Source organism: Podarcis melisellensis (assembly GCF_964234715.1).
Source record: "Podarcis melisellensis genome assembly, chromosome: 5".
Lineage (NCBI taxonomy): Eukaryota > Metazoa > Chordata > Lepidosauria > Squamata > Lacertidae > Podarcis > Podarcis melisellensis.
In genome coordinates this window covers 74,995,881-75,140,059 of record NC_138537.1, presented here as the reverse complement: position 1 = coordinate 75,140,059, position 144,179 = coordinate 74,995,881, and the positions used below count along the sequence as shown (strand labels likewise).

At 42.9% G+C, this 144,179-nt stretch overlaps 1 protein-coding gene and 2 long non-coding RNA genes across 5 annotated transcripts; 2 read left to right on the top strand and 1 right to left on the bottom strand.

The window, feature by feature from the left end:
• Positions 1-23,923: 23,923 nt before the first annotated feature.
• On the bottom strand, positions 23,924-33,528 carry LOC309371235. Its single transcript, XR_014168950.1, has 3 exons — positions 32,803-33,528; positions 29,875-30,058; positions 23,924-24,138 (listed from the first exon to the last, which is right to left on the bottom strand). It is a non-coding gene; the product is annotated as an uncharacterized lncRNA (long non-coding RNA).
• On the top strand, positions 30,058-142,640 carry LOC309371175 (uncharacterized protein). Of its 3 annotated transcripts, none has more exons than XR_014168840.1 (8): positions 30,058-30,557; positions 55,458-55,503; positions 130,155-130,256; positions 132,735-132,785; positions 133,941-134,052; positions 135,062-135,173; positions 137,933-138,042; positions 142,558-142,640. XR_014168840.1 is itself a non-coding variant. In XM_081913862.1 (6 exons), the coding sequence occupies exons 1-5, from the start codon at positions 30,472-30,474 to the stop codon at positions 134,019-134,021; spliced, it is 366 nt and encodes a 121-aa protein (XP_081769988.1). In that variant the 5' UTR covers positions 30,058-30,471; the 3' UTR covers positions 134,022-134,052; positions 135,062-135,244. The 3 variants fall into 3 exon arrangements, 1 of the variants encoding a protein (XP_081769988.1); XR_014168841.1 differs by having other exon boundaries at positions 142,553-142,620; XM_081913862.1 differs by lacking the exons at positions 137,933-138,042; positions 142,558-142,640 and having other exon boundaries at positions 135,062-135,244.
• Positions 57,355-62,576, top strand: LOC309371301. The gene is made up of 2 exons (XR_014169028.1): positions 57,355-57,686; positions 60,095-62,576. It is a non-coding gene; the product is annotated as an uncharacterized lncRNA (long non-coding RNA).
• Positions 142,641-144,179: the final 1,539 nt, after the last annotated feature.

Sequence of the window (144,179 nt, the reverse complement as noted above, 5' to 3'; positions counted from 1 at the left end):
GACACTCAGCTGGTGTGCCCCCCCTTCCCTCCACTGAATGCCTAAAATGGTGCATTCTGGGAGTCAGGAGGGAAATGGTGTGACCCAGCCCCAGAGCCATAGGATTCCATGTCAGCCCCAATGCTGTTATGTGATGGCATTGAGCCCAATCATTGCACCTGCTGCAGGCTGCTGCAGAGATCTGCCTACCCCCACCTCTGCCCCAGGCAGTTTGCACAGCAGGGCAGTTCCATTTAGCATTCCTGGCAGTGGCCAAGGTTAGGATTGTACCCCTACTTACTGAAGTCCATTGGTTTTAATGGTTCTCCTCTGAGTATGACTTTATTGGATACAACAGATATTACTTAAAAGAGAACATTCTAGTTTTATAGGACATCCTTTCTGTATAAGATTTTAAAGTTCTAGAACACTACAAGTCAACGCCCCTGCAGTCTGCATAAAAATATGTACATATTAAAATGCATGTTGTCTAAAGCAAGAAGTCTACTGATATAACAATAGAACTGCTCTTCAGCAGACACAAATATGGATAGCTGGAATCTAAGATTCTATTAATCACATGGGATTTTGCTATTTGTTCAATCGATGAAAAAAAAATTGTTTGAACAACTTTGTGAAATGACCAAAACTAGAATTAGATGATATTATGTGATTGTTATCTATTGTTATTTCCTAGGCAATTAAACCAAATGGGAGATGTGAAATGGACAATACAAGAAGTTTGTGTTTGTGTTGTTATTGTTTTTCAAAAAGGATTCTGCTGTCAACCAAATTTCAAATTGAGGATGTGGAAAATCAACATCACCCAGCACAACACAAGCCTAATTAAAGTGAGGATGGGCAACAGCTTTGGAACATTTGCATACCCTCCAACATATCTCCAATGAAAATAGGGAAGTCCCATTCCATAGCAGTAATTCTACTATGGGTTGCCACAGCCGCTCTGGGCAGCTTCCAATATATATAGAAACATAATAAAATATTAAACATTTAATAAACCTTTTCTATACAGGATTGGCTTCAGACAGCTCGGGAGTCAGATAACTCCTTACCCTCAAACATTTCTCCATGGAAAACAGGGACAGCCTAAGGAAAAGTGGTACACTCCAGGATCAAATCAGAAACCGGGACGGCATCTCTAAATTAGGGACATCCCTGGAAAATAGGGACACTTGGAGGGTCTGCATTGCACACCAGCCTTAGTAATGGCAACTCACGTCCTGCATGACTAGGCTGACTGCATAGTCAATTTGCTGGAGAATGCCCTGTGATGTGGCATTTGACTGTCCTGCCAAATCATAATGCTTGTCAACCATCCATAAGGCATATTTGGGTCCAAATAGCTTCACACACTTTGGGTCAATAATCTTTACAATAGGCCTGTAAAATACGGTAGTTCCCATACTGCAAATGGAAATCTGAGGCTGAGAGGCTGTTGTTTTCCTTGTGAGGCGGTAGCTAAGATTATATTTCAACTGGATATTTCCTGGCTCATAGTTCAGACTGTTAGCTTCTACATCCCAACAGCTTTAGTGTGAAAATCTCAAAAGGCCGAGAGTCCAGCTTCACAGCAACTTGGAGAACCCAAGATGCGTAAAAATACTGTGGGGTTTGTCTTTGTTGAGCAGAAGTGTATTTTGCACGCTCTCTCTCTATACATATATCTGTAAGCATTTCCAAAATGCAGATATTATTTATGAGCTAGAAAGCCCTGATACTTTTGAGCTCTAGTAGAAGACCATTCTGATGTCTGAAAATTACATTAAATCACTGCAAGGAATCTATCTAGCACGAGTCATCAGAATTACATTTAAAGCAAGCCTTCGCAAAACTAAGTTACAATGTGCCCTGAAACTGATATTTTCAGACTTACGCCACACTCTGGAGACAAGAACCTCCACTGTATTAGTTCATCATTACTTTCAAGAAATCTGTGTGGGAGCAGGAGCTGGAATGAGCATCAGGCCTATGCATTTTTTCTCTTCCTCCCCCATGTAATCAGTACCAAGGAAGGGCTTCAAGCAGAGCAGTCTCAGAGGAAAAGAGAGAATAATCAAGGGGGAGACAAAAGAACTAGTGTAACTCAGAGTCTGAAGCTTCTACAGAAGCTTTACATTGGGGCAAGAAGCTGCAAGGTTGTGATGGAGAAAAAATTCTGTCTGTCATCTACCATCACATTGGGCCAGGATAGCGACTCTCCCTGTGTTTCCTAACCATTACAATTATTCTGTAGGTATACAATAATAACTGTCTTAAGAACCATGCCTGCTTAAGTTCCATTCAGTCTCCTGCCTTGATCTAACCAATCGCTGAAGTGGTTAACTATGTCAGGACTATACCACCTGAGATTGCAGAGGGAGGCTCTCATTTGATTTGATTGCTCCTCCATACAAAACATCCCCTCACCATAGGAAAAGAACTGGACCTTAAGGGGAAGGGATTTTGCAGGAGAATTCAGGTATATGGGTCTTCACCAATGGTCTGAAGTGGTACAGACCGGACACAGGTTTATCATTCCTGTGAGAGAGCAAAAGCCCTTGCTTTGGTGGTGGAGAAGGTGGTGGCCACTTCTTGGTTTGACTGACTGACATGCAACAGTGTGAATGATGGATTCACTTCACTGCGGATGAATATTTGAGTGGCTCGGTAAACTTTATATTGGTGCTGCGGAATTAGCAATTTGTTAATAAAATGAAGACACAAAAAGGCCACCTATTTTAGCAGTGGCAGATGTTGCCACAAATCCCTTATTTCAAAATGCTGGCTCTAATATCCAAGTATTACATACCCCTCATTTTCTCAATACGTCCTCTGTGTTTTTCTCAACACTCTGCTGTTGATCACAACTTTCTCTATCCAAATGTTTCATGCATCCCACAGGCCATTTGGCTAAAAAGACCATACTGAGTGTGGCTATTACACACACACACACTCCTGGCCTGTGTGTAGGTCTTGCATCAGAATTACAAGAAAGAGCAAATGTTCATCAAGAGCATTTTCCTGCATATGGTACTTAACAGGCTCAGTTAATGAACAACTCTCCACAGGCAACAGCTTTGGATTTTCTTGGCCAGCTGCAGGGATGGTTCTTCTGACCTTTTGTCTTTCCTTGTTACATTACAAGGCTTACTCAGCAGGGCATTAGAGTATCAAAAGAATAATGCTGCCTCATACCCGCAATTGCTTTCTAACTGTTTCCAATTTGGCCAATAGTAAAACTGTCCATATGTCCCTCTGACCATCCTCAGAATTTAGAACATTATTGCAGGAAGCTCTGACTAGGGCTTCTTTTGTGGGGCTTTAAGGCACCCACATAAATAGCTTCCTGGAAAAATGGTGTGTTTGTTTACCAAGCCTCCCTGCTTGTGAATTTCCAGGATATATTTTCTGACTGATACAATTGCCCTCTGATACAGAATAAGTACATCATTAAGTGAGCAGTCTGAGCAGAAAATTGACTGCATGTTTTAGAAATGCCGATGTATACATTTCGGAGGCATTATCTTCTCAGCAAACAGATGTGAAAACATAATGGTCACAGCAGCGCCTTTGCCCTGCAAGTAAGAATCCCAAACACTTCCTCTTCTTTGTGTGTTCAGTAGCGATGGGTGGATCTGTCAACTTTGGTTTCTCATTTTCCCAGGCTTAAGTTGAGTCCTTCACATTCCCAAATCTGTTCGTGTGTTAAAAAAAACAAACCACCTCATGAAAATTCACAGGCATTTTAGTGCTGTTTCTGTTTTGTGTTTGCATGTAGCAAGTTTGTGTTTTTCTTTGCAACATGTTACAATACATGTTTGTATGTAATTTTGCCCATCATACACAATTCTGCAAAGCAATTTACCCGGGTTTAATTATTTTGTATCTTGTTTTATTAGAAAACAGACATGCATATTCATAAAAATATATGTTTTAATGCAAAATTGTACACTACTTGCTGTGCACTTTATGTGGCTGCAAAATTCAGAGAGGTATGAATTTAGGGAGGCTGTATTTCATTTTGCCTCTCATTATGGAAAATGCCTTCAAATGCAAGCTGAATCAAAACTCTCCCCCTTGCCTAGTATTCAGCAGTGGGAACAGTGGAGGGTGTCAGAAAAAAGCCTTGTGAAGACACAGAAGGTGAGTCTTATATATTGATTTGAAATAGTCAGGGAAGAAAGGGGGGAAACCCAGTCTGTACCAATACAAATGAACGGGAACTGGCCACTTTCCTGCCTTCTCCCTCTGGAAGGCTGTACCTGCTCTTTGCTCTTTGAGTTGTGTACGAGGAAGGTTTTGGCCTAGCATGGACACCCAGACGAAGTGATCAAGCAAAAGGAGGCAGTGGCTGCTCTGTGGGTAGAAACCTGCAGTCTTTGACTGCTCACCTTGCAAAAGCAGAAATCTACACCTGGCAGCCTTTATTGGCTCTGCTGCTGAACCCACACTATGCCAACCTCTCTGCCACCTCATTCCTCTCCATTCCAGTGACTGAGTGTAAGCAACTTTATGCCAGCCATGTCTGCATTTAGGAAGCTCCCTGCTTCACACATGAACCGGAGAGTGATGGGAACAACCACAAGAGGTGAAGCTAGTCCAAATATGTGTTTTATCTTTGCTTAAAGGTAACACCTAAAGAAGGGTAGCATCTATCTACAAGGAATGCTAGGAAAGTTGGGCAAACTGTACAGAGAACATTAAATATATATATATATTTTCAGCCTCAGACAGAGTCTTCTACTGAATGGGATTTGGGACTAGATAGCTCCTAATGCAGCCTTAACCTGCAACTTGCCATAATTGAGGAGGGGGAATGAACTGTCTGCACATTCATGCTGAGAGTGCTGTTATCATGACAGATTTCATAAGCAACACACACAGCTATATGTCAGCTTCTTGCTGAGGGATAAAATCGGTCCAGGGTACGCACACAAAATTAGAGTTTTTGGACACTCATCTCTAAAAGGAGGACAAAGGAGGGCTTTGGCTACCAGCATGCAACTTATCTAAAGATATAGAAGTAGGTCTCATTTCTTCTTCACATATCTCCTTTGCTCTTTGCTGACAGCTGCAGAATCACTGAATACTAGCACTTGCCTGTTAATTAGGGATGTGGAAAGTGGAACAAAAATTGGCGATGTTCACTTATCTGTCCTGTGCCTGGAACAGAAATTAATCTAGCAAATATGATTGGTATCCATTGTTGTTGTTCTTTTCAGCCCAGTTGCATGACATTTCTTTTGCATTAAAATAAATGGGGTGCAATTTATGTAATTTGATACCTAGCATATTTAATTTATGTAATATTGCTACAGTGGACAGCAAGATGAATAATTTAGTTTTTGGCTGAAGATGATGGTCCTCAAAAAGTCATCACAAAGTGGTGGTTTCCAGAATGCTGCCTGTGGCACACTAAAGAACTCTGTAAGATTATTTAAGAAGTAAAAGAAAAAAGCAGAGCAATGTTGAATTAAAAACAAATAAACAAAACAGTTAAAGGAAACTTCTAACTTTTTTAAAAAAAATCTGTTTTGCGCTTTCTCTCTGTATTCTGGAGTTCTTCAGCACTCTGTAAGCAGCATCCTGGAGAGCATTACTTCCTGTGAAGCCCATAGACTCAGAGAAACATACAGAAAAAGTCAGTACAGAACATAGAGAGTTTCTATGTCTCTATGTTTAAGTCTGTGAGCTTCACAATAAGTGAGATGGCCTAGGAGGCTACTTGCAGAGTGCTGAAGAACTCCAGAACAACCACCACCAGATCAACGGAATATAAGGGGTTGTTTTAAGTTAAAATATCAATTTAACTTTTTTTAAAAAAAAACCAACAAAAAAACAAATCCTATGTTCCTTAGCATGTGTGCATATATGTGTGTCTCCAGAGGTCTCCTACACTCCATAGGCATCCTCATTTTTGATGCATATAGCATAATGTTTTGATTCATCTTCCTTCTATACACAGACAAGCACTGGTAAGCTAAGAAGTCAGCTTGTGAGAAACTGCTGTGTAAAATAATGTACAAGAAAGGACACCCACCACTCTCCTACCTCTTAATCACTTTGAAGTAAGAAAACACAGTAGGCAAACCCTTCCTCCCCTTGCTCAAAAATTCTTTGAAGTTATTGCATTAATCTCTCTCTCTCTCTTTGCAGTCAGTTTCTTTTTGCCCATCCTTCATACAAACAGTCCAAACACCTGGTTGAAGATATTGGCACATCACTAGTGCACAAGGTAACGATTGACAACAGCAGTGGCCTAGCAAAGGGATTTTGGCAGGCAAGATCTGGATATTGGTAGAGAATGGTAGTAAGTATTTTTAGAAGTTAGCAACTGGGTCTTCCACTGACTCCCCCACCCACGAATCCAAGAAATCTTTTAGCAATAAGCTACAGGTGTGATCCTTTGGCATCTACTGGGTGGAGAATTTCTCCTCCGGCTCATTTGATTTTGACAGCCCTGCTTTAGCCCATGGGCACTTTTACATGGACTGTAAAGACATCGACCCTGTCAGAATTTTATGATCAAACTATGTGAAACAGATACGACAGTAAATCATGATTAGGCCACCTGGCCTCCGTGCCCTTCTCTGTGAGCAACCTGTCTTTTAAAAGTCCTTCAGATTCTTCTCTCCTAACAACAAGAAAGTTCTAAAAGTTTATGATGCATTCGAGTGGGGGGGGGGGTTATTAATATTTTGAGCTTGTCAACTCCAAACTGACATGGTGTGTGTGTAGGACATCCAATTAGCATCAGGTGTAAACGCTACTCCCTGGTAGTATACTGTACCCTCAGTTAGCCTCTAAAGCAGGGGTCAGCAAACTTTTCAGCAGGGGGCTGGTCCACTGTCCCTCGGACCGTGTGCTGATATTTTCCCCACTCTTTCTGTTATATTTGCAATATTTTTTTAGAGGAGGGGGATATAAGAACTGTTACCAGCAGAAGGCACCACAAAGTAGTGTAGTATTTCATATTGTCCTGAGTAGCTTTTATCAATTTCGTTTCAGTTTCTGTGGATCTGAGCCTGCAGTTTGCTTGCTTCAGAAGTAACTCTTCTTGGTAAATGTAGCAGTATTTTAATATTAAAAAATGTAAAAAAAGTAAAAAAAAAAGTATATATATGGAGAGGCAGCATCAAGCTCCCATTTAGCAAATTCAGCTGTGCAAATTGTATCAGGCAGATACGTTGAGGGGAGAAACTCACTCACTCACACACACACACACAGAGAGAGAGAGAGAGAGAGAGAGAGAGAGAGAGAGAGAGAGAGAGAGAGAGATTTGCTGACATCTAACTAATATTGCAGCCTATACTGTTTGGATGGTAAAGACAATCCTGCTTTTTACATAAAATAAAAACTTATTTAATATTCAATACATATAATCAATAAAGAGCAACAACAATTGACTATGTCGACCAAAATACATTAATATATACAGTAGAGAGAGATGTACATGCCTTGCTCCCTCCCCAAATCTGCTCCAGAAGATTGGAGAAACCCATCCCAGAATAGATTTAGGGAGCAGATAGGAAGGAAGTTACCCTGTGTAAGCAGAAATCCTTGCTTTAATGGAATGAGTGACTTAGAACTACTTTGAATACAAGTAACAAGTAAACATTTTCATATTTTTCTAGACCACTGAAAGTTCCATTCAACCAAGCATTACGTGACAGAAAAGAGGTTAATATCAATCATGAGCCTTCCAGAAATCAATACAGGGTCAGCAATATTTCTGCAAATCTTGGTTTGAGGCATAATGTTGCTTTACAGTAGTTTATTTGCCTCATGATGTTAAGATCTGGTGTTGTCGACAGCTATTCTTTTGGGAATCCCTCTCAACTTTTCTTTGAGTTCCTTGAAATTAGCTTTCCTAAAGTCCAGTGTACATGTCTGGCTCTGCTTAGCTTTCATATCTCTTGCTACCACAACTTTGAAGATGACATGGTCACTTTCCCTCAAGGTTCCTGCCACTTTCACTTCATCAGTCCCTTCTCCCCTGTTGGTCAGGATTAAGTTCAGGTTGGGAGATCCCTTTGTTCCTTACTCCATCTTCTGAAATATAAAGTTGTCAACAGGCCAAGACAAAAAATGTGTTGTTCCTTCCATATTTAGTAGAGTTCAACTTTCAGGAGATGTGAGAATAGTGGAAACCCCCCATTACTACTACTACTGGGTAAAAAGGTAAAGGTAAAGGGGTTGCGGTGCTTATCTCGCTTTCAGGCTGAGGGAGCCGGCGTTTGTCCACAGGCAGCTTTCTGGGTCATGTGACCAGCATGACTAAACTGCTTCTGGTGCAGTGGAACACCATGATGGAAACCAGAATGCATGGGAATGCTATTTACCTTCCTGCCTCAGCAGAACCTATTTACTTGCACTGGCATGCTTTTGAACTGATAGGACATAGCAATGGGAGCTCACCCCATTGTGAGGATTCGCACCGCCAACCTTCTGATCGGGAAGCCCAAGGGGCTCAGTGGTTTAGACCACAGCGCCTCCCGCATCCCTAATTCTACTATTACTACTACTACCACAACCACAATAAATAATAATACCCTGTTTATTTTTCTGCGTTGCCCCAGCCACTCTGGTCAGCTCACTTCTATGAAAGTTTTGGAATGTATTTCATAGAATCATAGATTTAGGGAAAACATAACCCATGACCCATGTATTCAACTTGGCTGAGTGCCCTGTGATATACTGCCATAACATTGTCACATTTGTTTTCTCTCTCCTTCTATCCTAACCCAGATGTTTTCAACATAAGTTTTATGCCCATATTCTGTTTCCCACTCAGCCGTTTCCTGCAAATGTTTTGCTACCTCTTGGAAGCCACTTTGCCATGTCAGCAATTGCTACTTCCATGGGTATCAAAGTGATTCCCAGTCCCCTCTAAATAGGATCTACAAACAGCTGTCTGACACCCTTTAATGTCCATCTTGTCATTTGCTGTAAAAATGAGAAGGAGACAACACAAAACTTCCATATCTTCCGCTCCTTCTTACCAGGAGTAATTATTACAGCTTGACCTTTCTCATTTTTTTTCTCCCTGTGTATATCTTGACTAAGTGCCAGACCTGGCATTATTCAACATGGAATTGAATAACTGTGTTGGATAAAGTGTCTAAATTACGATATGGGGAGCTACGTGCAAGAATCTGTTTTCCTTCCTGAAACTCATGACTAGACTTTAATTACTTTGCAGGTAAAACTAGAGAAATGAATATTCAAATTTCAATGCAATATATTAATTTCCAAGTGGAAAATGCAATGAGAATTGATTTGCACATGTTTTACAGACATGCAATATGTTATGTTCAAAACTGTGAATGTTTTCAGATAATTTTAAAATTAATCACATGCCAGCAAGTTGGTGAGAGCCAGTCCCAAAACACAACAGCTGCTATTCAGACAAATAGGCCCAGCTGACTTATAAGCTTTAAAATTAGGAACAAATTCAATTTCACACAAGAAAACAGTTAAATCAAAGCCTATCATTTCTCAAAGCAATATGAGCTGCAACATATACATTAAATGCACTGCCAAATAAAACATAAGTAACAATGTAATAAACCACTTTAGGCTGCAAAAACGAAACTCTTCAAAATTACCAGATATCATGTCCTAATACAGTGCCATACAGAATCAGTTTACACATTATTAAGCTTTGATCACAGTTAATAATAAAGAATGTAGCTAGTGGGGGCAGTTAAATATACATTTGGGGGAAAATGAGGACCAATATTTTCTGAGGGGAAGGGGATATCGGGCACAGAAGGGAGAAGGAGAGAAAGATACTGAACACCTGGTGATATGCAAACCCCCATTAATCTCAACAAGGCTGATGGAGAATCTTCTGCTTGTATATCTCTACTGGGAGAGGTTTGATGCACACAAAATTTCAAAGACCCCATATTCAGAACCGAGGGTTGCACATGCCCTGCTGCTGGATTTGGCTTGCATAGGTGTAGGTATCCTCTAAGATGGTTATCACAGTAAGCTTTCTCAGCCCTGACAACCTGGGGAGGAGCTGATAATAGAATCAGCCCCCCTCCCTCTCCTCCTAGATAGAAAACTGATATTTGATCCCAGTCCATTCGGCAGTAATGCACAGGGTAATATATCCCACTGCTATGTGTCAGGATCTTTGGACCAGAAGACATGTTAAGTGGATGCAATTGGACTCTGCCACTTGATCACATGCCAGATTGCTTTCCTGCACCTTGGGTTCACCATTAGCTTGTTAGATGGAGGAAGGAACTGAATCTGAAATGCTAAAGCTGATCGTTTTTAACCGAAGATGAATCAACACAGACCTAAATACATTTTGAGTTGACTTGACCAACTATATGGTCTACCAACCACACATGGATTGACATTATGTGTTCAATAAGCATCCTGGGCTCCTCCTCCTCCTCTTCTTCTTCTTCTTCTTCTTCTTCTTCTTCTTCTTCTTCTTCCTACCTAGAACTACTGATTATGCATTGGCTGCATGCCAGTTTAGGAACTGGCACATGCAGTCACAGCAGCAGGATTTAACCCCTGCTCTTCAGTTTCCTATTGGGAAGAGGCCGCTGAACAGCACAGCACAGGGCTATTTGAAAACCCATATTCAAGCAGCTCTGCAGTGCTCTTTAAATCTCTGGTTTTCAGAGGTTCAAAGAGTAGCATGGGGCTGTTTGCAAAAGGCCTTTCAAACAGCCCAGCTCTGCTTTCTGAAGTCCTGACCATCAGGGCATCACCTGAAAAATCAGCTTGATTGGATTTATTTTTTGCTCCCCTCCCTCAATTCCTTCCAAAAGTAAGAACTTCCAGATTTGTTTTAGAATTTCCTATTTCTGTGAAATTTTGTAGCAACCCAATACTCCCAACCCCTATGGCTTTTCAGTTAATAGACACAGTGACAGAAATTAGGTCTGCGTGTGTTAAACGGATGAAACCAAATGTTGCTGTTTCATAGTACAAGCTTTTTCCTAGTCCACTGGCAGAGGCAAAATGAAAATTAGGAGACAAAGAATGGCTTATTGTCATGCTAATGGAATTTCTTTAAGGATTCTTTTATGAAAAGACATTAAATTATGGTAACAGCTGATGGAAGAAAAGGAAGAGACCTTTCAGTCACAGTTACCTCAATGTGGTACGTATGTGTTTCATTTTCCCTGGTTTCTTCTTTTCTTTCAATATAGCAGGAATCCCTCAAATTATAGACCTATCTCTGTGGCCTGGTGCTGCCATTGTCTGAAAACCACTCCTGCCTCCCCAGAGCCATTTTATTTAGAACTGCTGTTCTTTTGATTGATGGTTCGTGTTGAAAGCAATCTCTCCTCCAAAAGCTGAGCTGAGCTCATAGCCTGGCTTGATGCAGCTTCTGTATGCCAGCTGCTGTATTTCCATCCATTAAAAAGTGCTATGAATTGAGGGGATTGGCTCTGGGTTAGGGAACAGGGAGACATTTCATTTAGTTTGCATTTAAAGGCTAACGTACCCAATTTGCACTTTCTGAGATAATATGTGAAGTGGAACAGCCAACCTTCCAAATTCACAACACTTTGAATTTTGCAATGCGACCCATAATGTGTACAAAATTGCATATACTAAGGTGAAACATGCATATGAATGCATACATTGGTGAAAATGACATACACAAGTGCATTATAAATATATATATATATTAGGAGAAATCGTTTTGCCAAAATGTGTATATTGTGGGAAATTGCATACAAAGTTGTATATTAGCAGAGATGCTGATGAATTTTTAGGAGACTAGTGTGCAAATGTTCCTTTGCTTCTTTGCTAGAACCCCGAGATCCACCAATTGGTACTGCAGTTCCCAGAATTCCCTGGGAAGAGCGACTGATTGTTAAACCACTCCAGGAATTATAACTCTCTGATAGGAATAGGGGTCTCCTAACAATTCCCAGCACCCTTAGCAAACTACCGTTCCCAGGTTTTTTGGGAGAAGTCATGACTGTTTACAGTGGTATGATACTGCTTTAAATATATAGTGTAGATGAGGTCTAAGCATATAATCAGTTTGGCTCCCAGTCCAATAGTAAATATGTATGGGACATTGTGATGGAGAGGGAAGGGACAAACCTGCCCCTCACATCTGATACTGGTACACACTTTGCAGAAAGAAAGACCGTATGAGGATGCAATGTGTGGATAGCTGTGTTGGTCTCTCACCTGCATTATCAGAACCCTGGACTTTCCCCTAACACAAGCAATTGCTGCTGTTCCAAGCTGAGTTCTTAACGACGCTTTTGAGTAGCAGCTTGGCTGTGGTTGCTACCAATCAGGCTCACTAGGGCTAATGCATCTTCCCAAAGAGAACTCATTCCTAAGGGACCCTTTCAAAAATGAGCCTTGTGCAAAAATAGGTATCCAAATTTCAGTAAACAACATTGTGATTTCTGAGCATAATTCCCACAGCGATGCTCTGAAACCAGTGTGCCTACCAGTTCAGCAAGGCACATGAAATAATATATTACTGCTTTATTATTTGTGGTAGCAGGCAGTTATTATTTTCGGGTGGATCTCATCTTACCAGAGGCCTTCCCAAACAGCCGTAGTAGAAATTATGAACCCAGCAAGCATCCAAACCTGAGACAGATTGCTGTTAGCCTCCCCCTCTTCGTGAAAATGCTCCAACTCAAATAAAGCTGATCTATGGGCCTCACAGCTCAGGGAGTTTTACAGTGCAGTCAGCAATTTCTCCTGTTTCTTGATAGAGAAGTCATAGATTTAAAAATGAGAGATTTAACTAGACAGCATAGGAGGGAATATAAAACAGATCATTTACGTATGCAGTGTTGTGTGATCAGTGGGTTGAGGAAGGGCAAGCCGTATGGAGGCAGGCTCTGTCAGCGAAGGAAGGGCACATCTCTCTTAGCAGCAAAGCAAAAAATGAAAAGGGAAAATGTTAACAACAGAGCCTTGAGGAAATTTCATTGCTTTAAAAAAATATTCCCATACCTTTCGAGTCTGAAAACAATTGCACCAATTCAGCAACAGAAAGTTGCATATGGAATCAGTCTGCCAAATTGATGGCCAATGTCATTGTGGTATTATTATTACAGTATTATTATTATTATTATTACTAGAGCTGTGTCTGGTTAGTTGTTCGCAACAAGAATTTGAACGGACCCCTTATTGTAGGGACTGTGTGGGGAATCTTTTTTCCTCTGAAGAGAAATGTCAATTGGGCAAAGCCTGAGCCAGGACCAACCCAAGACATTTTGGCCTGTGAGGTGAATCACAGAATGGTACTCCCAATCCTACCAGGGAAAGGGTGGGAGACCAGCAGCAGCACCTATTTCCAAAGAGGCTACTGTATAAGTGGCATGGGGAGTGCTGATGATGAGGAAATGACAGATCTAGTCTCCAAGGAGCATGCCACAGGGGTGTGTCGCCATGGCAGTGGCAGTAGTAGTAGCAGCAGGCAATGCATTCCTTGGAGACTGGATCTGCTGTCCCTGTGGATCCTGTTGCCTGGGGAGGTCACCTCGCCTCCCCCCATGTGTAGCCAGAGCCCCAAATGGCTGGTGTAGCTTACATCATTGTATGATTGTATATGGTGCTCCTCATGTATGTAACATTTTTCTTCCCTACACCCACATATATATAGTTCACATCAAAATGCCAAACTGTTTTCTAAAACACCATTTAGCCTGATTTCACCTTTTAAGGAAAACATTGGTCATTAAAAATAAAAATAGAATATCAACTGTTTCCAGCTACCCATTTCTGGTTGCTGAATGACCCTTTTTTAATATTAAGCTCACTGTGACTCCTTGAATTTGTGAAAGCAAAATAAATATAACTCCAAAGTCACCAATATGCCCATATAGATGGCCTAGCTCTTTTGGCTGAATATTTTTCATTCCCCATTTCATTTCAGTGCTTCAACTGTCATTCCTTTTCTCTTTTGGGTAAAAATACGAAGTAAAGTATCAGACTGAGTACACGAGAGACTCCAAGGTAACATTTGCAGAGGGCTTTCTGAAGCACTAGAGGTGTTATCTAGGTAGCCTAGTTTAACCCCACACACATCCAAGTGTTGTTGTTTTATGATTTATATATATTTTAGGGATATATTTCACCCTCTGGTAAAGCTCCCCAGGATGGCTTTTAACCACAATAGCTAACTGGGACCCGGGGCTGGGGCTCATTGGCCTGCTGTGGTTTGTGATATGTATAATCTCCAGTATTTGCCAGAAGGTGGTGTTGCAAATAAGCATTCAGCAATGATCAGGGGACAAAAGGGGACAATGGCTGCTCCAGAGAAGAATTTCATTCAAACCTCAGTCCTTCAAGCCACCTTCCCTTCAAACCTTGTTGGTTGTGTGGTCCCAAGAAGTCGCTGGGGCAAAATTCACTTATGTACAAGAGTCAAATAATCCAACCCTTTCAAACAAAAGAAAACAGACTTCTCCAAATATATCAGAGCCATCCATTGTGTTGTCAGTAATAAAGCTTAACTTTTGGGAGATGAGTGAGGGTACCATGTTTTATTTATTAGCCAGGACCTGTCATGCATTGCAGCTTTTCGAAATAACTTACTACGAATGCCCTTTTCCTACCTCATTCCTCATAAACTCTTCCCGGTGCTTTCTGATACATTAGATGCCAGGCACATGAAGTGCATTAATGTCCTTGCCAGTTTCTCAAAGGTACACAAATCATGGGGATGCGCCAATGCTTTAAAAAATGTTGGGAGTCTTTTGATATTCTGCTTATGTTAGCATATGTGGGGAGATGTCAAACCACATCCTTTTTGGATGTGTTGAACTTGAACTGGTTCCTTTTTCAAATGATGTTTCTAAGCTCTGGTCTGTTGTGGACATTCACTGGAAAGCTCATGTTGTTAATAACACTGACCCTCCACCTGATCTAGGCTTATATTTTAAGTTTGTCTTTGATTGTGTCTTACCAATGAGGAGCTGTAATCCCCACAATGTTCTTCATTACCATGTGCTTCCAATTTGACAAAAGGCAATATTTGGAGAAGCAATTTTCATTTGGGGTGGGATTTGATTGCTTAATAGGTTAGGCTCATGTCAGAAATGCCATTTCCTTCCCCCACCTCTCCTTGCCCTCAACTTTGCAGCTTTCTGTTACTTCTGGCTCAGTCCCTTTCATGCATATGTTGACCCAATGCTATCCCTACATGTGAAGAAGCAAGGCCAGTCAAATGAGCTATTACCAGAGGAATATCCTCCTTCAATGCAACTGACCCTTGTGAAAAGGGGGGGTGTCACTTGGAATCACACAGAAAAACCATTATTTAGCCGCATACAATTTTTAAAAAATAGCTGTGAGGCATTGCATGGAATGGGAGTGGGGAAAAGAAAGACATTGATCTCTGTGTTTGATTTGATTTCTATATTTACCAAGACATGAAAAAGCCTTGCAACAGCCTTTGTGCTAGCATATATCCCTTCCTATTATCAGCCTCTAAGACAGCCTTCATCAACCTTGATGGGGTTGATGGGAGTTGTAGTCCCAACCACCTGATAGATCTGCTGCCAATCACAGGGAATTGAGGAGAGGAGATCGGGTTGAGACTGCAGACCCTCCAAATCTCCCTATTTTCTAGGGAGAGTTCTCCTCACAGAGCTACGGTGCCCAGGGTGGTATAAATGTGCTTTAAATGTATGGTGTGGATCCAGCCTTTGTGAAAGTGCACTTCAGGTAGTCAGTAGGTGAGGGTGACAGTGAGGTGACAGCGACAGCACAGGGACACTGGCAGAAACACTGGATTGGCTCCACTAATGCAATCATACAGCCCTGACCTCACTGCTGCCTTGCTCAGATAAACTACAGTTTTGTTGGTGCCAGAAGGATGGTTCAATGGCTCCACCCCACCAAAGGGTTGGCTACCACCAGAACTATATAGGAGAGCCAGGGAAGTCACCGATATTTCTGAAGAATCATTTTTTCAGTTGCCATCAATTGCAGGGAAGACTTAGATGTTGCTTCTTGGGCCAGAATGCCTGAGGAATTTTACAGGGATTTTGATAAAAACCTTTGAAATTTCCATGGGGATTCTGGTCAACCCACAATGCTATTGCTGAATTTTGCCTAAAGTGCAGTTCTGAGGTGAATTTGGCGGTTTTGTCTTGGGTAAAACATCTGAAGAATACCAAGGAAGCGGGGGGAGTTTTGATACCGCTATCATGATTTCTCAGCAGTATTTTATACATCCCTCATTTTTATTCTATTTTGTCTGTCAAAATTAGTAGAAAGTGATTGCCAAAGCTGTTATAGCAGCCGTATTTTCCCTATCAGTCTGCTCTTCTGGTAAACACACACATTTATCTATCTGTTCTTTCCCTTTTTAATGAAAAAAGAGGGGAATTAGGAACTGCATTATTAATGAGTAATTAAAGACAGATTAAAGATCTATTAACCCACAGTTTGGTTACGGATTTTTTTTGATTATTTTTTTTAAGCTGGCAGATGAAATAAGAACTGTCTCTCTTTTGGAAAGGGTCTGATGAATGCAAGTTCATGTGAGGTTGTCAAGCAGAGCTGGGCTTAATAGATTTATCCATCTCTTCTTGGCAGACTATAATAGGGTGTGGAGTCAGCCTGCAGATCAGCGGATAGCTACAGAAAGCTCATCACACAAAAGCTGTTGTTAGGGTAGAAACAGTTTTGGAATACCCAGATATGATTAAAAAATAATCTGGACAACTGCATTTAGGGCTGCTGTGTGAAATAGTTAATCTGTCTGTCCATAAGGAGGGATAGTGACAAATGGAGTATGCACTAAGGGATATAGATAAGCTGTTTCTTGAGAAATATACCCCCTCCCACTGTCCATTGCACACTTACGGTCAGATATCTTATTCTGTGACCGAGATCCTTTGGACCAAGGCTTAACGCTGTCCATTTCTGCAGTTGCTCACCACATACTCCTTTACTCTTCAGTGAGAGGTTTATTACAAAATATTATTTGCTCGTTGGCTGATCACAAGCAACCAGTTGCTCTAACCTCTTTATTTAGTATTAACATGTGCCAGTCATGCCATTCTCCTCTTGTCAGGGACTGGCACATTCAGACAACAACTGGGACATCCCAGAAGACATGCAAGGCACTGAGTAGCATGGATTCTTTCAGTGACTTGGAAGGACTTTACAATCCAGAAAGGATGGACTGAAATGCCACGGATGACGGAGTTTGGCGCTTGTCCATCAGCTTGGAAAGTGGCGACAAAGACCATTCTCTGGAAGCATGGCCTGGGGGGGGGGGGAGGGAATCTGAATTTGCAGCGTTAAGCCTTGGTCCAGAAGTCACCTTGAGACCTGCTTACTTACATCAAAGTTCAAATGTTGGGAGACGTGCTTCAGCAGGAAGCTAGTGCTCCTCATAGCTCTTTCACGCTCATACATATTTTGGGAGTCAATGCAGAAAGGCAAGATTGGAATGCCACAGATGATGGAGTTTGGCTCTTGTACATCAGCTTGGGAAACAACATCGGAGACCATTCTCTTGAAGCGTGGCCCTGTGAAGGAAGAAGGACTTGGTATCCTCCTGGCAGATGTGGGGAATGGATGCCCAATGCCCCAGCCCTGACATTGCTCCCAAAGAAAGCTTGGCCCACCCACTTCAGGACAAGAGCATCTCCTTTCCACTCTCATGCATAGGACTTGCAGGGGAAACATGTGGAGGAAATACCAAGATTGCATAAAATAGCCTATGTCCCACAGAAGCACGGCAGGCATTGTAGGCAAACTCAGCCAGCAGTAGCAGATCCACACAATCGTGCTGGGGATAACTAAGGAAGCAGCAGAGATACACTTCCAGGACTGCTCTGTCTGCCTGTCTCCTCTTTCCATGGCCTTCCCCCCTTTGGCAGCAGCCACAGCGGTGCATACAGCAGTTCCTCTGAGACAAGAGGCCTTTGTCTGGGCTCCAGTCCCACCCAGGATGCAGTGGCTCCCAGGCTGAATCTTTCCCTCGCACAACTTCCAATATGTCCTTTTTATACATGGCAGCCTCCCCTTCTTCACAGCACCACAGCAGCCTCTGTGCCCTGCCTATCTTAGGACCAGTGGCTTCAGAAACTGACTCCTGGAGAAGCATGCGAGCTGCTTGTAAGGCAAGGGCAGCTGCTGCCTCTGGTACTCAGCGGCGAAGCGAAAGCAGCCCTCGCAGATCACGAAGCCATGGGAAACCACAGACACCGAGGCGGTGGTGGAACCCGGAGCCACGGCTTCAGTCAGAAGATGCGTTCGAGTTGGAAAAGGGATTGCTGCCCCAACCAACCGATTATCCCACTCTTTTTCCTCCTCAATGAGAGGTTGTGACCATGTGTTTCTGCTTCAGCATATATCTCTGTGTGAGAGAGAAACAGGGTTATGCCCCAGTGCCAACTGGTGATGATGATTAACCTGCTGGAAGGAGAGGGAGTGTGTGTCAGGTACAGGGCAGAGGAGGAATGCTGGAGACAGCCTCCCCATCTTGACCCTTCCAGGGAGGAGGAAGAAGAAGACAGTATAGATTTACAACAGGGGTTTGAGGGAGGTCACAGCTCAGAGGCAGATGGGGGGTGGAGTTGGGAAATAATGGGAGAGGAGGAGGCAGAACCAGAGCGGTCCTGGCTTACACAATGTATTAGAAAGCATCCCAGACATTCCATTTCCCAGAACCCTTAAAAATAGGAGAGCCTTAAAAATAGGAGAGCAAAGAGCTCAAAGACAGAGGGCACATAGCAGCACCCATAGAAGTGACAAATGAGGAAGTGGGAGAGATGGGGAGAGGAGATTCACTTGCCATTATCCAAGAGGTTGGGTTCTATAGCCTGTCTTTGTAAATACTGAAATAAAAAAAAAGGATGGCAAGAAACCTTTCCTTGTCTTTATACTTCCTGGGCAACCAGCTGGGAGCCGCTGACAGTTGTGTCAGTTGTGACCTCATTCTGATGCTGTCCACTTGAAGAATAGGCAAGGCCATTGTGACCTCATGTTGATGCTGCCTGCCTAAAGGAGGGAGACTGGCCATTGTGACCTCAGTTGTTGCTGCTAACTGAAGGAGAGACTTCCATTATTACCTCATGTTGCTGATGCCCAACTGAAGGACAAAGACTGGCCATTGTGAACTCATGTTGATGCTGCTCAGCTGACTTTTGTGGACTTCTTGATCATGAAGCCCACCTAAAGAAACTGGCCAGGGAGCCTTTCAGTAGCTACTGCCCATCCAAAACCGAGAAAGATAACATTCCGAGTGTCCACAGTGTGTCAGCCAAGGCTCACTGACTGTATATACTGGTGACTCATTATATTTGTAGGATTCCCAAAGCTAATTTCTCATGGAATCAGCTGCATGAGTGAAGCTACGGTTATGGGAAAGGAAGGTCATCCAAGTGGTATGAGCTGATCGTGTTTTGAGAAATGGCTCCTCTCCTTTTGCAAATTATGCTGTACCAGTCAGATGAGATGTTATTTGGAAGATGGGCCAACAGTCTTGACTCAGTATCATATGTTCCTTACAAAGAAACATAGGAAGCTGCCTTATGGTGAGTCATTAGTCCATCTACTGTAAGTCAGGATTGTCAGCACTGACTCTTCAGACTTTCAGAGAGAGGATCTTTCCAAGCCTTACCTGGAGGTGCCAGGGATTGATCCCAAGACCTTCTGCATGCAAAGCAGCTGTTCTGCCACTGAGCTATGGCCCTTCCCCATCTCTAAATACTGTTGACAACAACAGTGTTGGTTTCCTATTCTCCCCATGGTGATAATAATCATGTGAGAGTTAAATGAAATGTATTTTCCCTGCCAGCTATTTTCAGCAAGTGAAACTGAATTATTCCTGGTTTCTTCACATAAGAGCAAAATAGAATAATTTGAAATCCAATGTCCGAGGCGGTGTCTGTCAGATGAAAAATGAGACCAATGTGACCTTTTCTAGTGAATTTCAAGGTAGAAGGTTAGGATGCTCCAGCTTTTTAAAATGACTGAATCAAACACTACAAAATGGTAGGAGGATACCTATTTATTGAAAAAGGAGAATAGAATAGAATTTTCACCACAAAGACTGTTGCATGTTGCTAATTTGAATGGGTTGGGTAAAGAGAAGGAGCTTTCATTTTCAAGAAATGAGTATCACAAGGAAAAGGTCTTACTGTAATAACTCATTATCAATACTGTTCAGTGGAGACAAGCCACGGATTCAGCTGTAGACCACTGAGAGCTTGTTCAAACTTATTGGTAGGGAGATCTCACAGGGAGAGAAGGAAGGTAAGAGGGGAAAGGGTTAGGGGAAGATGCAAAGGATAGAAGGAGCAGAGGCCAAGGGAGGAAAGGGAACCTACAATTTATCAGGTTTGATGCTCTGTGTGTGTATGTGTGTGTGTGTGTAAAATTTTCATTACAACAATACTTCAACAATCATTCTAACATTTTGAACCTTGACTTCCTCCCCCCTCTTTCTTTGGTTCCTTATATTTACTTTCACATTCTCTGCATACTCCAAATTATCTTAACTTATTCTTTTAATCATCTGTTCTTATATTTATTTTTCAAACGGCAGGTTTTAACAATAATCCTGCCAATGTCTTGATCTGTTTTCAGCTTCTTTGTAAATATTCAATAAACCATTTCCATTCCTTTATATAAAAAAAGAGATTTCTTATTCTTCCGCTAAACTTCACCATTTCTGCATAGTCCATTAGTTTCAGTATCCATTCTTCTTTTGTCGGAACATCTTCGTCTTTCCATTTTGGGGCAAATAATGTTCTTGCAGCTTTAGTTGCATACAGACACATGCCCTCCTTACCTGGAATGGGCCAGGACAGAAGGATACTATGTAGAGCCACATTCCACCTAATTCCATTCTATGTTTGTTTTGCAATTAAAGCAAGTTCAGATAGTTGCTTCTATGGTACTTTGCTTGAGATCCTCATAGGAAAAGTGATTGCTGACACATGTTTCCCCCCTCTTCTAAGTTACCACTGATGCTAATTAATAGTGGAGTTTGTTCATGAGCAACCCCCTCCCCCATTTCAATCTCACTATGACTCAAAAGTGCAATTAGAAATTGCTTTTGTAAATTCCCAACTTCCCCTTTCAGTGAATCTAATGAAGTGGTGATTAATATTCCACAGGGCTAGGCGGAAATAAGCTTCAAGGTAATTTAAAAGAGTTGTAAGGGAAGAGGACGGTGTCAGTCAATTACCGACATTGCCACAATAGATTTTAACTATGCATAGCATAGTTGAGAAGCAAGTTGATCATTGGTCCATTCTGAAGTATTTTGGGCTATTGTTGTCCTTACATGCATAGCTTTGATGAATAAACTCAGTGAGTGTGGGTGTAGTTTGGGGAAAATGGCCTGGCAGGATAAGATGGGCCCATGGACCAGAGAGCCTCATCCTGTAGTGTAGACAATAATGAGCTAGATAGACCAATGGCTTAATTCAGTATAAGGCAGCTTCCTATATTCTTGTATTTTTGTTCTTAAAAGAAAGGATGAGGGCTCATGCCATCTTGCATTTGAAGTAAAGCAAAAATTCTTCAAATTTGATGAATCCTGATGATTAATCCAATATTTATCCCAAAAATAGTGGGATGAATGCTCTGGGCCAGAACTACTATGAGTTCAGATGATGTAACCTTAAAGGTAAAGGGACCCCTGACCATTAGGTCCAGTCGTGACCGACTCTGGGGTTGCGGCACTCATGTCGCTTTATTGGCCGAGGGAGCTGGCGTACAGCTTCCGGGTCATGTGGCCAGCATGACTAAGCCGCTTCTGGCAAACCAGAGCAGTGCACGGAAATGCCGTTTACCTTCCCGCTGGAGCGGTACCTATAGATCTACTTGCACTTTGACGTGCTTTCAAACTGCTAGGTTGGCAGGAGCAGGGACCGAGCAATGGGAGCTCACCCCGTCGTGGGGATTCGAACCGCCAACCTTCTGATTGGCAAGTCCTAGGCTCTGTGGTTTAACCCACAGTGCCACCCGTGTCCCGATGTAACCTTAAGGTAAAGGTAAAGGTACCCCTGTCCGTACGGGCCAGTCTTGACAGACTCTGGGGTTGTGCGCCCATCTCACTTAAGAGGCCAGGGGCCAGCGCTGTCCGGAGACACTTCCGGGTCACGTGGCCAGCGTGACAAAGCTGCATCTGGTGAGCCAGCGCAGCACACGGAAACGCCGTTTACCTTCCCGCTAGTAAGCGGTCCCTATTTATCTACTTGCACCTGGGGGTGCTTTCGAACTGCTAGGTTGGCAGGCGCTGGGACCGAGCAATGGGAGCGCACCCCGCCGCGGGGATTCGAACCACTGACCTTTTGATTGGCAAGCCCTAGGCGCTGAGGCTTTAACCCACAGTGCCACCCGCGTCCCTCTATGTAACCTTAGCTGGATATTAAACCATGTATGGAAATTGGATGTTACGTAGCAAAGCACAAATCAGTCTTCTTTCCATTCCATATCACTTTTGTATGCATTCACTTATAAGCTGATTCAGTTTCCACAATAATATGCTTTTTTAAAAAGAGAGAGAGAGAGATCTGCATGAAGATTTGCACTCAAATGTCTATTTGTGGTTTCTCTCAAAATTGCATATCTAAACAGATCTCTCTCTCTGAAAATATGTACTTGTGACTTACATTCTGATACATATTTGATCTGAAAACTGGAAGTGCAAAAGCCAGGGATAGTGTGGACCAGGTCAGTTTCTACTGGAATTCACAAAGCTTAAAATTCCACAAGCATCCCTACTGCCATGTCCATGGCTCACCTTTCTGGTCCAGCTGTCAGTGCTATGGTTCATGATGTAGCCCTCTTCAAAGAAGCAATAATTGTGCCCATCTGCTATTCAGGAGAGGCACGCAGGTTGGATTGACTCTGTGTTTTTCTTTTGTTTAATTAGTGTATTTAATTTGGGGGGGTTGTCAAATAATTAGATCATGTTGGTTGATCAATCACCTGACTCTAACTCAGTAATTTATTAATTAATCAATTAAACTCACATGTTAAAAACTTGCATATTTATAAAGCCACAATTTGGTGCAACTTTCAGATTCTGGATACAGTATATATGGAGCAAGCCCAACCCTTCAGAACTGCTAGCTGGAGGGAGCTAGGATTGAATAGGGCGCCTCTCCACCTACCAAGAAGTGTCCTGCTGGCAGGGATGCCCTGTCCACCACAGAAGGTCCCACAACGCTTACAGAAAACTCCATCAACAGTGATGGTGATGTTTCTGTAGGTGGTAGCTGTCATTTGGCCATGTAATGATGGCATTCACTCCCTCAAGAAGTAGTGATGTCCACCAACTTAGATGTCCTTAAAAGAGGACTAGACAAAATCATGGAGGGCAAGGCCATCAACGCCTCCTGGCCATGATGCCTATGTTCCCCGTCTAGTATAAGAGGTATTATATAACCATTAGGGCTAGGAGCTACGAGGTCTATGCTGCTGCAATTCACCACAGTGCCCCACCACAAAAGCATATGTTGCAAATGGTAGATGGTTGTGTCAAAACATATGCTGGATTGGATATTGGCCAGAGCTGCAGCCAACCCATATGGTGGCCCCATATTTTGAGAAAAATACGCACACCCCTCAGACTTTATATGTTTCCCGTGGGAACATTTAGAGCATCACTGCTGTGGCTGCAGAAAATGTGGTCATCATGGCAAGATGGGATATATCAAATGGCTTGTAGCATGAACCACCCACCCCACAGAGGCCAGTCCACAAGGAGGCTATGGGGTGATTCATATATTACTGGAATGACATGGGGGCTACATTTGCATATCTGAATCCCATGCCACTCACTTTAGTAACATCTGTCAAGAAGAACAGTGTGGTTCAAATGAACTTCTCTGGGTAATACATTTCTGAGCCCTGATTCAAATCGAGCCCTTTAGCTGTGTAAAGTCATCCATTAGGGTGGAAATATTGGGCCTCTGGAGTTCATACACACACACACACACGATTTAGAGTTAATGGGAATTCTTTTCATTGGAGGTTTTGTTGCATATCAATTTCACTTTATGCTTTAAAGCGTGTGCATAGCAACTAGCAAGGTTGATGTTCGCCTTCTAGCTCTCATCTCTGGCATTCGATTTGACTTTTCTGAAGTACAGCCATTGCCCAAGGTGTCGCCGCCTCCTTGCTGCAGCAATATTTCCCCACAGCTGGTCCAACAGGCTGGAATCAAGCAAACGAATGTGGCATCACTATTGAACCATTAGCAGAGGAAGCTGTGTTTTCTTGGCACAATTGTACGAGGGGTGAAAATGGGTGAGTAGTTCCCTTAAATGATGTGGCACTGTGAAGCTGTTTTATTATAGGGAGAACAGTCTCTAATATTTTCCCTGCGGCAGGTGTCTGCAGTGATTTAGAAAGCTGTTGGACCCCAAGAAGTGTTGCCAAGTTTAATTTTTAGAGTGCTGTGCTTGTTAACTAGGTAAAAGGTGCGCCGCTGTGGCAGTGCTGAGGGAGTGGGGCAAAGAAACTTAAGTGTCACCTGGGAACATAAAAATGTTCATTGATGCAGTGGAGGGTGGGGAGAAACAAAGGCAGAAAATGCTAACGATATTGTAGAATAAATAGATTAGAGTCAACAGTGAAAATGGAAGGGACAAGCTCATGAAAAATTCATGGGGCGGTTGCCAAGGGATTGATGGGTTATTTATGATGAAAACCTTTGTTATTTTAACATGAATTGCAGGTCATTACTACTGCTAAAAGCAACTAATGTGTGTGCTCTCCTTAAAACATTGTGGGGAGGGAGTTGGCGAGGAAACCTGTTCCTTAAAAACACACAAAAAATATTATACTCTTAACACACACCTTTGCATTTAATCACATTTAAGGGTTTTTTATGTTTGCTGCAATAGACTAACACATCAGGAAGCAGTGTTATCAGTGTGAAGCCCCACCAAAGAAGGATATGAGAAAACTGTTTAAATGACAATGGATGTGATGTAAGTAAAGGCATTACTACAACACATTTTTTTGTTTTTGTTTTTTGTGTGGACAGAGGCTGTGAGGAGATCTGGGGTAGTTCCAATTGTGAAGTTGTGGCATCATTCTCCACAGTCACAACATGACTCTCTCTCTACACACACACACACACAGAGAGAGAGAGAGAGAGAGAGAGAGCTTTCTACTCAGTCAGCTCATTGGTTTCCTCCTGACCTGGTGGGCAGGCTGTAACCAGATTCTGATTTTGAGAGGGCTGCCCAGTTACACTCGAAATATCCTCAGCCTGTTGGCCTGTGTATTCCTCTAGTATTCCTCTTTCTGAATCTATGCTCCAGCTCCTCTGGACCCCTGATTTGGCATTTTTATTGATCCTCTTAAGGATTAAAAAGTAAAGGTAAAGGTACCCCTGCCCGTACGGGCCAGTCTTGACAGACTCTGGGGTTGTGCGCCCATCTCACTTAAGAGGCCAGGGGCCAGCGCTGTCCGGAGACACTTCCGGGTCACGTGGCCAGCGTGACATCGCTGCTCTGGCGAGCCAGAGCCGCACACGGAAACGCCGTTTACCTTCCCGCTGGTAAGCGGTCCCTATTTATCTACTTGCACCCGGAGGTGCTTTCGAACTGCTAGGTTGGCAGGCGCTGGGACCGAGCAGCGGGAGCGCACCCCGCCGCAGGGATTCGAACCGCCGACCTTTCGATCGGCAAGTCCTAGGCGCTGAGGCTTTAACCCACAGCGCCACCTGCGTCCCTTCTTAAGGATTAGGCAGCAGCAAAGAATAGCTAGTACAGTATTAAAACAGTGGACTGAAGAAATATAACGTGTGACATTATTTTGTCTGCTTACTCAGAAATTGTTGTGTTGGCCCCAGTGACTTGTTTTCTAACTGTATATTTAAATGGTTGGTTTTTTAAAGTTACAAGATTATCTTGATACATGGCTGCCGGAAGTTTTCATTCTTTTCTTACTGATGCAAAAAGTTTCTGAATTGCCGATGATCGGCCAAGTGAAAGGTGGCAGCCATATGGCTAGGAATGCTTATTTATTTTAAATAATTACATCTCTCAATCAAATGATCTCTAAGGTAGCTTGCAACTTATTATTAAAATACAAGAATAAAATGCAATTAAACACCGTAGTGGGGCAGCTAAGGGATACTGTGGGGTGTGTGTGTGTGTGTGTGTGTGTGAGAGAGAGAGAGAGAGAGAGAGAGAGAGAGAGAGAGAGAGAGAGAGAGAGAGGTGTTAATCTAAGGTTACCAGATTTTTTTCAATGAATCAGGGGACACTTTTCAACTTCAATGGATTTTGTATGGGGGCTGATTTGTAAATCCGGGGACTGTACCCGGGGAAACAGGGACATCTGGTAACCTTATGTTAATCTTCCCTCTTGCCACTGCTCCTGCTGCTGCCTTTGTAGGACACCTGTGGGTATCAGTTGAGGCTGCTGTAGACTTGTCTCCTTTCTGAAGCCATCCATGCATTTATTTGCGTGAACTTCATGGAGGAAGTTTCACAGTAAAGTTGAAAGAGCTGTTCTTTGACGTATTCATCACTAAATCACAAAGCTCAAAATCTTTGCAAAAACTGCCATTGTTTGGAGGCTTGGAGCCACTGCTCCCTGGTTACAGTTTTGAAATATACAGTACAGTTTCAGTATTTCCTATTGAGCAAAATCGATCTTCCCCTGCATTTCATGCCTTGCAACAGTCAGCCCCGAGTGGTTTCTCTGTCTTTCCCTCTGTCTGACAGATAAAACGTTTACCTGTATGAGATTTTGTGGTATTCAAACATATATTTTGTGCTAAATAGTCGTTGGATGTTAATTGCAAGGGGAAAAATAGCCTTCCTGGGTAGATTTCACATCTGTTTGCCATATGCAAAATTTAATAATGCAAGCCAACCAACACATGCTAAGGTGTCTTCTTTTTTAAAACACATTGTTATTTGACAGGTAGGTTGTTTTCAGGTGGTTAAATGATAGAGCAAGAAGCCAAGGGAAGAAAAAGGAAGTGCTAATGATCAAGGGTGTGTGAGGAATGGCTCAGAAGACAGGGATTTAAAAAGTAAAATAAAACCCACTTCAAATGAATATAGGCACCCCCAATTCAGCCCAGAAGATCCATCCACAGAGTTTTCACTCACTGAATGTTACATTTCAATAACTCTGGGAGTGCACATCTCCACTAGATAGTTTACAGATTGTATTCTCATTGAATTTAACATGTGAATGCCCCTACTATGTATGAAAATGAGATGATGGTGAACATGTCTCAGGGTCAAAAGGAACTTGGGAAGAGGTCCAGAAGAGTTGACAGAATCCTGGAAACATGAACTTTCTCCTGGTTTTTCTGTGTACATTAGCATTCAAGGGAGAGTAGCAGTAGGGATAGGTGGAGAAATTCAGTTCAGTTCTCATTTAAAGGTGAATCTGTTTAATTCAAACTTTACAAGACAATACACAAACTGAAAGACACAATTCGCACATCTCCAAATTTGCAGCGCACTTCTCCAACCACATCCTGTGTTCAGAAATGCTTATATTAGGGGAAAGAGTGCATTGAAATGCACATCTTAGTGAAAATATCATGCAAAAATGCATTCTATTAATGAACATTAATTTGCAAAAACATGCATACTAGGGGAAATAGCATACAAAAATGTGTACATTAGGAGAACTTTGAGCTGCAATGCTGAGGGATTTCATCATTTTCATTTCCAAATTGAGATGGAGAACAAGAAGACAAAGTGGACAGATTTGGGACGGCAGAGACCAGTGCTAGCACTGCCCCTGCCCCAGTCACCTTCCACAGTTGGAGGGCAATTGCGTGGCCAGGCATCCTCCCCTACTCTTCGATCCACCCCAATACCAAGAAAAAGAGACTTGACAACCAATATTTGGGTGAAATCAAGCTGCAACTCTATTGACAACAAATGCAATATATAAAGGGTGGGAGTGTGGGAGATCCAACAAAAAAAATGGCTGCAGAGCAAGTCACATGCCTATGCATATTTAATATGTGTAGGCAAAGCACTGATGCCTAATTTGATTGATAGAATACCTGACCTCTAGTGGGCGGGGCTTTTATGCTGTACTCTAGAATTGGCCCCTCCCTTCAGCTTGTCAGTTAAGAGGCTAACTGTCACCTGCCTCAAGATGTTTCATTTCTCTCTGTCAGTATGTAACCATGTTACATTTTTCTACTATTAAAGCTTTGTTTCAAAGATATACGCAAGCTGCTTACTTCACTGCATGAGAAGACAAACTCTGCTAAAGAAGGAGAAGGTGGAATATCTTACACTGGGTGAGTGAGGAGGTAGTTCCCTGACAGGAGGATTGATTTTTAGTCACTCCCCTCTGCAACAATATATACAGTATATGTAATATACTGGAGGGGCGGGCTAAGCACACACACACCTGGTGGCCCATGCTTGTTCACGATTCGCTGATTAGCCAATTATCCAGAAAGCAAGCTCAGCCCAAAGGCTTTCTTTGCTACTTGGGAAACAGTCCCTGGGCCTTCCATGTCAGATCACGGCGCATGAGGTAATACCAGCCCGCAATCGCACGCACCAGAGAGGGTGAGTGGACTTGTGTGAAGTGGGGAGTCTTCTATACTCGAGGAGACCTCCCTCACATTTCAGAACCCTGAAAGACTCCCCACATCACACCATCATTTTCCAACTTGTACAGAGCAACAGGAACAAAAGTGTGAAGGGCAAAGCTGATGTAGTTACTGTGCTCCATTACAGAATGGCTGAGGAAGCATTTTGGGTGATGAAACATGGGATGAGGAAAAGGTATTGTTGAAGCAGTTTGCCCTCACACAATTCAATCCACCCCCTGCCTCTTCCAAGGTCCTCTTGATTTCATTTCTCCCAGAGAGGAAATTTGAGCCCAGAACTTTTACAAGATCCGTAGTGCCATAAATTCTCCCCTTGCTGGGGTCGTTGTATAACCAAATGGCATAAATCCCTCACACCTTCCGTATAATTTTGTGGGAATTTCTGAGTCAGTGAGATTTCATGTTTATGTTTTAATTCATTTTATGTTGCCGTCTCCTTTTTACACGCTTGTATGCTGTTATAAAAGTGATTTAAAGAAATTGGCTGAATAAAGTGAAAGATAAAAAGAATCAAGCATTAAAAAACAAACAAACAGGAAGAAGCAAAGGTGAGTGGAAGAGATGCTGGCCCAGTACTGAATGCGAATGAATCATTTCTACAATGGAGGCAATATTCTGAAGGACTGCACAATGTGACATTAGAGAATTACTCTAACAAGAGTATCCCTCCTACTCCAATTGATCTTTCCATCAATTGCTGTTCATTTGCTATGGATGAATTCACTAAGGTGGACAAGCAAAGCTAAGAAAAAGCACCTGGCATAGATCCCTGAATGACTGCTGAAGTGCTTTTTGGCAGAAGGTATGAAACCAATTGGCAAACATAATTTGCTTGGGTGGTTTCTTCATGGAAGGATGGAAAGGGCAGGCACTGAATTAAATTCATCCTTAACAAAATCCACTGGAGGACCTCCGGGTAGATATGGAGGAGTTAGGATCAGTCACATTTAAAGTCAAATATACCTAAATAGCACTTTCTGAAACAATACGTACACAAAGGACAGCTATCCATCGAAATGCACATTTCTTCAAATTTCGTAATACAATTCTCCAGCCAAGCAATATGTAAAAGAAAAAAAGGCACATTCTAGGCTTAAGGTGCATAAAAATGTATATATCGGTTAAAACAAACAAACATTGACATGCATTATATTAGGGAAAGTCCTTTGCAAGATGTGCATATTAGGCAAAATCACATACAAACATGAATATGAGGATGATGGATTTTCATGCAGATGTAATTCCTCCCTCCCCCCCCCCAACTGATGTAGAAATGTGGAGAACCAAATTTAAGGTTGCAAAAATGAAAAACCAAAGCTTAGAGATTTCTTTACCCCTACAGGTAGAAGATTGATCCGAGTGAAAGGGGCCTTCCTCTCATGCCCTCACGATTTCTCTAAGCCAGTCCATCACCCATCTCTTGCCTTTGTTTTTGACTCAGTCCTCCACCAATCATCAGATGGGATGCTGTCCACTTGCCAACTTCCATTTCCCCAGCGAAGGCATCATCTCAGCAAACTGTGCAAACCAAAGGAGAGAGATGGATAAGCTCCTTACACCCCTCTCAAGGAACATTGCTTCTTGCGTTTATAACTTATTAAAAAGCGTTGACTTTTTTATTATTAGAAATCCTCTCCAGCAAAAACTGGGGCAGTTTAATATAACCTCTAAGCCTGCCAAAGCCACATGCAATAAGTAAAAAGCAAGTTATCCCCGGATCTCCAGCTTGCTCACTTTACTTGCACTGATTACTTATTAAGTATTCATAGTGAGCTTGGCACTTGAAAGCTGGGGAAAGACAACACAACTCTTGCTTCCCCTAATACAATTTCATCATCCAAAGAGACAAGAAACCCAAACTGTACTGCGCAACCCTGAGGAGGACTGTAACCGGGCAGATTTTCATAAATATCACTCTTCTCTTGACTGTTATGGCAACCACATGTCTAGGGTTCTACAGTGAGAAGGGAGCCTCCATGAGAAGAAGCAGGCTCCCTGCTGCAGATAACCACCCAGGGTAAGGAGAATAGCGGGCAGAGCTAGCACACTCAATTCTATCCATCCCCACCATACATGTGTTGTTTCACTTCATTTCCAGCACATCTAAACAAAGACTATGAAGGCATCAGAGACAGATTCAGGGCATTGTGACAGGCCCACTCACCTTCCCCAGTGGGCGGTGTTGCGGCGGGGCATCTGGGACCTCCCAGTGACTCGGATAGAGGGCAGAGGTATGCCAGCCACGTCATAGGAATTCCGGGCTGCGTCACATCCCTGGCTGACTAATTGGTGCAGCCGGGGGCGTGGCCACTTGCTGTTTAAACAGTGGCGTGGCTGGAGGACACCCTCCTTTCACCTCCTCGCCGGATCTCCCAGCCCACCCTCCCTCTTTTTATGTGTTCCTATGATTTTGGCCTTGCTAAGGACTAATGTCGGCCGCCATATTGTTGGGAATTTTTCCACTTGGTAAATAGGCACCAGCCATTTGGTTTTTGCCTAAGGTAAAGAAAGGGCCCCTGACCATTAGGTCCAGTCGTGCCCGACTGGGGTTGCAGCGCTCATCTCGCTTTAGAGGCCGAGGAAGCCGACGTACAACTTCCAGGTCATGTGGCCAGCATGACTAAGCCACTTCTGGTAAACCAGAGCAGCGCACGGAAATGCCGTTTACCTTCCCACCGGAGCGGTGCCTATTTAACTACTTGTACTTTGATGTGCTTTCAAACTGCTAGGTTGGCAGGAACAGGGACCGAGCAACGGGAGCTCACCCCGTTGCAGGGATTCGAACCGTCGACCTTCATAGGGCTCCCCTACCCTTAGTGAGACTCCCTGCAGATGGGCAGGAGTCAGGATATAGTCTGGTTTCACCCAATGCCTAAGCCAAACCACTCACATCTGTAACCAATAAAGTTGTGGCCTATTTTATCCCATTGACCTAATATATTTGTGTCCATGTGTTTATTATCTAAGGCAACTGCGGGGCCCAGGGCGTCATCACGGAAGTTCCACTGCACTGGGCATCAAGCCTAGGGAGTGTCACAGGACTTCATCAAAGCAATGATATAGTGACTTGAGCAGAACAGAAGATGACAAGTTGGGGGCACCAAATTTTGGCCTTGCACAGGGTGCCACTGAGATTTGAAAGACCAAAGTCTGCCCCTAGAGGCATGCGAGAGAGAAGACAAAGAGCAGGGAGATGAAAGCAACATGAGGGGGTCATTGTAGGACTTGCCATTAGAGTGGAGTTGAGAATTAGGACAACTGTGTGGTGAGAGAGGTGTATGAGACCTATGGCAGACAGGGACGAAAGAGGGGGGTTGGGCAATGTGATTGTGGAGAGCATGGGGTCAGGAGTTATGAGGCCTTCACTTAGAGCATGGTGCTGATAACACCAAGGTGGCAGGTTTGATCCCCATATAGGACAGGTGCAGATCCTGAATTGCAGGGTGTTGGCAAGATGATCCTTAGGGTGCCTTGCAACTCAACAATTCTATGATTATATGTGCTTGGAATTATGCTACATATTTTTGAAGGAGTCAAAATACATAAGTCAGCCTTTATATCTGCCACACAGGACAGCGTGCAGAAAAATACTAGATATTCCAAGTTTCCTTTTCTGTAGCCTGTTGGCCATGTGGAAAATGTTAGGCATGCTTGTACTTAGCCTTTATACAGTCCCTGTGAAAATCACACTGTGCTGTTCGGATTGCAATGCATGGAAGATGTTGGGCATTTCTCATCAAGCCCTAGAAACCGTTTGCATTGTTTGCCAAAGGGTATTGTGGTCGGAGAGTGAAATGTACTGTTTCACACTCCCTTGAGCAGTGGAAGTCCCTGGGCAGCTTTAAATAGTCAGCTTCCTTTCTACCAAGGACTTGTGGGTGTTCTGTAATATTATGCTTGCAGATGGAGAGAAGGCAATATGCAAAGAAGCCCTGGATGCAAAGTAATGTCACTTTCAAAGCAACATTAGCCGTGGAAGCCCTCTAGCTTTCGCCAGCAAGCTCTAAACAAATAATATAAAATCCCTCTAGAGCTGCTTCTCTCTCTCTGATCTTGTGCACCCCATAACTTTTGTGTACATTAATGTATGACAGTCATTCACTCCTTTAGGATACAGTAAAGGACAGGATTTTTGAATACCGTTGTGGTGGAGGCAAGTTCTTCGTCCCTATGGTGTTTGCCCGTTCTTTCGAAAATGTCTGTACAGGGGGAGAGAAAGGGTTAATACGAAGACCAATAGAAAAGCCAGAGGTGGAGCCTACCTGTTTATAAAAGGGCTTAGCCCAAGTTTGAGAGAGCCAGTGTGGTGTGGTGGTTAAGAGTGGTAGTCTCGTAATCTGGGGAACCGGGTTCGCGTCTCCGCTCCTCCACATGCAGCTGCTGGGTGACCTTGGGCCAGTCACACTTCTCTGAAGTCTCTCAGCCCCACTCACCTCACAGAGTGTTTGTTGTGGGGGAGGAAGGGAAAGGAGAATGTTAGCCGCTTTGAGACTCCTTAAAGGGAATGAAAGGCGGGATATCAAATCCAAACTCTTCTTCTTCTTCTGAGTTAGCTAGTTAGTGGGTAGTTTGTTGGTTTTAGTTGGTTGGTTGGTTGGTTGGTTGGTTGGGAAAGGCAGTTGTGAAAGCAGTTGGCAGACAGTTGGAAATAGAGAGACAGTTAGTGCAGTGGGTTCTTGTGTAGGGGAGGTAGAAGAGTTAGAGATAGGATAAAATAAGACTAAAAAGGTAAAGAGTAACAACGTTTTGAATGCAGTTAAAGTTTATTTGTATTTGCAATAAACTACACTCTTCTTTAACTTAAGAACCTGACTGAGACTAAGTGATTTACCGGGGAGGACCTGGTTGGTGGCAGCGGATTAGTGGTGTATGGGTCAATAGTCCGTGAGACGACCAGGGGCTCCGTACAAACGCCACAGTCCCCTTCTCTGAAAATGGGCTGCCTATAACTGAGTCGTCACACAATTCATATCAAGGGACAATGCCAGTGAACTGGAAGGTTCTTTCTGAGGTATAAGATCTGAGGAATTATCAGTAGCATTTCATCATCATCATCATCATCATAATTATTATTATTATTATTATTATTATTATTATTATTATTATTATTATTTTGTTTATGATTTTCAGTTGCATACATTTCACTAGTTTTACAATCATTCTAACATTTCAAAACTTGACTTCCTTCCTCCTCTTTCTGCAGTTCCTTCAATTTATTTTTTACATTTCCTTCATATTCAAATTAACTTAACTTATTCTTTTATTCATCTACTTTAAATATATTCTCTTATAAAACCTCAGGTTATTACAATAATCCTGCCAATGTCCTTTTTACAATTTGTTTGTAAATATTTGTAAACCATTTCCATTATCAGTAGCGTTTCAATAAGGCTGGTGAAATTCCTCTGGGTGGTTCCTCTCTCCCTAGTGGTTTTGCTGAGCCATTACAGGCTCAAGTGTATTCTTACCTCCATGGCTGGACAAGGGAACATGGACATGCCTTGTGGGGAAAGTCGTGGGGGGCTTGGAAATGCTGCTAAGAGTGAACTGGGGTCAGGGTGTCAGCACCCCATGCAGCCCTGCAGGCCCTGCTCAGCCCCAGTGGTGAGACCCTATGGTGAGAGTTGCAGTGAAGACAGCCAATGAGATGCCATCTTCAGGCTTGCAGGGCAATGAGAGCAGTGAGGGGGTGGGATGTGAGAGAATGATTCTCCTCTATGTTAGTCATGTTCTTGTTAGTTTTGCAACCCCAAAGCTGGTGTCTTAATTGGCTAAGCTCGCTGTCACTCTTGCCTTGGGGCCAGAACTGGTAAAAGTTGAAATAATGGGTAGCTGAGGCTGTAATTAGCATGGTGCCGCAACATACCTGACTTTTTGGAGACATGAAGCACGATCCTATGTATGGTTGCAGGGCCAGCTAAATACCAGTACATTTTGACACCTGAGGTGGACCACAAAATGGTGCCCTCTCTCTGCCAGCAAAGGAGGGGTGAGGGAAGACCTACCTCAGAAACAAGGGGGAAAAGAAAGATCAACATCAGGATCTGATCTACTACTAATCATCCAGATATCCCTCAGTAGATCCCAAACCACCTGGATGTAGATATTCAGCCTACTACTTATTTATTTGAGCCTTGCTTCTAACATTGAGTTGTGAGGGGCTGATCAGTTGGGTGTGACAGACAAGATTACTGCCTCGTTGAGAGATTGAGCTCTCCTGGCCTCTTTGAAGGACATATTTGTGTGACCGCTGCTAAAGGAACTCTCTCCGGACCACCCTTCCCTAGCTTGGTGACCTTCAAATGTTTTCAGCTGCAATGTCCAGCAGCCCCAGCTAGCACAGAGTCAGAGATTATGGGAGCTGCAGCACAGGGCATCTGGAGGGCACCAGGATGAGGAAGCGAGGTGTAGATCTTGTGGAGTTGTAGCCACCTTGCTCCCTGGCATGCTCTGCTTCTGTGTATATGATTTTTTGTTTGTTTGTTTTCAGTGTGGACCTCAGTCACAGGACCTCATGCATGCAGTCTAAGGTAATACAACCCAGGCACATGTTTACAACCTTGCTGGGAATGAGGCTTCTGTCTCTCCTTTTGATAGGTTTCTGAGCATATAGAATTTCAGAAGCAGAGAGAGTTCAAACATGGTGTGTTACTTTGATTTTAATGTCTTGTTTGATGTCTTTAAGCTTCCAGATGTTATGGGTTGTTGCTGAATCTTGTATAAGGGAAAATATTTCCCGGTGGACTTTGTCAGTTCTCTCATAGTCTATGTTCAGCTCAGTACAGGGAGGGAGGGAGGGAAGAGGAATTCTATCCATTTTTTCCTGTTATATAAATTATTCCTTATTGACCTCATGAACAACTGCACTATGATTATAAACCAAACAGGGCAAACTGGATAGGTGAGAGTGGGGCAGAAACAATTATTTTTGCATGAAAGTTCTCGTTGGGTTTGTACTGATAATATTAATGTTCTGCCTATCTCCCACGTATGCAGATTTGCAAATCGTGACTTTAGGTCGGAAATGAAATCCCTCCTCTTGCTTTCTTGTCTTCTAGTTTTTGCAATGTGCTGCTTCTCCTGTTACTCGTTTTTGATTGTTATCTTCTGTGTGTGCATAATTTGTTAAATAACTATAATCCGCAATGAAAGCCTACATTTCCTCTCTCTTTATGTATGCGATTGCAAATCAGCACAGGACTAAACTAGTTGTTATGCTCAGTGCAAAGCTGACCCCTACAAAACAGAAGCTGTAGGTCTGGCTCAGCAACATCTAGGTCAGGGCTTGGGGGCCTTTTTCAGACCAAAGGTCTCTTGGCCTTGCTAAATCACTATCCCCATCACTAAATCATTGCCTTCCTGGACAAGCTTTGGGAAGGCTTTTTAGACATTATATATGGACCAGACTTGCAATTCTTTAGATTTCAACTCTTCACCCCAAATCTTAAAAAGTTAATGCAATGGTGGAGGAGCAGGACGGTGGGCTTTTGTCAGAGGGTTCACCTCTGGTGACTTCACTTCCCAGCCTTTGATTTCAGTTCTGAATTCTCACCCTAGATATACCACTATCTTCCCCCCACTCTCTTTCCCCCCACTCCATCTGGCCTAACATTGCAGAGTTGCTGTTAAGTATTAGTAAGCAGGTAGAAGCAAAGAGTTCTTAGCAAAAAAAAATGTGACATGAGGATTTTGATTCTGCAAACCTCTCACCTGAGCAAAAGACTGTGGTGAACACAACTAAGAATACATAGGTTGGGCATCATCTATGGTAGGGATGGTGAAGTTGTGGACTGCATATGCTTTGAGATTCCAGCTCTCCCATCTGGCACAGCTAGTGGGGGGGGGAGAGGAGGAGTTTTGGATTTGATATCCCACTTTATGACTACCCTAAGGAGTCTCAAAGCGGCTAACAATCTCCTTTCCCTTTCTCCCCCACAACAAACACTCTGTGAGGTGAGTGAGGCTGAGAGACTTCAGAGAGTTGTGACTAGCCCAAGGTCACCCAGCAGCTGCATGTGGAGAAGCGGGGAAGTGAACCCGGTTCACCAGATTATGAGTGCACCACTCTTAACCACTATACCACGCTGGCTCTCCTAGTGCTCAGGGATGGTGGGAATTGTAGTCATACAAAATCCAGAGGATTTCATGGTCCCAGTCTCTGACCTAAGAGGATGTTGAAGTGTAGGAATGAAAAAGAATCAGAGTTGTTCTTGCTGGATCACGTCCAGCTTCCCAGTTTTGTTTACCATTTTGAAAAACCAATTAGTTAATAGCTATCCTAGAAGATGACAGCCGAATGTTCATGTTGGAATCATAAATCAGCCTGAATTCTTTCTAGGATGATGCTTTTCGCATGTAAACCACCTTGGGATTTTTCATGACAGATGACATGAATGGTAACAAATAAACAAATAAACAAAGACACGCATCACAATCAAAACACTGGGATAACAGAATCCATCATGCTGTTGTTTTATGCAAGGATCCTCAAATGCAAAATCAAAGCTGGAAAATATTTCCTTTCTTGTGCCACTAGAAACTATCAAAAGCTTGTCTGTAGCAGCAGCTAAATTATACGCAGCAAAGAATTGGAAATCTCTAGATATCCCACCAGTTGGATCCATAATGAATGAGATCTGTCAGTCAAGCAAAAATTAACTGAATAATTCCCAACATGAAAGAAACCCCCCTCAATTGTATTTTTTAGATATATTGAGCCCATATAGAAAACAAGCTTTCTGGGAACACACTAGAATCATGCAAATGTGTGTGTATATTGTAAGGTAAGATTAGAAACAGTGAGAAGTAGACATCTTTGGCAGTACCAAGTTCGTATTTTGTTTGCTGAGTTTAAGCGAGGGAGGGAGGTCATCGATCAGCATTGGCCATTCATTAGCAAAGCGAATGCAAGGAGGTGTGTACCGCTTGCCATACTGAGTCTATAAACTTTACAAAATAGTCCCTATTTCCCCAACATTGGCAGAAAATTGGTCAAATCAACCTCAAACCTGTTTGGAAGTAGCTTAGAACCAACTCTGAACAACATACAAATTACTTACTAGATAACAGAACATGCTTGTAGCATTGAAGGTTCCAGGTCATCCCAAGGGTTAATTTGTCTTTAACTAATTCAGACATCATTGATTCAGGATAACATCAGTTATCCTACATCATTTTTTTGAGTGGGGGTGGGAAGATCATAGTCGATAGCAAACTTCTATTCATACTGCATTAGAAAATTTGACCCCCCCCCCAAAAAAAATTATGTAGTGTATTTCAAGATCTGAGGGAACATTGGACTCAGCTACATTAGTCAAAAAATAACGCTTTGAATGCACTATAAACAAGCAACACCAGATGGCACCAAAGAGCAAAATTAATTTCTATGTGATTTTTACATAGTGTTTTTTTCCGTTATAACGATTTTATTTCTGACATATTCATAGCAGCATCCCCCCCCCCCATGTGTGGATCCACCCCTTGTCAAAAATTAACAATTTTACAATCCAGATAGTTTCTCATATTTTCTGGTGGCTAAACGCTGCCCTATTTACTTCAGCGATTTCCAAGCAATAATCATTTCACTTCAGAAGCTCGTGTCATATTCCAGTTTAAACAATATAATATAAGTGATAAAAATGGCATGTGTCAGATCAAGCAGAACAGGGGGTGGCTCTTGTTATAATAGGACCTGACTGAATAGGTTGGAATTTGGTAAGTAATAGCTCCTATGGATGAAATCTATTTTCCAGTGACAATGAAATGACCAGAAAACAGTATAAGAACTTCTTATACAGTATTTTTAGAGGTTCTCAAAGTGCGTTGGACTGAGAAACACTATGTTGGATGTCTTGTTCTTTTGCAAACCACCACATTTTCTTATTTTACATACAGTTAACCACTTAGGAGAATATGTGAAAAGCCTATGATTAAAACTCAGTCACTACAGTTGTTATTTTGTTATTATCCCCAAAAGCAGTAAGTGGACTGCTGCAGCATGTCACATACTAGAAAACGGGGAAATCAATTCATTTAGTTCGTATTGTGATGCAAACCTACCTAATCTCCCCTTCCCAAGCCAATATACTTCAAAATTCAATTGTCTCCAAATTTTGCTATGAGGTTCTCCAACCCAAAAAACATACACGTGTGTGTGTGGAAATAGGTTACAAACATGCATTATACTAGGGGAAAATTGTTCACATATGGTAAAGGTAAAGGACCCCTGGATGGTTTAGGGGTCATTCCACGTCAAATCAACGCAAAAAACAAGGGTTTTACCACCAACCATCTCAGATTTTGATGAAATTTGGTGTACATCCTTCCCTTATGGTGGGAAGACAGGAGTGGAAGACAGGAGTGCCTGGCGTGCTCTAGTCCATGGGGTCTCGAAGAATCGGACATGACTAAATGGCTAAACAACAACAAGAAATCCTTGGTTCTGGCCTAAGATCCTCCCTCTATTGTGTGGGCAGGTAGTCCCTCCCCTACCTGGCCTGGTCTCCTTGGCAACGCTTCCCCCAGGCGGGATTGGACAACTGACTGAGGTAAGTGGAGACCTCCAGGTATCCCACCTGAGGGAAGGCGAAGCCAAGCCTATGCTGATGGAGCCACTCCAGATCCAGGGGCTGCGTGCGTCCATGCAAAGGGCACCCCCCCATTTTATGCGGGGAGTGGTCATTATTTACAGTGTTTTCTGTCATAGCATTTTCAGTACAGTTGTTCCTCGGAAGTCGAACGAAATCTGTTCCAGAAGTCCGTTCGACTTCCAAAACGTTCAGAAACCAAGGTGTGGCTTCCGATTGGCTTCAGGAAGCTGCATTATATGTTCAGGTTCCTAAAAATATTCGCAAACTGGAACACTCACTTCCGGGTTTGCGTCATTCTGGAGCCAAAAAGTTCAACTCACAAGGCATTCGACTTCCAAGGTATGATTGCATTTGCACTTGCAAATATTATTTGTTGCATAGATTTGAGTGTCTTTGGCCCCAAGCAATCAAAGTTTGATCTGGCTCACTCCAGGGTTGCATCTTTCCATCCTCTTAAATTGGTTCCTGAGGCAAGGGTTTTTTTTAAGGCAAGAAACTTCCCCTACCCCAAAATGATTTTCCCATATTGATTACCTGGTGGTTTTCGTGTGTGTGGAAACACACAAAAATTCAGCTCAGCCTTAGATTAATGTAAGAACTCTGAATTCCGGCGATCTGCTTCCCCCATACTCAAGCTGATCTGTTATTTTGATCTATACAAAAGCATCATTCTTCTCTCTTGTGCTTATGAATATGTTATAAGTTGGGGCTAAATGTAATTATGTAAATGGTAGTCATTCGTTTGCTATACAGATTAATGTTCTGCCTCATCGGGATCCCAACAGGAAGAGGCAGAAGTTTGAGCTCCGCAGCTGCGCCTCTGTGTGGTGCTGCCTTTCAGCTAAAATCTAAAAAGAATGAAAGAAATTAGTCTTCTTGCTTATTGTGATGGATTCACCACCCCCTCCACACATACAGTAGGTGGTTCGCTACAGATCACATGCATTGGGAAATATTCACAAGTAATAATCAGTCTATTGTGAAAGAGTTTATTCTTCCTGAATATTGTGCTTCAGCTCTCAAGTTTTTGTTTTTATTTATTTTTCTCTTGTTTGTTTTGTTTTTTGAAAAATGATGTGTCCTTGATGACCTACTGAAAGTGTATCAGGGACCACCAATCCTTCCCAGGTCACAGTTTGGGAACCACTGTAATTGCTGAATAAAATGTACCATAATCTATTTGTTCTTGTTGACAAATTGTGCATTGACAGCGATAAATCTTACTAATGATATCCAATGCCCTTTTTAAATGTGGCAGATTACTGAGTTGTTCTTGTTTTTGTTTTTGTTACTTTGTGGCTTTCTGTTGTGAACCGCCCTGAGACCTGCGGGTATAGGGTGGTATACAAATTTAATTAATTAACAATGCACTGATGCTACCATTAATGTGCTATTAATGCAGGAAGATCTCTATTGGCACATATGGGTCTATATATCTATATCCACCCTTTTTTCCTCTTAGCACTGCAAGATGCACCTACCTGTTGTCGTAAATATGTATATTCTATTTTACAGTGGAGAAAGCATGATATAAGCAGATGAATTCTACCATAACAAGAGCCAGATGCCCCAATGAGTGGTCAACATTTATTCTTATACCCTCATCCAACAGAAGGGCCTGTTATGGACCTACTGCAATGAGAAACTTGATATGAAACAATATGCTAATAATTACCTGCCCCAAGGTACATAGAGAAGCAGTTTCCTGAGTTTCACCCTGACCTGTGTATGTGAGGTCATAATTTTATCTGGGGTTGTCTTCACGCATCTGGGAATTTTTTTCAAGAATCAACTACTTGCTTTTCTCTGTTGAAAGTTCCTACCCCATTTAGCTTTCTTGGGCTGGTCAATACTTTGGGTTATATCTGACAGCATCCCTTTGCTGATGGAAGGACCTTTCATCCATTGAAGGTTTCTGTCAATGGAATGGGAGGGCAGAGCTTTTGACCAGTTCCTCCTGCAGCCACACCACTACCTTCCAAAGGGTCCCACAAGTCTCTGGAGCACTTTGTAGGGTATGGATAGGAGGCCAAAAATTAGTTCCCTCCCGATTACACTAATAGAAGCCTCAGATGGATCAAAATTACTTTCATCATTGGAGGGACACCATTAGATACAAAATGTTTTCATGTAGGAATAGTAAAAAATGGAAGATACCTGAGGCCCAGGTTATGATCCAGGAGCAGCTATAGCCTCAGCTTTGCTAAAGCAAAATAGGTATAAACTCGATCCATCACCTAGAAAGGAAAACACTGAGGGAGACATGATAAAGACATATATAATGACAAAAAATGGGTAGGGTTCACCTAACAACCCTATCTGCGGACATCCTGTGCAAGGGCTTCATTTTGCACCACTGTGCTCTCCCCCTTCCTTTCCCTGTGCACCTTCTGTGCTCCCTGAAATTGGGTGGTTTTTTTGGGGGGGGTCAGAGGAACCCCCAGAATAGCACAGGAGGGGAGGGGGATCACTCTGACAAGTGGATATGCTTGCACAGACTTTTGTAATAGTGTGGCATTGAATTCCACCCATTTTAAAAAATAAATATATCTAAACAAACAAACAAAATAATTGAAAAGGTTAAACTTAAAAAAGTGAGAACATGGAGCTTTCCTTTTCCTTTTTAGATTTTAAACACAGTAACAAGAGTGATATATTTATTAAAAGTGATTCAGCTACCTCATTGATTAATAGCAGAAAAAATAAACATGACATTTAACAAATGCCTCATAAAGAACTTCACTTAGTAAATACTTTTAATGAGTGTAATTAATTTTGCAAAAGTGAAATTTGTTTTAAAAATTTACAAGTCATTATAGAGTAAGAAATCGGCAGCAACTCATCACTCATTCACTTAGTAATTAATTGGATACTGGAGAGAGACAAGTGTTTTACATGCAACAGGTACAGAAAAGTCTCATTTCACTTCCCACTCTAAAATAACATTTCATGAAATCCCTGCAACTGTGCCCTGCATTGCAGAAGTGGTATGGAAGTACCTTTAAATCTACACATACCTCTTCCAAGAGGACATTTGCCTAGAGAAAGATGGCAGGAATACATTAGTAGGGTAATGAATATTTGAGACGGCTGCTCTCATGGAGCACCCTACTGGGTCAATTCAGCTGTCAGTATCATGTAGACTAAAAAATGATGCTGTCATATGAGACAGGAGAGCCAATGAGAAATGGATCAAGCTATTTGAAGCATACTGGCTTGCATATAACATTTGTACTAAGGTGTAAAAGAGAAGACAAAGTGGAAATAATGTGCCCAATCCAGTAATCACAACTTTTCTCAAGAGCTCTCCTGAAAATCATTTCATTGGCACGCAACAGGGTCAGAATCTGTTGCAGCAGGGATGAGCAGCCTGTGACATTGGTGGCACAGAGATGAGCAGGAGCTATGAGATGCCCAGACAGGCGCAGGGATATATCTAGGTCTGGCTCTGCCTGGTCCATACCTTGTTTTATTGTTGTCCATTGTTCGAAAGAGGCAAAACCGCACTAAAGTACAGTGATACATCTGGTTATGAACTTAATTCATTCCAGAGGTCCGTTCTTAACCTGAAACCGTTCTTAACCTGAGGTACCACTTTAGCTAATGGGGCCTCCCGCTGCCACTGCGCCACCGGTGTGCGATTTCTGTTCTCATCCTGAGGTAAAGTTCTGTTCTCATCCTGAGGTACTACTTCCGAGTTAGCAGAGTCTGTAACCCAAAGTGTTTGTAACCCAAGGTGTTTGTAAAACCACTGTACTATGTACTACATACTAGAATCTGCACAGGCTGGCACTGATTCATAACTTGAACTTGACAGGGCACACTAAACAGCTTGGGATTCTTCATGTGCAGAGGCTGCATATCTACCTCTTCATACCAGTTGCAACCTGAAGGCATAAAGAAAGAGCTGGACACCGTGTGTAGGTTGAACTATGGGCCACTTAATTTAAACATAAACCAGCCACAGAGGGAAAACTTTTAGTGGGGTAACTAACTATGACACACCAGGCAAAATGGTGAAAAGGCCATACTTTGACCTTATGTCTATGTGGCATTTTTTCATGTGTCAACAGCAGAAATGTGTCGAAGCTAATTCTCCCCTCACAGACCTTCCAAGTGTCCCTATTTACAGTCCTAAATTTACAGAAGCCATCCCAGTTTCTAATTTGATCCTGGAATGTCCTGCTTTACCTTAGGACATCCCTATTTTATCAGAGAAATGTTGGAGGGTATGGAGTTATGCAAACCCCAAGACAAAGAGATAAGTAACTATATAACCTTTATAAGACATCTGAAGGCAGCCCTGTACATGTTTTTTTTGTTGTTGTTATTGTTGCTATTATTGACATCCATATTTTCACTGGAGAAATGTTGGGCAGGCCCCTTCTTTACTATGCTGATCTTGCCCAGCCTACAGTTGTGGCAAAATACTGCCAAAAAGTAAATGAGTAAGCGATATTTTATTGAGTGAAAGGCAAACAACTGTAGCAGCAATGACCAGAAGCCAATGAATGTTGGAAGGAAAAATTCATTTCTGGCCTTGTCAACCAGTGACCTAAATAGCTCTAACCCAAAGGTGGGTAGGAAACTCACAGGACCCCAAACTTTGTGGGTGAGGCCTTTTAAAGACCTTGACCACTCCTTCCCCTTGCGAGATCCCACAGAATGATCCCATCCCATGAGGTTTCACAAGAAACCAATAAGGAGGAAAAACTCTGTCTCCTTCACTGCTATCTGGGCAACATACTATCGGATGAAGTTACCCAGTGTTCAGTTGCACCTGGAACAAGGCTTCTTGCGCAGCTGAAAATGTTTGCAAAAAAAACACCTGTGACTAATTTTTCCTCAGCTTTATGTGCAGTAAAATATTTCAGAGGTGGCCCTAGTCCAAAGTTAATATCCCCGGCTCTCTCATTTCCCCCCCACACCCCTCGCTCTCACACAGACAATAAATGTCTTCTGATTGTGTAAAACCTCAGGCAATACGGATTATAGAACATGAGGCCAGGCTTCAGCCCATGACATGTAAAGCCTGCCTGAATGACAGGCCAACATTCTTCACATTCTGCTGCCAACCAATATACTGAGGCTATGGTCTGGACAGCAGTGCTACCTATTGCTCCTTTTTGTCCTTGGCTGTTCCACAAAGAGCACCGATTTATTTCAATCAAGAGCTCGTTTGGACCTAGCAAAACCCACATCCTATTGTTTAAAAAGTCCAGATTTAGCAGTTGGTACATGGGCAGAGCTGCCAGTTATATCAGAGTGCAGCTGATAGCTACTGGCTTAAATATCACATTTGGCATCCAAGGACTCAGGATTAGAAGACAAATGGCTGAACAGAGAGCTGGGAAGAAGTGGACTGCGGGGGAGCTAATCGGATACAGAAACAATTAGGCCTAAAGGGTGGGAAAATGACTGATGCAATCCAGGAATGGAAGGGTGCATTTTAGGTAATTTAGAAATATCGATTGATTTGCATCCACGAAGACCTACTCTTAGGTTCTCTTTGTAATTATTATAATAATTGCAAAGTGCAAATTTTCTTTAGTATTAGTTGGATTCATACCACCACACACATGTCAGATTTATATACGCAGCCATACAGGCAACCAAGAACTCTCTGGAAAAATGCCTGAAAGCTAGTATTTGATTTAAAATGCTTATGAACATTTGAAAATAAACGAATGATATTGGTTAACAGAGGACCAAGCAGCCTTGCACTAGTTCTCTGCTCTCTGCCAGTGCCAGATTTATGTATAGGCTGAGTAAGCTGAAGCCTAGGGCCTCTAAATTTAGGGGGCCTCACCAGCAGGCCCGCTCCCCAGTGCTGCAGTCTCCCCTCTCCCAAAATTGCAAACCCAAGACTTCATACAAGGGCAGGGCAACTCAGGCCCAGCAACTATGAGACTCAGGGCTAGCCAGGGAACCAGGCAGAGGGCCTTCTCGGTAGAAGAAGCAACATCCTCCCATCGGATGTCAAGGAAATAAGTGACTATACAACCATTAGAAGAAGGCTGCCCTGTATGGGGAAGTTTTTAATGTTTAATGTTTTATTATGTTTGTGTATAGGCTGGAAGCCACACAGAGTGCCTGGGACAATCCAGTCAGATGGGCAAGCTACTACCTCTACTACTGCTAATACTGCCCTTGGATCTCTTGATGAAGGGCAGTATATAAATTTAATAAATAAATAAATAATAAAATAAAATAAATAAATTCTGTGTCTCTTCTATTTAAATTTTCATCAATTTTATCATATTTCTTCCCTCTGAAAGCTGATGTGTCATGTGCCTGTGAGAGGAATGCACCACAATAGGAGATAAACAGTTGAAGAGACTCTCACATTGACTTAGCTCCAACTTCCAACTTAGCCCATCCATCTATCACACCCACAAGACGCTTCCAGTATCAGCTAGCATGTAGCTTCCATGGTGCTTTAAAGACAACCCTGGACCCTCCTGCTGTGGTTGGCAGGTGTGAGCAAACCTGGAGGAAGAAGAAAACTGATACAAGAAGCTCCCGCTGCTAACTCTTTAAACACAGTTTCTTCTTTGGGCTTTTAAAACAGTTAAAGAGATGAGACCAGAAGCCCCTTATTTATTTATTTAGCAGGTTTTACAGCTATAGATAAATAGAAGCCTGTGGAGAGAAAAAGAAGCATCTTGCTAACAAAATTTGTCCATGGCGAAGCAACTAAATTTTCGTTTTATCTGTCTGACTATTGATAAATATTCATAGGTCTATTAACTCAATCCCTGTGAGTTTGGGAATATCTGACTCCTCATAATTCAAGGTTCTTATCTCCTCTTCACCCCCCACATCATGAATCTATCCCTAATCAAAGCTCCGGCTTTCCCAAACACTATCACTTAGAAAACATCATTACAGCCCTGATACATGCTGATATATGCTTCCTTGCAGCTTGCCAGTGGGCTTTCTTCCCCGCTTTCGTGATACAGTATTGAGAAGGATTGCTCACCTAATCTTTATAAAGCTCTGTGCCTCTATTTGAAGTTCCCATGCTCTCTTCCCTTGCATTAGAGTTCAGTTTATGCAAAGTTATAATATGAGCTTGTTGCAAATATTTTAATGTTGCATCAACAACAAAAAAATGTAGTAGTAGCAGCAGTTGCTGCTGTCAAACTGTGCTCTTGGAAATCAAATTATTCCAGAAGGAAGAACTGGGGTCTTTGGCCTTGGTTCCAGGACTATCCCAGGAGACTAAATGTTCCATCTTCTGCCACTCCTCAGGAGGTGAGAATAAATGGAGAGAATTGATGATATCTGAAAACGCTAGCTTTTCTTTGGTTTCTCTATGTTTTCACTAGTATTTTCAGGCCTTTACTTATAGTCTCTATGATATAACATGCTCTAAAAGCAGGGTGGGGGGACTCTCAGAATTTTTTGTTTCTATTGATGTGGTTGTTCTGGTAGTGCTTCAAAGAGCAGATTCATCTAGATAGGACCAAAACGTGGAAACTTCCAAGGTGAGCACAATGCCCTGAGCTTGGCAACACTGGATTAAAGGGACCCCTGTTAGGTCCAGTTGCGGACGACTCTGGGGTTGCGGCGCTCATCTCGCTTTATTGGCTGAGGTCCTGCGGCCAGCATGACTAAGCCACTTCTGGTGAACCAGAGCAGTGCACGGAAACTCCGTTAACCTTCCCACTGGAGTGGTTCCTATTTATCTACTTGCAGTGGTGTGCTTTTGAACTGCTAGGATGGCAGGAACAGGGACCGAGAAATGGGAGCTCACCTCGTTGCAGGGATTCGAACTGCTGACCTTCTGATCGGCAAGCCCAAAAGGCTCAGTGGTTTAGACCACAGCGCCACCCGCGTCCCTAACACTGGATTGGTAAGGAACTAAAATTCGAAGTCAGGATATTACTGTCCCTGCCCTCTCACCAGCAGGGACTGTGGATATGATCCCAAAAAAATGTGTGTACTTCCTGAACATTTTTGCCTAGGGTTCAAAATAATTAGGGAAAACCTTTAGGCCAGGCATGTCCAACAGGTCGATCGTGATCGACTTGGGGAACGCTGACTGATTTTTGTCGATTGCAGGCAGAGAAAGAAAAGAAAAGCCTTTCTCTCCAGCCTGGAACGCAGCAGCAACTGCTGGTGCCACCAGTCTCATGCAAGCCTGAGTCCCTCCTCCAGCTGATGAAGCCGGCTTGCCTTCCTTCCCTGATGCCCAATCTTCGGGGTAGGGGTGATAACATGATACGACTCGAAATGAAAAGCTCCAGAAGCAGAAAGACTGAGGTGGAGGGAGAGAGTGAGGATGCCGTGGGGGGGGGGGAGGAGGGAAGGAGAATCACAGAGCAAAGAGGAAAGAAACTCGGAAGGGAAAGAGTTAACACCCACACCCACACACCCACACAGAAGCTGGCTCCTCAGATCTGTGCAAACTAATATAAAAATATACTTTGACTTTTCTCACTTGTTTAGTTACTTGTCCATCTAGTCACTTTTTGGATCTGTCACAATGATATCCAAACATAACTACTGTATTTGTGAAACAAATATTTCTTTCTTTCTTTCTTTCTTTCTTTCTTTCTTTAATAAACTTAAATGCCTTCAGAGTTTTGATACTGCCAAGTTTTGATACTTGTTGGTAGATCGCAGCCAACCTGAGGTTGGACGTGCCTGTTTTAGGCCAATAATTGACACAAACTGATGCAATGCTGACTATATTAGTATTTACTGCTAGGATTCATTACAGTGGTGCCTCGCAAGACAAAAAGAATCCGTTCTGCGAGTCTCTTCGTCTAGCGGTTTTTTCGTCTTGCGAAGCAAGCCCATTAGCGGCTTAGCGGATTAGCGCTATTAGCGCTATTAGCGGCTTTTAGCGGCTTTTAGCGGCTTATCAGCTTAGCGGATAAGCGGCTTAGCGGCTTAGAAAAGGGGGGGGGAACCCCGCAGGAACTCGCAAGACATTTTCGTCTTGCGAAGCAAGCCCATAGGAAATTCGTTTTGCGAAGCACCTCCAAAACGGAAAACTCTTTCGTCTAGCGGGTTTTCCGTCTTGCGAGGCATTTGTCTTGCGGGGCACCACTGTATTTACCATTTTTACTTTGACACTCCTCCAAGGAACTCAGGATGCCACACATGGCTATGCCCTGGTTATTCTCACAAGAACCCTCTCAAGTAAGCCAAGTTGAAAGATAGTGACTGGTCCAAGCTTAGTGGGTTCTATGGCTGGGTGGAAATGTGAACTCCGGTTCCCCTGATCCCAATCTATCACTCTGGCCACCTCACCCCACTGGCTCTTCATGTCCATAAGTTTTATCTAAGTGTGCTGATGGAGATTCCACTGTGATGTAGCAAATGAATGTCTTCTGATCAGGGCTCAAATCCTCCCCACTTGAACCATGGCATCCACTGGGTGACTTTGGACCTGTCGCCATCTTGCACCCAAACCTCCCTTGCTGGTTGTTGAAGGTTAAAATAGGACAGTCTTATTTACATCACCCTGAATTTCTTGGAGGAAGGGTGACATACTAATGAACTTAACACTAACTCTGTCATTTAACATTGTGCATTATAACTGTGGTGCTTTATTTTTAATGTGAGTTAATTGGATTCTGTTAGTTTACTCTAAGCCACCTGGAGTTCATATAAAACACTGGGGACACAACTTTATTTTCCAGATGAATACATAAAATAAACAAAGGCACAATAGGAATGCTTCTTGAGCAAGCCTCTTGCTGCAGAACAGATAAATATGGTATCTTCCTCATATACAAAGAATCCCTAATAGGGAATCTTTAGGGTTCAATTAGTCTCCTTGCCTAGGCATGTGTGTTATTAGAAACTATGCTGCTAAAACCTTACAGAAAAGCAGTTCAAAAGAACAAAAAAACAAGTCAGACTTTCTTGTGTTAAAGCCCTAGGATAGTTTGAAGGAGAGAGATTCATTAGGGGAAGCTTTGTCTCTAAGTTCTCCAAAGTCATCTTCACTTCTGTTGCTTTTCCAGCTGCTGTCTGCCAGCTGGCATCAGGGAGTCTTCTAAAGGATTCATTCTCCAAGTCATTCCCCCAAATTCCGTGTGAGGTTCTTAAGGAAAGGTTATCACAAGTCTGAGGAATTAAAGTGCTTCACAAGGCATTATTGCCAGCCATGCAGAGCAGCAGTGAGTCGTGTGTGTGTGTGTGTGTATTCTCTCTTTCACTGAATCAATCAAACTTGCAAAAAGCATTGAAAAGCAGGGGGAGGTTTTAAGGCTGAGTTCAGCTAGAGCTGGGCTCGGAATGCATATCCTGCTCACCAAAGGCATCCCCTCTAACATTTATCCAGTGAAGATGAGGAGGAGGAGTTTGGATTTGATATCCCGCTTTATCACTACCCTAGATAGTCTCAAAATGGCTAACATTCTCCTTTCCCTTCCTCACCCACAGCAAACACTCTGTGAGGTGAGTAGGGCTGAGAGAATTCAAAGAAGTGTTACTAGCCCAAGGTCACCCAGCAGATGCATGTGGAGGAGCGGAGACGCGAACCCGGTCCCCCAGATTACGAGTCTATTGCTCTTAACCACTACACCACACTGGCTGTCCTGTTCCACAACAACAACAACAACAGTTTTATTTTTTATACCCCACCCATCTGATTGGGTTGCACCAGTCACTCTGGGTGGCTTCCAACATATATAAAAACACAATAAAACATTAAACATTAAAAAGCTTGCCCATGCAGGGCTGCCTCCATATGCATTCTAAATGTTGAATACTATATTGGCCTGAATATAACCATTACCTTCCCCCCATGCCCAAATTCTGTCCGTGAAAAGTTAGAGTGGGGCTTAAATTCACAACCTTACAAAAATTGGCTGTTACGATATCTCTGCTGAAGCAGACATACGGTAAAACGGAATGGGTGTGAGTGCCTGCGGAATTTTAAGGGAGTGGCTTTTATTCAGGTATTGTCTCTCCCCCACCCCCGGATTTTAAAGGTGTGCCTTATATTCAGGCCAATATGGTATTTACTTATCTCCTTGGCTCAGGGATCGTATTAAGCCTATGGTATTGGAGCATCCACATCCCGGGGAAAGGCTTGCTGTTTCTTCAAGGGATTCTTCTTGTTCACATCCAATCTTCCAATCCAGATAGAGATGAATCAATATTTTTAAAAGCTCCCATTTAACCATATCCTGAGCAGGAATGTTTTGGCTCACATATTTCTCACAGAGGCCCATGATCCACTTAGGTACTGCTTTCTGCAAACTTGCCACAAACACAATGAGCTATATTTAAGACACTTATTCATAATACACCAGCACAGTTGTCTAGGGGCTGGTCCCTGCTTGTTTCCAAAAGCAAACAAGTCTGGTTTGCATTGTGCCTTAGGGGCTCACAGCGCTTTGCATGTCTGTCCTTACTTTTGCTCCTTCTCTTTCTCTCTCTCTCCTTTTCATAAATGTCGTTCCTTACCAGTCAAGCATATCCTTCTACAGCCCTCTTTGCAGGTGATGCAAAATCATTTTGTGCTGTACAAGTGTTTTACATCAGACTACTCTCTGGGTTAGCTGGATTTCCATTAGCCCCGTTCTCCTGAGAGTGGAGCACAGCCTCTCAGTCACAGTTACAACAGAATCATGCGTGAAAGCCCAGGTTCACTTAAGCTTGGAGAACTCTGGCGTCCACTCACCCAGAGAATTCAAGTGCTGTTGGTGGTAGCAAAGGCTGGCCTCAGATACATCAATGCCCCTAGGAAGCATGCGAAAAGCAATGAAGGAGGGTGTGGCATACATACATGTTCATAAGTTGGTTACAGGAACCTCAAGTAATGCCATGTGCATGCATGTGTCAATGGCTCCAGTGCTGGGGGTGTAGCTAGCTGCTCCAGCACTCGGTGTGGCAGGAGCGGGGCGAGCCACAACGATCTGCGCAAGGGGGTGCCACACAGGGGCGCTGTGTTGATCCTGCTAGGGTGTCGGTGCGGCAAGCTGCCCACAGAGTCCGCCTGGCGGACACAAGCCCCACGCTGCCATTTCGGGCAGCGTGAGGCCCCGAGCCACTGTGTCACTCCCAGGAGAGACACGTGGCTCAGGTGCTGCAGGTCAGGCCCTGCAGTAAGTGCTGTTAGAATTCCTGCTCCATGATTGCAGTCATGGGATCTTTGTCTTTCACATGACGGTGTATGTTTTGATTTCACAGAGTGGGATGTGATGGAAACAGGATGTTTGTGTTACTGTGTTCCGTGAAGTAGGACTATTGCCCTTTGTTCTTTTTCTCTTTGCTGTCTGATGCTAGAGAGAGAGGGAGCCATGTTGCAGTGCTCTGTTTGTGTTTATATGTAAATAAAGTAGATTAGCCAAAATGCTGAGTTGCTGAGGTCTGTTATGCAACTGTGTAAACTCTGTGGATCCCTAAGTGTGCTGGTGTCGGTTGGCATTGGTAGCTGTGATGTTTGGGCAGAAAAAAGCTTTTGAAGCTCCTGAACGATTGACCAGGAGGGAGAGAACATGTCAGTCGGGCATCTGTCTCTGCCAGGGTCCTACTCGAGTGTAGGCTCAAATCCTGACAAATGCCGCCCTCCACGGTGTGCCATTTTGTCACCCCCTCAGGGATGACACCCGGGGCAGACTGCACCCCCTTCCTATGCCCCTGTCCTTTGCTTAAACTGGAGATCTGATAGTCTGGGCTTGGTTCACAATAGGAATTGGCCCAGCATGAAATATTCCAATGCATTACAAATTTCATGCAATTTGCCTTAAAGTTCCACTACAGCACAGAGTGCAAAACATGATTCCGCACATGCCCAGTATGTGTCTTTAATTAAATCCATTTTCATCTCACTCTTGGACACTAACCATAGCTCACTCTGATCTAAGCAAACAGCCAGGGAAGCTGATTATGCCAAACTCTTGTCTGCATTTGCCACCATTTTGTGACAGGCTCTGCCGCTGCACCAACATTTTGTGACTGGTGGACCTCAGCGATTTTCAGCCATCTCAAACGAACCTGGGGTATTAGAAATTTAGAGAACCCCTGCTTTAGAGTATGCAACAGAGGGACTCTTTTTGAAGTGCTTATATGTATTACATTGAGAATAGCAAAAGACCAATGCTCTAAGTTTCTGTTTTGTTGCTTGGTCTTCCCCATATCTGCTCCCCTGAATTGAACCACTCTTGAAACACAGGTTCCTACTTTGAGTCACAATTATTATAGTGACCCAGTAGCAGCTGGGTGTATAGTGCTGAGGATTCTGTATCGTGTGCGTGCAGTGAATTTCAACGGTTCTGAAGGACAGTGTGCTTTCATAAACTTTGTGAAATATCATTTTAGAGAGGTGCAGGTATATAACAGTTAAACATGCAAGAAGTGGCACAAAATAGAAAGTCACAGCAGGAGGGTAGAGATTATTTGAAGATGTTGCAGTCCTCTTTGCTTTTATTTGCATTGCTTACCATAAGTGGGGAGGGGGATTATTGTTATTTTATTATTATTAAAGGGCATTTTATAAGCAGAAAGGGATGTGTGGCCTTGGAAGTTGGTGGGTCTTATCAGATTAAAAGATCAAGGGCTAACGGTTTTGCAGGAATTATTAGAGCTCTACTTTGCTTCCAACACATTGGTGGTTGGCTTATAGCCCTGATCAATGATATTTTGCAAGCCTTGTATTTTAAACCGAGCAAAGACTGAAGGGCTAACCATTGTGGCTCTGCCCACTGGTTCATTTCCAAAAATCTTGAGGCACATTCAAGGGCCCCCTGGACCACTAATTGCCTATACCTAGGTCTCAAAAGGTATCTCCACTGATGTATTGTGAGCTTTATATGGTCCATTGGATGTGACCTGGCTATCTCTTCATAGCTCTCTGTGCAGCTCAGTTGACAAATCACTGGAAATGGAAAGTTAATGACTACTGTTCCCATCAGCAGGTCAAACCAGTAGTGGCACTAGCCATAGGTGGCCCTACCACTGGGCTCATGTCAGAGATGCTGGAGGACAGGGAGTGGTGGCAAGGTATTGGAGTTGTGCTGGCCACACTGCCTACCCAGCAGCCCATTAGCTAATGTGCTGCATTCAGGTATAGTGAAAGCATCCATTGTTGAAGCAGGATTAAATTGCCAGTAGTGGGGGGTGCCATTTTGTCCTTTGCCTCAGGCAGCAAATTGCCTTGGGCTGGCCCTATTCTCCTGGGGAACAATTCTCCTGAGGCTTAGTCTTGATCTGAGGGCATTGCATAATCCTAGAGCCACAATAAAGGCCTAGAAGAGAGACTGTGCAGGTGGACTACAGATGAGTGATTACTTCACCCTGACATTCGTGTGTTATTTTTTCAGCCTGTGTACAAATAGGCACAGCTGGGGAAGATGGCTGAAAAAATAATTGTACACTATTGCAAATAATAACCAGATGTTGCCTCTGATCTACTTCAGCTTTCTATGAGTAAATAAATTAATATCTGTGCTGTCTAATAAAATATGGACAAGAAGAAATGAGAATTGAGTTCATTGAAGGCACTGCGTTAAAAAATTAATTAGGGCTGTGCAGGTTGTAAATCACAGATCATTCTGCAGTGCTTTGCATGAAAAGGGAGATATGCTTAGAAAGGTCTGTAGGGACGTGGTGAAATACTACCAATACCAGAAGACAAAATGTGGCCTCTGGAATAGAACACTGGTAACTCTGGGGATTTTTTTTTAAAAAAATAATTATTATTTTCAATTAAGAGCCGGTTCCTTGGTCTCAAAGATGTTTGCAGAACCTGAAAGCATGTGAGCATATTTAAAGTAAGCAATAGAGCTGGAAGAAAACACTGCAGAAATCTGAAATTTCCCCAAAATGTCTCCTGTATTTTGGACACTTGTAAATCTTGCTTTTAACAACTTAGTTTCCAGGGAAGCTTAAAAACAACAACCGCAAAACAATGCATTGGCAGATATAATTATGTGCCAGCTTATAAAGTCTAATACTTTTACATATAGACTAAAAAATGTTCAACCATATCTAAAATTGGGAATCGGGTTTATTTGTTTTGTGTGTTTGTGTGTGTGCCAGGGAATATATAAATTCAAATTGTAGTTGCATTTCAGGGAAAGTATTGCTTTACTTCACAGCAGAATATCATGTTTGAAAGTGGTTGGTTATGCACAGGACTCCCTTTGATGAGGATGATGAATGGAACCATGTGAGCAGACAGGCCTTTAAGGTATTCCATAGCTGCCAATGCTAAAGGCTTTCCTGTTGGGATGCAGTCAGTCTACAGCAGGAAATGTGTTTGTGTGTGTTAGGAATGACTTCAATATTCCGCCATGGTGAAAACCAAATGGTGAAACAGAGGAAGAGCAAAAGACAGGTGAACCTCCTTTTCTAATGCACTGCAAGATTCACACCAGCAGGATAGAAGGTGGGCAGCAGCAGAACAAGCCAATCAGGTGCCTGGGGCAGGGCCAGCCGCCCGTGGGGGCGGGTGAGCTGGGGCAGGATGTTTCGCAGAGCCTCCAAGGACTCTGCCTACCTCCCCCCCCCAGCCACCCTACAGCTCAGGGGGAGGCAGTGGGTGGACCGTTTGGGGCAGCACGGAACCTGTGGGCACCCAAGCCACTGTGTCACTCCCAGGAGAGACTCATGGCTCAGGTGTGCTGCAGGCCCCGCGGTGAGTGCCATCTGCCATTTTGTCACCCCTCTCAATGGTGACACTCGGGGTGACCTGCCCCCCTTCCTCCACCCCTGAAGGTGGCTGGGTATTTTTCCTTTCCCTTCCCCTCATTTATTCAAAAAAACAAATACCAGTTTGTTTACGTGAAGCACCACTTCCAGAGTGGACTAGTGGACTAGTTTGTCCTCTGTTCCTGTGGCATGTCAGGCGATATAAGGACCGTTGATCCTATGGTTCAGAATGCTTCAGAATGAGTCTTCTTTGCTCGCTCTACCTCTGAATCTCTGGTGTCAGAGAAAAACCAGATACAAACATTTCTGTAACTTCATGGAAGCAGCTTTTGATGTTGGATATCCTTCTACAAGGAAGACCTAGCTCTTCACCCTTAAACATCCTCCCAGGGACCTTAGAATTGTAGCCTAAGTATCATCATCTAGAAGTCAATGAAGAGCTACTCTAACCCTTAGGAATTATTAAACAACTCAATCACATCAAGCTTTCAAAAACGTATTCATGAAAAAAGTCTTGAATTAAAATATGAAAAAGGGCAATAATACCCAATAATATTTGAATAATAGTGTGAATGGTAGTTTGTCCTTGTTAAGAGTTGGAACCAATTTGCTGCAATGATATACTTTAAAAATTATCCTTCATGAATTTCCATGACAAATAATCTCTAGATGTGTGAATATTGAAAGTATTTCATTTTCATTTTCAGCATTTTGACAGCGCAGTCAACATTTGACAATATCTGGTCAGGAGCAGTAAGTATCTGACATATAGCAATCAACATTTGACAGTATCTGATAGATTGTAGCAGTCTATTTAATAGTATTAAAGAGATGACTTGGAACAGAATTTTATAATATGTTAACTTATCTATACATGTATCCAATCAAATGTTGATATGATTTTTTATAAAAAAATTCTGAAAACTGAATGTTGGGTTTGCAGCACAAATGTCAACACAAAAACAATTAGAGTCAGAGTGGTATCGTGTTAGAGTGTTGGCTAGAGTTCAAATCCCCATTTAGCCATCCATGAAGGTCACTGGGTGATCTCAGGCCTGCCATGATCTCTCTGCCTAACCAACTTCACTGGGTTGTTATGGGGATAAAATAGGGAGCAGAGCAGAGGACCATGCACACCACTCTTGGCTCCTGAGAGGAAAGTTGGGGGTAGAAACAAATCTTTTAAAATCCAAGTTATGACCTTTTCTGTTTGCCCTAGTAGGTACTTCTTGTGAGTTTGTTAATTCACAATCTTCTAGAGACTAACCAGGCAAGAAACAAACACTAGGCTTCAAAAATTAACCAATAATAAAGAATTTGAGATGTGGATAAGTGAGCATTAAAACTCATGATTGCTTGCTTTTGGAAGGAGCTTAAAAGAATTCTGGTATTAAAAGGTTTGGAGTATAGCTTTGGTGGAAAGGTTGACAAATAAATTAACGTGGGCTAGAGGTACTAAAAAGAGGGATCAGAATGGTTTGATTTTGTAATGTATGTGAGCAATTTTTCATTTGTAAGAAATAATAATGAGGGGTTGGTATACATATATTTGATAAAAGTGTCATGGGTACCAATAGCAAATGGTTTTGCTCTGTACATATTCCTGTGTGCAATGACGAGACTTAGGAGAATTAAAGGTGTGATAGATGTGCAACCATGAGGGGGGTCAGAGGGGAGTCCAGAATGCTTAATTGGCATTTTAATATGCTGGACAGAAGGGGGAAAATGGAGCTGTGCATGAAAGAAAATGGGGCTTCAGTTTAGCATTGCTCAAGCTGTCAAAAACCATGACCTTGACAAGTCATATTTGTATAGCAAGTCACTCTTTATTGTTTCTCCTCAAGATGAGACACCCATCTGTCAAGTTTAGTACAGCAGTTGGAGAGGGAAATGGTTGCCAGGGCTTATTATTTGACATGCTGTTGACACAAAGCCATTCTTGACTGGAGGGAATTCCCTGATTGCAGAGAAACAGGATGAAATACAAATTAGCTAACAGAGACATCAACAAGCATTGCACCCAGACATGGAAGAGGTCCCAGAAATCCCTCACTGGTGTAGATCAATCACGCCGGTTCTGAATCAGGATTTGAGGAACCACGCCCTTCCTGGATATCATCTTATTGAAACTTGGTGATTTATTGATCCCTGGTTGCTTCTCTGCTTTTCTTTTCAGTCTTTCAGTTAAAAAGGAACCTCCAAAGTCACCTAATGTTTTTTGCTTTTGGCAAAATCTGGTGACAACCTAGGGAGGAGCAGAACGCAGAAATGTCACTAGTTTTATCAAAATGCTTTGCAGTTCCCTCAACGTTTTGTAGATGTTTTGTCCAGTCAGGAACCTCAAAATTCACATTAGTATTTCACTTCAGGCAATGCTTGGTTTCAACATGTTTATTTCTGAAGCTTTCTAACACATGCTGGTTATTATTAGCAAATCACATAAGTAAGATGGGCTTTGCAGGAGCTGAACTGCTCATCCGAAGCATCCATGATATAGCTTTGCTGTTTTGTTGATTAAAACATGAAACAAGCATAAAATACCCCCCCATAGATATGTGCAAGTAAAAGCCCCCCAAAAATTATTTATTTATTTATTTATTTATTTATTGGGAGCCCGACATCTTTCTTAGTCTTTTACCCCCTGCCTTTAACAATAATCTTGTATGAAGGAAATAATAAGTGGATGAAGCTTTTCCTATTTTGCCATGGTGAGTACAAGTCAACTATCTATATCTATATATATAGATATATAGATATACTCTATTCATTTATAAATGATCATGCACTGTTCAAAATACTGACCTGTTTTCTAGGTTAGTTCCATGAAAACAAGAAAACCAGTAATTCTGCATGAATGCTGCTAAAGTATGGATAACAGAGTTCTGGACATCTTTCTCCCAGAAGGAGCACAGCCAGGGCACCAGCTAAAGTTGATGGTAGGCACCATGATCTACATATGTTTCCAACAGCGACAGTGGACCTAATAGCAAGCTATGAAACTGATCTTTGAGGAGGATTTTTGATTAGAACGGGTCAAAAACCATTTCCATTGAGAGCTGGACTACCTAAGAGGCAGGGTGAAGCAGCAACCTCAGGTAGTAAAAATGCAAGAGATGACACCCCTGTAGGCAGTGCTTTTTTTCTTTAAAAATAATGTTTAGGGGTACTCTCATTTTCCTACTCATATTGAAATAGTTCCCCTCAATGAGGCCAAACTTAGATTCACAAAATGTTTAGGGGCATGCATATCCCTGCATCCCCCCCCCAGAAAAAAACATTGCCTATAGGCATCTCACCCCCCACTGCTTCTGCTTCTACCAGAGAAAAAACCCAGGTAAGGGAGGTGGTGGCAGAGCAACACTGTTCCATTGCTGAGCAATGTTGCTGGTCTGCTCCACCTCTGGGGTGCAGAGAGGCCAATGGCAAAGCTCTCCTGAATGCCTCCCTCTCAATGACTCTTGGTAAGAGAGAGGCATTCTAGAAACCTTTGCAGAATTTGGTCCCTGCCCCAGCTTTTCAAGGGTTTGCCCTTGAAAGGAAGCTGTTGCAGAGCCTCAAGCCCCCCACATCATGGGTGCAGTGGCGGGATGTTTTGCCTCAGGCACCGAAATGTATCGGGCCAGACCTTCTTCTATGGCCTGATAAGCCACTAGCCAATGGCCCCTCCGGATTGTTTGGATTGAACTTTAGTTTATTGGATCTCAACCAGCTCATCATTGAAGCCTAGGCTCTTATCAGTGGAAGAGGGATACTATGAGCAATCAAGCTCCTATCTGGCCAGGTCTATGGGCTCCAAGATATCTTAAAGTCTGCTAGACACATGTGAGGGATCTAAGACAGATGAAACCTTTCCTTTTCTGATGATATAGTGCCTCTGCTCCCTTTGCTTTTTAAAAACAGCAGCACATAAATCTATCCTGGAGTCTATTTATCATTTGAAACGAAGGTTATAAAAAGAAACCTGGGGTTGTATCCAATACGACGTCAGCAGTATTCTGCTCACATAGCAGGACTTCTCCTTTCTCTGACACCCCCTGCCCCCAAAAAAATTCTGCTTCAGAGTGTCCTTCAACCCTATGGAGCAGATTTTGAGGGTGGGAGGGTGGGCTCAGAGACAAGAACAGAAGGTAGAAGTTCCATTGTGCATGCAGAAGTTGGCAAGTGGAAAGGCAGCATTGATATAACCCTGGTATCCAGATTTCTTGTATTTTTATCCAAAATTTGGGTGGCCATGTAGTTCCAGCAGAAGAAAATTTAAAAGCCCCAGACTTTAAGCTTTTGTATAGGTGATGGTGATGATGTTTTTAGACAATCGTTTAGACAAGAGAGAGAGAGAAAGTTCATATCGAAGGGAGATGTTTCACAATATATCAGCTCCTTCGCATCATCGGTTTCTTTCTCTGTGCAAACAAGTCATTGCCAGGTTTCTTGGGGAAATGGTATAATGGCTGCTTTTCTCTTTGACAGTAAGTGTCAGTACAGTTTATCCTTTGTGTCAAGGCAAAATGTTGGAAATAGATGCAATTGAAGTGCTACTATCCCAAGGGGTGATGTTTGGATAAACCCCTTTTCTCTGTGAACCGAGGTATATAAGCCCCAACTGTTCTATCTAGAGTTCCCTAGGAAGAGGTATTGACTTATGCCACTCAGGGAATTGTAGCTTTGGGAAGGGAACTGGGATCTTCTAATGATTCTTAGCACCCTTAACCAACTGCAGTTCTCAGGATACAGGAAGCCATGGTTGTTGAAAGTGGTATGATACAGCTTTAAATGTATAGTGCAGATGCAGCCTCAGATTCAGGTCTTCAAGGAGAGTGCAGGCTAAACTGGCATCTTTTTCTGTCCCACGTAGGCTTCTTGGAAACATGAACAATTATAAGTTTCCTGCTGCTTTTGGAGCCAAACCCATATCTCTCTAATGGACCAAAGCATGCTTTGCGAGCACCTTTGTCATTTTTCAGAAGCCCAAAGTTGTAATGGCATCATTCTGCGCACACAGAGAGTCCGTTTTAGTTATGAAATGGTGATTTTCGAGAAAGCAACTGAGAATCATTTCTTGGAAGAATGACTCATACACCTGAAGGAGCTCTGGCAAATATCTGATGCAACAGCTCAGGGAAACTGGCAATTTTGTTCAGTGACTAAAAGCCTCTGCTAAAAGGAGGGTATGGGGGTATGCCTCCTGCTATGTTGCCACTGTTGTTGTTTTGTGCTAGATGAGGACTCAGTTGACTCTCCCACACTTGCAAGGAATGCATGATGGGGGGTTTGGAGGGCCCCATGGGCTAACCCTACCCCTATGCCACACCAGGTCTCCATTCCTCCCTTTTCAATCTATCTGTAGTTGGTACTCATGAGACCCAGTCGCCAGGCAGCAAGACAGTGAGATAAGCAGGCAAAGGAGCAAGGAAGGTTGGCAGGACAGACTGGTGATTGCAGGACCATGGACAGCTCTTACCAAGCAACTTGCTCTGATGAAGGGTAAGCAGATGCCTTATGAGCTTCTGACACCACTCCATCCCTCCTAAATTCTGTACACCAAATGTGGTTACGTGCATGATAACAAGGTGAAGGCATGAGTGACTTGTCAGGATCCATTCCCAATTAAAAATAAAATTTTAAAAAAACAACAACAAACCACAGATAATCTCAAAACGGAGTAATCTGGTGTAGGCCTGCCAACACATCAATAGTGTATTTGCATATGATTATGGAGGCTGAAAGGTTTAAAGATGTTGGCCTTTCTTTTTTCAAGTCATCTTGAACAACTACTTGATCTAGCTGCAGCATTCAGAGCTGGTAGTTGTCCTAAAATCAAAAAGGAAATGTGGTCTCTGGGGAAAATAAAAGCCAAGACAAATATGTTTTTGTTTGCAAACTGATCACAGATCTCAACTGCAACCCACATCTCCATTCCTCCTGCAACCAACTTTTCTTTTCCTTCTGCAACATGCTTCTGAATATCTGTAACAATCTTCAAACAGAAAGCAAGGACCTATCCTCCAACATTTCTCCAATGGGAATAGGGACAGAGTGCTGCTGTGCTCAGATCTTGCTTAGGGACTTCTCATAGACATCTGGTTGGCCACTGTGAGAACAGGATACTGGACTAGATGGGCCATTGGCTTCATCAAGCAGGTTCTTCTTATGCTCTTACACCCCTCTCTCTTGACTCTGGCCCTACCCAGTTTTGGCTCCAGTCCCAATCTCTCCTTGCACGTGGTCTCTGAAAGATTGCTCTAAAGAAACATGACCCTTGACAGAGAAAAGTTCCCCCTCTCCTGATATACAAATGTTTTGTTGCTTAGAAATAAGAGATACAATACTAATATCTTTAAACAACAATTAATGTCATGAGAAATCGGAAACCTTAGCATCATTAATATGTGGCTTAAATCCTTCAGTAGAGCTTTATCATAAATTTCCATTAAAAAAACAACAAGCTTAGAATAGGTTTACCAGAACAACAATTGATTATTTTAAGAAGAAGATCTCGAGCAAATTAACAGCTATAAATAATACAGGTGATACAAACTACAGGATACAAAGGCTCTTGTCTTAAATCAGTTCTGCTCAGTGAACTGTGAACTGGCTTTACCAGAAAAAAAATGTGTTCAGAGGTGAACTGCTGATGTTGTGGTATTTATTTATGCCAGTTGTCTACCCTGAAACCGCAAAGGTCATTTTAAAAACCACTGGTACTGATTCATTCAAATAACCACACACCCATTTTGTTATGTTGAAAGAGTTTCATGAAATTCTTCAGTCCTCTTAGACGTGTTTGGAACTGTCCATTTCAGTTTCTCTTGTTTTTCTTTTATCTTTTTAATCTTAAAACAAACTTTCATAACTCACCTTTTCGAAACAAAATGTCTGAATTGAAGCTCAGCCATCCTTCACACTTTTCCAAATTTTGCAATGCAGTTTTCCAGCCATGTGCAGACAAATACACATACGTGATGAATATATTAATGGAAATAACATACAAAAATTCATTATATATGGGGAAATTGCTTTGCCGAAATGTGTATATTAGGCAAACAAATCAGAACAAATACTCAATAAAGGGCATGGACTAATCTCTGTGTGTCAGGGACTGCACAGAGGAGGAATGGTGGAGACTGCCTGCCCAGCCTGACCCTTCCAGAGAAGAAGAAGACAGTTCAGAATTACAACAGGGGTTTGAGGGAGGTCACAGCTCAGAGGCAGATGAGGGGGGAAGCTGGGAAATAATGGGCGAGGAGGAGGCAGAACTGGAGCGGCAGCTGGCTTACACAGTGTATTAGAAAGCATCCCAGACCTTCCATCTCCCAGAACCCAGTGAGCCTTAAAAATAGGAGAGCAAAGAGCTCTAAGACAGAGGGCACATAACAGCAACTATAGAAGTGACAAATGAGGAACTGGGAGAGATGGGGAGAGGAGATTCACTTGCCATTATCCAAGAGGCTGGGTTCTATAGCCTCTCTTTGTAAATATTGAAATAAAAAACAACGGCAAGAAACCTTTTCTTGTCTTTATACTTTCCTGGGCAACCAGCTGGGAGCTGCTGACAGTTGTGTCAGTTGTGACCTCATTCTGATGCTGTCCACCTGAAGAATAGGCAGGGCCATTGTGACCTCATGTTGATGCTGCCTGCCTAAAGGAGAGAGACTGGCCATTGTGACCTCAGTTGCTGCTGCTAACTGAAGGAGAGACTTCCATTATGACCTCATGTTGCTGATGCCCGACTGAAGGACAAAGACTGGCCATTGTGAACTCATGCTGATGCTGCTCAGCTGAAGCATACTGACTTTTGTGGACTTCATGGTCATGAAGCCCAGCTAAAGGTGAGAGAAACTGGCCAGGGAGCCTTTCAGTAGCTATTGCCCATCCAAAAGTGAGAAAGATAACATTCCTTGTGTCCAAGTAGTAAAGCAAAGAGGTCAGAATCAAAGGGCCCTCAGCGCCACCCGTAGGGGAGATGATGACGAGTGAGGAAGTTGGAGAAAAAAGGAGTGGAGAGTCACTCGGAAGAACACTATTATTCCAAGAGGCTGTATTCCAAGCCTCTCTCTGTAAATATTGAATAAAAAGCAGATGGTAAGAACTTTTCCTTGTCTTATCCATTCCCGGCAACCTGCCATGGGAGTTGCTTCCTCTGCCGCCTGAGAGGACAGGACTGCACTCCCCTGGCATCAGCAGATTTGCAGCTTAGAGGTTGCTCCTGGATTCAATATTGCCACTGGAGCCTCAAGTAGCCTTGGTGGTTGGGAGTGCCTTTTTCAGCTACAGCTAGTTCACCAGGTACACCCCCTTTTTGACAGTGATGTCTTGGTCACGGTACTCCATGCTCTGGTAACCTCCACTTTGGATGAGTGCAATGCGCTAGGTGGGGGACTGCTCTTGAAGACGACTCGGAAATGTTAATTGACCCAAAATCCAGCAGTCAGAATACTGGCTGGGGTTCCATTTAAAGGTAAAGGGACCCCTGACTATTATGTCCAGTCATGACTGACTCTGGGGTTGCAGTGCTCACCTTGCTTTATTGGCCGAGGGAGCCGGCGTACAGCTTCCGGGTCATGTGGTCAGCATGACTAAGCCGCTTCTGGCAAACCAGAGCAGTGCACGGAAACACTTTTTACCTTCCCGCCGGAGTGGTACCTATTTATCTACTTGCACTTTGAGGTGCTTTTGAACTGCTAGGTTGGCAGGAGCAGGGACTGAGCAACGGGAGCTCACCTGGTCATGAGGATTTGAACCGCTGACCTTCTGATCAGCAAGCCCTAGGCTCTGTGGTTTAACCCACAGCGCCACCCATTTTTAGATCTCACTTAATGCCTGCTTCAAAAGAACCAGACTGGCTGCCAGTTCATTTGCATATCCAATTTCATACCGCACAACTGTCTCATTTTAAGTGAGAGATCCTGGAATCTAAGAAGCCAATCCTGGCTTCTGTTTGCGTCCCAGAATGCCCCATTTTTTTTAGTCTGGCACTCTGGCATGAGTCCTTGTGCCAGGGTGCTAGACTAAAACATGCTCACTTGGGCACAGGGTCGTGCCAGAGCTGTGGTGTACCCTGCTGATGAGCATCGTAGCACTGTGCCAGAAGGCTCTCCCTTTCTGATGTCCTGATTTGGGGAATGAAAATGTTGGAGGGTATGCAATTCAAGGTGCTCACATTAGTGTTTAAAGCCCTAAATGACTGAGGCCCCAAATACCTGAAAGACCGCCTGCCTCCTTTCCTACAAATGCTCTTCTGTGCCCAGATCAGCAGATTCTTCCTCCCTCAGAAGCTCAACAGTGTGTGGCTTGGGAGAAAACATTCTCTGTGGCATCCCCAGAGTTATGGAATTCCCACAGTCTAAAACTGTTCTTAATATTGTGTTTAAATGTTGTAACCTGCTCCAGGACCTTAGAATGAAGGATGAGTAAAATAGTAGTAACAACAACAACATTTCTCTGCACATTTCCCTAATATAAACCTGTTTATACATATTATTTGATTGGAGAAATGCATCGTAGAATTCAGAGAAGCAAAAATTTTGAGCGGCATTTCAGTTCACATACGATTTTAGGAAATGTGAATTAGGTGGGTGTCAGGGAACTGTCATCGGAAAGAGAGTTGGTGCAGAGGCTCCAGCAGACTCGGAGAGATTCTGCAGCGGAGGAGGGAACCAGCAGGGGGAGAGCAGAAGCTCCGGCAAAAGGGGAGTCGGAGGAGGGAGGGCTCTGGGATACTTCTAGTGAGAATAGTGCAGAGGTAACAAGACCCCCGTTGGCAACTCCCACCCTTCGCCGGAAGCTGTCACGTAGAGAGTCACGAAGGCGCATGTCCGTGAAACAACTTTTATGTTGGCGTAAATTTCGTAGACGCCCACTGTCAGATTCTACCAGCGACTAACGGAGTCATGCCTTGGGAGGCTCCGTTAGTGCCTCGGTTTGGCTGAACTGCCAAACACCAGAGGGATCAAGCTTTTACGCACAAGCAGCTCATTATCCCATCACAGCAATCTGACAGTCTTTGTAAGCTGCTTGTGCAAGCAGAGGGCATCATGAGCGAACCAGCCGGAACCGCAGGAGCTGGAGCGGGCGCAGGTCCAAGCCTGGAGGAAAGGTACAGAGCGATGGAGGTCCAGCTCGCGCTGCAAACGGCGAGGCTTGAGGAGAGGAGGGCTCAAGATGCGGATAAGGGGAAAACCGCCCCACTTGCCAGAAAGGTGCCTGGATTGGTGCAGAGATTTGGGGGGGATCCCAGGAACTATCAAGCCTTTAGAACGGAGATGCAATATGCTCTCAATCTACTGTTTGATGACTTCACCGATGAGAACTCTAGAGTGGCGTACGTAATTAGCCATCTAGAGGGAGGGGCGAGGGACTGGGTTCGACCCCTGATGGCAGCCAATAATGATATCTTAAAGGACACGAGGAAGTTTTTTCGCGCCATGGACTTGATGTTTTCCAGCGAGATTGAGCAGGGGGTGGTGCGGAGGCAGTTGATGGGGTGCAAACAGGGGAGCCGATCTGTACGTGAGTACTGGACTGAGTTCACTATGCTTATTCATAGACTGGGGTGGGATCTAGCAAGTGAACCTATTCAAATGTTATTTGAAGAAGGGCTCTCTCCGACCGTGAAAGATGAACTTTCCCGGGCGCCCAGGGCGGAGTCTATGGACCAGCTGACTAAATCTGCACTGTCCATAGGAGCGCGCCTAGAAGCCAGAGCTTTGGAAAAGCGGGAAGGAAAGGGGGAACGTTGGAAGGACTTCCGCATTCCAGAGATTCCGGAGCAGTCTTTCCCGCCCGCAGAGCCGATGGAACTGGGAACAGCGCGCGCGCGCGCAGTTTCAAACACCAGTGAAGGGCGGAAGAAGGAGGGAAAGAGTGCCAAGAGATGTTATCTCTGCCAACAGCCAGGGCACTTTGCCAGAGTTTGTCCGCAAAGGAAGGAATGGCAGGGCATGGCGGGAACTGTTGGGGGAAAGGAGGAAGGAGAAATAGAGGAGCAAGTAAAAGCCAACGCCTGGTTGCCAACATCAGGGCACAGCAGCCAGGCCAGGGAGTAGTGAATGTGCCCACGCCGGAACCTCCAAGACCAGCGCTTGTGATAGAGGTGTTGCTGGAACTGCCAAACGGACACCCACTAAAGATAAAAGCGCTATTGGATTCAGGCAGCTCCTGTAATTTCATGAGTAAGGAGTTTGCTGCTGAACCCCAGATACAAACCCTCCCATTAAGTAAGCCTTTGCAAGTAACCACGATTGATGGGAGGGAACTGTTGGGGGGAGAAGTGAGCCAACAGACTGTACCAATGATTATGAGGGTGGCAAGACACACAGAACTGATAGCGTTTAATGTAGCCACCTTGGGAGGAGCTCCCATCATTCTGGGAATGAGCTGGCTGGCACTACACGATCCGCTAGTAGGCTGGCATCAGAGGGTTGTTTCCTTTGGTTCAGCACATTGCCTAGAACACTGCAAGGAGGGAGAGGGTCAGGCAGGGGCCAGAGCCACTCTAGCAGGGATGGAAGTGACTGACAAGGGGAAGGTGCCACCACAATACGCTGATTTGGTTGACGTCTTCAGTGAAAAGGAAGCAGATAAACTGCCCCCGCACAGACCCTTTGACTGTCAAATCACCTTACTCCCAGGAGCACAATTGCCAGTGGGCAAGCTGTATGCCATGTCAGACCGTGAGATGCAGGAGTTAAGGGAGTTCATTGACAAGAACCTCAAGCGAGGTTTCATCAGAGAGTCACGAGCGGTGGGGGGCAGCCCAGTGTTCTTTGTGGACAAAAAAAACACGGGCAAACCCAGGCTTGTGTGTGATTTCAGGGCCCTAAATGCTGTGTCAGAACCAGTGACTTTCCCTATGCCCAGAATTGATGACATTCTGACACGGGTGAGAAAAGGGAAGATTTTTACCAAGCTGGACCTTAGGGGGGCATATAACTTGATACGTGTGAGGAAGGGGGATGAGTGGAAAACCACTATGTTCACCCCCTTGGGGGCGTTTGAGTACTTAGTTATGCCTTTTGGATTACAAGCGGGCTCCGCCTGCTTTCAATCATTTATGAATCACGTCCTGGGGCCATTGCTCTACAAGAACTGCGTGGCGTTCTTAGATGACGTCCTGGTGTACTCAGAGAATGAGGAGCAGCATGTGCGAGATGTTAGAGAAGTACTGAGCAAACTGCGAGAAAATCGGCTGTGGGTGAAACTGGAGAAATGCCAGTTTCATAGCAGGGAGGTGGAATTCCTGGGGTACCGGTTGTCTGACAAGGGGTTGGCTATGGATCCCGGCAAGGTTCAAGCGGTACTGGAATGGAAAACACCAAAGACCAAGAAGGACGTGCAAAGGTTCCTGGGCTTCGGAAACTTCTATAGGAAGTTCATCAAGAACTTTGCCCATTTAACAGCGCCCATCACGGATTGTCTTAGCAGCAAGAAAAAATTTGCTTGGACGGAAGAAGCGCAAGGGGCATTCGAACGCTTAAAGGCAGCGTTTGCGTCGGAGGAGCAACTTTTGCACGTGGATCTACGGCAACCAATGCGAGTGGAGACGGACGCGTCAGACCGAGCGGTAGGGGCCGTGCTTCTCCAGCCGGGGAAAGATGCGTCTGAATGGAGACCGTGTGCATTCTTCTCGCGGAAGTTGAACAAATCCGAGAGGAACTACACAGTATACGACCGAGAACTGCTCGCCATTCATGAAGCATTCCGGAGATGGCGGCACTTGCTGATTGGGGCGCAGCACAAGGTTCAAGTCCGGACTGACCACAAAAATCTGGAGTACTGGAGAACAGCCCGAGTGCTGAACCAGAGACAAGTGAGATGGGCCCAGGAGTTCTCCAAATTCAATTTTGAGATTCGTTACGTGCCAGGGTCCGAGAACGTAAGGGCGGACGCTCTTTCCAGAAAGCCTGAGTACTTAGAGGGGGAGGGGGCGCCGGAAGCAAGGCACGTAATCCCTGAAGACCGCTGGGTGTGTGGGGCGGCTTTGGTGGGGCAGAAAGAACTGTTAGAGGGTACGGAGAACGACGAATACGCCCAAGAGAAACTCAGAGAACTCAGGAGGACAGCGGAGAACACAGGGGGGTTTGAAGAAAAGAGTGGGGCGTTGTATTACAAAGGGGCACTGTACATACCCGATGGGGAACTGAGGGGCAGAGTACTCAAGCAGTTGCATGATAGCCCCACAGCGGGGCATTTTGGACAGCACAAAACCATGTGGTTGGTTACCAGGGAATTTTGGTGGCCCAAGGTGAGGGAGGATGTACGGGAATATGTCAGGGGTTGCGACAGGTGCCAGCGAGCGAAAGGGGAGAGGGTGGCGCCAGCGGGGCTCTTACAACCCTTACCCACACCAGAAAGGCCATGGGAGGCAGTCTCCATAGATTTTATGACGGACCTGCCAAAATCCAAGGGCAAAACGGCGGTCATGGTAGTGGTAGATCTATTAACTAAGAGGTGTCATTTTATAGCCTGTTCTCATGCGGTCACAGCGGAGGAAACCGCCAAGTTGTTCGTAGAGCATATTTTCCGGTTGCATGGCGCCCCCTTGAGGGTGGTCAGCGACAGAGGGAAACAGTTTACTTCCAGGTTCTGGAGGAAACTTATGAGCTTACTGCACGTGGAAATCAATTTCTCCACTGCCCGGCACCCGGAAACAAATGGGCAAGCGGAAAGGGCAAACGGGATTTTACAACAATACCTGAGGTGTTATGTAAAGGACCGAGAAAATGATTGGGTAGATAAGTTACCTCTGGCAGAATTTGCCTACAACAACGCTGAGAACGTGTCCACAGGGCTGAGTCCCTTTCTGGCAAATTATGGGTGTCATCCCAGGGCATTTCCAGGGGAAGGAGGGGAGAGGTGGAGTGTGCCGGCGGCGGAACATTTTGTTGAAGAGATGGAAGCCATCCACCGTCAGCTACAACTTAACTTAGAGAGAGCCAAGGAAGAATATAAAAAGCAAGCAGACAAAAATAGGAGGGAAGGTGAAACTATAAGGGTGGGAGACCGGGTGTGGCTATCCACCCAGGGACTACCTTTCAAGGGGGGTTGTAAGAAACTGAAACCCAAAAGATTTGAGGTCATACAGCAGGTGAACCCAGTAGCATTCAAACTCAGACTGCCCAGTCACATGAAATTGCACCCAGTATTTCACAGGTCATTACTGTCGCCGTACCGAGAGGGACGTGAATGGGGGGGGGAGCGTGAGAGAGAGGTCTCCCGAACGCCCGTGATAGAAGAGAGAGAACGCGACATGAACGTGGCAGGAATCATTGATTCCAGGTGGAAGGGGGATCAGGTGGAATATCTGGTAGAATGGGAGGGGGTAGTAGAGTCGGAAAACACTTGGGTACCCGCTGAGGTAGTCAATGACGAGGTTTTAATAGAAACGTTTCATCGGCGTTTCCCAAAAAAACCGCAACCCGTGGCACGATTTAGAAGGGAACACTTTGGGACCACTGATGAGGAAGGAGAGTTTGGAGGGTTCCCAGAGTCAGGGGTGGGTGAGGAAGCCGACTCCGACGAAGAAGAGGAAGACGGGGAGAGAGACGGTACGCCATGGTTAGAAGTGTTTGAATCCTCGGACGACGAGGAGAGTTCCTTTAGGGGCTTTCCGCCCTCACCGCCAGTGGGAGAAGACGCGGGGGGTGAAGGGGGCCCTGAGGGGGAGGTGGATGTCAGGGAACTGTCATCGGAAAGAGAGTTGGTGCAGAGGCTCCAGCAGACTCGGAGAGATTCTGCAGCGGAGGAGGGAACCAGCAGGGGGAGAGCAGAAGCTCCGGCAAAAGGGGAGTCGGAGGAGGGAGGGCTCTGGGATACTTCTAGTGAGAATAGTGCAGAGGTAACAAGACCCCCGTTGGCAACTCCCACCCTTCGCCGGAAGCTGTCACGTAGAGAGTCACGAAGGCGCATGTCCGTGAAACAACTTTTATGTTGGCGTAAATTTCGTAGACGCCCACTGTCAGATTCTACCAGCGACTAACGGAGTCATGCCTTGGGAGGCTCCGTTAGTGCCTCGGTTTGGCTGAACTGCCAAACACCAGAGGGATCAAGCTTTTACGCACAAGCAGCTCATTATCCCATCACAGTGGGTTTGCAATAAAATGCAACACCCCCGCCAAAAAATAAAATAAAAAATCTCCTCCACCTGTATTGATAGCAACATGAGGAATATGGAAAGAAAACAAGAAAGGCTGGATGCCAAATGTATGTATGACTTGTACGTTATAACAAGGAATGAGTTATACAGCTTCCCCCAGCATTACAAGTTGCCTTTGCTTCAGTGTTCTGTTCAATGTTCAGTCTTGTCTGGAACATTTTTATGTTAGAACAAAACTCACAAGTTTTATAGGGAATTTATTACTCTGCTTAGAAAACAATCATAAGCATGACAGTTGAATTATTGTGGTGGGTTGTCTACCCAGCAAGGGAGTCTTTAGTGCGCAGCTGAGGGCAGAAAGATGTCTTGGTCTGAATTCCATCTGCATCCATCTCCACACCGCATCTCTTTTACCTCCCATTGTCTTTGGGGGTACAGATGGCGAAGGATCAACCCACGAATCATTTAAGCTATTACTCTGGAGTCAGGCTTGTCATGAAATTTGGGAATCATCCCCTCCTCTTTTCTTGGCAATTCTCTTTTGCCTGCATCCTCTGCTGTGACTTTTTAAAATGGAAGATATAGCATCTTCAATACTACTGCCCAAGGTTGTTACTGCTGATTTATGCGCAAAGCACAACCATGAATTTTCAGGGCAACCCCCCCCCCCGCATGACAGCAACTTAGTATCAGCCTCAAAGTCGGCCAAACCCAACATTTCTGCCGGAATATTTCTGTCTAGAGGTACAGAGCTCAGCGGGATTGCAGGGTGCAATGCCAATTAAATATTTGATGGCTGTGAGATAATTCACTAGTGAGACCTTTGAGGTTTTAACAACCTCTTTTATGATTAGCTAAATCTATATCATTTCCCTGTGATTTTTCCCAGAATCTACAAAGACTGCCTTTGCTCTTGGTTGTTTATTAAGGGAGTCTGCTAACTTCCTTACTGCCGATCCTTCCCTCCCCAGTGCAACCCTTTATTAAGGGCACTTCCAGACTGCTGCTATTTTCAGATGAGATTCAGTCACATACCAGCAAATTCAGGTGGCATGATTAAAGTTGATTTGGAGCTCTTGCACAACAAACCCATCTCCCTGGGAAGGTGGACTTGCACAGGAAAATGTGGAATAATACTTGCTTGACGCAATGTGTTATAGTTCCCCAGAAACAAATAAAACAGAATGCTCAATAAACAGCTGGTGCCATCTAACCTACTGGCAATTTTTGCGCAAGCAAATCAGGTTGATTGCTCAATAAATAGGCCAGCTAGAAGCAACGTATGTTTTGTTCTTACTAGCCTAACCCTCCTCCCACTTTTCTTTCAAGTCCCACAACAGACAGTGTTGCTCAAGAAGGCAGCAGCTAGCTTTGGAAGCATAACTTTGGGAACTGACGATGTATTTGAACACATTGTTGATGTCCGTCCGCCTCAGGAGACAATGGAGGAGTGTGCCTTTGGGGGTGAAGTTAAGGTTACAGCACGTGCTGTGGCTGGAAAGACTGATACAGGAAATATGTGTTTTGTTGAAGCTGGGGCAGATGAAGGCATCCAGATGTGCTGCTGCAGATGCACCATGGCGTTTCTTCTCTCTGTGCTCCTCACAGAAGTCATTCCTATGGACGCTCTACCTGACTGTCTGTCTCCAGGCACTATGAAGGCTCACCCATTCCTAATGAAGGTTCCTTGTCCATAATTTGGTGTGTCCAGGGTTATTTGAGGCAGGGCAAGCCTCTGAAACCTCGGCTCACATCTTGATTTTGAAATGTGTAGCACCTTGCATCTATAAATTAGTTGGATGTGGTGAAATTGCTGTATTGATTGTTGGACGTAAGCTCAGCTATTAAGAGCTATTTATTCAGCATGTTTGGCACCTAGGATTCTGGAAACCAATGACCTCATTAATTTTCCGGATGTTCCTCTCAGATCTATATAAACAGACAAAGCAGAAATGTGAATTGATTTGCAGAGGCAACAATTAAGGCGCCAGGGGCTGCTTCAGTCTTTTGTCAAAGTGCATTGTAGGACTTTCCACATTTCTTTATTAACTACCAGTTCTGTCGAGATGATTCTGAGCAAGTGTGAGGGTTGTATGATTTTTAAAAACAAAACACCTGGGGAGGGGAATGAAAGAATATTTTCCCTGCCTGTAGGAAGCCAAGCAAAGATGGGAGCTTCAGCAAAGAGTTCTACTTTCTTGAAAATATCCTGTTCCTGGGACTCTGCACCTCACACCTTCTACAATGCTTCACATAGAGCAGAGACTTGGTGAACAATGGGGCAGATTCATTTGAGTGGAGATAATTCTTTCAGGTTGTATCTTAGTATTCCTAAGGAACTCTTGAACCTCTGGTTTATGCTGTAGAGTCTACACCTATGCAAAAGTTGACTAGTGAAAACAGATTGCTGATTTTATTTGCAATTTTAAATAAAAAATGTTATGCTGTTTCATGTGAACCAAGTTAGAGATTTATTTGTTATTATTTTGAGCAAGCAGTCTGTATAGCTGTTGTTAGACTACAACTCCCATCATCCCTGACCCTGACCAGCTGATGGGAGTTCAATGTGTGGAGGGCCACAGATTCCCCAGTTCTGGCCTAAAGTTGCACAGGCACACCATTGTCTTTGAGTGGCTTCAAAAAAACACAGAAACACATAGCAATCGTATTGAAATAATTCTAATATAAGCAATATACAAAACTCAGAAATCAGCATAAAAATCAGCCCAAAATCAGCATAGAATCAGGCCAGCAAAATATTTATAGGTCTGATGAGGTTAAAATAAGAACAATAAATAGTAATGCCAATGTGTGCTATTAAAATTAAATATCCTCACCTGCTTATTTGTCTTGCACTTTTTCATAAGATTATGCTTCCCCTGGGAATTTAATCTCAATTATATCCAAGAATAGACGGCTTTGAACCTTGCAGTGAATTTCCCCACTTCTCTGAAATCTCTTTGCTTCCTCTCAAAGACATCTGAAACGACACCCCTTGTGTGAGAAGGGGGGGGGGGGAGGATGTTTGGTAAGTCAACTTTCCTTCCTTACAAATTTCATTGAGATCAGAGACACCTATTTATAAAAGAGCACCTGATGCATAACTAATGTGAGTGAGGTTAAAATGAAAACTTTCATTTCATAATAAAGTAAGGGAGAAATGGTTTTCCAAGGAGATTTTGGGCAGGGTTATATTATTATTAGAAACTCCACAACAGGGAGGCTCCCCGCCCGCCCCCCCTACAACATAAAGGTAAAGCGATGGGGGAAGTTTCTTCTTATGAATTTGTGTCTATGTCACACAGCAGAAAAAGAGAAGCGATCCAAACATAAGAACAGAACAATAATTCATAAGGATAAGAATAAGAATAATAAGCCCTGCAGGATCCAGTCAATGGCTCAATATAGTCCAGCATCCTGTTCTCATAGCACCAACCAGCATTGCGTGGGTGGCACTGTGGTTTAAACCACTGAGCCTCTTGGGCTTGCTGATCAGAAGGTTGGCGGTTCGAATCCCTGCGACAGGGTGAGCTCCCGTTTTTCTGTCCCAGATCCTGCCAACCTAGCAGTTTGAAAGCACACCAGTGCAAGTAGATAAATAGGTGGCGGGAAGGTAAATGGAGTTTCCATGCGCTCTGGTTTCCGTCACGGTGTCCTGTTGTGCCAGAAGCAGTTTAGTCATGTTGGCCACATGACCTGGAAAGCTGCCTGTGCACAAATGCTGGGTCCCTTGGCTTGAAAGCAAGATGAGCACCGCAACCCCATAGTCACCTTTGGTTGGACTTAACCATCCAGGGGTCCTTTACCTTTTACCTTTACCTTTGCTAGTAACCACTGATAGCCTTACACTTCATGAATTTGTCCAATCCTTTTTTAAAGCCATCCAGGGGGTCATCAATGCCTCCTGTGGGAGGAAGTTCTATAGTTCAGCTTTGTGCTGCGTGGAGAAGCACTTCCTTCTGTCTGCTCGGACTGCTATGATGCATTGAAAGCAGGATGTAAAGTGAGAGGCAGGGGGCACCGAATTTTGACTTGCACAAGGCGCTGCTGAAATTTGAAAGGCCAAAGTCTGCCGTTGCAACCGATTCCTTTGGTTGCAGAAAGACACCTCCCCCCTGCTGAGCATATGACCTTGCTATGGACAATTGTCAGTCGCCATTATTGTTGGGGCCGGGTAGGAATTTTCCCAGTTGGCCAATTGGTTTTCGCCTACCTAGTAGCAATTGTCACAACTTTTATGAGGTTAGGCATTAGGTAAGCCTTTGTTTGGATGAAGGGGGAAATTGTAGCCTTTGCCTGCCCCTCCTCAGTAAGGGTACCCTGTTAAAGGGATCTGGGGTGTGAGTCTTGTCTGAAGCCTGGACGTGGGCTATGGCCATGTCACAGCCCCTACAGGGAGCCCTCAGGATGCCCCTATTTGATGAAAGTCATAGGGTGCCCCTATTGGTGGTTTACCTTTAAGTGGACTCCCTGCAGGTGGGCAGGAGTCAAGCTATAGCCTGGCTTCACCCCAATGCCTAAGCCAAACCGCTCACATCTGTAACCAATAAAGTTGTGGGCTGTTTGAACCCATGAATCAAAATACTCTGTGTCCGTGTGCTTTATTGTTCTTCTGGGAACGTTGTGGCTCAGGTGTGGTGCCTTGGCATGCAACCCATTAGGGTGATGCGATTCCTTTGATTGCTGACAGACACCTCCACCCTGCTGAGCCCATAATAGCAATAAATCCCAAATGCCCACCAGTCAAACTGTGGTCTGAGAGTAAAGGCACGGGAGTTTAGCCAGGATGGGAGGGGGAAAAGTAACTTCAGCTGCTGCTATCTTTATTGTCTCACTCAGTTAATTATGACACCAAGTTCAACTAATACTAGAAGCTAGGGAGATGAATGTAAAACTCTTTCTTTCTGTCTCTCTTCCTTTCCTCCCCCTTCCTCCTTTTGAACCTGTAATTTTAGCAAAGGTAATCCTGGGAGCAATGATATAGCTTAGATGTGCTTCTGGAAGTTAACATTTGAAAGCAAGTGCTCAGTGGGGAACTCTGCCATCCCTGGTTTGCAGCTAAATTATGTCCCTGAAATGTAAATGATCACCAACTCAGCTAAATAATAAATAAAGGCACATTATGGAATAAGCCTCTCATTATATGTTAACCACAGAAAAGTCAACATCTTACAGATCTCGCTCCTTCATGATTCATTCTTAGTGGGAGATTGAAAGAGCCAATGTTCCTGGCTCCTGTATTTTTCCATTTTACTTTATTTGTTTAATAAGAGGAATTTGTGGGGGGGCTGGGTGTGTGTGTGTTACAGATTGGCTGCATAGGTAGCATTTCATTGGTGTGAGGCAAAGATATTCTGGGAGACAACAAAGGACTACTCTTGAGTATATTCTAAATATGATTTGTCACCCTGCCAAAATAAAACAGCACCTAACCAGACTCATCAGTGGAAGCCCTGTGCAAGGGCTCCTCCCTCCCCTCCCCCTTCCCACAGACCCCCAATACCCCTGGAATTGTCTCAGGGTAGGAGGTTGGGAGAAGCCCCAAAGCAGTACACATGAGCAGGAGAGAGGGGGCACTACATCTGGGAAACTGAAATGCTTGCACAGACAGAACAATTGGAAGAGATCAACATTGAATTCCACCTGCTGTAATTTAACATTGTGGTTGATTATTTTTATAACTTGCAATCATCAGATATACAGTCATACCTTGGAAGTCAAACAGAATCTGTTCCGGAAGTCTGTTTGACTTCCAAAACATTCGGAAACCCAAGCACAGCTTCTGATTGGCTGCAAGAAGCTCTTGCAGCCAATCAAAAGCTCCAGAAGCCCTGTCGGACGTTCGGCTTCCAAAAATAGTTCATAAACCAGAACAGTCATTTCTGGGTTTGTGGCGTTCAGGAGCCAAAACGTTCGAGAACTAAGCTGTTCGAAAACCAAGATACGATTGTATCCAGGTGTTCCAGACTAAAAATACACCAGAGAAATACACCATAAAAGGTGTGCAAAAGGAAGACACAAATGAAACCTGCTTTATACTGAGTCAGACCCTTTGCCCATCTAGCTCATTACTGTTTACACGGACTGGCAGTGGCTCTCCAGGGCTCTTTCCCAAACAGAGGTCTCTCCCAGCCCTACCTAGAGATGTCAGAGGTTGAACCTTGGACCTTCACACCTTTGTTTATTATTATTTTTTCCTTTCGCTTTAAAAAACAAACAAAAAGAGAGAATCTACTGAAAGCTTTGCTAACTAGATTTCAAAGGCTGGCAGATCTGTAGGAAGAGACAAGCTCTAAGAACTTAAGCAAAACCTCTCACTCTGTGTGAACATCTTTGAAGAAATCGCATGCCCAGGTAGAACCATGATTTAGGATTTCTATGCAGTAGTACAACTAATCTACCCTTTATAACTGGAGCGCCTGCAGTACATACCTTAAAGCCTGAGCAGGGACATGGCATCCCATTCCATGCCAAAGATTTATGACTGTTTCCCGGATGGGCTGTGTTGTGCTGCAGACACATTGCCCATTGTTTGCCCGCTGAATCACTGTGCAACCTGAGTTTCTGCAGCACACTGAAAGCCATGTGTCTCTTAGTATCATTACGTTGATCCTTAAAGGCACAATGTTCCGACAAGCTCTTTAATTCTTATAGCAAATGAGGAACGAGATTAACCTTCAATCTGATTCCATTTGTGCAACCTGAACCTTTCCGCAATAAGCATGGATAAGACAACTGGAGGTTGTGTGTGGCAACCACACAAATGGTTCAGGAGCATTTATCTGTTTGAAAGTCTTGCTTCGCTGTAGCACTGACACTGAAGTGTGTGTGTGTGTGTGTGTGTAATCTCCATAAACCAAGCAGTGCAGCGTCACACACACCCCATTCCCTTATAGAGGATCTCATTAACTTCAAAGCACTGCTGTCGTCTCTCTGCAAATATAGAGTACAGTGGTACCTCGGGTTGAGAACTTAATTTGTTCTGGAGCTCCGTTCTTAACCTGAGGTACCACTTTAGCTAATGGGGCCTCCTGCTGCCGCCGGAGCACAATTTCTGCTCTCATCCTAAAGCAAAGTTCTTAACCCGAGGTATTATTTCTGGGTTAGCGGAGTCTGTAACCTGAAGCGTCTGTAACCTGAAGTGTCTGTAACCCAAGGTACCACTGTAGTCTTCCACAAGCCTGTCAAAGGCCTTTGCATTTTCATGGAGCTTCTGGGGTACACAGCTTCAATGCTTTACAGTTCTCTCTGCCGTGAACAATGCACATGACTCCTATGGCCATCACTGGGTATGAACCTGGCAACTCACTATATCCCCTTTTAACAACCCATTTATTTTATTTTATTTATTTTTTGCAATATGCCACTCAGGGTAGCCTAAGGAACTGATGCAGGATGCATTTCATCCCATTTCCTGTTCCTGACTGACCCTCAACATCCTGTTTGGGGCATATGTCAAAGCAAGTACCTCATTAAAACAGGTGCTTACTGGCATGAGATTTGTGCGGACAAACTACAGCGCTCTTGCTTTTCCCAGTTGGCCTATGGTCAGTGGAAGACACATTTGTTAGATCTTGTTTATATGATGGAAATTTGGGGTTAAGTTTACCCAGGGGAGGCATGGTGCTGATGTGGGAAATAACAACTGCTCCCATGAGGTCTCCACATTTCAAACATAATTAGAGCAGTTTGCGTCCCAGCCACGGGGAAGCAGCTAAGACCACTAAGGTAACCTAAGAGTCTGCCCTAAGTTTGGAAAATTCAAACTATATTTATTAATATTGCTATGAATTCCTAGACAAGTTGGGACACTTCAGGTGAGGAGCTATAACTGCAGATCTATGTAAGAATGTTGAATGAGTTCATACATATTACAAGCACATATCCCAAATACAAGTACTAAGCTACCTGTCCATCTTCATCCTTTTTCCTTGGAGGTTTTGGCCACTGGCTGATAAATATTCTGCTGCTCACTCAGCCTAAAGCATTATACCTCTTGAAAAGAAACAGCCACTAAGAGTCACGGCAGGGAATTTCCAATTAATTACATCACAACAGAGGCGCCGGTATGATTAAGGCTTTAGGCTACAGCTTCCTTAGAGTAGTGGCTCATTTGACCTTGATGCATTTGCACTTGAGGCCTCTGGAAGCAGCTGAGTGAGCAGGGCCGGCTCTATCGTTGGGCAAAGTGAGGCAGCTGCCTTAGGCAGCAGATGCTGAGGGACTAGAAGAGCTAGTAGATGCCAAGCAATATTCAACTGCAAGTCCAGTTGTCTTATGCACATGGAATGGAAGACACCATCTTGTTCATCTCACGCTGCAAAATATATTGGGACAGCACTACGAAAGATGCAGTCTGGACATTATTTGTCATATCTTCCTCTCTGTGGAACATTCAGTTCTGTACATTTCCCCTGTGCATTCACTGTGCTAAATTCCTCAAGAAACAAGTTTCAGAAAAGTCATCGTAGATGGGGCACACAGGTGTAGTTCGGCCCATCATCGGCCCCAATTTAACCCCTGGGACAGTCCCCCCCCCCTGCGCATCGGCCTGCCCTACACTTAGAATGGGACAGAAATTAAATCAGTTCATTTTCACATAAACTCCCTCGTTAAACCAGTTTGCTTTGTAACAGGACAAACTGGAGCTAGGTCTTTATTGGTCTTGTTGGGCAAGATGAACTAGAACTAGTTCCTTTAAAAATGAACTTTCCTAGCATTGGTTCAGTTCTGCTACTGAAACTTGGAATGTGCTGACACACACTGTTGTTGTTGTTTTTTGTTTGTTTGCTTTTGTATTTAAATTCTACCAGCTGTTTTATACCTGGTTCTGGTTGGTATAAATTGAGGTTATGGTAAAAAAGAAAACACACACACTCACATAGGCTCAACAAGTCTGAAATCTGCCCACCCCTAATAGACAACATTGATCAACCTTGACTACAACATTCATCTTCCTCCAACTCCAATCATCGGGGCTGGGGATTCAGCTCCGCTCCACAACTAATCTTGGAGGGGGTTCTAAGTCCTCTGTCCTCTTACCTCTAGGATCCATACTGAATTGCTACATGGTGTAGACATATGCATTGATCAAGTAAATAGAGGTAAATGTACCTCTATAAAGATTCAGAGGATGAAAGATGCATGCGGGGACACACAGAGAGCATTATATTCCTAGCTTAAACTTTAAAAAGCACCTGAAAGACTGTAAACTTTTAAATTTCACTTGTTAAAATATTATTCCTGCAAAACCCAGAGTCAGTGCTACTGAATAATGGAAAGGGGGCAACAATAGTTTAAAGGGAACGCCATGTTTGTTCCATTATAAGGTTGTGCATTTCCGTAATACAATGCACTGTAGTGTAACATGACATGACACCTCTAAGTGATTGCAATGAAAGTTTAAAGCAAAATATACGCAGACATTGGCATGCAGCAATGAAAGTAGCACGATGTTCAGAAGCATTTTGCAATCAAAGGAAAAAGCAGCCGGGCTTGCAGCCTAGCTGGTGGCCTCCTTCTGCAACTGGTCATAATGCCTTTCCCTTTTAACCAATGAACTCTAAGTATGTCTCAGGGGACCAAACCATTCCATGGATCACGGGGGGGGGTGTACCTCAGGGCCAATGGCAAGGTTTTATGTGACTGTGCCGACTGCTTGTAGCCACAGAGTGCCCTAAACTCTCTTACCACTGCATGCCAATGCACAGAAATCAGGCTCTGAAAAAAGGGAAAGGGTGGAGCAGCCTGGTGAGCCACGATATACCCCAGCCCAGTAATATAGTTGTCTGGAAGATAATTAGTGGAGAGAGGAGAGGAGAAACGGGGGGGGGGGTAGAAAACTTGAGAAATTTTACAAGTTCTATCAATGCCTTTTCAGAGGCACTGCTAACTGTTTTTAAAATTGTTTTAACCTGAACCCAGGACCTGCTTGAAATAATAATACTACTAATAATAGCAGTAATATAAATGCTCTTATACAAACTAATAGGAGCTGGCTGGACAGGCACCAACTAAAACAAAAGGTGGCATGTGTAGGATCCAAGGCACTAGGCATAAGGCTAGACCTTCTCAGCTTATACAACAACTCTGCAAAGTAGGGTATGATGGCCAATTCCTGGGAGAAAAGATACAGAGGCAGGGATGCAAAACCTGGTTGCCACTGTCAGCTTGATCAGGATCAGGATCATTCTACAGTGATACCTTGGGTTAAGAACTTAATTCGTTCCAGAGGTCCAATCTTAACCTGAAACTGTTCTTAACCTGAAGCACCACTTTAGCTAATGGGGCCTCCAGCTGCCACTGCACCACCGAAGCACGATTTCTGTTCTCATCCTGAAGCAAAGTTCTTAACCCGAGGTACTATTTCTGGGTTAGCAGAGTCTGTAACCTGAAGCGTCTGTAACCCGAGGTACCACTGTATTACGTCTGAAAAGTGACACCTGGCTGCTAAAGAGCTCAAGAAAACCTCTGTAAAATGTTAGGATCCAGCTCTGGATGAAGATATATGTCAGTGTAGTACAGGGGTTAGAGAGTAGGATTAAGACATGAGAAACCAGAGTTCAAATCCCCCACTTGGCCACAATGAAGCTTGTTGAATAACCTTGGGACTGATCACAGTCTTTCAGCCTAACCTGGGCTGTTATGAGGATGAAATGGAGGTATGTGTGCAGAGGGAGAACCCTGTCCACTGCTTTGAGCTCCTCAGAGGAAAGACAGGATATAAATGCAGAAAGAAAGAAAGAAAGAAAGAAAGAAAGAAAGAAAGAAAGAAAGAAAGAAAGAAAGGGAGAGAGGGAGGGAGAGAGGGAGGGAGGGAGGGAGAAAATGTACCACCTTTAACTCAATGGAGCAAAGATGGGCTAGAAATGTAAATAATAATAACAGAAATAAACATTGGTTAGAGACTTATATTGCTAAATTTGGAGAAGTACAAATTTAGACAGACAACCATATTTTGGTTTTCACATTGTTTTGGGAAGTGGGGTTTTCACATGAAAATGTGAGCAGAGCCAAATTTCTCCCCAAACCCTGCTGCCAACACAGATCCTTTGGGGATCTCACTACTTACTTCCCTCCACTGGGAGAACTGTTTATATACTTCTGCCCTCCACTTCCAAATTTTTAACCAGTTACTGATCCATAAGAGACCCATCTTCCTATTCCATCACTGCCAAGTTTACTCAGGAGACTTTGATAGGGGACTTTGTCAAATGCTGACTGCTACATTATGCCAACTGTCATACAGTGTCAAATGTTGGCTGCTGCTGTATGATCTTCAGAAGCCAAATACTGATGTTGAATATCAAATATTCACCCAATATTCACACATCCAGACAACACTGGGGGAAATATTCACTGCTGACAACTGGCAATGAAGGAAAACAATGGAGCCAGCTTCATTTAGTTCTTGTCAAGAAGAGACTCCTGCTTCCTTATTGCCTATGATTTCTTTAAGGCAAACTTGGAAATTGCCATTTGCCCACTCACTTATGGCGAGTTGCCTTGAGGTGAGGAAGACAGGAAAGTGTCATAAATTGGAAAAAGGCTGTTGATTTAAAGACCACTTTCAGAGTTGGTTGCATTATCGACAACTATATGAAACACATAAAGAAGACAGCAAGAAAGGATTTAGTTATACTAGATCTAGGTTTCAAATGGAAGTGATTGAAGGGAAAGTGAAACTACTGAAGGCCGCATACAGCATACTATTAGAATGGGAGACGAAAGATGAAGAGGTAAAACCAGTTATGATTAAATGGGCACAAGATGTAGGCCACAACATTATGATGGAAGATTGGGTTAAATTATGGAAAACTGACTTAAAATTTATAGATTGTTCCCTATTGAAGGAGAATTACATGAAGATGATGTACAGATGGTATACAACGCCAGTGCAGTTAGGGAAAATGTACAAAACTAGTTCAAATATATGTTGGAAGTGTAAGGAAAAGGAGGGGACATTTTATCATATGTGGTGGGATACATTTTATCATATGTGGTGGGATTGTAAGGTAATTAAAAAAATTCGGGAAATGATTTACAACGAATTGAAGAAAATGTTCTATTTAACATTTGTTAAAAAACCCAAGGCATTCTTCATGTATGCGACAACAGCTGTGAGAGTTCTGGTAGCACAAGGATGGAAGACTGAAGAAACCCCAACTAAAGAATCATGGCAAGAAAAATTGATGGACTATGCAGAACTGGCAAAACTAACATATAAGCTACAGGACACGGATAACTGTGACTTTAAGGATGAATGGGAACCCTTTACAAAGTATCTGAAGACGCAACAAAGCGAACTGGACTCCTTGGCAGGTTTTGAAGAAACATTCGCAAACTTTTTATTGATAATAATCAGCTAAATAGTTTGAGGATCTATACAACTTTGTAACATGCAGAAAACAGCATTCTTAGAGAAACCAAAGACTGGAACCGAGGGAAGTCGGGGGGTGGGGTGGGGGTGCGTTTTGTGTGGGAGGGGGGAGGGAGGAAAAATGGGGGGACACAAGGATGAAATGTTTTTGGATAATATGTCTTGTTATAATTTTGAATAATAATAAAAAGGCATCAAATCACATACATCAGCCTGCATGGATATTGTCAGCTTGATACTTTTGAGGACCTATTGACGAGGTTGATTTAAGGCAGTGGGGACTAACCTATGTTGCCAGACTATGCTGATCATGCTGGCTGGGGCTGATGGGAGTTTGAGACAAAGACATCTGAAGGGCTTTAAAGCCTGGGGAAAGTAAGTTACCTTATTCATTAGCACTATACAGGCTCCAAAACTAATAAATAGAATGGAAAAGGACATTGCTGTAATTTTTGTAGAATAAGCAAGTCAGATGGCAATCTATGTTTGCAACCATGAAATGCATGAGGTCTCTCGACAAGCAGCTATTGCCCTCAGGGACTGCTAAACTCTACCATTTGTGCTCTGGTAGGAGCTGTTGATTTGACTGTTTCTGGATTAGAAGCAAATAATAATCAGCAGCCAACATATTCTGCTTTGCTCTTGCAACATTACCCAGATTGGCTTGGATCAAACATTTGTATCTGTTAAATCCGGGCTGCAGTTAAAAGAGACCTTTGTTTTGCATCCTTCTCCATGACCTCCCACAACTGTCTAGACTTTCTCATCTGCAGCAATTTATGAGAGAAATTGTTTTCTTCTCTTCAGTTAACTCATTTGCAAGAGGCGACAAAGCCTCTTGATTTCCTCAATTGAAAATCACTGGCTGATTTTTCTGTGGAGAAACACTTTTAAAGGAAAGCTCAAGCATGTGTGACATTGTTTCCCTTCCCAAAGACCTGGGGATACTGCCTCCCGCTGTTCAACTGGGCAGGGCATTGTTTGGTTGCCAGTGGATGCTGGTGGTTGTGGAGGCAAGGGGGAGAAATTTGGTTCTCTGTCCTAGGGAGAACAGACATTGTATATGATGGAGGAGGAGATGGTGGCCTGTGGCTTGATTTACCACCTGAAGGACAATATACTGCCCCAAGACTACTGTCAACCCCACATGCAGCATCTTCAGGTCTAGAGGGACAGAGGAAAAGGAGATGGGAGGTAGTTCCGTTAAGAACTGTATGCTGGCACAGCACCCCAAATTTTGACAACATAAAAGGTGTGCTATTTTCCAAATTAACAGGATTTCAAAATGGATTTTTCCCCTGGAAACCATTAATATGGAAATAAGTGCTACAGAATCATAGACTTGGAAGGGATCTTGGAGAACATCTGACCCAACTTTTTGCAAGGCCCACCACTTAATCCCAAGAAAATCTGTTCCACCATTGAATAGCTCTTTCCGTCAAGAAGTTTCTCATAATGTTTGGCCAAAATCTGCTTTCACGCAAATTCCACCCACTAGTTCTATTCTAGTGCAGCAGCAACAGGACCAGGGAAGAGAAGCAAAGCAGCCATGATATTTGCTCTGTGGCCAACAACACTTACTCATTCACCATTAGCTATGGTTTGGCTTAGTGTTTATGTGCAGACTGGGCCAATATCTTAGCTCTGCAGTTGTAAACCAATGTTTTGATTCTTTTTTAATTGAAAATCTTATGTTGAGAAGTTGTGCTGTTTGCTGCAACCATGTGGCAGAAAGTTTCTCTCACCCTAGGTGAAGTGGAGTTCAACCAATCCACTAGCTGATTATCCCCAGAAAGAGCTGCAGTGGGTATATGTATTATTTAAGGGAAGCATCAGTAAAGAGATAATGGTGTCCTACAAAAGACACCTGGGGCCCCGAGGGAGAAAACTGTGTGTTTTATGATTTTCAGTTTGTAAGTATTTTCTTTATATCAGCAAATATGCTGCTTTGTTTAATCAAAGTGAACATAATGTCTGGAAGGAATTCTGTCAGGGGACCCATCCACTGAAACTCCCCATGTCTTTTTTGCTTTTGTTTTTTTGCTTTCCTGGCTTTCCTTAAATATTTTATATTAGCCCCAAATTAAAATACATGTAATGAGCAGAATAATACAGCCAGGATGTCAATCTTTGCAGCCAAGTTCTCACTGAGGGAAGAATTGGGCCATATTGATTTTAAGGTCTTCTCATCTTGAAAAAGTCTCTTTCTCTGTTGCAACACCAAAAGAAGCAAGCAGAAATATCCACAGTCAACTGCTCACATATCCCTTGGGATCGTGTTCACATGCTTCTTTCACATAGGGTTGGTCATTTTCATCACCTTAGATTCTGATGTGACCAGTGCTCCCTCATAAGAACCAAAGAGTAGTCAGTCCAAAGGCCTATCATCTAGTCCACCATTCTCTTCTCCCAGTGGTCAGTTAGACACCCATGTGAGGCCCACAACAGTGTTCTTCTGCTGCCTCTGAAATTAGAGGTGGCATACAGATATAGTGACCAGCAGGGTTATGTTTATCCTCCATGAATTTGTCTCATCCTCTTCTGGTGGCCATCATGACACAATGTGGAAGTGAATCCCACACCTTAATTGTGCAGTGTGCAAAGCAAGACAAAAGTACAATTCATCACACCACAGAAGGAAAGAGTCTTCTTCATCACAGCTTGTAGGGCTCAGGAAGGTGGCCCCTTCACCTGATAGTCATACCAGGAACCAGACAGATGTGGAAGGAAAAAGCATCCCAGATAGAAATAAGATGTTAGGTCCACAGGTGAAGTGGTGATGTCAATCAGTAGCCCTGAGAGAAACGGGATTCTCATGACTTGGTCCTTAGCTCTGATCTTCCTTGGAAACACACTTTGGGGAAGCCTGGGGGACACCAGTAAGAGCAAGTTCTTCATCAGTAACCCAACCCACAAGCACCCTTCTTAGAATATATTTAGTTCACTTGCAATGAGGTTGAGGATAAGTAGTACCCCAAAGGGGATCTAAGGCTGCAATCCAGTGCTCGCTCACTTAGAAGCAAGCTTCATTAAATACAGTTGGACCTACTTCTGAGTAGACATGTGCTATGCTATAAAATAGTCATAGAGTTGGAGCACCTTCCCTACAAGGAAAGGCTTGTTTGGGGCTTCTTCGATTAGGAAGGAGAAAATGTATAGATTAAGAGGGCATGGTAGAATTGCAAAGTTTAGTTTGACGAACCTTGAATCTCACCTCAGCAGGGCAGTTGAGAGAGTGGCAGGAGGCCAAGGGTTTGTGGGAAGCTGACTTTTGTGCCCCTGGCATGGGAAATCAGTAGGAAATGGCTACAGAAACACAAGGGAAAGGGAGTCATCTGAGAGCTGGCAGTTCATACTCTTCCATATTTAACAAAGATTATATTTAAGACTTTGAGGGTGTTTGGGGAAAATGTGGCTCCAATTTTAATTCAAAAGGAAGAGTTCCATAGCTATCAGAAGTCTGAGATACATGGCATCCTTGTCAATTTTTTGTGTGTTTCATTTTAATCAAGAGGGATGAAGGAGTCTGTACTGCAGGTGTCAAAACATTTTTGAAATCCTGGGATAGGAAGGGAAGGCTATCTGGTGAGAGATTTGTCCATAAAATAGCATATGCTGTTTAGAGAGAAGACTTAACAAGCAACAACAACATGGCATTGGATTTTGAAATAAAGGTGAAAATACAAACAACATAAATGATAGGCACTACATAAAATATAACAGGACCACTAAATGGAAAAGGGGGAATTAAACTTACTGATATAGACTGTGTAGCACCTAATGGATGGGGCTATGAGCCAAAGTAAAACTTTTTTTAAAAAAATGCTTAGAAATCTGATGGTTTTTTTCGGGGTGGGAGGGTGGAACTACTCAAAATGAACCCTAAACTGTAGAAGTTTTAGTTCTGCTCCAGTGAGCTCCACTTGACTTAGATAATCTACTCATTAGGTGAAACCCACTAGGCATACTGTTACAACCTCCCCCCCCCAGCAGTATGACCTGAGCTGTACTTCCTATGGAGCTTCAAGCCAGGCATTCACTACTTTCATAAATACCTCCTGATGGTTGATTCACAGAGCGGCAGTGACACCTGCCTCAGAAGTCACTGTGCTCCTCCAGGCTTGAGGAATAATGTGACAACCATAGATGTTGCAGGAGAAAGGGAGAAAGAGCAAATACATTACAGTAGGAAAGGAACATGGCTACAAATAGAACTGTCAGGTAAGGAAGAAAGAGAATGTGTTGTGGTGAAGTGGGCTTAAAATGAAGGCACAGGTGAAAGCATGGATAACAAAAGTCTACACCTGAGATAGCTTCTGTTGACCTCTGAATGGGCAAAAGAATAGTTCATGTTTGTAAATGTATCGAAGGAGCCATCCATTGGGATAAAATATTTGGAGACTATGGAAACACTATATATGCACATCTATCTCAGGGAAATGGAGCCTGTAGCTCTCCCAGTGAGGATGGTGAATAGTCCAGGACTCAGTGATGATGTGAATGGTACTCCAATGACTTCTGGAAGGCCACAGATCCTGCAGCCCTGATTTGCATGTATATAGATTACAGTAGTACCTCAGGTTAAGTTCTTAATTCATTCTGGAGGTCCGTACTTAACCTGAAACTGTTCTTAACATGAAGCACCACTTTAGCTAACAGGACCTCCTGCTGCTGCCGTGCCTCTGAAGCACAATTTCTGTTCTCATCCTGAAGCAAAGTTCTTAACCTGAAGCACTATTTCTAGGTTAGCAGAGTCTGTAACCTGAAGCATATGTAACCCGAGGTACCACTGTATTAACTCATAGAAAAATGCCCTGGTTCTATGCTCTACTGTGCAGTAGCCAACAGCAGAGCATAGAATTCAGGACTGTCAACTGGTCCTGTTCTGTGCACTGCATTGTTACCAACCAGTTTCATGGAACAACTACACTAGATAGGCATCTGTCAGAGATGCTCTCTGGCTGCACATTTCCCTCATCAAGCAGGATCCGCATAGTCCACCAACAGTAGCAGCTGGTGAGATGGTGTGGACAGGACAAACAAAATTGATGTTTGCTCCAATTCAGCTTTAAAGAGCAGGTTTTTATGGGGAAAACTCAGGCAAAATAAAAATAAAGATTAACCATGCTCAGAAACGGAGGGTTAAAGTGCAGACTTCTGCCTGGAAAGAGAGTGGCAAAAGGTAAATGTGGATAAGTCCTGTCTCAAGACTCCTTACATGTTTTCCATTCATTTTGAATTTTGCTTTTGGCACTACCTGGATCCAAAAACACAGCATCCACTTTTGCATCAGGACCAATCTAATATTGTCATGTGGCTCTTAGAAGGTTGTCCGGAAGAGAATCTCCGGTCTCTATCTTAGAGAAAGGTTCCTCATCCCTGCCTTAAGGGGTTGAGGTTGCATGAAGCCATCTCTCATTTAGTTCAGCAAACCTGACCTTGTAATTTGCTGCCGTTCATAGGTGTGGCACCTTGACTGATATATCCTTATGCAAAGAAAAGCCATTGGCCCTTCAGCTTTGATCATAGAATAAAAGTTGAAGGTGTTCCTGCAGAGGTACTGACTTCTCCCCCCCCCCCCCCGCCTCTCTCTCTGCTTGCTTCCTTCCAACATCTTTTCCTGCGGTGCAATAACATCCTGTGTGATGTTTATGTTGCGTGATGTCCACAGTTGCTGTCATTTCAGATGTTGTAAAATCCTATAAACGAGAGAAGGGACTGGGAGAGGGGGGACAAAAATGAATCAAGGGAGTTTCAGCAAATGCTAACCAAAACCAGGCATCTGCCTCTTGTTTTCCAGGTATTCTTTACTCACTTGTTTGCAATGCAACTTCAACTGTACACAACTGAATTTGCATCAGATGGGCATGTACTAAGCTGGTTCTGCATGCAGTTTGCCCTTGCCAGGCTGCCAACTGACCCCCCCCCAAAAAACCCTAGTTTGACTTGTTTTTGTCCCTTTCTCAGCAGCTTGATGCACAGGAATAATCAAATGAAGCTTTTCAGTGTTAAGGTGAGCATTATAACCTATTAAAATTTGCAGATTGAGCTGCTGTCAAAAACATGCAAAAGGGGAAATAAAAAAAAGTTGGCTTCCTCAGATAGAAGGAAATGTGTGGACTGTGCAGAAAACCCTGATAAAATCATTTCCTTCATATGATGTCACAGGGGTGACAAAACCTCTGTAGCCAGAGGTGTTTTTTGCTTTAAAAAAAACACACTCTAGAGTGACTCGTCTTTAGTCCTGAACAAGTAGCTATGATAGTGACTTCCTTTTAACTGGAGCTTAGAGACAGTCAATCCCTTTGTTTTCTTTATGTTTCTTTTCAAAGCCAGCAAACACAGCAATAAAAAACTGTGCACCAGACCATGGATTTGGAGTGGTCTGTTAAGAGACTTAGGGTCTTGGTGTCTATCAGTGTAGTGGAGAGGGAATTTAAAGGAGTAACTTGTGTCGAACTGTGCTTCAAAGCCTCTGTCACTGTCTCAAGGGTTGGCTCAGACAGGCACGTAGAGGAATCAGACGGCGTGATTTTGACAGAATAGCCTTACCAGGCTCAATACTGCTTGCTTTGCAACCCTTCTAGGGAGTTATGTAAGAGGTTAGTTCACATATATACCCAGCCCACAAGCCTCTGTCCGTGCTTGAGAAGTGTGTTGCCTGGGATGGGGTAAACCTTTCTCCACCACACACAGGTTGATGCCTGGTTCACACAACTGTTCCTTTATGGGGGAGAAGAAGAATGTGGCCTCAGGCTCTGTGCATACAGGTCTTTGTGAGAAGCACATTATGTTGTGTTCACACAGAACTGACTTATAGTTAGCCAGACCTTTGGTCAATTTAGCTCAATATTGTCTAGGCTACGCTAATTGGCAAATGGGCCACAGAGTTTCAGACAGGAAATTTCCCCTGCTCTTCCAGGAGATGCCAAGGCCTGACCCTATGACCTTTCCTTTTGGAAACTCTGGAGAAACATTCAGCATAGAGCTAGATCAATCAATGACCTCATTTGGTATAAGCAGTGGGGGTTTTTCTCTAAAAAATAAATGTTTAGGAGTGCTCTCATTTGGACTCAAGAAAATCACCATTTCAAATGGGGAAAATAAATACAGTAAATGGACAAAATAAAAGAACATGCATTACCTCATATTACACGGCTGATGGCTCACACTATATTGAAATACTGCCCCTCAATGAGGCCAACCTTTCATCAATAAAACACCACACATCCACATTCCACACTGCTTCACACATTAAATGCTCGCTTCCCTCTGAGACTCAGGAAACATCAGGAAAGAAAATGAAACCGCCATCGGAGGTGGTAACATTGAAACTGACCAGTCACCATGCTATTCAATGGAACTTAGGATTCAATGTGCTAGAGAAGAAACAAACAAACAAACAAAAATAATATAGTTTCTTCTCCCATTAGATTCACAAAATGTTTAGGGGTATACATACCTCTGTGTACCCCACAGAAAAAAACACTAATATGCATTTTTTAATACATTCCTTGGCTGCAGAACTGCATTGCAAAATTCGGAGAAGAGTGAATTGCAAGGGATGGCTGCATTTCGGTTAGCATCTTGTTTTAGAAAGTACAAATTTGGTACTAGGCAGAGGGCCTTCTCTGTAGTGGCACCCGCCCTGTGGAACGCCCTCCCATCAGATGTCAAAGAGATAAACAACTACCTGACATTTAGAAAACATCTGAAGGCAGCCCTGTTTAGGGACGTTTTTAATGTGTGGCATTTTGATGTATTTTTAATCTTTGTTGGAAGCCGCCCAGAGTGGCTGGGGAAACCCACCGGATGGGCGGGGTACAAATAACAAATTATTATAATATTATTATTTTCTGTGTGAATTGAACTGATCCCCCCCCCCAGCCCTAACAACCTGTGACTCACCATGAAAGCTGCAGTTCACAAGCCATTTCTGGTGGTGTTGATAAACCTGCTTTCGTTGTCCCTTCTTGAACAACAGGATGCGTTTTCAAGCACTTTGCAGGCCACGCTATCAGAAGTTGTGTCGGCCGAAAGCAAACAAAATGCTGTGGATGTTGTGGATGCATCCTGCACTCTGCATCCTACATTGATCCTACATGACCTCTAAGATATCCTTCCAGCTCTGAAAGTTTGCTGTTCCCTCCACTCACACTGTTCAGATGGAGTTCTTTCCCGAGGTGATGTTCAAGGAATGTTGACAAAATTAGGCCTGTTATAAAGGGCTAATGCAGCTTTAAATACTCGGGCCTATTGTAATCTCTCTTTCAGAAATAAAACCTGCTGGGAGCTGCTATTATGTGCTGATGGTGGCATTATGCTCTGCATATTTCCCTGCTCCTTGTCGCGATGCATAATATGGTGCTTGACTGCACATCTTTATCAAAGGAAATGCTCCCAAACAGGAAGGCGCTTTATCAGTCCCTTACAATGATTGTAGCTTTCAGCCACAGGGGCTGGTGGTAAATGGCTCCCAGTTATAGAGTCATTAGAAAGCTATAAGGTTCTTAATTTATATTCCTAATCAGTGAGAAAACTGATAAGAACAGGGACTACTCTCAAGGTTTTATTCTACCCGTTCTCACACTCCCAGGATCTTTGTTACCCCATGCACGATTTGCTCGTTTCCTTGGAAACCGGCATACAATGCCTGACACATACAGATTTTGCTTACGCTTACGTTTGTAGAGCTGAAGTGCTTTCACTGTATGATGAGGGGAAACTATTTCCTGCCTCCTTGCTCACTGGAGAAGGAACTGAGTTACATAACCACCATGGTCTGGAAAAGCAGTGACCTTCCATTGTCGGGCCCCAGTGCCCACCATGCCCTGCCAGCACTGTGAGAGGTAATGGAGAATGGGGGCTATAGTCTATCAACATCTTGAGGGTCACAGCATCCCACAGTCCTTGGGGTAGAGCAAGTTTCAGCTGCTGGAGGCCCAGTACCCAAGTCTGGTCACCTGAAGAGCATTTGCTGGACGCTCAGTTAGTGACACACAATCAATAACAGAGTTATGCATGGAGAGAATGGAAGCTATGGCAATGTGGCTCATCAATTGTTCACTTTAGGTGATATGGGTGCTCCTACACCACCATTTTCTTGCCACAGTACCCACCCCCCCCACATAAAGGTAGTTGCTCAGCTGGCTGAGTTCCTTGCTTTAACCCAGGTTTTCCCAAACTTGAGGGTCCAGCTGCTTTTGGACTACAGTTCCCATCATCCCTGACTACTGGCTAGGGATGATGGGAGTTGTCCAAAAATAGCTGGAGGCCCAAGTTTGGTAAACCCTGCTTTAACCTGAAGCATTTATCTTGCTATCTTATTCCCTGGTCCATGTTATAATCCCTATTTTTGCAGTGCAAAAATATACAGTGGATTCACCACTGCGCCGGCAGTGATAAATAAACAGACACGGGTAGCTTTTTGACCAATCAAGCTAACTAGACAAAGAGCTAGAATCAGAAAGTATCTTCTTGTAGATTCTTTAAACCCTTCCTTACTTCCAGTGTGGGTTGAGGAGATAGGAAATCATATCTGGCCCCCTCGGTGCCTGAAAGATGCATCAGGGAGACAGGCTACTGGCTTTAGATAGCCTGCAGGTGCTCTTCTCTCATTGGCCAGGCCACATGATGCAAGTTCTAATGATCAGTTGTGTCTACTTCCCTAACTGTAACAAAGCAAATCTCCCGCACCTATGAATCTACCTGCAATGAAGGGGCTAGGGAGCTTTCGGTTACGTTTATTCAATATATACAGCACTTCCATCTTGAAATGATTCACAACCAGAGCGGGAGGTGGGGGATGCAATAACAATCGTATAAACTTTAAGCACTGCATTTAAAAATATCACATTGTGGGTGCCATCCAAATACCAGAGAAGAAAAACCATCTTTGTCTGGAACCAAAACGCTGACACAGTTGGAACAGGAGCATGCTTTATGACACCCACAAAAGCATTGTGACCTGGGTACCACAAAGGCTATTGTGCGTGAACAAAGACTTCCTGGTTTTAAAGGTGAGGCAACAGCATCCTTTCATTATCCTGGTGTAGTGCCTAGGGTGACCAGGTGTAAACAAGGATGGGGCTCCTGCATCTTGAATAGATTTGTAGAAGAAGGAATTTCAGCAGGCGTAGCTTATCATGCAAGCTGAAATGTCCTCTTCTACAAAACTATGCAAGGGACAAGAACCTAACTCTCTTTTGCACCCAGCCATCTGAGTGATGCCCTTTCTACAGGCATGGCTACATTCCAGCCTCACAGGTTTTATTCCCATTTAATATCATGGCTTTCCCTAACAAATCCCAGGAGCTGCTGTTTGGCAAGGATGTTGAAAGAACAACAGTCCCCAAACTAAGGAAATGTTTATAATGCATTCAAAACATTGACTAATGTAGCTGAGTCCTTAAATTATTTCATCATATCCCCCTGATTTCACTACGTATGTCCAATCTATTAAGGTTTTATGCCATTTTTGCTTTTGATATTCTGTCCCTACTACTTTTTAAAACTTGAAGGAGTTTAAAAAAATGGGTGGGGGGAGCTGCTGAAGTAAAACTGTCAGGAGTGAGTGGAATGGATGTGCTATTGTGTATGGCATTCACTGTTCTGGATCGCGGCCTATATGTACATTGGGGGGAGGGTGTCTTTTTCATTGCTTGCCTTGCTGAAAAAGTCACCGCACATCACTGCTTTCAATTACTTAGCTTGACCTTGCTTTGGAACAAAGGTGGGAGAATAACATGTAGAAATATAAGGAGATTTTTTCCATCCTGAAGGACTGTAGGGTTTTTTGTGCAATTCTGAAGCATCACTCAAGAGTTCAATGTGCAGTAAAGGATTTCCTTGTGGCAGTTGCTTCCTTATGGTCAAAGTGAATGAATGGCTTGAAAGGGGCTGGACTGACAGCTTTAGGAAATGGCTGTCTTCCATCTCTCTACCTTCATAGAACTGCATGAGAATGATGCTATAAGCCGGCCGGCCGGTATTCTATTTCACTATCATACATCCCATCAACTTTGACTCTGAGGGAAATTCTCTTCAGATGGTGCTATTAGTTCTATCCTCAGACCCATTAGAGTGAATGACACCACACAGGGGACTACAAGTGTATTTAAGTGCTCCACTGGAGGAGACCCAAATGCTCAGCAAACGCAGGATGAGCCCTTTCTTTCTAGCGATTTCCAGAGGGGGAAGCTGTGCTAGTCTGTTGCAGCAGAAAGGACAAGGAGGCTCGCAGTGCCTTAAAGACTGGCAAATTTATTATGGCCTAAGCATTTGCAAGCCAGAGTTCACTTCATCAAATGTGTGAAACACAATCCTATGATTGCACATCACAATCCCATGGTACCTTGCTTACTAGTCATACATGCAAATAGGATCTAGGAGTCTTGGTGGACCACAAGCTTAACATGAGTCAACAGTGTGATGCAGAAGCAAAAAAAAAGGCTAATGCTATTCTGGGCTTCAGCAACAGAAATATAGTGTCCAGATCAAGGGAAGTAATAGTACCACTCTATTCTGCCTTGGTCAGGCCACACCTGGAATACTGTGTCCAATTCTGGGCACCACAATTAGGAAGGATATTGACAAGCTGGAACAGGTGCAGAGGAGGGCAACCAAGATAATCAAGGATCTAGAAACCAAGCCTTGTGAGGAACAATTGAAGGAGTTAGGTATGCTTAGCCTGGAAAAGAGGAGACTAAGAGGAGATATGATAGCCATCTTCAAATATCTCAAGGGCTGTCACATTAAAGATGGAGTAAGCTTGTTTTCTCCTGCTCTGTAGAGTAGGACTCAAACCAATGGCTTCAAGTTACAAGAAAGGAGATTGTTACGAAATACTAGGAAGAACTTTCTGAGAGTAAGAGCTCTTGAAAAGTGGAATGGTCTCCCTTGGGAGGTGGTGGACTCTCCTTCTTTGGAGGTTTGTAAGCCTGCAGGTTGGCTAGTCATCTGGTATGAATGCTTTAGGTGAGATTCCTGCATTCCAACTCTACAATTCTTTGATTCTATGATTGGTAGGCATATATGTATGTGGTGGTGGTGGAATAGAAATAAGTGAAATCAGAGGGAAATGAACTGCATAAGGAACAGACAGTGAGAATTACAAAGAATCAAAATAGTTACAGTGACAATTAACACAATTTTGCTGGTGATAAGAGAGACGTCTTGGCATTAGCACATGTAGCGGGGGAGAAACCTGCAATATTGATTCAAACCACAGGTGTAATGGCTTGGGTCTCTCCCACAAACGTGAGACGACTCCAGCAGTCAATTATTTCAGATTTATTGTTCAAACAAACAAACCAGGTCGGAGCTCAGCTAATCTCCATCATCCTCAGATAGCACAGTTGCTGGAACTAAGCTCCGCCCCCTTTCCCCCTAACAGGAAAACCCCCACCTCCTCTTTCCTTCCTTTCCATGCTTCTCGTAAAGTCTTGTCATCCTATGAGATTTTGGAGAGGGCACTGCCAGTATTCCTGGGTCTGAGTTACTGTCTAGGCTGACAAGCTGCATTCTTTCACTCTCACTCTGCCTTCCGTTGGGGAAGCGGGTGGCGCTGTGGGTAAAACCTCAGTGCCTAGGACTTGCCGATCGTATGGTCAGCGGTTCGAATCCCTGCGGCGGGGCAAGCTCCCGTCTTTCGGTCCCAGCTCCTGCCCACCTAGCAGTTTGAAAGCACCCCTAAGTGCAAGTAGATAAAAAGGTACCGCTTTATAGCGGGAGGGTAAACAGCGTTTCCATGTGCTGTGCTGGTGCTGGCTCACCAGAGCAGCTTCGTCACGCTGGCCACATGACCCGGAAGTGTCTGCAGACAGCGCTGGCTCCCGGCCTCTTAAGTGAGATGAGCGCACAACCCTAGAGTCGGACACGACTGGCCCGTACGGGCAGGGGTACCTTTACCTTTACCTTTACTGCCTTCCGTTATCCCTGTGCCCAGAGATCAAGTTATGGCTGCTCCCTGCCACTTCTCCCTCCCCTCTGCATTCCATTCTTATCTGCTTTCTCTCTATGCCAGGGTTCTCATTCCCTGTCAGTGAAGGATCGTAGCTGACAACAGATGACCGAATTGAATTTCCTGATAAGTTATAATTCAGCAATTTCCACACCGGGTTTTCTCTTTGAAGCACAATGAATAACATTCTAATAAAGATCTCAGGTGGCGAAAATGAGAATATGGAATTTTAACAGTGCAATCATACATGTATCATACTGGGAAGGGCCGTAGCCCATTGGCTGATCATCTGCATTGTCTGCAGATGCTCCCAGGTTACATCCCCAGCATCTCCCCCTAAGTACAGGAGAGACACCTGCCTGATACCCTGCATAGCCATTGCTAGTCAGTATAGGCAACACTTAACTAGATGGATCAATGGTTTGACTCAGTAGAAGGCAGTCTCCTGTGTACCCTGTCCTGGGACCTCCTACCTTTACTTCTTATGGGATAAACAGTAACATAGTGGTAGAGCATCTTCTCTATAGGCAAAAGGTCTCAGGTTCATTACTCATCATCTCCAGGCAGGGCTAGGAGAATCTCTTGCCTGAAACTCTGGAGAGCAACTGCCCATGAGTGCAGAGCAAGATGGAGCAATGGTCTGATTTGGTATGAAGCAGTCTTTCTGTGCCCCTATCTATCAAAATTAAGTTGCACTAAATTCAGTGAGAGTTATTCTGAGCTAAAGTATGTGTAGGATTGCAGCCTAAATAATTTCCCTTCTCCTGGGGACTGGGCAAATCGAAATCTGTTTGCAAAGGAAGGCAGCTGACATTACAGCTGTACTAAAAAATTCAAGCCGGCAAAAGTGCCAAGCCATGAAAACAGCAGTAACAACAACATCTATTTTGCTTCCACTTCTCTTTGTATTAAGGCCCTGAGTTGACTTTGTGGAATCACTGCGGCAGGCCAGGAATAATGATGTATGAGATAAGAAGCTCATGCCCAAAGCACTGAGTAAGTGAGAATAAAGGCAGGGTTGCCTGTGTGATTTGGCCGTCCCTTGTCTGTCTGACTCTGGGGGGACATTCACAAACACACTCACACAAACAAACACGCGCAGATCAGACAGAAATATGCCCATCAAACCCAGTGGCTATCTGACCAAGGCAAAGAGGGATCGTGGAGGAATACGGAAGAGGACAATCTGATCAGATTACTGTCATATGGCAGGGCAGGACATGGAAGAGGAGATATGTACGCAGCACACTACTGACATTCAAATTCAGAGCTGAAGGACTGATATAGAGCCCGGTGCTATAAATCAGTGCTCTTATTATTGCAGCACTGGTAAGGGCTCTTTAGCAAGTGCTGTTTTGCTGGCATCTGGGTGTGAAGCAACAGAGGCCACTGGCACAGAGCCATCTTTGGGCACAGAGAAAGCAGCAGCACACAGGGGCCCTATTAGTGTTGTTACAGTTAAATATGGAGGAGGAAAGGGGAAGGAAAAGGCAGGGGTCACCAACAGGCAAGCTCTACTATATCCAAGGGTCCCAATGGTTGCAAAGTATCCAGTAAAATAGTAACTGCTTGCTTGGCAACCTTTAGCCATTGTCATCACAATAGTTGTTGTCATTTAGATTTCTTACCTGCCCTTTAGCCTACTGAGTTACAAGAATTTAAAAATACAATATTAAAATCAGTTAAAATAAGTTACTAACAAGAGCAGGCATAGGCAAACTCAGTCCTCCAGATGTTTTGGGACTACAATTCCCATCATCCCTGACCACTGGTCCTGTTAGCTAGGGATCATGGGAGTTGTAGTCCCAAAACATCTGGAGGGCCGAGTTTGCCTATGCCTGATCAAGAGAAAAGAGTGGAATACACACACATACAAATACATACATACACATATGCAGATACACTTTCAGACAGAGACCCTAGAACCACACAAAAGTTGTTGTCCTGGTTTAGATGAAAAGTTCCTCCACTCCAGCATTCTGCTTCCAAGTTCCTCTGGGAAACTGATGACCAGGAAATAGCTGGTCAAATAGCTGTTTCAAGGTAAATAGCTCAGCCCCACTTGGCAGGTGCACCACATAGAAGAACATAAGGATAGTCTGCTGGATCAGCCCATCCAGTCCAGCATCCTGTTCTCTCAGTGGCCAACCAGATGCCTGTGGGAAACTAGAGCATTGGGAAGCATTGCTGCCTCCAACCGTGGTGGTAGAGGCACCCTGGCTAGTAGCCATTGATAGACATTTCCACCATGATTTTGTCCAATTGTCTTTTATAGTTATCCAAGGTGGTGGTCACCACTACCTCCCAGAGGAACAAGAAGTGCTTTCTTTCCTCTCTTCTAAATCTTCCATTCCTCTTTAGGTTGGGCAGAGCAAGTCATGTTCTAGGAATGCTGAGGAAAGCCTGGATTGTTCCTCCAGAACTGCTGCTGTGTGTGGATCTCTACACAGATGCCCGGTGATTTGATTTTTTTCTGTAGGGGTTGGGAACCTGATGGCCACATGTGAGCCTCCCAGCCTCTCTAATATGGCCATGGGGACTCTACCCAGGCCATATCCCCTCGCAAGCCATGTCTTCTTTTCCCAGGCTACACCCCACACTGGGGGCAGTGGAAAAGGAAGTTGGGCTAGATAGGCCTTTGGCTTGATCCATCAAGGCTTTGGGATGTAATCCATTAGTGCAGTCAAATGCAACATTCCTTATTTCCCTAGAGTGGGCACAGGCAGGGGGACATCCAGTCAGTGTAACTTCCTGTTCCACTGGTCTGGAGCTTCCTCCCCCTGCATGTGATCAGGGACATGGGCGTGGCTCTGGCTGACTCCATAAAAGAGCCGAGTCATGCAGCCATTTTGTCTTTCTGTTTTGTTTTGTGGTTTTGTCTTGTCTTATCTTGTTCTCTCTTGCTGCCATGCTGCTCTCCTGCAGTCAGCAGCACATGAGTCCACTCTCCATATGAGATGAATTCACAGTGCATTATGTAATTGAAAAGTAAAGTCTGCCTTTCAGGAATCTAATCGTGAACTGAAATGTGAGTAAACTTTTTGTAACTTTACTCAGAAAGACTCTCGTGTCTTTATACTTTTAATTAAAGGGGACACCAGGAAATAAACTTAACTAAGAGATTCAAACGAATTTGCCAACTAGCTTCCAGCTATATTGAGGGCAATCTGCTCTGCTACATCACTTCACTAGTGTGAGTGAAGGAAGAAAAATACTTATCCAACATATCCTTTCCTACTATTCTTAACAGTGCTGGATTTACGAATAAGCTAAACAAGCTATAGCTCAGGGCCCCACTCTCTTGCCCCCCCCCAAAAAATTAAGAGTCTTTGTAAATTGTGTTTCTAAAGGAACTTTTGTTATTGCCAAATGCCAATGTGTTTGCATTATTAAGTTTGTTATGAATAAAAAATCATTTTAAATTAGAGCTTCATAATTATTTCACTATTAATATACTTCTTAATTGTATTTCAGTTCAACAATTACTTTGATAAAATACATATTTTGTTATGTGCAAATGGCTTTAGATATCTATTAGGTCCATAAATTACCATCTAGCATATATTCAACACAAAAAAACAGCGACAATTTCTTGTTGACAAAGGACAGCTGGACAAATAAAGTGCCCCATTACCTTAATTAGCTTAGGGCCTCATCAAACCTAAATCCGGCCCTGATTTTTAACTTTCCCACAAGGGCTGTTCTTATGTTCTTGACTTGGGGCCAATACTGACCAAGAGTTTGGAGCCAGATCTCTCAAATGCAAGTACAGAATCTCTTCCCATAACTCAGCATGTGAAGAAACTTCTCTTGGTTCTGAAAGAGAACGCAGGTAAGGATGGGCATTCACCATTCATAGATTTTCTTTTTTAAAAAATAAATAAATTGTGGAGGCACCAAAGGGCATAGGTGAGAAGTGAAAGAAGGTAGTGCTCTGCCTTTCATGGTATTGTAGTTGCTGGATCTTTACATTGAGCCATTTGCTTTCATGATTGACTCCAGGGTTAAAGTTCACTTCTGCTATAGAATTCCTCAGCACTTGGGTCTCCTTTGTCCAGACACTCCTGTTCAATTTCACCTTCATGTCTTTCATAAGGCATCACATCCCTCTCCTCAAACACAGTGCTTTCAATAAACAGAATCTATATTTTATTTTATTTTTAAAAATATCCTTTTTGTGCATCATGGAGAAGATTATTTAGAAATCCAATGCACTTGACTCTGACAATGTATTTCTATGGATCTGTACATCTAGATCCCTTTCTGTTGTAGGGATGTTAGGAAATTAAATATGTTTAATTGTTTAATGAACGCCTTTTCAAACTGCATTAGACATCCAATGCAGTTGACTCTGACAATGTATTCCTATGTATCTGTTGTAGGGATGTTAGGAAATTAAATATGTTTAACTGGTTATTGAACTGGTTTTCAAAACTGATTTACTTATTGATTAGACTGAATTGCAAATTAGTAGAACTGTTTTTTTTGTAGTGAGTGTTATAGTGTTGTTTGTTTGTTTATAATATGGTAATATTATTTTATAATATTATTTTGTTGTAACAGATTCTGGATCTTGCAATGGATTAGTTTGTTTTAATTAGATTTTGAGTGATGCACTAGGTTTTTTTTAAAATAAAAAATAAAAAAAATTACTGTACACTTGTATGAGTTGGTCCTTGGGTAAGCAAGCAAGATTTGAGGTTGATTAAATTTAAATATATTGTTACCAAAATCTAAGCCTAAAAGATACATTTTTGAAGTTAATGAAAGAAGGGCAAAGCTTCATGTTAACCCCTAAAAAAGAATTTCTAAGTTACAATGCAAAGCCAGTTTGGCTCTCTTCAGGCTGCCTATCTCCCTCCCTAAAAGTGCATACTTAGAGTGAAATATATTAAAAGCTCTAAAGAATTCAGGAAAAAGAAAAGAGCCTCAATAAGACACGTGAATTCATCAGGTTGGTTATGCATATTTCTAGTGAAACTGAAGTTAACAAGAAGATTCCTCCTTTGGTGAAATTTCTGAGTGCACAGTCACCGCATTGTCTCTCAGGAAATACTGACTGGAAAGAGGCAATTCCCTTTCTCAGTGATAATGGCTGGCAAAAGATGGAGTCTAGTGACACCTGCTGCTCTCCTCCAATGGTCGGTATTCTGTCTGAGAGAACAATATGAGGAATCTGCCACTCCAGCATCTGAAAGGGAGGTTCATTGTTAGCATTCCAAGAGCCCAATTTCTATTATTATGTGAAAGGAAATCCTAAAATTAAAACTGTCAGTGTTCACAAAGCTCCATCTGTCTGGATGTGGGTGGTGTTTTGATGCCATCTTCCAGATCCCACTAGAGTGAATTATGTTTAGAAACAAGATTTAGCTTGCGGATTTCCCCAGCAGGCTGGGCTTTGCAAATGCATACAATCATTCTGCAGGAGCAGAGGGAAAGTACAGAATGTAATACTGGGCAACACCATTCAGCTTTTCAGAATCCTAGCATTCTTCTTTCTTGAAACCACATTTCCAGTCCTTATGATGACAGAATAATGCTCAAATTGCAGGCATAAGGCTGTGGTTCTAGGCACACTTACCTGGAAGAAAATTCCACTCAACTCAATGTGGCTTAGGTCTGGCTAGACAAGCAAAGGATTGCCCTGTAAATCTCAGAAAACAGAGGATGGCTGGCTATCATTATCCATGGGTTGCAGGGAAATCCTTCATAATGTCCCTACACAAGTATAAATGAAGGTAAATAATGTGCTGCTTTTCTTGGTACACAGAAGTTTAACATGTCTATGCAGAATACACACTTGCCTCGGGGGGGGGGGGATTAATAAAAAAGGAAAATTTGCCAGCATTTTAGTGTGAATTTCTCCCAACATATTTTTATATGCAGTTTTGATTAATATACACATTTTTGAAAGCATTTTCCCCTAACATGTATGCTAGTTTCATTAATATGTACAATTATGTGCACATTTCACACTTTTTTATGCATTTCAGCACACATTACTCGGCAGGAAAGCTGCACTGAAAAATTCAGAGTAGTGGATTTTTTTTTTTAAGATTGCTGTGCTCTTCTCTGCATCTTGTTTCAAAAAGTGTGAAGTAGATAAGTTTGCCTTTAAATGTGAGCTGAATGGAATTTTTCCTTCATCCATACTGACAGAATCATTTTCACAAATGGAGGACTGAATCTGTGAGATTATGATTTGCTACACAGGAAATACAATTGTGGAACAGTGCAAGAATACCATAAGCTGTGAACAAGTCCCTGATTCGTGTCTAATCAAGGATATGAGCTCAAATCTCCAAATATAAGGTCTTGTATGGATGAATGAGGGTTTCCTCCTCAGGCAAGGCACCTGAAGAATCATATGGAAAAATCTGGGCAATTTAAATTCCTCAGTATACAACTTGCACACTCCTCAGTTGTGCAGAATTTTTCCTAACATGAAATTTGGTACAAACTGGCAGTTCCTCTGGTGAACATCTAAGAGATTTTGAAGGGAGCACAAGGTGTTTCAAAAAAGCTAGCAAAAATATATCAGGGTTTTTTTTTTCTGACTCCCTCATCATTAGTGAGGATGGAAAGATGGAGCAAAAGCAAAGTATTTGTTATTAAGACTCCTAACCATGTCTCTGGAATCTGAGAAGTGCAATACAGTCTAGATATAGTTCTCTAATCATTGGATCGATCAGTGTCTTTGTAGTTTAAATTTTAATTAGGCCTAGTGTCTAAAAAGGGAGAGCCAGACTAATGAAGTGAAAGACTGGGGGCAATCTTTCTTTCTTTTTCTCAGCAACATACAGTCTGTCAGGCCAAGAAAAGATGCACTAGGGAAAAGATGCAGCAGCATTTTCATAAGACGTACCAGAAAATTTGGCACAATTCTTCCAAATTCTTACTCCACCACCAGTAGCTCCCAAGGCAAAAAGGAAATACTGACCTCTTGATACATTCTAAACTTGCCTGTTACAGTTTCCTTAACCCTTAATATGCTGCTGTGCAGAACACAAGGAAGAATTTGAGAGGTAAGAATTCCAGAGGAGATGTTGAACGAAGGAGATAATAGGAATGATCCACAGGAGGGTTTCTCCTCTAAATGACTGGCAACCTCTTATGCTAGGGTTTATTCTTATGTTGGGTCATAGGAGCCAACTCCTAGGGGCTGAGGTCCCTTCAGCACTCCAATAAAATATTTGAGGAGCCCTGCCCCCAAATTAATGAGCATTGCCATTCAAATGGTGTATGGGATCAATTATGTGGGGTGGGGCTTACCTGCCTCCCCTCCCCAATATTTTATTCCAGTTGGCACCCCTGTGTTGGGTGTTTTCTGTAGCTCTTCCACTGAACTGTACCATAATAAATCTGTTAATCCTTAAAATGCCACAGGGCTAAAGCCATTTCAAGGTCAAGATCCTTCAAAACATTTTGGCACTTCATTCAGTCTTCATGATAGCTTTATTTCACTTGCTTTGAAACTCTCTCCTGTTGATGTGCACTTCAATTTGAGACAGTTCTTCAGAATTATTACCTGAAAGTAACGTGTTCAGGTACGGATCTCTCTCAAATGTTCTTAGTCTTGGAAGATAGAGACAATGTTTTCAAATTTTCAGCAATCATGCAGGGTCAGGACACATGATATATATGCCTTGCTGAACTTACACAGATCTGGGTCTGGTCAATTGTGAATGGGGGACTATCTGAGAACCTCATCCATGGCACCTTTGGTATGAATACACCAAATAAATAATGGAAACCATGAGTGCTCCTATAACATCTTATTGGCCTCAACTTTGGTTTATTGAAACAAGACAAGTTCACAACTCAAGGTTTGATGCTATTTTTTCTGCAACCTGCTAAAACAGGTGATAAATTGAGCTATTGGTGGATGTTGGTCTCTTGTCTCAGAGGGGTTATGAGGATCAATTTGCTTTTGCCCTGGTTATCTCTCTGTTGACTTGACTGAATTTTTCGTCTCTGCTGCTCTGATATTATTTTTATTGCTCATTTGAATGTTGTTTATTTTTGGGTGCTTATTATGAATAGAAATGTGGGCTATATATATTTCAAAATAGCATGACAGAGTAATTATTAGATAACTAGTTTTATATTATTTATATTATTTATATGATGGCATTATATGCCACAGCTGCCGGGAAATTTGTGCGCATTTTCTAAAATAAATTTTGTTGATAATTTTAGCAGAGTTTGGTTTTATGGGCAGTAAATATGGCATATATAGATTTATTAACAACTGAGAACAAGAAACCAAATAACTATTTGCTGCTTTTCCTTAACTCCCTGAGTCAGTTGCCCGAGGTTGCTACCTCCTTCTGAGGGTAGGTCCAGCCTTAGACCTTGTAGGATCTCAGTGAATGGATCACTCTGTGCCTGGGGCTCCCTCTTTTGGCTTGGAGGGGCAATGAAGAAACAGCAACCAATTTGGTGTTTATTTGTATGGATATTGTGAGGGTGAGGAATGATTCTGGATGCTCTCTGGTGAGAGCAGAGAATCCCAAGGGTAAGGAGTGCATATCTGAGTGTGAACTTGGATAGGTAGTATCAGAAGTGAGATGGTTTTGCTACTTATACATCCATGCTTGTATAATTGGTGGGTAGAGTTGGTTGTGTTTCTTTCTTTTGGAACAGCTAGTAGTTATGCTTTCCATATGATGGCCCCTGTGGTCATTTCCAACACCTACTGTTCTAGGCTATCATCAAGAAATGATACATCTTTGTCATGACTGGAACACATATGCCACCAGTCTATGTGAGGGCAGCTGAAGTCACCCATTACTGTGTCTCCTCTTTTGGATGCTTCCTGGGTTTCATTCTTCATCTCCAGAGCTCCCTCAGCATTCTGACACTGCCCCCTGCTGCACATCCCTGTTTCCTTTCCTATAGCCCCTTCTATCCCACACTTTTGTGACTGAACTTCTCTAGCCAGAGAGCCTTTTGTTTATTCAAATAGGCTCCCTGAAAGATCAAGATTCTGAATCACATGCTGAGTCTTCTTGAGTGCAGCAAGAGAAGTTCAGACACCAACATGTGGGGGGCTGGAAAAAAAAAAGGCAACAGGGAGATGGAAGACAGGGCAAGGTGAATGGGTTCATTCTCGCTGCCCACTCTTGTGCAGTAGGAATCACAGTGTGGCATGGATTTAATAGAGCTGCAGATTGCTCCTGTCTCCCTATTTTCTGTCCCCAATTTGACAGGAGCCAAGGCCGAACATTCATGAAAAGGAGGGGAAGAACGAAAGTCTGTTTGTGGGACTCCTCTATGAATTTTGCAGCCTGGTTTTCTGATCCAGCACCAGGGAGCCTGTCTCTTTACATTGGATTACACAATACTTTATGATCATCTTTCCCCATCATCCCTTATCTTCTGCAAAGGTTACATTTCATCCCTTGCAGCCATGCCTGATGCTGAGCTCACCCAGAAAGCACATACAAGGCTTCGTGTGGCCCTCCTTCCGTTCTTGTGGTAGGAAAGTGATCGTGTAAAAAAAAAAAAAACCTTTACAAATCTCTCTTTCTCTCTCTCCTCCACCCCTGCCACCCCTTCTCTTCCAAAGGATCCTCAGAGTGGAATAAAATATCAAAAGGCCTGAGGGAAATTTGGCTGACAAGCATGATCAAGGGACGTAGTAAGGAAGCAACTCTTGTGGAACAGATTCCTTCTTCGACTTGTCATCTGAAGTCTTACCCCTCCTTCCTTCCTTCCATGTCACCTCTAGTACTGGTAGTGTCAATAAATAACATAATGGTCTGGAAAGCAGTGAAAACAATTACCACAGTAAGTTGAATTTTGACGCCTACCACAGGCTTTTTCCCCTTCATAAAATAAAATAAACAAATACACTGGTACCTCGGATTACATACGCTTCAGGTTACAGACTCCGCTAACCCAGAAATAGTGCTTCAGGTTAAGAACTTTGTTTCAGGATGAGAACAGAAATCGTGCAGCAGTGGCAGCAGGAGACCCCATTAGCTAAAGTGGTGCTTCAGGTTAAGAACAGTTTCAGATCTCTGGAACGAATTAAGTACTTAACCCGAGGTACCACTGTAACCAGAACATTAAAAAACCCTACTTCAGGTAGGCCTTTTTCAGCTTTAGGGACACAATTCCTCCAGGTCAACTTTTCAAGGGCCACGGGACAGAAATGGGCAGGGCTACACACAAACAAATGTAACTTTTGCCTGTGGCATTGAGAGAGGTTTAGGAGGCCTCATTTGGCTATACTGATGCTATGATCCATAGAAATAAACCATGCAAAAAGTCCAGACTAGCACCAATTGTTATTGTTAGAGTGTGTCCTTGTGTACATGCACACAGAGAGCAATTTCAGCCATCTCTTTAGATTTCTTTTAACTTGACTCAGAAGTGAGGAAAAATATTATTTGAGCAGAAGTTTCTCTCTCTTGGGCTAAATTCACTAGCAACTTTACAAGACATCTGTAAGAAGAGGATTGATGAAGGGAAGTGATGTGAATCTGACACAGATGATTTTTATTAGAGTTGCCGCCAAAATCTCCCCTACAGCAAAACTCAAGCCGAATGTGGAGATGTCTCCTCAGGCAAAACATCCAAGTAGTTTTGAGGGTGTGGAGGGGAAGGAGAGAAGAGCATAATTTCTCAAAGAGATTGGGTCTTATGGGACATTTAGCTCTAAGTCAACGAAATATCCCATAGGACCCCTTCCCATAGGATCAAAGATACTATTAAAAGAAGTAAGAGGGCCTTGCAGTGATAGCATTCAAACTATGGAATCGTCTTCCTGGGCATGTTGCTATCATTTTGGCATCAGGCAAACTCCATCCTGTTTCCTTAGGTTTTGAATGTCACTTGCTGTGTGTGTATATGTGTGTGTGTGTTTAAGCACATGTGTGAATTTGCTGCTTTAATTTGGCTTCTTTGATTTTTATGGATTTTATTTGGTGTTCACATTTCAATAATTTGCTATGATTAATGAGATTTTGATTGAAATGATTTTTCTGTCAAAAAATGGGGTGTAAATGTATAACAAAATATTGTTAAAACCTACTGCAAATCTATAGTGGTACCTTGGTTATCAAACTTAATCCATTCCAGGAGTCCATTTGATACCCAAAACCGTTTGAAAACCAAGGTGTGGCTTCTGATTGGCTGCAGGAGCTTCCTGCACTCAAGTGGAAGCCACATCAGGATATTCGGCTTCCCAAAAACGTTCACAAACCGGAACACTTACTTCTAGGTTTGTGGCATGCGGGAGCTGATTTGTTCAGGAACCAAGCCGTTCGAGTACCAAGTTACCTTTGCTCAGAAGTAAGTTCTGGAGATGTTTCATTCATTTCGCTGGTACACCTCTGAGGAAAATATATTCATGTTAATGATCAGAGATATTGTGGACTCAATGATAACACAAAACTACTTTACTCTCTTCTCTTCTCTTCTCTTCTCTTCTCTTTTCTTTTCTTTTCCTGGTTTGGTCTGTATCCTTGAACGTGAATGAAAGCTCTTCATTCCAGCCTCTAATACCCTGCATCAAATAGCTCCAAGTTACAAGGCAAGATCAATGCCAAGTCAGCTTGCAGACTGAAAATTCCTCCTTCCACTCTCGACTGCCAGAACCCAGAGGTCACATAGCCTAAGGATATAAGAAAATGCACACTGTCATGCAGAGGTTAAGACATGTTAAAGCTAATCTTTCCTGTCTTGATTAAAACAGCTGCCACAGATGTTCACACATTTTGTTGTTTGTTGCTATCTGAAACTTTACTAACTTCGCCTCCCTCCCTCCGTCTCCTGCACAGACATAAGAAATAATGTAGCCCATATGTCTGCCCCCCCCCCCGAAAAAAAGGCTGAGAATGCCCCTGCAAAGGCTAAAAAGAGCTGGACAAATCAAAGGTGCCTTTCTGAATGTGTCAGAAAGGAACCAGCCCAAGACAAGACACATAGCATGTCAGGCAAACAGCTACTGTCGGCTGTCTGAAGAGTTTTCGCCCCACACTCGGGAAACATTAGGCTCATCTGAAATGTGATGTAAATTCATCTTATGGGACTTGAGTAATAGGGAGGACTTGTTGGAGCGAAGTGACTTTAGGACAGACATAACTGTTAGCTGCACGAAAGACAACAGGAAGGCAATTCAAAAGGAATCCCAGGTGTATGAAGGTATTCTGGGAAGGGCACCAATTTTGGGGACAGATTGCACAGTCTAAAGCTGGGCTAAAATTCCCCATGAAAATATTCTCCCCTTGCAAAAAGAGACATATATTTTCTGTTGTTTTCTTGGTGGGTGGATGTGGAGAAATTTCTCTGAAATTCTCAGGAGGGGTGCTGTGTAGCTGCTTGCCTTTCTAAACTCTACAAGGTGGCTGGGGGTTTTGGGGTGGGTGCTCCCACTTGCTTTTCGAACCACTCAGAGCAACATGAGAGTCTCTCAACAGATTCCTCCTGCCTGCACTTCCTGGAACGCCTTGGGGATGCCTGGCAACACAAGAAGTGTGCTGGTCGGAAACTGTGCAGAGAGCCTCATGCCACTTCCCACTGGCCACACTTTCTGAGATGTCTGTGGAGCTGCATGATGTAACGTGAGGTGGCATCACTCCCAGGGCATTCCAGGAAATGCAGCCAGTGTGAAACTGGGGACAGTCTTGTATTGCTGAGAGCAGAGTAGCTTTCCCTTATAAAGTGAAAAAAGCAAGGAAAATGGAAAACCTTTGGCTACCTTGTAAGGTTATGTAGGGTAACCAGCAATCTCACTCTGAAAATCTAAGAAACATTATTGTCCCCCAGTCTTCCAGGAGGTCTCAATTTTACCCCACCCATTTAATGAATAGAGCCCAGCTCTGGTGCTGATTTCAGTTGATTGGGGCCATATCATAGGTGCTTTTCTGAAAGTGTCTGTGGACTTGTTCAGTAGCCTCTTTTCCATGGCTTTATTCCACACATCTGCCTGATGGGATGACAATGACTCTCCAGTATGACCCAGTATGGATTGGTCATGACCAATCCAGCACCAGTAGCCCAGTGTCAGGAGATTGAAGAAAAAACATCTAGGTTGTTAAGTTGTGGGTGAACATATCAGACGACACAGAGATTCTTCAAACAGCTCTTGATTATTCAGAGGCCAGAACAGAACTGAACTGAAGGGTTCAGTCAGCCTGCTTATATAGAGCTCCAGTACAACGTAACTGTAACAATTTTCTAAAACTATCCAATCACTGAACGTCACTTTCGATCCCTTATTTGCATAACTATCTACAGTATCTCCCTGCTGGCCCAGGGTGAGAACTTCAGTATATAACACAGGTCTAAGACTGGGAACCAGCAGACTGATTTACCTTGCACAGCATGTGTTTAGGCTTCAAAGCCCTTGTTTAGTTATGGAAAGGAACAGGGGTGTACACATCAGCCCCTGCAATTGCCAGAAAGTTTGAAGCCTCTGAATTGGACAAGCCTCATGGAAAGACTTTGCCTTTGCCTTTTCAGAACATTAAAGAAATGGGTGGTTGGACCATGTTGAAAGAAGGCCCATGTCATGGGAACAAGGGAGTTGCGGACTCCCCAATGACAGGCCAGGAGTTTTATCCTCAGAATCTCCCTACTTGAAGGCTGGGTTTAAAACGATGTCAACATCATTTCCCCAACTCTGTGCTTGCATCCGTAACAGAATATGGGCAGTGGGTGTCCCATGAGTGGTCTTTATAACTGATGTGTTATTCCGAAATTTGCCTTCGTAACTGTGACACATGCTCTTCCTGTGAAATTTACTGCCAAATAGAGTTATAATGAAGTACCGCTATCGGGGAAGGATTAAATTGGACTCTGCAGAAATGGCATTTAAGGAAGCTGTATCTCTGCTCCATTCCATTATTACTATTATTACATTTAATCAACAATCTTTCATGCCAATGAAAGGGGGGAAAGGGAGCAAATGAATGCTTTCCAGAATAGATATAAATAGAATCTTAAGTCAGACATAAATACCCGTTTAGCGGATTTGTAATGGCTGAACTTGTGTGCGTAAAAGGGAGGAGAATTATTGAAACAAGCTGAAAAGGTTTTTCCAGTGATGATGCAAATAAGGGAAAACATACTTTTTAAGAAAAGGCGAAAAAACCAGAATGCACCATGAATGCTTTTTTTAAGCACGAGCTGTTTAGCACAATCATATGCATATTTAGCAGTCAAATCTCAGGCATTGGTCCTAAGGCTCAGGATTTGAAGTTGATCCCATGGGCCTCAGTGCAATCTACATATAAACTCTATGGGTGGTATCCACACATTCCATAAGTGCAAGGATTTCCACTTGCACAATGAGACATCTCTCCTCTCCCAACCTACCTCCTAAATCTGTACAAGGGTTCATTCCTGTGATGATGGGACATGTTAGTTGGATACCTACCCTATCTTTCTTGACCCCCCCCCCCAATTTGTCTTCCCCCCATATCTTCAGCTCCATCCCTTTAAAAATAAAATTTTAGCTATGGTCAAGGAGAGTACCTGAAAGTGCTCCAAAGATGATTGGTGGTCAGTGAAGCATCTCTAAAAAAAAACCTGACTGGAAAAGGAATAGGGAGAAGAGCCTGATGGAACTGGAGGGAGATGCAAATCTGAAGAGGTAGGCCTTTTGCCCACCTATATATACTCAGCTTTACCCCCATACATTTTTCAATTGAACTCCCATCATTCCTGGCCACTGGCCATACTGTCTGGGGCTGATGGGAGCTGGGTTCCAGGAACAGTGGGAGGGCCACAGCTTCTCCTGCTCTGTATGCAGCAAAGTTGCAAAAGGAAGGAGGTTCGAACTGCCAATCATGTTAAACACAAATTTTGAACAGCATGCCAGACAGAACAATCGAAACACTTGGCTAGCACTGGTGGGGCTTAATGGAGCAGCATAGCTGCCCAGTGGCGTAGCATGTGGGGGCACAGGGGTGGTAGCCCTGGGCACACAATTGATAGGGGTGCAAAATTTCAACACCTGGTGCAGCCTCAGTTCAGCTGTGTGCTTCCATTGCTGGGCTCCGTTGAAAACGGCTTCTCTATGCGAACCGGGAAGAGACCTCTCCAGACAATGGAATGACTATTTTTTCTTATCTTCCTGCGGGACATGGACAGGCAGTTGGATGTACATGCGTACTCTGTATGTGTCCCTCCCTCCAACTCCTCCACCTCCGTGTACCCCTGGGCGCAGGCAACCCACGCTATGTGACTGTAGCCACCGCCATCTCCATGGAGCTGCTGCTTGCATTCAATGGGGAGATAGAAGTGGCAAGGGAAAAATACTACTTTGCTGCACCACCTCCCTGCCAGGTGTAGCAAAGATGCTTGGACTGGGCCTATTGCTATCAGGATTAGCTCAGGATACAGCAGATCTTTTGCTGGCCAGCTCCATCCTTTCCCCAGCCCAGGGGGCTTCCAGTGGCTACTGCTGGTGGGGAGACCACCAGCTGGCTCTTTCAGTGGGCACACTGAGGAGTTTCTAACTGGTGGAGCTCACCTGCCAGCAGAGATGAGTAGGTCTAGGCTGAGCTACACCACTGCCTCATCCAAATCTCCTTCAGCCTAACAGGTTGAAAGCTTGGACTGTACATTAACCTGATCATTTTCATTTTCAAAGGAGGGGAAATCCACATTTTGAAAAATCGTTTTTAATATAACTTTAATTTGGCCCTAACGGTCCAGAAATAGGAAAGCTGCACCAATGCGTAGCATGGAAAAGAGGACACTATCCAGAGGCATTGTAGAAAACTAGTTTTCTTTTCCAATAGAGCTAAATGGATTCTGAGCAATAGAGCTCTTTTTCAAAGGTGTCTTCCTTTTCTGCCTTTTCTCATTGGAGACTCATCTCCCCCTACCACTTTCTATCAGATAGAGAAAATAATGACATTTATTTTCTCATGAGAGAGTCGTAGCAAGAGAGATGATTATCGAAAATGATCTAGCAACCACAGAATGAATATTCGAAAGGCAGATACAGAGAATGCATCTAAGGAAGATCAGGAGAGGGGTGTGCTATGGCCAGCACCTATTATATCAGCAGGTATAACCAGATCAATAATGTAATCCATGTCCAATTGAGGATGCCATCTGAGCTTTTGGAGGACTTGTTGCTACATGATAAATATCTTTCTTCATGCGTCCTTGTAAACAAACATTAAAGTCTTTGTTGCTGTAACCTATAATTGCAAACAAAGCATTTGATTGCAGAAAGCCTAATGATTTCAAAATGTACACAAGTAGATAGCGTATCTCCCCTTTCTGGAAAGAGACAAAAGAGAAAAAAATATGAATAAAACAGAGTTGGTCACAGAGGTGGGGAAAATGTTTGAAACAAAAACTCAGTAGGTATTAAGCATTATTTCGATTCTCGAAATATAATTGTGAGGAATTTTAGTTAATTGAAGGAAAGGCACAGTTCACATACAAATGACAATTGAATCACAATGAGGAAATTACAATAAGGCTGCAAATCTAAGCTTGCCTACTTAGGAGAATTCAGGTCAGTCTGTTTGTGGCCCTTGCCACTTTCACATTTGCCCACCTGTAAGTCCATCAGAATTCTGCATTAATTTGTGATATATATTTTTTTAAGTGCATGAAAATATGCATTTCAATACATATTCAAATGTGCATTTAAAAAAAGTTTCTATTGAAAGATACATTTGGCACCATCACTCACTACTCAGTAAACATCATCTAAGCTCCATGCTCAAAATGCAGGTGTTCTGGACTTTCATGTGCCAACTCATCACAACAAATTGGGTCCTTATTTCCATTTTGCACAGGAAAGAGTTTGTCAGTTTGCAGAAAGAGTTGTGTGCTTGACTTGTTGATTGAACTGAGGTTCTGAATCTCAGCAGATGCAACACTGGTTAAGCAGCAGTTTCATTCTGCAGCTCAGAGAGGCTTCCAGGCAATAACGGCCAGCAGAGGCTCACAAAGCAACACCAGCAAATACAGTATAAAATACTAAAAGAACAAAAACAAAACCCCACCTATAACAAACCTTGGATACAGATCACGGTGAAGGAGGAGAAACCTTAACCATGAGACTAGGTTTGGGCAATACTTGAGGGCGTGCCCACATTTCTGCTTCTCTCCACACTCCCCCCCCCCCCCGGGAAAACCTGCTGTTTACTGCTGAATTGCTACAAATGTCCATCAGTTTCCCTGCAAATCAATATTTGTTCTGATTCAGTAGGAAAAAGCAGGTTTTCCCAGGGAAAGCAGTAGGACAAATAGAAAACATCTTAGAGCTGTGTATTCTAGGCATGGGACAAATGTGGAAGAGCCTTTACACTGACCTAAAAAGTGCAAAATGGCTGTGATCTCTCTTGAGGAGCTGGCATTTTTGTGCTAAGCCATGGTTTGACTTAGCATGATATGCAAACACAGCCTAAGGAAATGACTGCAGTAATAAAGTAACCATCCCGACAACTGTTATAGTTGTTTCCTTAGAACCAGATTCTAGTGTATCTTTGCTATTGCCACACATACATTTAATATAAAAGGGTCACAGCAGAATCTGGTGGGTATTTGTGCCACTTTGAGTTTCTATTAACAATGATTACAGAGTACTGGGAGGGGGGTGGTAGGTAGCTGCTAATGTGTAGACAAGATTAATTAATTCTCAGTATGATTATTAAAAGTGTTTGAAGTCTGGCAACTGGGGGGGGAAGTAGAAGCATTTGCATTAAGAATATGCCTTTCCTGAAAGAATCTGGCAGTGATTTGCAAATATTAATTATGCCTTGCAACATCTGTGAAGAAACAAGGGAAGCCATCTTTAATTCCAGCAGGCATGGAAGATTACAGTGTTTGGACTTACACGGAGGGAAACCATAAATTAATAGTGAAGTTTCCAAAGGCTAATGCTGCGCCCGGGAGATCCATTTGGCAAGGGCAGTGTATCAGTCCGTTCATTAAGAAATTCCCACATTTGTGCTTATTATTAAAAATAGTCACAACAAATGCTCTTAAGATATAATTGTTTGTCTTCTTTGCAACTTGGCTTTGAATATATACAACAGCAGACTTTAAAACACATTTCCATCTTTGTTTCCTGTTGCTATTAGCTGACTTTTCTATAACATTATAACAAACTTAAACCAAAAAATCAAACCAGAGCAGGCACATCCAATGACACCTGCCTGCTTGTCAGGGCTGGCCCATCCATGAGGCATGTTAAGGCAACCTCCTCTGGCGGCAGGATCCAGAAGGACAGCTGATCCGGCCTCCAAGGAGTGCTTCACCTGCTGCTGCCGTAGTGACAGCAACAACTGAGGCCCACTCCTTAGAGGCTGGATCTGCCTCATCCTTGGCCTCTCTCCCGTGCTGCATCTACAGTGGCCTCTTTGCAAATAGGAGAAGCTACTGGTCTCCTCCCACCCTGATGTAGGTCCTTATTCCCTTCCCCCCTTGTTCCTAATGTAGATCCTCACTCATCTCATCTTCCCTAGCAGCAGCAGGTGCCATTTTGTGGTTCACCTGAGGGTGTCCAAATGACTTGGGCCAGCCCTGCACAGTGGAAATCTCCTTGCATGGCGGGACTTCTCATTTTTCTGCTCCTTGCTATAACAACAACAACAACAACAACAACAACAACAACAACAACATTTATACCTGCCCATCTGGTTGGGTTTCTCCAGCCACTCTGGGAGGCTTACAGCATATCTAAAAACATAATAAAAGCACCAAGTATTAAAAACCTCCCGATGCAGGGCTGCCTTCAGATGTCTTCTAAAAGTTGTGTAATTCTTTATCTCCTTGACATCTGAAGGGAGGGCATTCCACAGGTAGGGTGCCACTACCAAAAAGGTCCTCTGCCTGGTTCTTCTTCATGAGGTAATTGCAGAGATGATGGGCCATTAAGTAAACAAACAAATGGTGATTAAGAGATCAAAATGAAGGAAGCTCTGTGAAGGGTGGGACCCCTCCTCCAACTCTTAGATAGCTAGAAGGACAAAAGCCTAAGTCTTGAGTGGAGAATTGGCAGTAATGTGACCTAAGAGCAACACACTGAAGAATCAGAGAGGCAGTACAATGGTTGATTTCTGTTTGAATCCCAGGCTGTGGGCAAGACCTTTTTGGGGTTGTTAATGCTGTGAACCCCTCCATCAAAGGCTCAGGTTGTATACATGTATAAATACACCATATATCATAAAGACACCGCAGTCTCCTCAGTGCATTATTCCCAAAAGGAAACACAAACCCTGGGTGAGTGTCTGGAAGCCCTGGAGAATGGGGTGGTATGGAAATATACCAAAATCCTCAGAGAGAGGTTGTATGGACCCTGGAACCACTTTGGAGTCCTTGCCTTCCTTATATCTTCTGCCAGAGATTTATTTTAATAGCTTGTCTAGCCACACATTCTTTCAAAAGAAATAGTGAAATATACTGCTGATTTCCCAGCTCAGCCCTGAAGCTCACTGAGCAGCCTTGGGCAAGTCACTCTCTCTGAGCCTTCCCTACTTCAGAGAGCTTGTTGTGAGAATAAAATTAAAGACGTATTTGTGGGGGAAATCAAAAGAAAGAGAACATCAAGAAAGGTTTGCACTTCTTGGTGCTTGTGAACTCAGTACTGTTGGTTCAATAGTGCATCTCTTTGATGGGACAAGCCAGCCATCCTGAATGGCTTCCTTTTGTGAGGTAGCTATTTCCTGTTATCTGTTTAATTGTTCATTGACACAAAGTGTCAGAGGAAAATACTTTGCTGATCTTTTAAAATAACAGCCCCAATTGACCAGTGTATCAAAATGACTTTTGTTTCTCAGCTTTTTACAAGGATATCAGGATACCGAGAAAAGTTGCTACCTCCTTATTAGCATCAGCCAAGGCCAGAGACAAAGTTTACAAGGCGAACATAGAATACACTACAAAAGTAGCTTGCTTGTTTCAATTCTTTTGGAATTTATTTTTAATGTGTTTTACTGTGGCCAAACCCCCCCCCCCCTAACTGGCTGAGCTGGACTTAGCAATTATTCTGTTCATTGGATCAGCTGCCAGGTTTTAATTAAGTTCATTTTTATTGATGCAGGCTTAATTTTGCTTTATTTCTCAATATATTTATTGTGCCATTCGCCACTGTTTTGATATTGGGATGACCCATGGTTATAAGCGGGATGACCCATGGTTATAAGCAGTAAATCTTAACTGAGCTTGTAGCTACTAAAGGGTTAGGAGTTCTGCCTGGGAAAAGTGACAACCTAATGAGTGCTTTCCACCCCCTCGCCTTCCCAATCTCTCTCAACCTTCCCTGACTTGGTGCCCTTCAGATGTTGCAGGAATACAGCTCTCACAACCACTGGACATTGGCCATGGGACTGGCTGAGACTGGTGAGAGCTGAAACCCAAAAATTTCTGGAAGGCATCAGATTGGGTGCAGGGCACACTCTACCTTTTAATCAAAGTCTTCACCTTTACAGCGCACTGCTTAGGGATAATAATAATAATAATAATAATAATAATAATAATAATAATAATAAATATCCCACCCACCTGGCTGGGTTTCCCCAGCCGCTCTGAGTGGCTTCCAGCAGAATATTAAAACACAATGATTCATCAAATATTAAAAGTTTCCCTGAACAGGGCTGCCTTCAGATGTCTTCTAAAAGTCTGATAGTTGTTTATTTCTTTGACATCTGAAGGGAGGGCACAACTACCGAGAAGGCCCTCTGCCTGGTTCGCTGTAACTTCGCTTCTTGCAGTGAGGGAACTGCCAGAAGGCCCTTGGCGCTGAACCTCAGTGTCTGGGCAGAACAATGGGGATGGAGATGCTCCTTCAGGTATACTGGACTGAGGCTGTTTAGGGCTTTAAAGGTCAGCACCAACACTTTGAAATGTGCTCAGAAACGTACTGGGAGCCAATGTAGGTCTTTCAGGACCGGTGTTATGTGGTTCATGCTGAGAGCAATTGGCTCTTGTACATGCGACCACAACATACAATTTCTCCACACCCTTGCCTTCTTATTGATAAATTTTAAACATGCACAATAAGAAACATGCAGAATAAAACAGTTGTGCAGAATCTAAAACAATCCTCCCATGATTCTATGTAAGAATATATTATTCTATACTGTATTTTCATGCTTGTATCATCATCATCATCATCATCATCTTGATCCAACTATATTTAAGATCTGTCTGTTACATTACCAAAACATTTAGGAAGGGTTTCTGAATTCTTCATATCCAATAAGATATGCCAATTTCAAAATTCTGAAAATGCCCCAACATTTGCACTATCAAATTTTAACCAATATTATATCCACCTGCTTCCCATGTCAAGCTACCAAATTAGGCATGGGGAACCTTTATCCCTTCAAATGTTGCTGAAGTACAACACCCATCATCCCTGGCCATTGGTCATGCTTGCTGGAGCTGATGGGATAACAAAAATTGATGGGTCAAAAAAATTCCCATACCTGTACTAAACGCTTGGCTGCCATCAATAACCCATATACTAATCCAGTCTATTGTTCTGTTCCAATATATTGACATAATCAAATGTGCTTAAGATCTATTATAACTGCCATGTCCTTTATTTCTTTGATCTGGTCTGTAAGCTGTCCACAGTAACTGTCAATATAAGGACAATGTCACCACGGACACACTTAATCGTCTTGATATTGTCCACGTCTCCAGCAGGTTGCAATTTCCCCAAATGAAAAGGTTGCTGCAATCACAGAAATAGACAGAATTCAAGTGTATGTTGACCATATGAAGTCCAATTCACACTGTACGCTTTTTACCAGGTGAGGAAGAAGACAGGATCCCCCAAAATTGAGTAAATTTAGCAATAGCTTACATGCACAATTACTGCCATGAGTATGAGTGTCAGCCTGCCAGCGCAAGTCCTCTGGATCAATAAAACATACATTCTGTGCTTCTGGAGCCCAACTAGCCCACAAGTAGTACTGCATTAAAACTCTATATAAGCTTCATCATTAGCATATGTATTAGCTGAATGAATGCTTTCGTCTGACCCGCTGGCTGGCAGAAAGAAATTGTGTTCAAAAGGAGGCTGGATCCATCTCTCCTTGATGAAATTACACACAAATGAATAGCAAAGCAGGCCTTCAGCTTAATTCAGCTGGGGAGACAGTGAGACACCTTATCACTGCCCTTAAATCTACCAGGCTGGTGATTCAAGTACCTTAATTGCATCTGTGATCTGCTGTGCTTCTTTCAAAGGATAAGATACAGATGCTATGATATGCTTCTAACCAGAAGCCATTTTTAAACAGTTGGAACCAGGGAGGGTATCTAGGCATGCAGACAAGAGCGATATCTTAATGCTTGTCTGCTATTTGATTGTTATCACAGCTGCCCCTATGACTAGAACATCCTGTGAAATCACATTTCACCCTGGAAGTTTGGGCCAAGCTATAATTAATCACAACCAGAATCTGTCTTTGTTTTCTGGTGTTATGGAAATGTGGGGTGACTTACCAGCTCCTAACAACACTGTATCCTCCCACCAGATGTCAAAGAGAAAAACAACTACCAGATTTTTAGAAGACATCTGAAGGCAGCCCTGTTTAGGGAAGCTTTTAATGTTTAATAGACTATTGTATTTTAATATTCTGTTGGAAGCCGCCCAGAGTGGCTGGGGAAACCCAGCCAGATGGGCAGGGTATAAATAATAAATTATTACTATTACTATTACTATTATTATCCTGCTTCCCCCACTGCCTATGGATCCATTCAGCCATGAACACACTACTAGGATGTCTATGTCATCTCACTTGCAGACCCTCCAAGTGTCCCTATTTTCCAGGGACATCCCTGATTTAGAGAAGCCATCCTGGTTTCTGATTTGATCCTGGAATGTCCACTTCTCCTTACGATGTCCCTTTTTTAATTGGAGGCTATGGAGTTACCCAACCCCGAGCCCTCTGAAGGCAATCCTATATGGGGATTTTAAACAAAATGTTTAATATTTTATTATGTTTTTATATATGTTGGAAGGTGCCCAGAGTGGCTTGGGTAACCCAGTAAGATGTGTGGGGTATAAATAGTAAAATAATCAGTATGGAATGGGACATTGCTATTTTCATTGAAAAAATGTTGGAGGATATGGGATTTGGCCAGAGGGGGTCAATTCAGGTGCAATTTTTAGGAGAAAGTGGCAGTGCTGCATATTAACAACATGTTACTTTCAGAAACTATCCTGCTTGAGTGGTCTCAGGATGCCAGGGAGGCCTGACTTCCATTAATACTTCTTTGATAGCATTAAGTGGCATGTATAATACTTGCTCTGCGATAAGCAAGACGACTGACGTACTAGCACGCCCTCGATGCTGTCCGGTTGTAAAACAGCTCTTTGAAATCCTGTGGAAGTCAGCTTGACACTTTCTTTCTGCATTCATTTGCATTGCTAACAGATCCAATTGTCCATTTTCGCCCCTAGAATTTGTGGAAGAAAGCAAAGAATGAATTGAGAACATACATTATTGAAACTGGCTCAGCTTACAATTTCAGTATATATTCTAGGGAGGGGGGGGGAATGTAGCTGAGTATCCCAAGCTCAGGTTTTCACTCAAATTAGCAACAGGATTACCCTGTTTCTCTTTTCTGTTAATTTTTATCATTTATAACTGCCTCTTTTTAGGCTTTTCTTGCCCGTACCAGCCACATTCAGAGGAGTTGTCTGTAGCATGTGCCACTCTGCATGCGTATGTGCATTGTTGTTTTCAAAGTTTTCTGTAGAAATAGGTAAACCCGACAATTTATGTTTCTCCTTTTTCCAAACATCAATTCAATTTTTTGCATCAGTTTACTTTGTTGAATGATTTGTTTGTTTATGAAAAGTTCCCAGGAAAACCCATCAGCGCTTCATTGTGCATCTCTCCCTATATACACATTTTTATATGCTATCTTCGCAAACAAATGCATCTTTAGGCACAGTTTTCTCTAGCATCATTTTTTTAGTAGATATGTTTTGATTGGAGAATGGTACCACAAACTTCAGAGAAGTGTGAATTTCAAAAAACATTTATATTTCAGTTCATGCATTATTTTGGGACATGCTAATTTGGTAGACCTGCATTGAAATGCAGGCAAAACACACTTTCTCCCACGTCTCTAGCTTTGTGGGATACAGTAAAAACAAAACAAAACAAAACACCAACAACCTGCTTTAAAAAACTTCACCGATGGCAATTTATTTTCCTAGCATTATCAGTGAAACTGTAAATTTCTTTCCACCTTAGCAAGGTGGAAATCTTCTCTTTTCTGTTCCATCAAATATAGTGGGTTATTCTTCTTTTTAACTATTTTCCCATTTGGATGTCACTCTGCACTTTGGCTTCCTGCAAAGATCAGTGACAGTGTGAGAAAGGGGGAGTGCTTCACTTTCACTCCAAATCAGAAGAAGGAGCCCTTCAAATGGTCTCAATTCTGGAAGACTTTTTAAATTACAAGATGGGGACCTCTAAAAAGAAAAGTGAGAATGGAATTGCTGGCATAAATCTGTCTGGGGCTCCCTTTCTAATCAATGGCAAATGAAACCGAAAGGGAACATGGAAATGAATTCTGAATCAAGAGCCAAGGGAATGCCATCCTGATGACTGAGTAATGAAACAAATGGACTAATAAAGCATCCCCTCCCCTTTCCCATCTGCTCTAAACAAGGAAATATGGAACCCCTCACCTGCAGTTTCTGGTTCGGTCAAAGCAAAGAATTTCCATGTGCTTCTGCCACTTATGGCAGAGCTGTGGTCATGGTTGAGCTACGGAGGTGACATTGGCATGAACCCAGGCTTCCACATGAGCCTTGCATCTGCCACCAAACCTTCAGGAACGCTGGCTGCCCTATCTCCCACAATGAGAGATGCTCTTACATGCAAGTAATACAGAGGTCTTTATCCAGACAAGTAATGGCTACAGACTCTGCAGGAGGCTTAGGAGTCAAGAGTTCCGGGTCTGGACAGAAGATCAAAACTGGATGGAATCAATGGAGATACACCAGATTTCCGCAACACTCTTGCCAATGTCAAGTTTGTAGACACACACTTTGTCTGGGTGGGTGAGTCTGTTCCTATTTACATAGGTGGCACCTAGTCTTTGGTGACAAAGTTGTGGCAGCTCCTTCTGACTCTTGCTCTCATTTGGCCTCTGTGGCCTCATGCTCAGCCATGACCAGAGCCTGATAGATGCGCTCCTCACCACCCAATGAAGCTCTTCACTCTGCAGGTAAAGGGGAGAACCTCCATCCTCGCTCCCACAATTCCCTGCCCCCCAGTTCCTCCTCATACTCCTGTCTGAGCCTGCCAAGCCATACTGGAGCCTGACAGGGTCACAGGGCTCATGACACTGATGGACGTTGAGCTGCCACTGTAACAGAAACAATTATGGCCACACATGGATCCCTCACACAGGTCACATAAATAGTTCCTTTGGTCCTGGGTATGATGGCAGCCTTGCATCCTCCTGAGAAAATCACTTGGATACACTGTTGTTCCACATGCACAACAGACTTCTAATTATATAATGGAACTTCCCCTCCTCTCTCCTGCACCTCCTCAAGGTCTTATTCAGTGGAGCAAATGTTTGGGGGGCACAGGCAGAGGAAAAGGAAGCTGTGCCCCATGAGTGGAGACACATGTAGCATTGGATCCAACACACTATCATGTGTGAACTGAACCTTTGTCTCAGACAGTCTACAGAAAGGCTTTGTCTCTTATAAAAAGAGAAGACAAACGCACCCAATGTGTTTGTGACATTCCATCTTGCCTGCTTTGTGAGGCTCAAGAGGCACTAACAGCACATGACTGGCAGAGGCATCCTAGTTTCATCTGCCTGTCGCAGATTTTGAATTTCATTATGATGAAATCATACGTATGTGACAATAACTAGTATAAAATACCCTGTCAATCTTGACAAATCAAATGCAAATTTTCTCGTACACTCTTCCAACAGCGGTCTCTCCTAGCCAGTGCGTTTTTCTGCAGAGTTTCCCGTCTCTGAAACATTTTGCACTGCTGGTTTTTCTATTACTGATAGTTGGGCATGACAGAAAGCTCAGGGAAGTGCACTCAGAAGAAAAACTGTGGGATCTAGCAGTGAATTACTAGCTGCAGATACAGCACCCATCATACAGCCAGGTTTAAGCAGCGACTGGGTGGAATGTTTCAATTTCTTGCGGCTTGTAACAAAAAGAGAGAGAGAAACCAGTAGTAAAACTTCAGTCCCTAGCACTGAACATAGCTTGAGAAAATGCAGTCTGATATTACCCTGTTAATAAGCATTAGTTGTTAGCCCATGGACTTCACTGTCAAAGGAATACTGAGCATGCTCACCCATTGGCTTCTGACTCAGGCAACAAGTATCATGGACACCTTGCCCCTGTTATTGGAAGCCAGAGTCTACCATGTTTCCTAAACCTTAGGACCTACAGGATCATACAAAGTGCACATGTATGATTGAAGTGTGAAGGAGGTGCACACACCAGTCCTGCTCCCAGAATTCCTGTTGGCCCTGCCCTGGCCTTTGGCATACCCTCCAACATTTCTCCGATGAAAATAGGGACTTCTTATTCCATGATGATGATGATACTCTGGACGGCTTCCAACGCATATCAAAGCACAATAAAACTATATAGGGCTGCCTTCAGATGTATTCTACAGGTTGTATAATTACTTATCTCCTTGGCTCTGGGGTCTCCAACATTTCTCTGATGAAAATAGGGACATCCGAAAGAAAAGTGGGACCTTCTGGGATCAAATCAAAAACTGGGACGGCTTCTGTAAATTTGGACTTTGGCTGATGAGAGTTGGAGTTCAGTCACATTCTGAGAGCCACAGATTCCCCAACCCTAGCATAAGTAGATAGCAGCTTTCTGTGTGGACTGTGTGGACACTTCCCATCTTAGCTATGTTTTTTTTTGTAGAAAGTCTGAGGGGTTCTTATATCAAGGCCTGTATATGGGCCATAGCTCAGAGGTACAGTAAATGCAGAAGATTGCAGAATTCCTAAGGTCTTCAAGTAGGACTGGGAATATCCTGTGTCTGAAACCCTAAAGAGCCACTTCTAGTCAGAGTAGACCATACTGCGCTAGAGGGATCAATGGTCTGAAGGCAGCTTCCGATGTTCCCAAGTGCATACTTGCTAACATTTCTCTGATGAAAATAGGGACTTCCCATTCCATAATGATAATTTTACAATTTATACCCCACACATCTAGCAACACACTACTAAAGATGGGGCAGGAAGATCTAAAACTCAGGAGGGGACTGGACACTAGGTAGACTTGACACACACAAAGAGTTTAGGTATTTTGCTTAACACTTTTCTTCTAAGCACACTGGCATCCTAGTGGCAGGCTAGTCAGGAAGTGAACACAGAAGTATGGAACATATAGGAACGTATAGAAAATAAAACTACTGTTACTTCTTAAATTACCATTGCAATTTTAAAAAAATCCTGTGCCCCAGAAAGGAAAGAACAATTACAGCTACAGATTTTAGTCCTGCATTGATCACAAGAATGCAAAATGAGGCAAAGCCATATTTGCATCTGGCTCAGGCAAAATTCTTTTCCATTCCTACCCATAACACGTACCCAGTGTGGCTGATATTCCAATATACCCAATGTATTTAATAACTGCACTGAATATTAACAAATCCAGATATTTTCCTTTTGGGAATAAAAACCTCTGCTTTCCATCTGCAAAACAGAATGAAACATATAATGGGATACTATTTTTTCTGTATTAGATGGACCTTTGAAATGGTCTTCCCACACAGAAATAGATTCAGTCACTGCTGGACATGTTCAAATACCATCAAGAATAGAGTGGAATCCTATAGCGTGGGGAAGTAAAGAACTGAGTAGGTTGATGCTGCATAAATGGGGTTATAGATGGGAAAAAGCATGACATCTGAACAGTGACTCCATTCAGAGTTTGAGAGTTTGGGATGGACAAACAGGCAGTCCATACACTGGCTGTGGCTGTCAAGGTAATTTTACTGGTCCACTTGTCCACCTACCAACTTTTTATCAAGGCTTGAATTTTTAAAAAGTTGCATTTCACTTGCAAGGAAAAGAAGCAGTGTGTGTGTCTTCTAAATTTTGTGGCTCTGCTATCTCATACACTTCCTAGAAACAAAATCCTAGCACAGGCGTAGGCAAACTCTGGCCCTACAGATGTTTGGAACTACAATTCCTTTCATCCCTAACTAACAGGACCAGTGGTCAGGGATGATGGGAATTGTAGTCCCAAACATCTGGAGGGCCAGAGTTTGCCTATGCCTGGCCTAGCTATTAATCTGCCTTCCATGGGGCACATTAGCTCCCCCATTCCTCTTCAGATCAGTGGCTTTATAACATCCAAATAGCCTTACTACAAGGTGCAAAGGCCAATTTTGTTGTATCACATGCCCTCCAACTTTCTGCTAATAAAAATTGGGACACGGACTCACACCTTCTTCCCAAAGCCTGATAAGCACTTGCTTGGCTTTGGGAAGGAGGCAGGAGGGCTCCAAGATCCTGTCAGAGCCTCATGCCTCCTTCCCCAAGCTTAATAAGCACATACATGATATAAGAGAGAAAAGAGACATCAACAAACTCAAATCCAGCTTCATTTCAGATTAAACCTCTAAAGCACCATTTTGCAGCCAGTGCACAAGCTCCCCTGTGTGTTATGAAGCTAGTGTTGTCACTCAAAAGAAACTGGACCATTTCTGGTGGGGTGGCCTGTTTGCCTGTGTGTAGAAAAGTTTGAGACAGAAATCTCTTGGCTCTCTATATAAGGGCAGGCTAACACGTCTTCCAACTGAGTTTGTCCACAAATACAAAGATTATGGGACCTTGTACTGACCGTCCAAGACTGCTGTGGGCATCACTTGGAAACACAGCTCAATAAAGGCATTTCTTGAGGAAATTGGTGAGCATTTGGTCAGACAATTAGCTCTAAAATCCCTTTTCTCAAGAGGGGATACCAAGGGGGAAATTTTGTGTTTCTAATTAGTTGTAGGTCCCTTCTGGTTTCTATCCAGGAGTACCAATTCCTTAGCTGCCACTTATTCAAGGTCAAAGCAGAGCTTTGTTCTGGAATAGTCTAAAACATATTGACATGCTGCTTTCCAGAATTGGCTATCACCCAATTTCATATATGGGGAAACACTTAATAGGCATCGTGGCATTTTTTTAAAAGTCCGCTCTGGCCTTAATTGTTGTCTGCCCAGGTTGTGAATGAAGAAGAGCTGCTGATATTTCTGTTGGTAGACTCAGGAGTAGAAAGACACCCCACAATCACCACAATTGGTCTTATTTTTCAGCCCCTACACCAAGCTGAAGCACATCCCTAGTACAGTGGTAACTTGGGTTACATACGTTTCAGGTTACATACGCTTCAGGTTACACACTCCGCTAACCCAGAAATAGTGCTTCAGGTTAAGAACTTTGCTTCAGGATGAGAACAAAAATCGTGCTCTGGCGGCACGGCAGCAGCAGGAGGCCCCCATTAGCTAAAGTGGTGCTTCAGGTTAAGAACAGTTTCAGGTTAAGTACAGACCTCCAGAACAAATTAAGTACTTAACTCGAGGTACGACTGTACAGCAATCTATCTCTACCCACCCCCAACATACTCCTGGAAAACCAGCTCAAGGAATAATGCCACTGAATTAATCCATCTTGCCTTACACTGAATCAGGAAGAAGGCTCTCTCAGCAAGAGCCTATGTCCTGATAATAAACCTACCAGGGCGGCAAGCTTTCCATGCTACTGTCTTTGCTTTAATTTTCTGCTTATCGTGCAGGAAATCAGGGATAGCTCTGAGTGTCTTGAAGCCAGCTGAACTCTCTGCAGCACTCTTATTTTTATCGCCAGCACTAAAACCATTTTCATATGCAATAAAATCAGTGGCAAGTGACCTGAGCGAAGGCAATGCTGTATTCCTAGCAGTTGGCTCCTTCATTTCCATGTGCTCTCTCTAACAAGGTCTTTAGTAGAAAAACACTGAAGCGTTCTCTGATGCTGCTTGCTTCCTCAGCGCTCACCGTGATAATGTGTGATTTTCACGTTCCTTAAAGTGCTGTTATTGACACAGACTGAACTGTTGTTTTCCTGCTGACTGATTTATATGTTGGTGGTGATATGAGCCTTATTGCTTGTCGGTTCTTTCTTACGTTTCTTTGATCCATGACTCATGAGCAACTTCGCTGAGGTGTGGAAGAGGCTCTAGGGAGGAACATTTTGCAATCAATAACATATCAGAGGCACATGCATGAATAAACCAACTAACAAATGTGTTTCCCTAGCTTGGACTTCATTATTGTCTTGTTTTGAATTTCCACGGTGGCTTTTGTGGTGTTGTCATGGTTGTTTATAAATCACTAGGTTTGCAGCCACAAGTCCTGAATCAGAACGTGGAAATCCCTCTTGGTTTTAGTGCTTTTAAAGACTGTGCTTTTAAAAATATGAATGATAAGTATAGACCAATTTTGGATTTGCAGGCATGTACTATTACTTCCCTTTATGACAGGGATAGGAATGATTAAGATTTGATTAAGTTTGCATATGAAACTACCCATTCTGCACTTTCTGAAACAGTGCATGAACCGAACCCAACAATCTTTTGAAATTCGCATTTCTCCAAATGTTGCAGTGCAGTTTCCGAGCCAAGTAATATGTACAAAAATGCATACACCAGGATAAAATGTGCATAGGAATGCATATATTAGCAAAAATAACATACATAAATGCATTAAATTTGGGAACATTGTTTTGTAAGAGCCTGCATATTAGGCAAAACTACATTTTTAAAAATGAAAATGTGTACATTTGCCACAACAACCCTTCTCATGGCACTAGGCTGTTTTGAACATATAAAAGCAATGGGTTGTATGTGGTGCTATAATCCTGTTCAGAGTATGGGCAAGAGATGTTGGACACAATATAATGTCTGAAGATTGGAAAAGGCTGTGGAAGAGAGGGGTTAAGCTTATTGCATGTACTGTATTAAAATAAAATATTATGAAAATGATGTATAGATGGTACTTAACCCCAGTAAAATTAGCAAAGATCTTCCACACAAATGACAATCTATGTTGAAAATGCAAAGAAAAGAAGGTACCTTTTATCATGTGTGGTGAACATGTCCCAAGGTGAAAGACTTCTGGGAAAAGATTTATAATGAGTTGGAAAAAATGTTGAAAAATACCTTTATTAAGAAACCAGAAGCCTTTCTACTTGGAATAATAGGAATGGAATTGCTTAGTGTTTGTTGTGTGTATTGTCGTATTGTTTTTGTGATAAATGTGGAAAATTAGTAAAATTTTGGGGAAATATGTATATAATCCTGTTCAGAGTGGACCCACTGAAGTTACTATACACTACTAACTGAGGTTCATTAATTTCAGTGGGTCTGCTTTGAGTAAAAGTTAGTTGAACACCACCCAGTGATTTGGCAACTGCATAGGTGCCTTAATTTCTTGTTGAAATTCAAGCTGCTTGCTGGAGGTTAACACAACCTGGCTTAGGGATGGGCTAGCATGAAGCCACCAAACCTTGGGTGCATCATGTTGTCAGTATCTTCATTGCGGAACATAATGCCTGCAGAAAAATGCACAGTGAAGCATTCTCAGGGGCTGCCCTAAAGTTGTGGCATTCACTGCCAACTTTTCATTCCTGTAAATTACACTGGATTTTTCAAAAATGAGCAGGAAATAAATGACAGCTTCCATTGTGTGCTGGTGAGCATCACCACCAGTAGCTGAAGGTATGTATGAGATAAGTTAATGGCTGCAAGTTCTGTAAGAGGTTGGCGCTTGCTTGCTTGCTTGACAGTTTAATTGAGAAACCTGGACTTTTATTCTGGCATCATGTACTGGCTCTTTAAATGAGAGCATTTCAGCTATTAGCAGTCATCAATAGCAGAAAATAGATGTTCACAGGATTCCTACGGTCCCACCACGGAGACTTGGATTTTAGACATCTTCCTCCCAACCAAGTTGTAGAACATGTAATAGTCAAAACAGGGCCCTTGAGGTCAGTTGCTGGAAACTGGCAGATCAGAGGTGTTGCTTTACTGAACAAGCAAGGGAGAAAGGCCAATCTCTTTTTATTTTACTTGGCCAATCCAGAGGCTGCCTGCCAATAGCAGAGGATGATCTTTGCTTCAGTGTCCAAAGAGAGCTTTGAGACCTGGACCTACAGTCCTAGACTGCCCATTGGCAGAATCCTAGACACATGCCATCATCGCAGAGCACCCCTGAATATGCATATGTTCAAGGAACAGCTTCAGCAGTAAGACTGTGGGAAGAAGATAAACTATTAGTTATGCTGATGTTCAGCTTTTAAAAGTAATAAAAAGTATCCTTAACTTGGTGCATGATTGAGAATCCGGAACACTCACCCAGAGCAACACCTACATTCTAATATTTCGTGCTGACTACGGTCCTTTACCCTTTTTTATGTACACCTCTAAATGTTAATATCATTCATGGTTGTAGTAATTATGCTTCTCTCAACAAGAGTGATCTCTTCCTTTCTAAGGGAAGGCATGGGGTGGGTGGGTGGGGAATCCACTGTGTCAGATCCATTCAGGGAAAGTAACTTAAAATAAACGGCTGAAGCACCCTTACATCCACAAAAAAATATTTCAAATGCCTAATTTCAGACCGCTGCCAGAAAGTGACAAGTGTCTGTTTTCATTCAAATCTTCAAGAACACTCATCTAATTGACAAGCTTTGCAGGATCCAGTGAAACTATACACAATTTTGTGTGTTTGTCACCATGACAACCGAGCCCCCAGCTGCTTCAGTAATGATGTGCTCAAATTACTTATATCCAAGTGAAATGACTCAACACACACTCAAATGTACCATGGTTCTCAGGCCTTTAAGTGTTCACAGTTTAAGGACAGCACTCTCTTTTAAACCCTTTATATTTAAAACATTTTTTGGATTATTTGCATCAGGTTTGTTTGTTTGGATACTGCTTTGTCATTTTTAATCATAAATAAATCCTGTGATCCAGGGAGGGTTGGTAAGAGCCACTGCCAGCCAGTGTGGACGATACTGAGATAATAATAATAATAATAATAATAATAATAATAATAATAATAATAATTATTTATTATTTATACCCCGCCCATCTGGCTCGGTTTCCTCAGCCACTTTGGGTGGCTCCCAACAGAACATTAAAAACATGATAAAAGATCAAACATTTAAAAACTTCCCGAAACAGGGCTGCCTCCAGATGTCTTCTAAAAGTCAGATAGTTGTTTATCCTTGACATCTGATGGGAGGGAGTGGGTGCCACTACCAAGAAGTCCCTCTGCTAGAGCAGTGGTCTGACTCAGCCTAAGGCAGCTTCTGATGTCCCTGTGACAGGAGAGTTTAAACCAGGCCTGCCCAGCTTGAAACCTACCATCAAAAATAGTTGATGAACCCATGTATGGCAACCCATTGGGGGTTGCTATTGGTGCATAGCTCTCCAACTTTATCTTCTGGCACGCTCATTCTCCATTTTGTCAGTTGCAGTCAGTCAGTAAAAAGCAGGAGTATAGGCATCTTCTGTGTAGAGCCCAGTCTTTATTTTCTTGCCCCAGGCCCCCACCCCTGAAGCTTTGTATATGTTACCATCTTATCTTTCTTATATTTGTGTTCTTCTCAGATTCATAATGAGCCCTTCAACTTGACGATTTACTCAGCATTCCACAAATTCATTCAAATTTTCATTTAAAACTTCATACTTGGAATGTGAAATTTTTGTATCAAATTTTAGGTACCTTAGTTTGTCAGTCTACATCTCCTGCATTAAAAGTAAGCCCCACTGAACAAAGAAGGACTTACTTCTGAGTAGACAGGTATGGAATTAATCTGAAAGACTTAGAACAGGCATAGGCAAACTCCGCCTTCCAGCTCCCATCATCCTTAGCTAACAGGACCAGTGGTCCGGGAAGTTGGGAGTTGTAGTCCTAAAACATCTGGAAGGCCGAATTTGTCTATTCCTGACCTAGAGCAAAGAAGAAGACATGAAGGCTAATAACTGTCATAAGAACAGAAGAAAAGCCTTCTGGATAACTATTCACAATTACCAACTACTAAATGCTTGTATATATCTTCTATCAGATATCAATAATATTACATGCCAACTTCCAAATACTGTCAGTTATCTAATACTAGAAACAACTAAAGATCAGATATAGTAATATAGTAAAATTTCGGTGAATATTTCCCAAATATTTGCATCAAGTTTGTTTGTTTGTTTGTACAGGGAAAAATATTTAAGGAGACTTTTGGGATCAAAATTAATTTCACATACAGTGGTACCTCTGGTTACCTACTTAATTCATTCCGGAGGTCCGTTCTTAACCTGACACTGTTCTTAACCTGAGACACCACTTTAGCTAATGGGGCCTCCCACTGCTGCCGCACCACTACCACGCGATTTCTGTTCTCATCCTGAAGCAAAGTTCTTAACCTGAGGTACTATTTTCTGGGTTAGCGGAGTCTGTAACCTGAAGCATATGTAACCTGAAGCATATGTAACCTGAAGGCTGCAATCCTACATACCAGGGGGAGAAGAACCACAGACCCCATACTCTCTTCTGAGGAAACACCCCTCGTTAGTCTGCTCTGCACCTTCCTCAAGTGCTTTTGACTAGATGGAATGTATCCTTGAACTGCTCACCTGGATGGAGAGCCATGTATACAAAAGGGAGGCCGCTGATTTTTATATTTCTGGAATGTAGCCTGTTGTACAAAGATAAAAGTCACATACATTTGTTAAGTATAATTGTTTAATTACACAGTGAAACACAGAATGCCTGTATGTATGTTGCTAAAATTTAACATTGGAAAATTCCACTGGAGTATACTCAGCTAGAAAGAACTCTAAGCTTCTAGTTGAGTTGATAATTAACTGTTCTCTGCTAGTTTTCACCTGAGTGTTTAACCTTAGATCATGTGATTAAGGTATTCAATTGCAACTTTGCCATTTTGAAGGGAGTTGCCCTTTTTCTTTTATCCCCAAGTACAGTGAGAGAAGGGTGGATAAGATTCCTCTCCAGGAACTGCATAACCTTAATCTGGATGCAAGCTATGGGAGAGACAGAGATTTGATTTTTACTCTAATGGTAATTATGCTATATATATTTAAGAAGAACCTATGCATGGATAAACATATGTTTTATGCAATTATCTGGATGTATCAATGAGTGTTTTGTACCTTTTTGGGAGAAGTTCTGGTTAGTAAAGTTTTGAATAATATTTACGGGCCTGGGCAAGTTTTATTGCAAAAGGGGTCAACTTTTATGCATCCAACTGCTTCATGCTGCACGATATTAACATCGGCATAACATTGCTCCACATACTTTTTGCCTCTGGCTCCATACCATAGCTGTCAACTTTTCCCTTTTCTTGCGAGGAATCCTATTCAGAATAAGGGAATTTCCCTTAATTCTGACAGCTGACAGCTATGCTCCATACACCTCTGGTATGTGGCGCCTGGAAGATTGCCTACAAAGAAATTCAGTACTGAGGCTGAAAGGGGTTCCCTACTCCTGCTATGCAACACTTAAAAGGTAAAGGACCCCTGACCATTAGGTCCAGTTGTGGCCGACTCTGGGGTTGTGGCGCTCATCTCACTTTATTGGCCAAGGGAGCCGGCGTACAGCTTCCGGGTCATGTGGCCAGCATGACTGAGCTGCTTCTGGCGAACCAGAGCAGCACATGGAAATGCCATTTACCTTCCCGCCAGAGCGGTACCTATTTATCTACGTGCACTTTGATGTGCTTTCGAATTGCTAGGTTGGCAGGAGCTAGGGTCAAGCAACGGGAGCTCACCCCGTCGCGGGGATTTGAACCGCTGACCTTCTGATCGGCAAGTCCTAGGTTTAACCCACAGCACCAAGTAAAGCTCACTGAATTCAATGTGATTACTTCTAAGTAGACATGCACATGATTGTGGTTCAAGAGGTTTAACAATAAAATATCTAAAAAACATTCCCAAAATCTGTCCAGAAAGACAAGGTGAGGACAGTGATTTAGCAAGAACAAGTTCCAGAAAAATAGGAACTGTCCCGAGTAAAGAGGTAATTTGAGTGTATGTTGCAACTGTGCATTGGTTGCAATACAAACTGATATTCAGGAAAGGTTTCTAGTAAGAGCAGTCTAAAAGTCCAGATGGCTGACTCCAATTAATCATTCAGTCTTTAATATGCAATCTATCAACTAATCGTTTAATCACACCAATTAATTGAATAACACTTTGATCCCTAAAACTTAATTGAATAACATTTCAATCCCTTCAGACTCCTAAATACTTAGCTTTAAATGCTGGAAATAAAATGCATTAAAGATAAACTGGCACGATACCAAACTTCGTTTCTCAAAGTGTGTGTGTTTACTGGGAATTAATACAAGCCTGAATTATCAGTGCTGCTTTGCGGTACCCGCTTGCCTACAGTGAATTGGGACATTTACCCAGAGTGCCTGACCCTGTGAATGGTTTCAGACTGTTAGTTCTCAGAACACTTAACTTGGCCCTTAACCAATCCCCTGTGCCAAGCCACTTCCTTTGGAGGTGAAATTATACTTGCTGCAAAAATCATACCTAAAGTGAAAGTTTGGCTGCAGTCTAAAAGTTTCTGCTAAGGCAAAACATCTGTAAGATTTAAAGAGAAGCAAACAAGGTTTTAGTGCGCGAACAAGGTTTTAATCCTGAACACTAAAGCAACTTTAGAAGATGTATGAAAACGTGTGTCATGCAATCTAGGATATAATTACTATTGCACATGCAACAATGCAAAAATGCTCATATTTATTAAGTAGCAATTGTGGAGTAATTATGTACTTTATGGAATATCTTTAACCAAAACCCAACAAAACCTCCAAACCATCTCTTTATTTTTAAACCACATTACCAAAACCCAGGCTGTGGCTAAGAGATCCTATCTTGGTTGTTCAGAAGCCAAAAAAAAAGCTACAGTATTGTTGTTGTTTGATCACTACCCACAACCTCATAAGTAGATGAAAATTATTGCTGAACGTGCTTGAGCTGCAGCTGCAGCTCCCATAGTGAGGTGAAACATCATATTCAAGAACTATTATGGTCATTTTGCAGCAGAAGCTAAAGGAGGTATCCTAACCCCCAATCCACAACTGCTGGGTGGGTGTGTTTAGGATGCAATGGAGGTGTTCCTCTAATGGGCCCAGCCAGCTGGGGGGTGGGGATGGCTTCATCACCACGGATAGTCGCATTGAACTTGCTGAGGTTGTCACTGTGCTGCTGTCTAAAAATTAGGAGCAGAGTAGGGCCAGCCAAGGTTCTGCTGCACCCTAAGCCAGCCCATTTGTTGGAGAAGATCTCAATGTGGCCCTTCTGTTGCAGCAACCTGAAACTGGCATTGCAAAATGTGTGTGAGAGAGACACACAGAGAGAAACAGAGAAAGAGACTGGTAGGAGCTCGTAAGGCTTTTGCCAAACCGAACAACCCCAGAGGCTGATCTACACTCATGGTTTATAACATTAAGTAAGGGTTAAGGATTGGTTTTCATAATGTAGATGGACACATTATGTTCTGCTTTTAACGCCCATTATTAAAATGTGACAGGCACTGCAGAGCAACCAGAAACCGGCAGCAGGGAAACAGAAAGAAACCAAGGTAAAATGCCTCAACAATTTAATTCACAAGTATGCCCTGTGATGTTTTAAAATGATACATCTAATATCATTCTAATAACGTTAAACAGGTCAGTGTAGACCCAGCTCAGGACAGAGTTAGGACCACTCTGTACTTCAAGATGGTCACTTGTCGAGTAAATGCAGAAAGCATACAGCCTGATCCACTGTGTGATCAGGGCAACCAAAATGGTCAAAGGCCTGGAAACGATGCCTTATGAGGAACGGCTAAGGGAGCTGGGCATGTTTAGCCTGGAGAAGAGGAGGTTAAGGGGTGATATGATAGCCATGTTCAAATATATAAAAGGATGTCACATAGAGGAGGGAGAACGGTTGTTTTCTGCTGCTCCAGAGAAGCGGACACGGAGCAATGGATCCAAACTACAAGAAAGAAGATTCCACCTAAACATTAGGAAGAACTTCCTGACAGTAAGAGCTGTTCGACAGTGGAATTTGCTGCCAAGGAGTGTGGTGGAGTCTCCTTCTTTGGAGGTCTTTAAGCAGAGGCTTGACAACCATATGTCAGGAGTGCTCTGATGGTGTTTCCTGCTTGGCAGGGGGTTGGACTCGATGGCCCTTGTGGTCTCTTCCAACTCTATGATTCTATTCTATGATGTCTGCTCACAAAGTAATCCTAGGTATAAGAATAGGTTCAGGGGTCTGCAACCTTTAAGACAAAAAGAGCCACATGGACCCGTTTCCGAAGGGGGAAAAAAACTGGGAGCCGCAGCGGGCGGGAAGGTGACGTCGGGACGGTGCATGACTAACGCACGCACCGCCCCCATGCAACGTCACAGCCAGTACAGTGCCCACCACAGTGGGGGGTGTCGGGGCGCACAATGTGCCTCCTCCCCTCGCTAGTATCCGCCCCGGAGCCGCGGCAAAGGTGTAAAAGAGCCACATGCGGCTCCGGAGCCGCGGGTTGCAGACCCCTGGAATAGGTTTTCCCCTTGAGGCATGCTTCTTATGCTTCCGTTGCTGCATATTCCAAGTGCTTAAGCTACAATATTTATTGCTATGAAAATGGTTTAACTTCACAAGCACGCTGTTGCTATTGTGTTAAATGAAATGTGCTTGGGCACAGGCGTCTTTATACTATTGCCTTAATCATGTTGAATTGTTTTTCCCCTCTTACCAGGAAGCCCTAACAATTGTAGTTTCGGAGTGGAGATCTTTTGAGCCCAAGAGATGCTTGCAGCCGTTGGAGGAGAGCACATGATTTCTCGGCCCTTTGCATCCAAACCTTGCAGGTTTTGTCCATTTCTTTTGTGCAGGGGTTGTTGGTTGCGAAGCATACAATTAGGAGTGAGATGAGGGCAGGGATTGATGGGATGGCTAGGCTGATGCCACAAAGTTACTAATGGCTTTTTAAAGTGGGAGAAAACTATTAGACACATATAGTTCATAGGGAAAGATACATTTGTGGGACTCTTTATAAAGGTAAAGGGTAAAGGGTCCAGTCATGACCAACTCTGGGGTTGCAGCGCTCATCTCACTTTATTGTCCAAGGGAGCCAGCGTACAGCTTCCGGGTCATGTGGTCAGCATGACTAAGCCGCTTCTGGCGAACCAGAGCAGCGCATGGAAACGCCATTTACCTTCCTGCCGGAGTGGTACCTATTTATCTACTTGCACTTTGACGTGCTTTCGAACTGCTAGGTTGGCAGGAGCTGGGACCGAGCAAAGGGAGCTCTCCCCGTCGCAGGAATTCGAACCGCCAACCTTCTGATTGGAAAGCCCTAGGCTCTGTGGTTTAACCCACAGCGCCACCCGTGTCCCATGGGACTCTCTATACATCTTGATAAATACAGTAAATTATTCCCGAGCATCCTAGTGTCATAAAAAGAAGAAAATGACATTTTTATGTAAGGTGTTGTTGTTGTTTTTGTGTTGTTGTTTTTAAAACCCACCCTCCTTATGGCACTATCTATAAGTATTCACCTTGGACTGATACATAAATCAAGGAGGAAAATTCCAAGAAGTAATTACATACGTATATCTCTCTGTTTACTTGTCTTGCTACTTAGCCCAAGTAGATTGTTTGGCAAGTTGGTAAGAGATGCTATCGGTTAATTGAATCAGTCACTGTCCATTTACCTTTGCATTCTTGATAGGATCAGCAAATACCTCAAGAGATTCAGACTGGTTTCAAAAATAAGACTAAACGCTAAAATGTAATGTTTGCTCCCTGGTGGGCATATTCCAAAGGGAAGGCAAGGAAAGAATTTGTAGTTCTGATGTGCAGCTTAAACTCTTTCAGAAATCCATCATGCTTGGGAAGCGAAGTGAAGTGAAGATTTAAATTTCAGCATCATCAGTTGAACAGCTGCCCACCCTGCCCCAAGCCTCACTGGTATACTGCTATCCCACAGGTAGGGTTGGGGAAGAAATTCAGCTCAATTTGAATTTGAATGAGAATTTGTCTGATTTGCCCTTAGAAACTGAAACACTGCTTTGACATTTGCACTTCTCCAAATATTATGATGCAGTTCATCAACCAAATAATGTGTACAAAAATATGTGTATGATGAGCAAAGTGTGCATAAAAAGCATACATTAGTAAAAAACAACATAAAATGCATTATATGATTGGGAAACTGCTTGGGAAAATGTGTGTATTAGGGGAAATAACTAAAATGCAGATGAATTTTCATGAGGACAAAAAAAAAATACCAACTGAAGCAGAAATGAAGTGAAGGCTGCAGAAATGAACTCAAAAATAAGAAACTGAGAAAAAGCACATTTGACAAATTGCAGTCAAGACAATTGGTTATTTTCTGCTCTTGCAGCACTGAATGTTATTTAAGCCCCGTATCTTAATAGCTGTGTATTATTATTATAGTGATGGTTTTTTTACATTTTCTTTAAAATAATAATTATTATATATTGCCTGTCTTTCATTATGGAACCCAGAGTGCCAACAATGGGACAACCAAGCAATCACTCATTGAGGGCTGACCAGACATCAACCAATGACAATGGCTTCCCATGTGGTTGGAGTACACCCTGAGTTTAACTAGAGAACGGGAGGTGGCAGGAGGGTGTCAACTTCCTGCATTGAATTGCACCCTTTCCTATCGGGGCTGCTTTGTACTGCTGCCTTTGCTCTAGTACTGCCGTCCTTGCTCACAGGCATACCATTGTAATGTACAATGTATCAGTGTTGCCATGAAGATGGTCCAGTAGCTGATGCTCAATTGCTTATTTTTGACTAGGCCTATGAACTTTGAATTTCAAAAATGCTAGTGCCTGGATGGCGACAGAAGGCAGAGCTTAGGACAGCTCAAGAAGGTGGAGTTTGGGTAAGCAAGAAGCAGAGGATAGAGGGCTCTGATGCATCATGCTCATAAACAAACTATCAGTCTACTTCTGTGGTTTGTGCTGGTAAGTATGGCGGCTTAAGGCTGCAGTTCATGGTGTACAGACCTCAGGATTTCAGACAGAAGCCTTTCATATCCCTACCTGGAAGAGCTATCAGGAGAGTAACTTCAGACTTTCTACATATAAAGGATATATTCTACCACTGGGCTACAATCCTTTCGGTGTATCTATATCCCTTGTACAGTCCCTTGGCACTGCATCATGGCCTCTGCTGTTTTCCCTCCCAACCAAGGACTGCCTAAGGGAGATTATTAAGCACCTGGCAGGTCCAAAAATGGGCATAGTGGAGCTGTATTCATCTTTGAAGAACACTGATCGAACAGGCCTGCTGTAGACCGTAATCTCATTGTGCCTGAAGGGGAAAACATATGCTTTTACATGAATTTCCTATGAATAGAACATAGGATGTGCTTATAAGTTTCCCACTATACATCTTTTTCTCTGGACTCTCTTTTGCTATTTGTAGCCTTCACGGTTGTTAGGAAACATGGTTTTAAAACAAGAATAGTTGACAGCGCAAGCAGGGCATAGTTTATACCTCCCAGAGCTACAGAAAACAGCTGTATGCAAGCATAAACGCAGAGAGCTGTCTGTCTGAAAACAGCTCCAGGTTACTATTGGCCCAATTCTCAGTTGTAAATAAAGCCCCAATCGTTCCAGTCTTGTAGAGCCCAGAGGCCATAACGTCAGCTTTAACTAGTTATCTGGGAATTCCTCCAGCACAGGAGCAATCTTTGCATGGTAGAAAGCTCACAGAGTGCATCTCTGCAAATTCCTCAGAGGGTGGCAAGAAAAAAAAAGTTGGTGGTGGGGAGAGAGAGACACTTTATTGTTTCTATCTCTTGGAATGACCCCTTTCTTTCATGGGAAGCTTAGAGTAAGAGAGACCAAACTTCCCATTGCCATCACTCTGGAATGATGGTCCACAAGCAGGGTTTCCTATAGCTCCAAGGGCTATTGAATAGGGCTGGAGAAATCAGCATGCAGTCAAAAGCCCATTCAATATCCCCCCTTTTTTGCAGAGTCTTTAGAAAGAAAAACCACGCAGTTAATCCACATTTAAGTTGCATTCCTTTTCTCCTAAAACATACATTTCTGCATGCAGTTCCCCCATGAAATACACATTTTTGTAGGCTTTTTTAAAGAGAAGAAGAAGAAGCTGCACCATAATATTTAAAGAAGTGTGCAGTCCAAAGGAACAACTGCATTAAAAAACAACTATGTATTAATCCAGGAGCTGCAAATTAGATAGGTAGGTGTTATGTACTAAGCTTGGATCCTAGAACAATAGGCAAGTAGGATCCTAGAATGCAACAACTCATTGGCTTGCAGGAAAAGACCAATCAGGCTCCAGGAGGAAGTTAATCAGTCTATTAGGCTGGTAGGATCGTACAATGCAACAACTGATTGGCCTGCAGGAAAAGACCAATCAGGCTCCAGGAGGGAAGCAGAATCAGCCAATCAGACGGGACTCATTGTGTAAATAATGTATATAAAAGCCTGAGGTTTGGAGGCAATTCAATCACTGTTTTACAAGCTGCAATAAAGAGCATGAAATCACGACAGGACTCTGAGTATATTTCAGTAGGATTGGTTAAAAATGTGGACCAAACAAAATTCTCCCCTATCCCTAATATCCAAGAAGCATCATTCCATATTCTGCGTATGATGCAAGTTTTCATAATCTGACTAGCTGTTTTGAATGGACTACTGCTGCAAAATCAACTCCCAGTTTTATTATCTCCCACAGCAAATGGACTGGAGCTACCAGCCAGAGCCAGGAGTCTAGAGATACAGAGACACTCTGCCACTTGCACCAGTGTCTCTTGGACTGTTTCTACAGGAAGTGACCTAGAAAAGGTGAGGTAATGCCCATTCTTATTATTGTCATGCTTTGTACGCATTCATTAATTTTTTATTTTTTATTAAAAAACAAAACAAGGGTCATTGTTGTAATGTATAGCAAAATAACTTTCCATTACATATAATCACATTACGTAACATTGTACCCTCTTATTTTATCTCTTTGGCTCGACTGAGTCTAACGACTTCCCTCCCTCCCATCTGATGGGTTACAAAATTAAACTTTACATCTTTACATTTCGCTTCGTTTCCTGTCCTTGTTATATCATTACTTAAAATACTATATTTCTCAACCTGAATAGGTAGCAATTGTCCCTTCAGAGAACCCTGCTAATGATGTTAATTGCTTACAGTTGTCTTTCAAATATAAAATTTGTTCCAGTCCTTTTGGAATGCTTGGTCTCGCTGACTCTGAATTCTTCCTGTCAGCTTCACCAGTTCTGCAAAGTCCATCATTTTTCATCTGCCACTCTTCTTTCGTTGGTAACTCCTGTGGTTTCCACCTTTGGGCTAACAAAATTCTTGCCACAGTTGTTGCATATAAGAACAATTTTTTTATATTGCCTTGGTATCTGTCTATCCACTAAACCCAATAAAAAAGGTTCTGGTTTTTTAACAAAAGTGTTTGTAAACATTTTCTTTAACTCATTTTATAGATCTTTTCTCTCAACGAAAGCTGCCCAAGGAAATCAATTTGAGCCCAAGAAGCAACATTGTTCTGGCCTGACTGCAGGACTAGGGCTACAACCATAGACACATCGCCTACATGGTTTTCTCTTGCATGCTCTTTGAAAGTGAAGTAGAAGCTAAATTCTCTACAGGCACCCATCTGAGCCAAATTCTATAGTGTGCTATCATGTTGCTTACATAATACTTGCAAAAATACTGTTTGGTGCTTGTGCGATCAAGTGCAATCGTGAGAACCTGGCAAATCAGATACTTTCAACGTGCAGGTATCATTGTTATATTATTTCTAGGTTCTTCCCCATCCCCAAAGCTCCACCAAGTCTATAATGGCTTGTGTGCACCTGGATAGCTGTAAACATCTATCCTAGGGAACATCTGTTATCAAAATTACACACAAGCTGGCCAGCATCAATGGTACATTCATGCAGAGTCACAACAATTTCATGGATTAGAAGCAGCCATGAAATGCATTTCCGAGAGCTTCCATTTTGGATGCATACAAAAGATGGATCAACATCATTGTGATGTTACATTGGTCAGAAGAAATGTGGCAGGTAAAACACATTTCAGTTAATATCACATTTTCTCAATGCTAAGAACCACTAAGAAGAGGATGGAGTTAAAACATACAGATTTTTCTTTTCATTTGTTGACGGGGAGTATGTTTTTGTGACTGACACAGCACACACAACCAGCATGGGTTTTATTACCCTAAGCTCATCTGTTCCTAATGTAGAATTTCTTGTCAGTTCACAAAATAAGAAGGCAAAGTTATCAGTACAATAAAAGGTCATTAATCTCTTTTCTATTTTCTTGGCCAGGTATTTAAGTGAACTTGAGAAAAACATTTGAGAAATTCTGAGTCATCTTGCATTTCACACTTCTGGTTGTTTTACTCACCTGTAAACTGCCATTTTGAAAAACTGCCGCCCAATAACAAAACCTTGGAAAATTATCTGTAGAATGATTTAGAACATGTTAATTATATATGAAAATGAAAAATGAGTCTGTGACCTTGACCATATTGTTCTAGAGATCCAGGGAATATGATCCAGGGAATCTGGTGTCCTTCAGACTAGATTCCTCAACCTCACCCCCACAGTTGTATTGTTGTTTTCACATTGTTTTGTTGCCCTCCTTCTTTTAAACCTTTATAGTATTAAAAAATAGATACAGAGCCATAGCATGGCAGACAAGACTAAATCTGCCTACTGGAACATCTTTACGGACACCATAAAAGTAGACATACTTTGCCATTTCTAAAATAGCAATCAATCTTTTCTATTTTGCCACAATCAACTGTTTAGAAAGTGAGAGGAGGCATAATCTGAAAATCACTTGATTAAAAAAAGATAGAAACTTGCAAATGCAAACCGAAGGTTTTCTGCTTTATCCAGTATACTAAATATATATCTACTCAAAACCACATATTCCCAGAGTTTGCATTTATGTCACTCTTTCATGAGATATTGTCCCCTGGTGAACCAGTGAATATCTCCAGGAGAAAATATCTCACCAAAGAGGGACTTAAATGCAAACTCTGGGGCTGGATCTATACACAGAAAAAGCCCACTATAAATCCCAGAAATTAAATCATTATAACATAAAGGGGGTGGGGATGCTATGTAAAAATCACATAGAATTTTTTTGCTCTACTAATGTAGCTGAGTCCTTAGAATAGGTGGTTTTTGAGTACAAACAATTCTTATTCAGCAGTTCATGCTAACAGCTCCTTAGTACAACTTGTGAAACTATTCATGTAATTCACTGAATAAATGCTGCAGGCTAGAGGCCAGCAATTGTCCATGACTATGTCAAAGCAAATCTAAAAAAAAAAAAGGAGTATAAACACTGACAACTGGGAAACACTGGCCTGCATGCTCTCCAGTTGGAGAACAGCCTTTACCAAAGGTGTCATGGGCTTTGAAGACACTCAAACTCAGGACGCAAGGGAGAAACGTGCTAAGAGGAAGGCACGCTTGGCAAATCCACACCATGACCAACTCCCACCCAGAAATCAATGTCCCCACTGTGGAAGGATGTGTGGATCCAGAATTGGCCTCCACAGTCACTTACAGACTCATTGTTAAAACAGTGTTTATGGAAGACAATCTTACTCGGCTATGAGTGATCACCAAAGAAGAAGGAAGAAAAAGAAGATGACTATGTGGCCTGAGGAAAATCTCCAGCTCCGTTACTAAAAAAATAATAATCCCTTCTTTGCTTACTACTTGGAGGTTGCTAGCTGCATTCTCCGGTAAAACTCATTGTTGGCCCTTGTTATAGTAGGCTTCATCCTGATTGGTCACAGAAAGAGAAGGGAAGCCTTAGGTCATTGCCAAGCCACCATACATGTATCTCCCATTGTTTCTCAGAACAGGCCGTTGCCTGACTGCCTCACTTGATTCCCAGAGGGCAGATAGTGCCTGTTGGCCCTACAATGGGAGGGACCAGTCTGACTGGAGCAGGCTCTGATGTTTTTGTCTGCCTTGTTTCCTTGCTTCCCACAGCAACCACTGGAAAAGATGCTGCGCTACTGGAAATTATACATAATGAATTAAAGAAAATGTATAAGTACACTTTTGTTAAAAAGCCGGGAGCAATTTTATTGGGTATTCTGGGTGAAAAGATACCAAAGGGAGATAAAAAAGAAAATTTGTTTATGTATGCAACAAGAATCCTTTTAGCCCCAAAGTGGAAACAACAAGAAATACCAACGAAAAAAGACTGGCAGATGAAGATGATGGACTTTGCGGAATTGGCAAAGCTGACTAGAAAAATCCGAAACCAACGTGATCAAGCTTTCCAAAAAGACTGGAGTAAATTTATACAATAGTTGAAGGACCATTGCAAGCAGTTAACAACACTAGCAGGTTATAAAAAGACTTGCAATGAAAATTGTTACTACCCTTTTATATTTACTTTAAAATTGTGAATGAGTGAAACGTAAAATGTATAAATGCTATGATATACAAATGAACTTTGAAAACCATGAGGGAGGAGGGAGGGAAGTTGACAGGCTCGCATGAGCAAAAGAAGTAAAGTGGATAATGAAGGTGTGTTTAAATATTATAAAATGGAAAATTAATAAAATATTTTAAAAAGGAAAAGATACAGTGGTACCTCTGCTTAAGAACTTAATTTGTTCTGGAGGTCTGTTCTTAACCTGAAATGGTTCTTAACCTGAGGTACCACTTTAGCAAATGAGGCCTCCCGCCTGTTCTCATCTTGAAGCAAAGTTATTAACCCAAGGTACTATTTCTGGGTTAGCGAAGTCTGTAACCTGAAGCGCCTGTAACCTGAAGCACCTGTAAGCCAAGGTATCACTGTACTGTGCTGCTGGCAATGTTAAAATGGCGGCTGCAACTGTAATCTTGCACCTGCTGAATAGCCAATGGAATAAGCTATCTGAAAAGCGGGAGCAGCAGCAGCCTGGAACAGAATGGTGGAAACCCAAGTTGTGAAGCAAAAGAGGATAGTGAACTGTATGGAAGAAAACAGAGGTCAAAAAGAAGGGGGGCAGGAAAGGGATCCAAGTGGAAATATAATCAGTAAATTTAATGAGGGCAATTTCAGTCAAGTACACAAGCCTGATTTTAAGGGGTCAAGAGAGAGGCTGGGGGGAAAGGTCAACACAGCAGGAATAAACAACAGAAAACGCATTTGTGGGAGGGTAGGAGGGAGGGGGCTTCATCATTAAGTATCTGGTTTTTCCACTGCCTGCAAACAATAACACTCATTTTTAATAAAGCTAGTAATTTTCAAAACACCCTGAGCTTGTGGCATTTACCTTCTCTCTCAATTCCCCTTTCTTACCTAGCACAGAATGAGTTTTGGCTGTTGCTGCTTTCAAAAGAAACAATTCTAGTGAAATATGCAGAGTTGGAGGCAAGAAGACGTACAATTATAAACATCTCCTGCAGAGTACATTACGCTTCAAGGTTTGCAAGCGCCTTTTAACTTCTCAGTTCTAATCACCAGTCAAAGATGGCCAGAAATAGGCAGGCATCCTATGCCAGTAAGGCAAAAGGATTGCTCTTTTAATGTGTAGAAGGGTGACCTCATAACTTTGCTTTTTTCCTTCAAAGCAGCCAATAGTTTTGCAGATCACACCATGAAATTTGCTGGGAAATTGACTCTGAATGAATAGACTGAAAGTACAGGGGACTGGCCCCTAACTCTATAGGGACCCCTTATTTAGGGTTCTCTTATTTAGGGTCCATGAAAAAGGAACATAGGTACCATATTATAATTCAAGAAAAATGTGTATTGTTCTCCCTCACCTCTCTTCATTACAACCTGTGATTCTTTCACTGAGCTTGACATTAGTCCCAAATCCTTTGCTGGTCTTGCCCCATTCATTGAGCTTCCAGGTTTCTCTCACTTTCCTTTCTAATGGCAGAAATATGTGGCCACTTGACTCACTTTTGGATAACATGCAAATCTGATGACAGGTTGGGGTAAATACAAATAAATATTCTGTTGGGGGTGGAGTCAGACCCTCCAGTTCCTTAAGTGGGTGTAAATCAAAAGCAGCACCATAATTTATTTGAATTTATGTATTACAAATGGTATATATGGATCACTTTTCTATTAAAAAAATCTCCAAAGTGATGTACAAATATTAAAATGTAAAAGCTACCAACAGCATTCAAGTAAAACATATCAAAATTACAAAACAGTAGCAACCAAACTAATAATAAACAGAAAACCCCTGAAATGCAAAATTAACAGAAACACCATAAATGCTTTCCTCCTTCCCTTTTCACACTGACAAGCAAAACATCATCCTGAGATTTTTCCATTCAATGATATAAATTATATTGCGGGACCTGCAGGCGATGCCATGTTTGATGCAATATATTCTACCCATTCTGGTGCAGCCTACATGAGAGACATACAGGTGACATAGTGTTTGGAATTATGAGGATGAGATGCAGGATTGCCAGAGGACGGTTCGAAGAAAGCTCTTACAAATAGTTTGTGTCGATTAGGAGGCTGGCAAAATGCTATAACAGAAGGCTTGTCAAAAGCTTTAGCAAGCTGCTCAGAGTTTGCTTACAACGCAAAGCTTTCTCTGATTACCAGTTAGGAGATGCTGGAAATCTTCCACAAGTCAGATATGTTGTAGTTGATGACTCACTTTGAGGGAAAAGGCTTGGTGGGTGTTACAGTCAATTACATATAAATATATTTACCTGGTAGTGGAACATATAGTTAATGGAGCTTGGTGTGTCTCCTAGATCTCTAGTTCCTGGAGGCTGGCAAACCATCCTCATGCAAATCTCAAGGCTTGTGAGTACAATGACACAAGGAGGCTGAGATAAAGGGATGGACAGGTAGGTAGGATTCAAGGCTTTGAAGATGAGAACCCATGACTTCTGCTCCTGGTGTATCATCAAGCTGTTACTTTGCAAAAGCAACTCTGCAACCAGAGAAACATTTAC

Bases quoted from the DNA above. Each gene is read 5' to 3' on its own strand.
- LOC309371175 (XM_081913862.1), top strand. From the start codon at position 30,472: ATGGCAACCACATGTCTAGGGTTCTACAGTGAGAAGGGAGCCTCCATG. The intron at 130,257-132,734 runs GTAATTATGCTA...AAAATGTGACAG, and splicing joins ATTTGATTTTTACTCTAATG to GCACTGCAGAGCAACCAGAA. The intron at 132,786-133,940 runs GTAAAATGCCTC...CCCTCTTACCAG, and splicing joins GGAAACAGAAAGAAACCAAG to GAAGCCCTAACAATTGTAGT.